Source organism: Pseudochaenichthys georgianus, chromosome 6 (genome assembly GCF_902827115.2).
Source record: "Pseudochaenichthys georgianus chromosome 6, fPseGeo1.2, whole genome shotgun sequence".
Classification (NCBI taxonomy): Eukaryota; Metazoa; Chordata; class Actinopteri; order Perciformes; family Channichthyidae; genus Pseudochaenichthys; species Pseudochaenichthys georgianus.
This window is the reverse complement of record NC_047508.1, coordinates 20532235-20659396: the sequence shown is the minus strand read 5'-3', so window position 1 is coordinate 20659396 and position 127162 is coordinate 20532235. Positions and strand designations below refer to the sequence as shown.

General features: G+C 43.5%; 2 protein-coding genes and 1 long non-coding RNA gene across 6 annotated transcripts in view; 2 read left to right on the top strand and 1 right to left on the bottom strand.

Moving 5' to 3' along the window:
• The first annotated feature begins 6360 nt into the window (after positions 1-6360).
• On the top strand, positions 6361-64962 carry trim44 (tripartite motif containing 44). 3 transcript variants are annotated; one of them, XM_034084266.2, is made up of 6 exons: positions 6361-6655; positions 7423-8084; positions 9940-10017; positions 23293-23577; positions 29223-29245; positions 64272-64962. In XM_034084266.2, exons 2-6 carry the CDS (start codon positions 7440-7442, stop codon positions 64354-64356), a joined length of 1116 nt encoding a protein of 371 aa, XP_033940157.1. In that variant the 5' UTR covers positions 6361-6655; positions 7423-7439; the 3' UTR covers positions 64357-64962. The 3 variants fall into 3 exon arrangements, with proteins under 3 accessions (XP_033940157.1, XP_033940156.1, XP_033940154.1); XM_034084265.2 differs by having other exon boundaries at positions 7408-8084; XM_034084263.2 differs by having other exon boundaries at positions 6362-6655; positions 7403-8084.
• Positions 64963-94350: 29388 nt separating this feature from the next.
• Positions 94351-127162, top strand: part of ldlrad3 (low density lipoprotein receptor class A domain containing 3) — a 106399-nt gene continuing 73587 nt past the window's right edge. Inside the window, exon 1 of one of the 2 annotated variants that reach the window (XM_034084361.2) lies at positions 94351-94702. In XM_034084361.2, the coding sequence (XP_033940252.1) occupies positions 94648-94702 (55 nt within the window). In that variant the 5' untranslated portion in view covers positions 94351-94647. Of the gene's footprint in view, positions 94703-94838; positions 94868-127162 lie in introns of those variants that run through there. The other variant, XM_071203478.1, reaches the window with a different exon arrangement.
• LOC117447599 (uncharacterized) lies at positions 124526-125713 on the bottom strand. The gene is made up of 2 exons (XR_011643381.1): positions 125347-125713; positions 124526-125102 (listed from the first exon to the last, which is right to left on the bottom strand). It is a non-coding gene; the product is annotated as an uncharacterized lncRNA (long non-coding RNA).

The window sequence follows — 127162 nt, the reverse complement described above, 5'->3', positions numbered from 1 at the left end:
GGTAGACGCTGAACTGCCGTGTTTATTAATCCAGCCAGGTGAAGGCAGTGCTCTCGCTCCCGCTTCCTCTGCCGGTAACGTGGGTGTAATTACATCCCTATTTCTGTTCGGCGAGTAGCAGCAACGCTCTACTCTTTCCATTAAGCAGGTAGCTGGTGAAGGCTGTGGTCTCGCACCCGCTCCCGGCTACGCTGCATCTGGCTACCTACAGCATGGCTCATTCATGTAGCGCCTGTATGGCTTCTCTTGAGCCCGAGGACGGCCACGACCGCTGCCCCTCCTGGCGGTCAGTGTGGACGAAATCCGAGCATCTGAGGGAGGTTCTCACGGTAAACGCCTGCATGAGCTGTAGCTGCATGCCTCGGGCGCTCAGAGTGGCTAGAATCACTGAGGTGGAACGTCTGGCAGCAGCCAACAGACACCTCTCCTTGTCTCACATCCTCCTCCAGATCAATGCGGCCGTTCCCGGCGACTTGAGGGAGCGATGGCTATGTGTGCTCCCCCCAATAGAAGGACTAGAAACAGGCTGTCCTCTAAAGTGGATCGGCTAGCTGCCGATAGGGGCATGATGAAGTCGCCTCTTGGCCCTTCAGCCTGGGCCCGGTGTAGGGGCTGCTAGCGGGCCACCTGTCCCCCCCCTTCGGCTGACGCACCTCCTTCGGTTGACGCACCTCTGTATGAGGACGCCTTGTCGCTGGTACAGACTCGTCGCCAGGTTTGGCAGGCCCAGTCACTACTAACGGGGGCATGTAGGGGAGTCCTCCATAGCGTACCAGTCGAGCCAGGGGAGCTGTTTAGGTCAGCTGCCCTGGAGGCACTGGAGCGTACTGCCCAAGCTAGGCAGACCAGGCAGCAGCTCTCGGGTCTTCGCAGACCTGTGCCCACTCCCAGCAGGCCCAGGGGCCGCTCTAGCAGCCGCCGGATTACAGGGGTGGTCTGCAGAGGTCTTAGCGGCCCACTCAACCGCCTCCCAATGACTTTCGTGCCCCAGGTAGCCCGCCTTCCAGGCGGCCTCGTGCCCCAGAGCCTTACCGGCGCCCCCCAAGAGGCTCCAGGGACCAGAGGGCTGGGCCCTGAAATCCTGGGGGCGGTCGTCGGCTGCTTTCCCAGCAGCAGCTCAGTTACTGGGCGGTCTGTACTTCCGGCCCTTGGGTGGTTTTCACCTTAACCCAGGGGTACGAACCGCAGCTCCGGCCCCTAGCCTTCGGCTGGGTCTAATTGACAGTCGTCAGCGATCCGGCAGGGGCCCTAGCTCTGGCCCAAGAGTTGTCCGTCATTCTGTCCAAGGACACAATCAAGCCAGTAAGACCCTCTGCTTAGCCCAGGGGGTTCTACTCGGCGTACTTTCTCGTGAGCAAGAAAGTCGGCGGATTTCGCCCGATCTTGGACCTCAGAGTAATCAACAGATTCCTGAAGGTGCTGCCATTCTATATGCTGCCCACTAGTACTGCGTACCGGCAAGCCGAACCGGTACTGGACTTGTAAAAAGTTTTGGTTCAAGTCCGGTTAAAACCGGAACGTCGGGAACCGGTACTTTGACTCGCAAAAAAACTAGCACTTACGTATATTCTGGTGTCTGTTGTTATTTAAACATTCCCTGATAAACGTTATTCAGCGTCAATAAATGACTGCTAATCCCAGTGTGTTCAGTGTCCAACATCACATGTCATTTCACCTTCGATTCACCGTTTGAAAACGTAGCATTTCGCCACATGCTAATGATAACCGGAAGTGAAGAATTTTCAGAATAAAAGTATTAAGTTAATAGTGTGAACTTCCGGTTTTTTCAGAATAAAACTGATTTAAATGAAATAGTGTATTTAAAACAACGTTTTAGGGATTTAGGCTCAGTCAGCTCAGGGACTGTTTGGTTACTTTAGTTTGGTAAATGAAATAAATGTTTGAACTTTGTAGTAGTTCACTGTAGTTGCTGTCATAAGTCATTTGTAGACTAAGTGGCAAAAAGTGTTTTTTTTACATTTGTACTTTGTAGAGAAATGTGGACACAAGTTGGAAGGGAGCACAATAAACCTGACGAGTTTAAATTTGAGTTGATTATGAGTTTATTTTCAATTGATAATTAGCTCACAATAAGTTCACTTTAGTTACTCACACAACTTGACACAAGACATGGGTTCAGGTCCGGACTTATAAGTCCGGACCTGAACCTGAACCTCTGGACTTGAGTCCGGACCTGAACCTGAATCTGAGTCCAGGTACGCAGCACTACTGACCACTGCATATGCACAGGTGGAGTGGTTCTCAACCGTGGACTTGAGGGATGCCTACTTCCACGTGGGCCGGGCAAGATGGTGCCTTATATTCAGTTCCTCCGACCCTTGGGCAGACTGGCAGCTGCCTCGGCCGCTGGGCCCTTAGGCCCGCTGTCGTTGCGCCCCATGCAGATGTGGCTGAACAGCCTTCACTTGGACGCCAAGTGGCACAGGGAAGTCAGGGTGTTGCAGCATTGCCTCCACTCTCTGTCACGCTGGAGGGGCAGGGCCTATCTCCTGGTGGGCGTGCCCATGGGCCCCATCCCATCCCATCCCGCCAGGAGACCATCACCATAGGTGCATGTCTCTCAGGGTGGGGTGCAGTGCGGCAGGGCAGGACCGTTCAGGGTCAGCGGTCTGCCCAGGAGAGTGTGCGCCAGGTCAACGTGCTAGAGCTTCGGGCTGTGCAGCTTGCACTCACGCACTTTCTACCCCAACTGGGGGGCAAGAATGTGCGTGTTCCTTGGGGACAGCATGTACGTTGTTGCTTAGACAACAGTCCCTTCTAGATAGTGGACGTTCTCACTCCACTCTGAATTTATGTGGCTGCGATTTCTGCCCGACATGTTCGGGTCGACGGCGCGGTGCCACAGGTCGGTGTCCCTCTTTATGAGAGGGGCTTTACGGCAGCGTCCCCCTAGCACCCCGAGGGTTCCGGCTTGGGACCTGCCCCTGCTGCCCCATCATCTCCTCCCTTGGAGCCCCTGGCCCAGGTGGGGCTTAGGTGGCTGCCCACGAAGGCAGCATTTCTGCTTGCCATAGCCTCAGGGAAGCGAGTCGGGGAGTTGCATGTCCTCTCCATAAACAATACATGCCCGAGGTGGGACTCTCAGGCGTTGTCCTTTGGGCAAATGTGGCATTCCACAAACCCACTTCAATCAGCCTGCCCAGCTGGCACGCTTTGACATTCAGAGGTAAGGCACGTCGAAGTTGCTGTGCCCTGGGGGTGCCCAAAGGGCGTATATCAAGGCTACTGCCTGTATACGGCAGTAGGAGCAACTCTTGATTTTGCCCTGGCGGCACTAAAGGAGGTTATGCCCTCTAACCAGTGGCTGCCCCACTGGGTTGTCGATACCATCTCACAGGCTTACGGGGCCAGTGGCCACCCCCTGCCATCAGGCTGAGATGCCACTCTACAAGGAGCATCTCAACATCTTTGGCTGCCCTGAGGGTGGTGCCCCTGGAGACCATCTGCGCCGCGGCGTCGTGGGCGTCTTCTGGCACATTCTCCAGTTGTCATCAGGTCAATGTCGCCACTCCCCATTCTTTGGGCGTGGTCCTTTTGCCGAGCTCCGCTGCTTTCAGTGGTGAGCAAGGGCTTGGATTCTTCATGACATTGTTGGTATAAGTCATCCAGTGCTTAAAGCACCGCCTCTGGCGGTCAGTAGGGACGAAATAGAACGATAGTTACGGCTGTAACTACGGTTCTATGAGTCCCGGATGACCGCCAGAGTTCCCTGTCACTCAGAATTCCCTGTCACTCAGAATTCTTGTGTGCTCGCGAGAAGATTCTGATATAGCCGGTGTCACGTGGGTCACAGGTGACTTTGTTGTTATTGGTACTCGAGCTGCGCATGCGCACGATGGACATATCCAGTGCTTAAAGCACCGCCTCTGGCGGTCATCCGGGACTCATAGAACCGTAGTTACAGCCGTAACTATCATTTTATTCAGCAGGGTTGAGTTATACTGCAGCAAGAAAATGGCTCCAGGAAGCCACAAACAACCTTGCAAAACAGCATATTGATTGTGCTTTATGATGCACAGCTATGACAGGTTAAGGGATAAAATGGGGAGTTGAGAGACAGAATCAAATATCAACAGATTTAGGTTGAGAGAGAGAAGTGTTCCTCTGACAGACCGGTGCTGTTTGCACTGACAGAAATGTAATCTAGAAATGACCACATGCCAATAAAACAATGTTAGAACTGACGCATTAGGAAGAGCTTTCTGTCTGCTCTGTGTGTCTGCCAAACCTCCCGCCTTCACTCTTGGCGGCCTTTTCTCAGAGCTTGGCATTTTTAATGTTGCCAACCTCGAAGCACAGGCTATTTACGAACTGTAGAAACACAATTTAGCTAAAGAATTTAGCCCCAATTGTGTCACATTTTATTCCACTGCAATCCCTTGGTAGCGGAAGAACAAATCAAAGTTCCCATTAGTAGCCACATTTTGTATTTATATTGAGTGCTTATTCTGATGAATTGCAAGTCAATGAGCCTTTTAATTGTTTTCAGTTATATGCAGTGTGCAAGCTAATGTTGTCCCTTACTGTTTTGCAGTTTATTGCTATGAAACATTTGAAATAAGTCAGATGACCGTTTAACTTTCCACTGACCATGTGGTTTGGTTAATTACTAATAGATCATTTATGGTTGGAAGTGCAAAATCATTTGTGCTCTTATTTCTGGCCAAAACTCAGATCAGAATCATTCATACATCATACATTGAACAGCCTCTGTAAACACATTTTTATTTCAAAATAAGCATGGCTTAAGGAAGTTTCATGCCAAGGCACATTTTAAAGGAGCAATCCTCCTCAAAAGAAGCTAAACACTTTGGCAAAAACAGCATCATCATCATCCATATAAAGTGGATGCTCGGGGCTTGGAATGTAGTTTATAGTTATTTATTGTGTCCCATTCAAATCACAGTTGCAGTAAACAATTGTATGCCAAATACTGCTTGTCTGAAGCCTAGCTCAATAGCCTCTTTAGATCTCTCAACAGAGAACAGCTTGTTTTTCCTCATCTCTCTGTCTCTCTCCAGACTTCTAATCCTGCTCCATTGTCTCTGTGCTGGTTTATGGAGGGTAAGGAAGGACGTGTACAGAAGGGAAAGCAGACATCATAATTAGAAACTCCCCATTAACCAGCGGTGTTCAATTTCACAATGTGTTTACCCTAATTTAATTTGAACCTTATCCTGTATTCAAATATATAGGGCAATGTTAAGTTCAGCCTTGTGCCTGCCATTCACTTTGCATTAATGTATTTTGAATGCATGCATGAACAATAACAGGCACTATTTTTAACACTACTTAAAGCTCACTAAAAAAAATGGATTGCTTTTCAATTGATAATATAGGCCTGATATTGCTTGAGTTATTTTTATCTAATCACCAGGCCCTTATATTGACATTAATGTTGTTAAAACGTTGGCATTGATGATTATATTACGAATAACAGCATCAATTATGTTTTTAAACAGAAGACACATTTTAGAAATTTGGGGTAAAGTCTGATCTAAGGTTCATTTCAAAGACTCATTATCAAATTCTTACTAGCAACAAAAGAACATAAGATGATCTCTTAACACGAGTCATGATTTTTGTATAATTTTCTTTCTACAAAACAATGTTATATTGCATTGGTTGAGAGACCATGTTTGCTTGTTAGGTATTCAAAGTACTATGATAACTAATTAGTATGACTTGTACATTGCACGATGACTACCATGTCATCATATTAATCTAAGCAAGCCTGTTATTTGAGCGTGCAAAGTATACATGCAAGGTTTCAGGAACGTCTGCCGTTTTATAAAACAACCATGATATAAATACTTTTTTCTTTTCTTATTTTTGATGAAAACAGGAGCTGATCATCGTTGAATCCATTGTAGCTAATGTTAGCTTAAATGCACACGAGTTATAGGAACATACTCTGCCATCATGTGGTTTCTGTTGAGTTTTGAACATGTTTTTATTATTATATTCCTATTTTTAGAACAAAGAAAACTCCAACTTAAGATCAAATTATTCAACATGTTTTGACAATGGATGTATAAAGAGAACATGTAAGTCAGTGTTTGCTAAAATAGCTTTTATTGCTTTTATTTTTTTGTTGCCCGATTTGAATGGCTTAAATCAATGAACGTTAGCTTACAGCTGCGGCGGGTAGTGTTAAACAGACGTACAATTAGACACATTAAAGACCATAAGCGGTGATTAACATAACACAATTATTAAAACAAAATCGCTCATGACAAAACTACTAGTTTAAATATTAACGTTGCAACTGTAAGGAGAGTGTTTTTCACCTGCCTCCGGTAAGGAGTTTCACTTTGTTTGTAGTGCTTGCTTGTCAAACGGGTTTTCTCTCTCCAGCCTCTGCGTGTCTCTGCCGTTCACATACACACAGGAGACTACACGCAGGAAGTAGAAGAAAAAACTGACAGGAGCTCATGAAAACAAGGAAGTAAACGCTGTCGGATCGAAGCAGGATCCCCTTTTATGCTGTAAAGTGAACGCAGATCCGTCGACAGCTCAGTAATAGAATTAAAAGCACCACGGCTGTGCTAAGGAAGTTAGCCGTCAAGCTAATTCCTCTACTTTTTTCACAAAACAAGCCTTAGACGGAGAAACAGGAAGGAGACAAAGACAAGTAAGTACACTGCAGAGTTGCAAACCGGTAAACCCCACAGGAATAGGGAGGACATGTCTGTATGTGTGTGTGAGGAAGCACTGTATGTCTGAGAGAGAAGTAGCAGAGAGAGAGAGCTGTGGCAGAGGGGGAGTCTTTTCTCTGCATTACAGCATCTTTCTTCCGGTTGTTTGTGTCAGCAGTGGGGAAAGAGTACACAGACATAGCCCAGGAGACGAGGGTTCAAAGGAGGAATGGCAAGTGAGGAGAAAATGAGGGTTCTTTCTGTGTACAAGTCATGCACCTCTGCCTTTTACTCTTTCCTTTTCACCCCTGCAGAGTGAAATGAAAGTAGGGTGCAAGGGCATGAAGATAAACAAACAAAACACGTAAAGGTCAGGGCCTGGTGCCATGCAGAGGAAAGTGAGATAAGAGTAGCGTGGGTGTTTGGTCATGCCCAAGGTATAGCCATACTCAGCACTTTCTGTTTTCTGAGTTAGGAAACAAACTGTGAAAACAAAGACAGTAAGGTGACTGCAGATGGGGTGTCCGTGTGTATTGTCCTTGCGAAATGATGATTGTGTGTAGATTTTGTTGCTCTGGATGTTGTTTCTTTGTGTGTACACCTCCATATATCCTCTGCTAACATCACATCAGAGGGGATTAGTCCAGAGGATCTTGGACTTTCCCCTGTGCAAATACGAGAGCTGTTCACAGAAGGTCACAGCTATTAATATCCTGTCCTCTACTCTGTGTGTCTCCTACAAGATTAGTCCTTTTATCCCCAGAATTATTATCAGCCACCATGGACCAAAAAGGGGAACCCCAGGATGGAGCTTTGGGGCTGAAACATGAGGAGCTGCCACAGATGGATGGGTCATGTGATGCCTGCGAGCCTGACGAGGCACAACCGGCCACACACGTGTGCTACACCTGCAGCTTCGCCTTCTGCTCCGTCCATGCTGACAGACATGCCAGCAGCACACATCACCCCATAATGCCTTACAATCACGAGGGGACACAGGCTAATGGACTTGGCAACAGCAGAGACTTTAGAGTCGGAGATGGAGCTGAGGATGAAGCTGGTGTGGAGAGGGCAGCTGGGATGGCCGCTAATCAGGACATGGCGCTTCTCGGAGGGGCCATGGCTAAAGGCGATGAGAGTGGTGATGCTGTGGAAAAAGATGGAGCTCAGAATGGCGTGCAGCTGGAGGCTGAGCCCGGCGATGGGGCAGAGGGCGCAGAAGCAGGGCAGGAGGCCGCGGCGGCCGGCGAGGCTGGGAAGAATAACAACGTGACAGTAGAGAGACTGCGCTGCAAGGAGCATGAGCAGGAAGGCTCCCTCTACTGTAAAAATGATGAGAAAGTCATCTGTGTGCTGTGTGCCGTGCAAGGTGAGCACCGCGAGCATGAGATCATCACGCTGTTTGAGGCCTACGTCTGGCAGAAGGTGAGTCACACACTCGGAACACATCGGGTTAGGTATGGGCAATATATTGATGCTAATAGATATCCTTACTCTCCAACAGTAAAGTAATGTCTCTTTTGCATTTTCCAGTCTTGTACTGTTACCCACTTAATCATTATATCCAAATAATTATTGTATTTTTATAGGCCTGCATAACATAATACAAATGTTCACAAAATCACAATATGGACTAGTACAATATGCAAATCGCACTAAGCGATGGTAAAGGCAACATATGTGAAGATATCATTCTGAATGAAGTATTGTGGTCCTTCAGAAAAGTCCTGCCATACTAACAGTACTCTACTAAAACCCTTTATAACTTTTAATTTACTTAATGATTTAATAATAATGTGAATCATTTTTCAAAGTTGATCATTCCCTCTGATGTCGCAATGTCAGTCAAAATATCGCAATCAGTTATTTTTCTCCAAATGTGATGTCATGATCAACACTGCAATCTCAACAAGATATTTGTTTAAAAAAGACCATGATAAATACATTTAGTCATATCACCCAGCCCTATGACAAGTGTGCATACGGTAAAACTCCTCTGTTTTATTTACAACATGCTCTCCTGTACTTTAACACAATGTCTTTAACTCTGAACTCTATGACATAAAGTATTCAAAACATTGTCTATCTGGTTTGCATTTCAAATTCAGGCTAAATAATATATCAACAGCTGTAGGCTAGCAGTCTTTAAGTCAACTCGTTAGAGCTCTGTAATATTTTAAACATAACAATGTATGATCACCCACATGATCTCATTAATAAATGGATTCAATTACACGGCTACATAAATAATTCCTAGGAAAACTGTGAAATGGGAACATTATGAATATATCCCATTTATGTTTGCTTGATGCCAGTGCACCCTTCCTCCATTTCCCAGATGGCTTTCTGCTTCAGGCGTGTTTAATAGGTCTTGGGAGTCAAAACTCATTGAGTGCAGCATTGCAGTTGGTCCAGTAAGCCGGGCAAATGCGGTGCTGGATTGTGAGAATAACTCCATCATCACTCAGTTCTGCAGAGCATGGTGTTTGTGATGATTATAGAACCAGAGGCAGATGTTATAAGCCCACTAAACACATTCAGTATGGGTTATTGCACAAAGGACCAATTAACAGAGGTGTGATAGTATCAGAAACCAGGACTTTGTTTTTCGATTAATATTTCAAACATTCAAGGGTTTTGTTTGTGGACACTGAAATAAACTGAATGACAAAAGCGGAGCATTTCGCTGTAGAAGTGACGACCCACGTCGCGTGCTGTGTGTAATTTACAGAGCACGAGTTTTGTCCTTTACCCTGTGAATGCACATCTGAAAAACAAAAAGTAGAGCAGTACAATTTAGTGGTCTACTCGTGCATCATGGCCACATATGGAATTGATTGATGAGAGACAAAGGGGTCACACACACACACACACACACACACACACACACACACACACACACACACACACACACACACACACAGCCTAAGGCCACATTATTTACCATAAACCTACTCTAGGTTTTATCCTGCTTACTGTGTCAGTGTATTCATGTGAAAGATCCATTTATCTCGGACAGTATTGATATGATGGCAAACCATACAAGTCAAAAGTTATCCGTGATTGACTTGTCACAGTTATACAATGCATTTTCTTTCTAAAAGCAAAGATATTTTCAAAATATCATTTTGGTAAAAAAATACGATGCATTTTGTCTGTATTTGTATACAGTTATAAACTGATAAATAAACATACAGTAATTTGGTTCTTCTCTAAATGATTAGTGGAATGACGAAGTACTAATGTTGAAATGCTGTGTGTTTGTGTGCTCCGCCTGTAGAGCAGGGAGGGGTATGACCTGCTGGGCTGTACACAGCGGATGTCTGAGACAATCAAGACCAGGTGGACCAACCCCGAGGTGAGTTCAAACCCCTGCACACAGAACAGTGAGTCCATTCCTAACACAAGTTACACAGTCAGGGCAATATATAGAAACCCTTCCCAACTGTTCTCATTAAGTAAGGAGCTCTTATCAAGTGAAGTAGGAATTTATCTGCAGTAATAAAAGTTTGACTTGACCTTCTTGCAAGGAATGACAGCAGTGTGTCAGCCTGATACATTTACTCTGCAGACCCTGAAGGTCTATTTTTTATATTTAAATGTATATATTGCAGCTTCCCAGGTCTCTGCCTTTCCTAACAGCCATGTTACAGTGTGACGATCTCATTTGCAGACCATGAATCTGATATTCATATTTTTGTTCCATCTTGAAAAAGCTAGTATTTTTATAAAATAGGTTATGTCTTATAGGAATAGACCATCTTATTATCTTTTATCTCTGGTAAGGATATGTTTTCATCTCTCAAAGCTCATATCGGGGGAAAGGAATCAGATGTGAAAAACAGTGATCAGGCTGCATACATATTAATGGAGGACAAGAGGCGTAACCTAACTCGAAAGGCCTAGATTGCTGTGCGTCATTCAGCCTGTCAGCTTGCGTTGCCGGGGTAGATAAGAAAAAAACGTTGGTTGAACCGGGTTTCAAGACATGATGAGCCATAACAAAGCAACACAGAAACAGCCATTACTCATTTCTAATTCATTGTGTACAGCAGTAGCGGTATATAGACTGCAGCGGGGAAGCATCCAGAATGAGATAAAGAAGGATTTGATAGAGATTATGTTATAAAGGCATTGGGTAGAAAACACGAGACAATTATTTCCATCCATATATTTATCATGCAGTCCCATTCACACATCACATACCTTGCCTATTGGTGTTCTGCAGATAGAATCCATCTTAAGGCAAAAGAGTGATGGCATCATTGTGTGATGACTAAATCATGAAAGGTCAGATAGGCTTTTTCCGACTCGGCCCTTCTGTGCTAGTTCAGAGGTTGTATTTTCAAAGAGACTTGATTGTAACATGTGGCTTAACACTCGCAAATGTAATATTTATTACAGGGCTATTTTGGTCTACATATAATTCACTTTTTCATTTCACACACACTTCTATATTCATACAACCAAGGTTTTCCTCATCTTTATACTGATGGCATTGTTGCAACCTTGAGCAGAATCATATTCTGTGGTAGTAACTGACAGAGGTCACACACATTGGTTTGTGTGGCTCAGATTGTACCAGCCAATCATGTGAATTGAAGACATGAAAAAAGAGTCACGAGCTCAAGTTATGTTCTTAACCCCATTTCAACATTTCTGTGTGACCTTCACCAGGTTGCCATCTGAAACACAGCGTGCCTGGTCACCTCTTTCTTAATAGCAACCCAAAAAAAGCTGCAAACTGAATTTTCATGCCAAGTCAAGCTTGAAAACAGTGGCAGTATTTTCCATTACAGATGCCATATTGAGGTCATGTTGTGCCATTGAAAATAAAACCTTCCCGCAGACGGTTATGTGTTATGCAGTGAGAGGTGTTGCAGTGAGCTACAGGATCAGGCCTCAGCTACTTAGAGTCGACACAGCTGCACCTGCAACACCTGTTCTGCCTTGTGCTTTGCTTAAAATACTGTGCGTGAACCCACCAGAGAGCAGTGGCACACACACCGGAGAGTTGCTCAGTACCTGCAGAGACGTGACCCAAGCACAGTGGCATAATGAAGAAGGCTAATTTGGCTGGCCTGCCTGAGAGGTAACACTTTTACCGGCAGCCGGCACCCCACCTAAGTTCATGTCGATTATCATACTGAAATATCAATGCTGCCCCAAGGACTTCCTGGACATTCAGTGTTGTGCTGTTCAGCTGTAGAGGTGCAGTGTGCTCGGCTAAAACAATCCACTTACCTGCTCACTCAGAGGCCACTATGTGAGAGACCTTTATGTGGATTTGTCGGTGTGTCCTCTCTGCTCTCTGAAATGTCAACGTTTCTTATTCTGCATGACAGGCGACCATCAGAGTGACGGCTCCTGATTGTCTGTGAGAGAGAGAGAGACGGGGGGAAAAAAGAGAAAGACAGAGGCTGGAGGAGCTTAAGGCTGCGGCCCCACGAGGACGAAAACGGCTAAACGCATAGGATTAACGCAAACGCAATCGCAAACGGCTTCCGTCCACATGCAATAATTATCCGGATAGTGTCTGCCCACACGAGACCGCTCCGTTTAGCTTTAACCGCTGGAGAAGCTGCAGTACATATGCAGGAGCCTGTAGGTGGCGCTGTAACTTCCTCCACAAAAGCAGCGAAGAAGAAGGTTGTCATGGTTGCCCTTCTGTTTATTCTCCGCGGTGGGGGCCGAGGGAACCGGGCAGAGTTTTTCGCCAGTCAGCGTGTATTAAAGTTTAAATCTTCCGGACAAAATTATAAAAGTGCCGGTCAAAGGTCTTCTTTGTTATTTATTGAGCTTTAAAACAAATGAATAACGACTCTATATAATATAATGATAAAATACACGGAGCCTCTCTTTTTCCTCCCTCTCTTCGGACAGCGCCAGTGTCTGTCTCATGCAGCAGCTGATCCAGTAATGAGTGACCCGGCCGACTGTAAAAATAAACATATTTATAACTAGTTTAGTTTGAGAGGTAATTAAAATAGCTAAGGGTGATGATCTGACTTGAAGTGTGTGTTTTGCTGCAGCGGGAGGAGCTGCAGGTGAGCAGAGCTGCGTGTCTCCGTCCTGTCAGATTAGACTTCACTCGCGAGAGAAAGATAAATAATCTGAATTCAGGGTGCAGTTTACTTTGACGTGGGGGTGAGCAGCAGAGGTGGGGAGAGGCGGGGCTATTGCCTCATCATTATTGCTGTAGATGTTGCACAAACAACTGTAGCATGGTCAATAGCGTCTGGAGCACGATAGCAACTCTGCGATCCGCCATTGTTGTTGTTGTTGGTGGCGAAACACTTCAGCACTGGCGCGGGGTAAGCGGAGGTGAGCAGAAGAGGTGGGGAGAGGCGGGGCTATTGCGCAATCACTATCAGTGATCTGAAAATGTCCGTATAGGGCGCACACCCGGAGCTGTTTGACCCCCCAGAGAGTGGCGTATGCATTTCTATCCACCTTGGGACCCGTTATCGTTTCCTCAGTCGTTTAGTGCCATATTCGGTCGTCCTCGTGTGGCCGAACGGTCTATATGACACTAAACAGTAACGCAAACGACCGAATTCGTCCTCGTGGGGCCGCAGCCTTAGTTGCTGTGTGATATTGACTTCCTAAATGACTTCAGAGGGGAAGAGGTGTGAGCAGCTGTCAGTAAGGGGGTGGAAGGGTGAATGAAAATATTTAACCCTTAGCTGGTGTTTTCTTATTAAAACTAGCCTGCATAATTATCTACTTTCCTGCAGGTACAGTGATTGTAATCTCTCAAAGCTCATATCTCCGCTCTCCACAGGGGAATGGAATTTAATGCAAAAAAAAACAGTGATGAGGCTGCATACATATTAATGGTGGACCGGAGGCGTAACGTGACATGAAGGACCATAATTGCTGTCTGTCAGCTTGCGTTACCTATCGTCGAAAGAGCTGGACATGATATGTGAATCATGTTGTGGCTTTAGCAGGTAGTCAGCATATTTATCTCGCTCTCATGTTTTATTTACTCATTTTGCCGGGCAGGGTGTCTGCTGAGATGCACACAGCCTGTGGAGCCTCTCTCTGCAGCTACAGAGAGAAAAGTGGGATATCTGAACGGCAACATCAGCCCATTCACAAATGTGCATTTGTGTGCAGGAGCTACATCCGCTTTCCTCGCCTGATCAAATCTACGAGAGAAGTAGACGCATTAAGGCTGTCTTAGGGAGCCGAGGCTGAGGAACAAACGGAAGAGGCATGAAAAGAAGAGGCTGCTACTGTTAGGTTTATTCATCCTGTGTTTTATTGCCCTTCTCTACCTCATTCTTTTTCTTCCTCTCCCCTCTCTCATTGGAGGCTGTCGTTCCCATTCCATCTCCACTCAGAGCGTTTTTAATTAAATTACTCGGTATCATTACCCAGAAAGTTGCTTGGCTGACATTGCCTCTCTCAAAACTAATAAAAAGGTGCTGGATATTGAAACTCTGCTGTTATAAAACCAAAGGCCTTCTGTCTCATGTTTCCGTCTCTCCCCTGTTCATTCTCTTACTACCACACTTTATATTACTTTGAAGAGCTAGCATTTTACAAATGAACTTGTATTGCTGTGTTGTGTTAGAGGTTTAATTGGAGAATCTCATCTCTGGAAGAGATAAAAGAGAGCGTGAGAGAGTGTGTTCACTTGGAACAGGGCCACTATTGCCAAGGGCAAGGACAGTTCAGATCCATTTACTCCTAATGTTCTATTAATGCTTTTTTAAAAAGCATCACACAAAACAGATATCGGAAAAAGCAGCGGAACTCGCTCTAATTTCAAAGAAAGTTAACCAGTTGAACTCTAGTGCTTCCACAATGTTAGCTTTTAAGAAATATCAAAGTTAGATAAAACATCTCTTGCAGATCCAAAAATAATATATTCCGCATCTGCATTTTTCATCACTTCATTGAAGCTGCAGGAAGCTTAAATTTAGGGAAATATTCTCATTCAAGATGGCACTATTTTTTTCTGTACCTTTGATGTCTTTGGCATCGTGTCGTGATGTCATTTTGAACAACACATTTGATGTCTGTGAAACTTTGGGATTTAAATGGCTTTTGGCCACAGAAATGCATGTGATGATTGACCCACTGATGTGATGTGTAGATGAAAGATGTTAAGAATAAAACTTTGACTACTTTGATATTTGCTGTTTTCAGATGACTTGATTTAAGTGTGTCCTCCAACCCAGGGGCTCCCAAAGTGGACCCCGAGTGCGAGAGGATTACAACATTTAAAAAAGAAAAAAATTATCATTTTTTAAAAATTATTAATAATAAAGTGTGCATAGACATTTTTCAGGGGGCGGACTGGCCATCTGTATAATTTCCCCACAGTGAGGCCCCTCCCCCTTTGATAATCCACTAGCGCAGTGTTTCTCAAACTTTTTCATACCAACCAAGGACCTCTTAACCAATAAAAAAACACTCACGGACCATCTAACTCCACAAATATCCCAAAACAATAGGCCTGCTTACCACTCCAACAGTATATATATATATATATATATATATATTATAACAGCCTAATAATGACAGCTTAACCTTCTCTATATCGCCTCGTTCACACAATAAATCAACACTACAAGGATAAATGTTCATAAAATACATCCATTGTTTGTATGTGCTTCTTGAAATCCTAAAAAACACATAGTTTTTCTAGAACAGATTACAAATCGCCAGAAAATGGTACAAACAAGTGGCAACATGTGTGACAAAGGTGTTGCGCTGGGCTATATCATGCAATCGAAAGTGAAACTTAAGCACGCTCCATTGAATACACTAGTGTGTGAAGCTAATTCGATTTGAATGTCTTGCCAGGTTATAATCAGGTGAAGTGTTTGTGGAAATTCTAAGAAGAGTTTTATTTTTAGCGAATCACAGTTCCCAGCTCACTGATTCTGAGGAAACATTTTCAGACTCAAGGAGTTTTTTTCTTTCCATGGTAAGTCACTTTCAGACCAGCTCGGTGCAGAATACATTGTATATATGAACTCTGAACTGATGTGCCGTTTTGGCATGTGTTTGCAGTACTATCATTCCTGTATTTCTCCGACAACACCTGTGTCAAACATGGCTGCTTGGAACCGGTTTGGAGGCTGTTCGCTTGATATTTCCAACTTTTCTTATCGTGAACTAGGCAGGTTTCCAAATTGCACCATCTTTGTTATGCCTGCTCTTGGGATACAATCGCCATACACCTGCCAATTGTAAATGTGTAGACATACACATACATTTACAGATTGATAACAACGGTTCTACAGTAATAATTGAAGTCATTTTAGAAACACAACCTGAATCGAATTAGCTTTTCCTAATCTGCTAGCCTGATTTCCTGACTCTGCCTGTGCTCTCTCTCTCTCTCCCTCTCTCTCATCCCCTGTCCTTACTCTAACTCTGCCCTTGTAAGCAGTGTGCCACTGTCTCTCCTGATGCCTCATTTTGTGGCCTCAGCTTGCAGCAATGCAAATGAAGCTTAGTACGCATGAGCGCTCCTCCCTTACTAGCTGGATACATTCTAAGAGAAATTCTGTCACTGAGTGAAAGGTCCAAGGGCAGAGGGCTCTTGTTCCACATACACAAAGAGCACTGGTCCAGGATCACCCCTCCCATCTGCCACCGAGGCCACAGGGACTCGATGATAGGTCAAGGGGCTCTGTGGAAGTCCCGGAGATTGGGAGATTGGATAAAGGAATGTGTCAGAGGACAGATAAGATACTAAACATTTTTATGTTACAATTCTCTCCGCCCCATCCATGTTGTAGCTCTGCTCTTAGCGAGCATTGTTCTCCATGATTTAAAGCTTTCCGTCCATTCTCTGAATCCTGTTGGTACCACAACTGAACAAAATGTGGACATTTTCAACTACTTGTGTAGGTAAATGTATGCCATGTAAAGTGAAATGCAGGTCTCCCTTGAAAAAGAGATCTATGATCTCAATGGGACCAATCTGGTTAAATAAAGGTTTGAAATGAAATGAAATGAAATGAGACAGGATGCGTTCATTCAAGATGATCTGTTGTCACCAATGATGCCCAACTATTTCACTTCTGCACCATAAGTATTGTACGAGCCAAAATGCTTATTTGTTGGCTCCTACAAAAAACAAGTGTGAGCTAGGGCAGACATTTTTTCTTGAACGTTTGGTCCTGCAAAGATGACTATTTATATTATTTGCTTTATTCAACATTATCAACCACAACTGAAGCAGTAGGCAAGATTGCATTCCTTCTGTGTTTGTTTCTCTGAACACAGTTCGGAAGTACTGCGGGTAGTCCATTGGAGACTGCTTTTTTGCCTGTGTTGTGCTTGCTGGTTTATGGCAATATCAGCGGAAGAAGTTTGGACTATTGGAATTGTTTGTAGCGCTGTGACCACCGCGAACCGCTGAGATCAAACCCTACAAAAGCGACAAGATTGATGTGAATGCTGTTGTGTTGCTGTAAATATTTTAGGAACGGTGCATACTAGAAAATCCAAAATGAGTGTTAAAAACAGAAACGAGAATGGAATGTGCAGTATCAAATATTGAAAACAGGAAAAGCAAACGTACTCATGGTTCAAGATCCAGATAATCGACCTATACATATATAAAAGCCAAGGCAGAAGTGGCTGCTATGATTGTGCTATAAAGACTGCTTAAAGACAAGCATGCAACAGGAACAGGAATTAAGTAAGGAAATGTGATGAGCCAAGTTTTAGCCTCTCAGCGACAGAACATATTGGGAGTTTTGCCACTATAAGTATAGAAGAGACGGCTAAATTACTCAGTTTTGACCATTACGCCACCTTTATACAGTGGGGGAAAAAAGTATTTAGTCAGCCACCAATTGTGCAAGTTCTCCCACTTAAAAAGATGAGAGGCCTGTAATTTTCATCCTAGGTATATCTCAACTATGAGAGACAAAATGAGAAGAAAAAAAAATCCAGATAATCACATTAAAAGAATTTATTTGCTAATTATGGTGGAAAATAAGTATTTGGTCAATAACAGAAGTTCATCTCAATACTTTGTTATATACCCTTTGTTGGCAATGACAGAGGTCAAACGTTTTCTGTAAGTCTTCACAAGGTTTTCACACACTGTTGCTGGTATTTTTGGCCCATTCCTCCATGCAGATCTCCTCTAGAGCAGTGATGTTTTGGGGCTGTCGCTGGGCAACACAGACTTTCAACTCCCTCCAAAGATTTTCTATGGGGTTGAGATCTGGAGACTGGCTAGGCCACTCCAGGACCTTGAAATGCTTCTTACGAAGCCACTCCTTCGTTGCCCGGGCGGTGTGTTTGGGATCATTGTCATGCTGAAAGACCCAGCCACGTTTCATCTTCAATGCCCTTGCTGATGGAAGGAGGTTATCACTCAAAATCTCACGATACATGGCCCCATTCATTCTTTCCTTTACACGGATCAGTTGTCCTGGTCCCTTTGCAGAAAAACAGCCCCAAAGCATGATGTTCCCACCCCCATGTTTCACAGTAGGTATGGTGTTCTTTGGATGCAACTCAGCATTCTTTCTCCTCCAAACACGTCTAGTTGAGTTTTTACCAAAAAGTTCTATTTTGGTTTCATCTGACCATATGACATTCTCCCAATCCTCTTCTGGATCATCTAAATGCTCTCTAGAAAACTTCAGACGGGCCTGGACATGTACTGGCTTAAGCAGGGGGACACGTCTGGCACTGCAGGATTTGAGTCCCTGGTGGTGTAGTGTGTTACTGATGGTAGTCTTTGTTACTTTGGTCCCAGCTCTCTGCAGGTCATTGACTAGGTCCCCCCGTGTGGTTCTGGGATTTTTGCTCACCATTCTTGTGATAATTTTGACCCCACGGGGTGAGATCTTGCGTGGAGCCCCAGATCGAGGGAGATTATCAGTGGTCTTGTATGTCTTCCATTTTCTAATAATTGCTCCCACAGTTGATTTCTTCACACCAAGCTGCTACCTATTGCAGATTCAGTCTTCCCAGCCTGGTGCAGGTCTACAATTTTGTTTCTGGTGTCCTTTGACAGCTCTTTGGTCTTTGCCATAGTGGAGTTTGGAGTGTGACTGTTTGAGGTTGTGGACAGGTGTCTTTTATACTGATAACGAGTTCAAACAGGTGCCATTAATAGTTAATACAGTTAACAAGTGGAGGACAGAGGAGGCTCTTAAAGAAGAAGTCACAGGTCTGTGAGAGCCAGAAATCTTGTTTGTTTGTAGGTGACCAAATACTATTTTACCAAGGAATTTACCAATGAATTCATTAAAAATCCTACAACGTGATTTCCTGGATTCTTTCCCCCCATTCTGTTTCTCATAGTTGAAGTGTACCTAGGATGAACATTACAGGCCTCTCTCATCTTTTTAAGTGGGAGAACTTGCACAATTGGTGGCTGACTAAATACTTTTTTGCCCCACTGTATGTAACTGAACCCTGAGTTTCACTATGGGGATTCATAAAGGGTTGTCTTATCTTATAGTGCCTTGTCTGAACTATGCTAACGTTTTTACCATAAGCTAACATTAGCCACAAGCTACTGATCATGAATTCAAATTTTAAATTACATTTTAAAGAGGATTATTGGACAATTGCAAACATAAAAATCGATATAGTTGTACTTTAAGTCATTGACAGACTAGCCATTTAAAAATAAATAGCTATGGTTTAACTGTTCATCAGTATACAGGCATAGGTCAAAAATCCAAAGGTCTGGCACCAGAGGTACAGGCAATGGCTGTTGACTGGAAAACGGGCAAAAAGTCAGGTCTCAAAACAAGGCATGAAAAAGTGGCTTAAGAGCTGTGCAAAACAAACAAGCCAATCTGGCACAGGCTTGAGGGAGACTGAGGCTTAATTTAGAATCATGAAATGGTTTTATTGCCCCGGTGATTGTTTGAAGATGCTCACTGTCAGGAAGCAGCTCTTGAAAGATGCACCCACACACAGTGAAGAGCAGAAGGACCCGGAAAGGCTGTGACAACTGTAAAGAAATTAAGAGTAAAATTGAATATGTAAATCCATCATGGTGTTCATGACACCTCAATCAGAGCAAGATGCTTCATACTCTAAAACATGAGCAACAGCTTAAGCATTACATTTTTTTCCCATTACGAAATGAGGTAGTAAATGCCTTGTCATTTTCTTAATGTGTTTTCTAAGTGTTCACTGCTCACATTTAAATTGATGAGTCTTCTTGAAGATTTAATCATCTTGTATTGTAATTTTGTTGGATTTATTATATTTGAGCACTCCCTTCTATTGCCCTGTGTGTTAAAGTAAGAGAACTTTCAAAGGCATAGAAAGATACATTTGGAAAAGGATGCTTGATTCACGCCACTCTTTCACATTCAAAGATATGCTTCACTTGAGTATCTAGACAAGAAACAAATTGGTTGCTCGACCAAGGCAGTAGTAGTCAATTGTTCCTAGTTAATTAGAAATATTTTCAGGTTATTGATTTTTGCTGAACCAAAAAGAGAAAAGGACTTTTTTATTTTGAATTAGATGTTAACTATGTCCCTTCGTCTGAATCAAAATGAGCAATGTGCAAACTTTTGTTTGCTCATACAAAGAAAGTAAATTAAAAATGTTACTTCTTGAGCTTGGTTTAATGGACAATTTGGAAAATCTTGATTGCTTATATTGAAAATGGAATATACACAATGAAAATGTGGGGCCCCGGGGGCATTGGCTCTGCCAACCTCCGTAAAGACTTATGATTCCTCGCTTCGCTGCAGAGAGGGGAAGCTAGGTGGAGAGGAAGAGAGTGAAGTTCTGCTCGAGGGAAGAGAAGAGACTGAGCAGCTGCTGTTCATAGATAGAAGGGGTTATAACATATTCAGAAGAAGAGATCATGACAAGGAGATTTTTGGGTGTTTTAGGTTAGGACAGAATTTGTGCTGGAGGTGGAGCCACATCGGTAGGGTAGCCATCTGTTAATTGAGGTGTTTTTTAACCTAATGAGTCATAGCTAAAGAGAGTTTCATCATGAAACAGGGAAATGGATTAAAATGGGTTTCTCAGTGAGCTGTTCAGTTGCCTTGAAAGCCAAACAGATGGCTTTCTGTGGTAGAAAGAGCCTCTGAGGTCTCTATCTACAGATGGGATGCATGGACTTCAGCTCCAGGGGATCTGCTTCATGCTATCAATTAGCTACTGCATGATAGAGACCAGCGGCGGGCTTATTAAAATAGTATTCACATGTCAACATAAAAGTCAGAAGACTTTGCTGCTCCTATATTTTGGGTTTATGCATTACTCTTTTTTGCATCTGGATGTTCAATTTACATTTTTTCTGTCATCTCATCTAATGTTGTACTTGTTTAATGTCTATCTCTGCCTCCATTTTTCTGAGTTGATCTCAATATTTCATACATACAGTAAAGTTCATTCAGGTTTCAGTGTTTCCCCTATAGCGGCGGCATTTTTTAAAAACTTCTCTTTTTTTTAAATTAAATAATAATAAGTGGCGACCCTTTTTAATTTTTAATTGTTTGTTATGTGGATTTGTAGTATTTGTGTTACTGTATGTTCAATAAAGGTGTATTTTTTCTAAATCTTGAGACATTGCCACTGTATGTACTGGCAGGGCCGACTTTTGGCATAGGCGGTTGCCTAGGGCGCCATATCTGGGGGGCGCTGCGCTGGTAGCTCTGGGAGGGGAAAAAACATTTTGGCCGTTGGCGCTCATCCTAATGTTTGGCCTAGATGTAACAACATTCATAATTAAGTAAATGTAACACCCTTTTCACCCCGGTTACACTTTTCATTTGCCCTGTACGATGGGCGCTGTAAGTGATGAAAGTGTAGAAATAAGTTTCTGTTTTTGCAGTGTATTTGTCTTTTGTAGAGATTTTTCATGTATTCTTTATATATAAAATCTCGCCTAAAATCTTGTCTAGAGCAGCAAATTGGCTAGAACCGGCCCTGGTACTAGGCCTCAAGAGCCTTGCTTGTGCTGGCAGACACATAGAAACAAATTGGCGTGGCGCACTTCGCACACACAAACAAATTCCACGCGCTCCACGCTCACATTATGCTGGGCCCACGTGCCTTAGCACCGCTGCTATGACTCCATCCTAGTGGAAACACTGGGTTTACTTGAAAAGGCATACCAGCATCGTAGCGTCTTGGTCATTTGGACTTCCTGGACTTACATTTGCCCAGTTCATTCCTTCACTTACACCAGGGGTGCCCAACCAGTCGATCGCGATCGACCGGTCGATCGCAGCGAGATTCCCAGTCGATCGCGAGATGTGTCTAAAAATAGAACAACAATATTCTGTTTTATCGTTAATGTCCTATAAAATAATCTTCCCGTGCCAGAATAATGCACTTGAACGCACCAAAGCTTTGTGATTGGCCGGCGTGACCCCATGTGTGGGGGCGTGGCTGTTGGGCAGTGGGCACTATTTCGCTGACGTTCTCCGTGTCAACAGGAGAGACAGTCTGCACACACACAAGACCGCAATTATGGCAGAAGCAAAAAAGCCCAAAATATATCATTTTCACTCCGAGTGGGAGGATGATAATTTTGTATCTATTCCAATTCAAAGTCCATCTGTCTCATCTGCAATGCGAGCGTGGCTTTATCGAAGAAGGGTAATTTAGGAACGGCATTTCAAAACAGTGCTCAAACGCTACGAGACGGAATTCCATCCTAATTCTGCCCTACGCTCCAAAAGGGGAGGGGCCTGAAAGGACGGCTAAATGCACAGCAGTCCATTTCCACCAGGCCCAACAACAAGAGCAAGGCTGCGACCATAGCATCTTATCGTGGCAGTCACGTTCTTGCGAAACACATGAAGTCTTTCAAAGACGGCGAAGTTGTGAAAGAAGCTTTCTTGGAGGCTGCCGACTCGCTTTTGGGGACAGTAAAAATAACAGAAGCATTTCAACAGGTTTTTGATCTAATAAAAACTCAAGTTAGATACCGTTATTAATCAGCTGTAAGTTTTAATTTGTTTGAACTTATTCATTATAATTATTGTACAAAATGGTATAAGAATGCAAACTTAAATTGATTATAGTCTATTATCAATTCAGGTTAAGAAACTAGTGTTACTTGCATCCTATTTTAAAAGGCATTTCTTTTTATACTCGACTAAAATACAACAAAAAAAGGGTTTGATTCTATTAATTTTGTCTTTTTTATTGCACTTTGGCAGCAGATTCCTGTGTAGCTTCAGATCTGAGTTGTCTTATTACTAGTAAGCCTCATTTATACTTTTGTAGCAACACTATTTTTATATAATGGCAAAGAAAGGGTTCAGTCTTTTCTTTTGTTCCTGTGTCATGTGGCAGCACTGTTCAATGTTTCTTGAAAACATTACCCACTGTAGTATGTGACGTGTGAATAAACTCCAACTCTGTATCAACAACACTGTTGTGTAACTTCAGTTAAATACTTGTATGTGTGTAGATTAGAAAGAGGTAAAATAAAGGATCTGCAGTATTTTATGGAGTATTAAAGGTCAGTTTTATACAAGTAGTGTGTATTTACCTGGCTGTCAGTAATGGCTACGCCTCTCTATTTGGACTGGTAGATCTCGGCAGACTGGCAACTTTAAAAGTAGCTCTCGGTTCAAAAAAGGTTGGGCACCCCTGACTTACACTCATCCCCCGCTGTCTCCTATACTTCGTCTCCATATCTTAGATGTCAGTAGAAGAGCTGGAGGCCTATGTGAACAGCCAGTTCGATGAGCTACGCAGACTGGTGCGTCTGGAGGAGAAGAGGACCCTTCATCTGGTAGACCTCAAAGAAGCCTTCCTAACGGCATCCGCTGCTGAGAAAATCGCTGAGATCTCTGTCGAAACGGAGCGCCTGCAGGAGGAGATGGCCAACATCACACACCAGCTGTGCCTGCTGGAAAAGGCGGAGGCGTTGGGCCCTGCGGGGGCAGCAGTAGCTCTAGCAGCGGTACCAGCCCACAGAGTCCAGGTGAGAAGAACCTTTCTTCCTTATCGTCCTTATTCTGATCCTTAAACTGCTTTCACACAATCAGCAGTCTGTATCTCACTTACTGCACAGTTACAGTGAAGGTAAATAGAAAGGTTAGCAAGTTTATAATAACACCAAAGCCCAGTGGATTTTAAAGCTTTAATTGGCACTTCGGAAACTGTGAAACACACCATTCCACCTTCTTTATATTGCTGCTTTACATAAGCCTCAGTCTCATGCATTAGACTTCATTAGACTGATGTTGGTAAAGGTGCTAAAATGTGGCCTATCTATCTAATCTAAGGTGACTTCTTTGTGGAAATAATTAATGGGGTTTTTCATACCAGTTATAACTATCTTCAAGACAAGAGACTACTCAGAAAATTGACTTATTTATGTTGCATGGCTGTTGACAGTATTTTCAGATTTATTGAGTTAAATAAAAAATGTCCTCTGTAAAAACCTTGGCTGTCATACATGAACAACCTGGCTTTATTACATTTTCAGATTCCAGTCCTGGAAATTTATTCAAAATAATAAGATACTGAATGCACTTTTTTCAGAGATGAAAGTTGGTTAATAACTGGTGAGCATTTAACTTAATTCACATAGCAATCTTAGCTTGTTATCATCAACATGTACGACCAAACAGGAAAACAGTTACAAAAATGAAAGAAAACCGGATGTTTTAGATCCAGAGACTCATATTTAAGTAAAGCTTACATTACAAAATAAAATGACAAGACTCTATCTGATGAGATCATATTGATAGAGCCTAAACAAACACGGCCAATGATAAATTAACGTAGACTTTAAACACAGAGTTCTGCTGCCAAAGCAGTTACTGAAGGCAGCCTTGTAAAACTGGAACTATTGCCTTGTCAATAAACAATTACAAACTATTTGACAGCAAGCAGAAAGCTCTTATGTTGCTGATCATCTGTATACAACTTTACAGAGCATGCTGTAGTAGATATTGTTTCAAATGTAACCTCAACCTGTCTTCCTTTGCTTATGATGCGACTTATCTTTGTTATATTTCCGCTGATGGGGAGTCGGTCCGATGCGCTGCTTAAGGACACTTTAGGCAGGGTATCCTCAATGCTAGCAGCCATGGGGTGTGATCCCAGGCCTTCAACTTAAAGTATTATCTTACTAATGACCGCGGCATCTGCTACATAGTCATTATGGCGAAAATTAATATGGTAAACAAGTGCCGCAATACACAGCTTTGTTCCAAATGAAAGGAGAGACCAGCTGTAGTTATCCGGGCGTATATTATGTTGAGAAAAATGCAGTTTTCCTATCAGTCAGCTGTGTCAGTGTGATACAGGTAGTTAGATGCACATAAATCCTGCGCTGTAGGCTGATGAAGCATACGTGTAACGGTGTTTGTCCTCTGTAATTCTGCCATGAACACAGCAGGTACACTCTTCTTCTTTTTACATGCCCGCCCGTTAGTCATTGTAAGCCTCCCATGCCAAAGTGCTGAGTGCTGTTACAGTATGTAATTCATTCATTTACACATACATTGGCACTAAGGAAATGGCATGCCAACGCACTTAGGTCACTTCAGATCCTGCTGCACTTCACTCCCTCATCTCTAATTTGGAAATTGAAGTGGGGGCTTTTACTGCCGATAGATCCCAGATTAAAACATCCCATCGGTCCATTTGTCACTATCCATACTTAAGTCAGCACAGTCAGGAAAAGGAGGCCTGAGTGTTCCCTGGTGATGCTCTGTGGGAGCAGGGAGGCTGCAGTAATGGCGGTAGCTGACGTGCAGATTGCTTTTCTGGCTGAGAAATGAATCCATTGTGGGCCAGGTTCATTAAGGCTCTAATTGAATGCCGATGGTTACCCTGTTTGTTCTCATGTGTTAGTTATTGCTAGAACAAGCAGTGTTATTTTATCACAGGAGAGGTGTGTGTAGGTGGAGAGAGGGAGCTTATGCAGCACTTTACTCATCCGGTAATTATATGTCTTTTTAATGTTGATCTGGGCTGAGTTTTAATGTGTAGTCTGAGATTTAATGTGAAAGAATCTCGGGGCGCCAAAACAGTCAACTCAGCAAGACCTCCAGCAATTTTGTCCTCGGTAAAACATTTACGACGTGTAGAGAGCCTCGTGAATCCAGAGAACAACTGGCTCTAACATGAATTCTCCTTTTTGCTCCCTCACTCTGTCACTGTTAGTCTCACAGTGGCTGTGCCTACAGGCGGCACATTGAACTACAATCATTCACTTGCTCCTTTACTGAAGTTCTGCTCAACTGTGATGCGAGAACTGAAACAATACTTAGTTTGATCCATCTACCAATAGTTGGTTCGATTCATTAGTTAGTAGGTGTTAAAACGTGACAAATCTCAAACTGACAGCTAAGAGTGATGTTTTGACTTGCCTGCATTCAAAATCAAGTAAGTGTAGAATGTATGAAAAGTAGGAAAGCAACACGTACTTTTTAGGCTTTAGGTTGATATTCTAATTGATTAATAGGTCGTTTCAGCACACACCGCTAGCAAGAGCTGCAGTAGTGTGTATTCTATATCATTATTTTTGCAAAAGTCCTAGAATGTCAGTGTTTTGGATTTGAAGTCAAGGAAAGAAACCATAACATCAGGGTATGTGACACTATAAAAGAAAATACTCTAAAACTTTTTAAAATATGTATAAACCTTGTGAATTTTTGTTTTTTGTGTGAGCTTGTGTAAAGTGCAACCTAATCCTGTTTGCCAGAGAAGTAGAGAGGTATAGCCTCGAGCACTTTTTGGAAGAAGTGCCTTGATTCCAAAAAAGGTTTTGAAGTAAAGCTTTGAGCTTCAGAGCAAAGTCAGAGAGTGCTAGCTGCCTTTCAAGAATAATAAACTCATATACTGCAGTCTGCTGAACGAAGCAACTATGATGTCAAATGTTTCACACCTGCATAAACCCCATCCTTTAAACTGCTCCCAAAAGAATAAACCACATAATTGAGGTGAGTCTTCTTGCTTAAGGTCAAACAAACACATTACCACTGGTTCAGTTATTAATCTCTTGTCTTTGTTTAAATGCAGGCACAGGAGAACAGGTAAAGACACACATACTGTACGCACACATACAAAAGATGTTGAGCGGGGATGAGAAAAACATTGAGAAAATTGACCAATCAGTGGGAGCCAGAGGGAGAATATATTAAGAGACTTTGTCTCAGACCGAGAACATTTGTTATAAAAATGCTCAGTCTCCAGATTTTCATTAAAAAAGGGCCAGTATGCACCCATTTGTACAACCACGGAGTGTGTTTACTTGAACATTCCCTGACGACCATACAGTAATTAAAAAACATTTATATGTCACTTGGCAGGAAATGATCTTTCTGCTCGACTGGTAGGGACACAGACGGGGCATTAAAACAGAGCCAAGACGCCTCATCAGCCAGGCGTTAAGAGTCTGCAGCAGTGACCCCACCATGACTCAACGTTACCTGGCTCACTATAGTGCTCCGAGGCTGATTAGAAACAACGCAGCTGCCTCATGGCTACCTTTTAAATCAGATAGGAAACACTGTTTTTACACATCGCGTTTATTTTAGATGTGTTCGTATTCATCTATAATGCATGTTTGAGAAAAGCTTAGTTTCCATTCATGAACAATATAAAATGATAATTTATCAATATTTCCTCATTAGGTCCATGCATGGACTTAAATGTGCACCATATGAAGCCCTTAGTTTTTTTACTTCATGATAGACTGGCCTTTCCTACATTTTCTATATGGTGGAACTAATGAAATTTGATTAGTATTATGTATTAATCATTGCAGTTAGGCTTATTATTTATATAAATGTAACCTCATTAGGAGTTTTCTTTTGAAGTTTGAAGAGTGAGATTCCACACAGATCAATGGTGCATCATTCAATAAAGTTGATTTGTATTTGTTTAAATTATGAATGGAGCAGTTTCAGGTTGCATCCTGATGGTGTGCATTGAGAGTTTGAGTTTGTATGTGCACATATAGATTTCACTGCCTTAGGCCATGTGAATAATATGATATAAGAAATATGTTTTATTCAACAGTGAAGGTATTATTTTAACAAAGGCGTAATAAACTGTGGTTATCTAAAGCCGGAACAATGCTTCATACCCGTCAGCCTTTTTTTCTAAAAGTATATTTTTTTCAATTTTGTGGGCATTGGCAGAAAACACTCTTTAATTGGACCACATTTAAACAAAGCACACTGCTGGGACTAAAACCAAATACCATGGTTGTGGTTTCTTGAGGAAGTGACCAACATTTAGCAATGTTATGATAATGTTAGCTCAGCATTATTTGTTGGATATCTTCATTGTTTATTTTGTCTTTTTAGGGAAGTGATTACAAATATGATGTGTCACGCTTTAGTATGCAAACATATTTCCTAAAGTGTAGAAATGACTCACTTAGAATACATTGAAACTTGACTTATGATATTTCATGTACAGTCCACTTAATGGATCACTGGCTAAGGGTGCTTTACTGAAACATTTTGCATATATATGTTTTACCCGGCATCATAATTACTTTTTAAAAGACATATGTCTCCTCTTGAATTTAAATGTTCTTGATAGATCAAATCTTATATATGTGTAAAGAGACAGTTGAATTGGGATTTAATGAAAGCAGTTATGCATGTCTTCTTCCCTTTTGGTGTACTGCCACTGTGGAAATCTACTCGTTAGAAAGTCACAAAGCTACTTGGTAAATGTCAGTTTTGAACTAATTGACTTTTGATTCTATTTAAGTGTTCGACAAGGTAAACCAGAAATAATCTCACCAAGTTCCAATATTTGAAAATAAGTATTTGTCCAGATTCTGAAGCTAATTAAATCTCCGCAGCCTCAATTCATCAGCTCTCCTCTCATGTGCTGCTCTGCTAAAGAGCCACTGGCTTTGAGACACCGTTAGTTAAAAGCCCTTTCTGATGCAGCCATTTTAGCACTGGTAGTCGAGGTCCACTGCTACAGTTCAGTCAGGACTCAGCGGACTGTTAATGATTACAAAAGAGACCGCCATGTGCTCAAAGTCCTCTTGACTGAAAATAAACCAATTGAGATTAGGGATGGTATAACAAGTAGTTTGGCTGTAGTACATGACAGTGATTTCAAGTGTATTGCATTGGTACTGGAGCTGTGTGTTCTACATGCTAAATAATGAGTTTAAAAGTGGTACATGGTGTAGATTCATATTAAATAAATGTTATGTGTTTAAATAGCTTCTCTAAATTGATAGAATCTGAAATGTGATTACATTTTTCATTTGTCGCATGAATACCTTTTTACTTGATGTATTTGTGCACCAGCAGTCAAAAAGTCACATCAATCTATTTGACATGGAAAACAATCTTTTAAGCCCCAATGACAATTAAACAGTAAAGCCAGCACGTGAATAGTGTTGTGCGGCTAACGTGGTGCTTTGTTCCACACTGCTCCTTTTTAATATGATCATGAATAAACATGAGAATAACTGGTGGATAAAAATGAACATTAAATGGTCAGATAAAAAGCCACACCAGCTGTGTTGACTAGGTTAATGTTAATGATGTTTTTTATCTCATGCTATCCACAACTGCTGTGCAAAGATTTTAATTATGATTTATTCTCACTCTGTCTCTTTCTCCTTGTTTGCAGCGCGACATTGAGGCCAGGCCAAGGTAAGACTGCCAGTGTGATTCATTTCCACCCTTTCAAAACAGGATAGTTTAGCGGGCACTAAGGGCCCTTCATAACATCCTCACTCACTCAGGTCATTGGTGCCATCAAACGCCATGAGACTGTTGAGTATCCAGCCTGCATAATAACACAAACGCACCCTGCAAGTCTCTTGTAGTGACTCACTCGCGCAACTCACAAACTCACGACAGACACAGGCTCCCCTAAGCACACAAAGCCTCCAAACTTCAGTAGTCACATGCGAGTCACGTCTGTGCCCCAGCGAGGCAATTAGTAGCTCTCATCTGTGTGTGCCTGTTGGAATCAGAAGAGGTGACAATCTGCCTGGTCCAATCAGAAAGCTATACAGAGAGGCTGACAGGCTGCAGCTGTGTGTGTGCTTATATGCATGCATACTCTATATGTGTGCACTTTAATAAGACAAGCTGTTTTGTCATTAGCGGGGTCAAGTCTCACGGTCTGATTTAGTAATACATTAATGAAGATGATTATGTTCAGGTATATGTGAAGGAAGTTAGAGACTAAACTTTGCCAAGAGGCAATAAGGCTCATCACATTCGAAAAACTATTACAAGAGAAATTTATCAACAACATAATAGCAAACAAAGTAGATAAAAAGCCTTTTAAAATGTTTTATTTGACATGCAAGTTGGTCTCCAAGAAGGAAGGACAAGACAAAAAATGCTATGCTATTCAAATACTACTACTACTTTATTAACTTTTTCTAAAACTTTATTTACATTTTGTCTAAGGACAAGTATATTTAACGCAACAATTGCATGTTTCAGGATTTTGGGAATGAATTATTCTAAACTTCATAAGTGGGACACAAAATGTCTTCCAATTCTGGATTGACCCAGTTGTGTTTAGAATTAACAATTTATGAAAATGATAGAAATTATAAAACTAGGACAGGAGCATCCACATTATTTTCCAGTATTCCAGTTGCGTTTACGGTTTGTTTGTGTAGTTTTTGCGACATCTTTGACCTTTTATCTCAGTCTGTTAGACATTCATAGTCCTCTCTCAGTCTCAGTTATTGATCTGTTGACACGAAAACCCATCAGCCTCCTTCTCCTCGGTGTAGGAGCGCTCCTAGCACCACCTGCTGTCTCTGCCTCTCCTCCTGGCTGCCCCTCTGGGCTTTTATCTCTAAGTACTTCTCCTCTTCTCTAGACAAAGACACACACACTCAGACACCTTCATCACATTTTATCACATCTGTCCTCAGAGAAAATAACCTCATTTTCTGTGGGACTTGATTTAAGATGAAGGCTGAATACTAAAATAATTCGATGGAACACAAAAAAATACACTTTTGATTGGCAACAGTCTCTTTCTCTGCAAACAGAAATGTTATGTTTTATTTCACTTTGTGCTATTGATATTGCGGCGCTGCCTGCTTGTGGGAAATGTACTGTATTTCCTCTCTAGAGTGTAATGTGCCTTTCTTTTAATAAGCAGAGAAAGTCACGACTATGGCTGGCGCACAGTGCCAACATGTGTTATTGATTGGGCAGCCAGTATTATAACCCCGCACTGCAGCAGATGGCAGCGAGCTTGGACCCAAGGGTGAGATGAAGCTAATAGTTTGTCCTTGGCCAAGGATAACCTTGACATCTCTGCACAAACACACTCTCGGAAATAATTACTCCCAAAGTTCCCTTGCCCTAGAATGCAGTGGGGACAGATTCTACTGTGGCTAGTGGAAGATGACACTCTTTGAAGAGACATACTAGGAAAATGTAGAGAGGTTAGCAGAAATGATAAAAGTGAATTCTGGAGTGCTTCGTTTGTGAGTTTATTATGGTGCTTAAGCTGTAGAGACGGGACATGTGAAATGTTTGAAGGGTAAACAAACAAAGGAGATATCCTGTCTCTGGAAAGGAGATGAAAGAGAAATGAGTGGAGGGAAAAAGAAAGGATAACAATTGTGCAGGATCAAGTGAGCAGTGGTTGTTTTCTGTTTATGTGCAATGGAATCCAGACAGAAAATTGATTATGGAGCAGAAACACTAATCCGCTGTCTGAGCCCCATATCGCCGCTGTAGACGGAGCTTCCCCAGGGGACAACAATCCTGCACCCACACGCTTCTTTCCTGCACTTCCTCATCAATACCATCCCCCTCCTCTCCCCGAGCCTCTTAACATAGGTACTCCATGGCTGCCAAGACGTGTCCTCCTCTGAATATAAATCTTGCTTAACTCCCCTCAGCCCAACCGTCTCACTGCTGCCTCTAATGTGATTCATTGCAAATTTCACTTGCCTTCCTCAGCTTTAACCCACTCACCTCCCCTGCAACCCCTGTCCCTGATGTGCGCCACTTTTACATGTTTTTGAATGTCTATGTGTTTGTCTCTTTATTTGCATGTGTGTATTTGTATGCACGTAATAGAGGTAAACCAGAACAGTGATTATCTAGCCTTATTAGGCTGTTGCAATCCTTTGAAAATCAATTTTGTGTGTATGCACGCAATAATGTTTGTTTGAACTGTTGGGTTACGGCCCGTCCACACGGCGGCGTGCGTTGAAGCTCCAACGCTTCTGCCCATTCACTCACAAGCTTCGGCGGAAGTGTCAGCCAATCAAATCATATGCCAGTACAAGCTCTAGCCAATCAAACGTGCATGCTTGTGTGTCCGGGGCGGGAGATTCATGTGATTGGTTGTTGGTCGAGTTTCAGACACGCTCACCGGCAAGCTTCAACGCACGCCGCCGCCTGGACGCTGCGTTATGCTTATTCCATGGTGAATTATAACATTAAGTGTGTCTTTTTTTTAAATTTAATTAGGGAAGTAATTATTAAATGTAGCACTTACATTTTTTTATATCTCTCTCATAGTTCACGCCTCCCTTCGTTATTTCAGGAGGTACACCGTTCATTAGCTTTTTATATTTTACAGTCTGAGCCCCTTTTGATCACATAGGGACTTGGTAAATCAGGAGTCACCATGCCACTGATCAAAAGAGGAGAGCGTCTTCACACACACACACACACACACACACACACACACACACACACACACACACACACACACACACACACACACACACACACACACAGGAAGGATGGGTATAACTGGCTGGTTTCTGCAGAAGAGCTTTAAGTCCAGAAAGCCAATTTAAAGTTGTCTCCTGCGATATGGCACATAAAGGAGAATAGATGTAAAGACAATGAGAGAAAAAGAGAAGAGCACTAAGGAATTGTGCTTGTTAAACTTAAATGTGCTGCTCTGTTGGGACTTGGGAAGATTTAAGGAGATACGTAGAATAAATTATTTGTATTGTGGCTTCTATGACTTGAAGTCTTTATCTCTGAAGCTTCGGACCAAGAGAAGTCTCTCTGATACTCTTCAAATAAGTGTTTCATCCTTTTCTGTAAATTGGTTAGAAGTAACAATCAAATATAGTTCAAAGTCACTTATCAGTCTCCTTTTCACCAAGTCCATGTGATATAAGCAACATCATTGTACACACATTAAGACTTATAGCAGGACCTCCTGTATTCTTAAGCAACTAACCATTTGCCCTAAGTGGCAACTCCTTTCTGCCCACTTATAACTCTATTCCAACAGAGATGTGTTTGCCTGACAGATATGCAATACATACACTGCATATATTAGACTCATAAACACTTTAAACGTTTATCTTTTGATCTAATATTTGATGCTCAGATGGATGATGCTCAAAGAATTGCATGACCGCTTGTCTTCAGTACCTTCTAAGAGAGGTTTTTGTTCTGTTGTAAAGCCTACTTGTACGCAGTGCAGGGCAAACTACCGTACACATGCACAGTGGAATGAATAGAGCGGATCATATGTAGATTATAAGGAGCATCTGTGTGGGTGCATCACACACTCACTTTGCACATTATTCTTTTGAAAAATATGCCTTCTTATCTGAATCAGGTTTATTTTATTTAGAAAGAAAGAGAGAAATGATTTAAACAAAAGACATAAGAAATACAAACTGTAAAACCTCCAGAGCTTACCGTAGAAAAACATGTCACACCGAAAGAAGAAAGAGAAGGGGCGTGTGTAGAGAAGACATATGAAATGAAAGGAAAAGATAAATAGGCATGAATACATTTAATGCAAGAAAAGTGGAAACGTTGGTTGACAGTAACTGCATCTGATCTCCTGAACAAAAAAACGTAAGCTGAAATCCGCTGAAAGAATAAAAACTCTGAATTAAGAAAAGGTAAAGCTTTGCGACATGTGGCAAGTTTTCTAAGCAAGAGTGATGGAGGCATCCTGAGCATATAAATCACACAGTGTAATCACACTTAAAGGGTACAGCCTGCTGGAAAGCGTAGCACTTCTAATTACAATGGTGAGTTCCCCCCATTCATTTCGCCAATCACTGACGTCTGGGCTGCATCTCCGGAGCTCCCGTCCCCTGCTTCACTCACTCTATCGTGCCTGGAACACACAGGTACACACACACACACACACACACACACACATCTGACAGTTGGCAGATTAAAGCTCTTAAATCACCTCCATATTATTTTCATTTCCTTTCAGATTCTCTCTAACATATGCTCACATATTATGCATACATTACAATATTTTACAATTGTATGAATAATGTGCTCCACAACCACACTGTTATTCCGTTTTTAATAGCGTCTCTGACTCATATAACCATACATGTTCCTATACCTCGATATCCTGTCGTTTAGAAATGGTCCCAATTCCCTCGTTATGATCTGCCATCATCGCTCGCGCGCTGACAGAGAAGAGCAATGGGGCAAATCGCTCACTATTTCTCTCTGAGTGAAGGCTGTAGACCACCATCAATCGCGATGTATGCACACCAACTCAAGGAAAATGGGGTGACAGCAGGAAAGCAAAGCAGGGGTGCTTTGGGGACACAGCTTATCTTTTAGTGCGTGCTGCCTGCCCTTGCCTGGGTCGTATAGATTGGTTGAGTGAAGCAATGGGGTGTCAAGGGAGCAAGGCCAGAGGACACAGGACAGAGCCCGGAGAGGAGGGCATGGAGGGAGAGAGCTACTTCTTCATTTAATGAAAAATGTACGTCACCTGTAACAAAAGCAGCCACTACAAGCCCGTGTGTGTGTGTGTGTGTGTGTGTGTGTGTGTGTGTGTGTGTGTGTGTGTGTGTGTGTGTGTGTGTGTGTGTGTGTGTGTGTGTGTGTGTGTGTGTGTGTGTGTGTGTGTGTGTGTGTGTGTGTGTGTGTGTGTGTGTGTGTGTGTGTGTGTGTGTGTGTGTGTGTGTGTGTGTGTGTGTGTGTGTGTGTGTGTGTGTGTGTGTGTGTGTGTGTGTGTGTGTGTGTGTGTGTGTGTGTGTGTGTGTGTGTGTGTGTGTGTGTGTGTGTGTGTTTAGATGAGACTATAAGCATGTATAATTCATGGCACGTGTGCAACGTTCCTGCAGACTTTTAAATGTCATTATTTAGTATGTGAGTGTGTGTCTCGTGGATAACATCTTCACATGACTTGCAACAAAGTATTTGAAAACTTGGAAAGAGTGATGTGGGATGAAGTGTTAAAGGGAGTTAAAAAATAGTCATTACTAGACAAGTGTATGCGTGCATGTGTATGTGGCATTTTTTCCTGAATACTAATGATGTTATTCGCACGCTAGCAACACCCATCTATCTCAGTTTGCATGCTCGATCCTTCAGATTCCATCAGGACTTAGAATTCCACAAGTACTGTAGTACTGCTACTATTTTAGTTGCTGATTTCTTTACAGTATGGGTCTGTGATAGTCCAGCTCAGTGTATAGAGCTTCGACCAGAGCTTTGAGAGTGCCTCTCATATTGATCTGCTGTGTAGACAGATATGAGAGCACTGGCGAGTGCTTTATGTCTTGTCTGTAATCCCATAGAGCCAATAGTTGGTGGTAAGTGTCTGTGAGGCACCCAAGGCTATAGTGCGGCAGGAAAGGGTCACTGCTGTTGATACTAGAGCCTATAGTACCTATGAATAATGGATTGTTAATGCATGGCTGTTCCCTTGTCTTACTACTGCTGTTTTTGTTGAATGTGTGCAAAGGTGTGATTGTACTTGCGTATATTGTTTTAAGACTGGTGTGCCTTTCTTTATAGATTCTTTTAACTAGATTGTCATTTTTATTCTGCTCTTATTGAAAGCTGATATGAAAGCAGTTTAACAGTTTAAGCAGCACCATAGGATTCTTTAAATATTCATATTTGATGAACTTTGCCTTTTAAAGTGTGAAAAAGGGCTATTTAACACAAAGTACTGGGTTGAGAACAGTTTGCAATTCTTATTTTACATATCAATCTGATTTTCTTACCCAGAGGGACTCTGGGTGAGTTAAAATAGAAGATATTGTTATGTTAACTTCATTTTAAGGTGGTTTTAAAGACGTATAAAGGATCAAATACTATCAGAGATGTTGATAAAGGAATAGTGATCGTAATGGTGAATTTTGGAAATGAAACTGAGCACAGGTATGGTGTAGCCCGTAGTACAGAAGTACCAAGGAAGATGTAGGGTGACTGCTAAGGAGGAAAGGGGGGGAGGGGAAAATAGCAAAACCACAGTAAGCTTTCTGAGCAGGTTGGTAATGCAGAAGGAAAAGGCATGACGAATGAAAGAGAGTGTAGCAAATGATATTCCCCAAAGCTCGAGGGCACAAGACAGCAACAATAGACTAGTCTCTGATGGTAAACTTCACCAAGCTTCCTTGTACAAGCATTTAATATCTTCCAGCGGTCCATATTTTGTTATACCTGCTTCAACAAATAATCTTCCTGATAACCTTGTACCATATAGTATGTAGCCCAGTGTTGAACATCCTGCAGTGTCCCTTATACTGAGAAACCACACTCATTCTTTTCCCACAGGTGTTGCATTCATTTGCTGTCTCTTGGATTGTAAATTCAGACGCACATGTCATGTTTATGACACATCGTAAAATGTGTTGATGTGTCATTATCTACTTCATTATTTATGAGTACAGAGCAGCGTTTCTATGTGCTGCTCTCCCAGCCTGAATTGTTAATTCCTTTTTTCCCTGCACCTGCTCATTGAATTACCTACCCAGACTTCTCTAGCTGTCCCATCTCATAATCACATTGTCATAGACGCCTCTGTGGTTTGTGTTCTCTTGAGAGAAAAGCTGTGAGGATTTGGAATCAGAAATAAAAAATTAAATCCATTACAGCTCCCCATTGCAAGCAAAAAACTTCTGGTGTGAGTGCGTGTGGGTATTGGTGTGTGCAATTACTCGAAAAGGATGAAAAAGCGACAAGGTGAGAGGAACGTGACTGAGGAAGTGCAATGATGAAGAGAGATGACAGACAGCGGGAGCCCGATTGCCTCACCGAATGTGCAGATGTTGTGATTTTCTCTTTTTTTATCTCCATCACATGTCAGGGCACATCTGGCGAGATGCAGCTCTGCGGCAGTGGTAATGACGTGACCTTCTAGTTACGATTCTGTGATTCACAAGCAGTATTTCATAGCAAGAGACATGACATGTCTTAGGATGTTTTGCTGTCAGGCTGGTATACATGATGTATCTTTTACAATGAAAGTAAAAAAACAAGTGTAGAATAAAAGGGATGCTCGTATTTTGATCATACATAAAAATCAATGTAGGTTCTTTTGACAACAAAATTAGGCGTCTCAACATAACAAAAATAACCAACTGGTCCAACACATGAATGTATACTCCCATCTGAATGAAATATGTGACTAAACAAAAGTACATCGCTTTTTCGTGTTATTATCTAATAAGGCAACATTATTGTTGATCAAATTATCCCAATTTTTGCTATGATTTCATTCCATTGAAAGGTGATCAATTATCATATCTACTTATCACCCAACCTTACAGCCAGCATGGCTTAAAATAGTTTTTGCAGTTGCACCATGTTTGATATTTTTCTACAATCTACTGGCAAGCTTTAACTGTAGACTTTTGAACAGATATATGATCTGAACTTTTAACAGCTGGAGTTTAATGATCAGAAAACTATAGGTTACTTACGTAACCCCAGTGCTCAGAGTAACATGAAGTGAGATGTCTCACTATGGGATGCGCCTCATCGCGGAGCAAACAGAAGCATCAATCTCATTACGCCAATCCTGATTGGCTGGTGATCTTGACATCAGCGTCAGGGGAAATCACCCCCTATAAGTAGCCTGCGCCACAACGCATGCATCATTCAAAACAAGCACCTCTTCTCGCTTCACCATAGCAAGGAGGGCCGTCTGGTGAGACATCTCACTTCATGTTACTCTGAGACTTGGGTTACGTAAGTAACCTATAGTTCTCATTCATAACACTCCGTTCGATGTCTCACTATGGGATATTGTAGCTCCCGTATTGCCAGACGAGCTTATCTCGAAAACCACCAAACCGACCAGAACTTTAACAGGTAGGGCTCCGACTCAACCAGGTGCCCAGCACTGCTTGAGTCAAAACTGGGAGTAGAACGTCCAGACTGTTAAAAGGCGGACAAAAGTGAGCGGCGAGGACCAGTTCGCCGCTTGCACCAATGTCTTGGATGGGAGACAGAGCCCAGGATGCAGCCAGACCCTGAGTCCAGAGAACTCGCGAACCCGAGGGTGCCTGCGAGCTCTGACTTGTACGGGCCCCAAAGCAATTGCCTCCACAATCCAGTGGGAGAGCCGTTGCTTAGTAACAGGCTTGCCCTTGTGATGGTTAGCCCAGGACACGAAGAGTTGGTCATTAAGACGAAGCTCCTTTGATCTGTCCATATATGTGTGTAAAGCCCGGACTGGACACAACAGATCCTGCTGCTGCTCCCCGGAGGAGACCAGCGGCGGAGGAAATGCCTCAATGTCAATTGGGGTACACGAACCAACCACCCTTGGTGTAAAGGCAGGGTTGGGCTTCAACAACACTCTCGTTTGCCCTGGGGCGAACTGAGTGCATGAGGGATATACAGACAGCGCATGAATATCGCTGACCCGCTTGGCGGATGCCAGGGCCAGTAACAGCACTGTCTTGAGTGACAGATGTTTCATGTCAGCTCCCTCCAGGGGTTCAAATGGGGTCATTCTGAGCCCATTTAAAACCACTGCCAGGTCCCATAAGGGCACCAGCGACCTGGAAACAGCCTGCGAGCTCCCTTCATAAAACGGCAGACCAAAGGATGTTGGCTAGCCGTCTTACCCTCAAAGCCCACATGGCATGCAGCAATAGCAGCCAGGTACACCTTGATCGTGGAGAAAGCTCTGTGTTTATCGATCAAGTCCTGTAGAAATGATAAAATCACCCCGACAGGACACTGAGACAATCTGTCCCTGGTGGGGGCTGCCATGGCTGCCCGCACAACAGCTGATATATCTCCATATACATCAGGATAAGTGTGTGGCGTTGCTCCTTCACTCTGGCCAGAGTTGGAGGTAACAGAGCCAGGGGTGGGAACGCGTACAGAGGACCCGGAGGTCAGAGAACAGCTGTCATTGAGCATTTTTTCTTTATGCGAACAGATTTAACGCGGCGCCGCCGTAACGCACCCACAGCGGACTCACGATCCTTGGATGTGGAGTCCAGTCTGCATAGAGTGGTGCACCTCTGGACAGTAGTTCTGTCCCGAGGTACATCACTCCCGGTACCTGTGTCGCTCTCAGAGAGAGGAGACGTCTGCCGCTCCAAGGGATCAGTTTGTGTGCCAGTGTGTGTGACTGGAGACAACGCAACCTCCCTTGGTGGTTCATACACGATATCGTGTTGTCTGTCCTCACGAGGACATGGTGTCCTCTGAGAGAAGGCAGGAAGCATTTTAGGGTGGGGACCACCGCTAAAAGCTCCGGGTGATTTACGTGCGCCCGCTGGAGGTCTCTGCTCTAGAGACCTCTCACCGGGCGACCTTCGTAAATACCCTATCAGCCTGTCTGACATGCGTCCGTGGTGACCACCTTCCGTGAAAGGACAGCACCCGTAGGCGCGTCCCGTACTAGAAAAGTCGGGTGTAGTGCCACTACGCATTACATAATAACCAATACTCTCCGCACGCCGTGGAGTTCAGTTTTATTATGAGACCCATGTTGAGCGGGTGCTTTACGAGGACATTTGTCTGCGTAATCTGACTCTGCTCGGCGGGCATTATAGATAAAACCCTTCTTTCTAGGAGAGAGAGAACCTCTCTCCAGAATATGGGTTGACTCTCTCTGGGCTTGTGAAAACAGATAATGTGCAACTGTTTTGAGAAGCCCAGGCAGTGGTCGAGTATCTCCTGCTGTATGCTCCTTAGAGCCAGCTGAGATGTCACGCTTACAGCTCCAGCCGGCACTGCGCATGCGTGTGACGGTGGTGCCTTTACAGCCCCAGCCGGCACTGCGCATGCGCGTGGCGGTGGTGCCCTTAAAGCCCCAGCCGGCACTGCGCGTGCGCGTGGCGGTGGTGCCTTCACAGACCCGTCAGTAATCCGCCTTTTGAGAGATGCCGTAGCTGCTCTCAGAAGGGGAATAATTGACGGGCTGTTTATTGGCTTCATTGATTTTCTTTTCATTTTTTTGAGCTGCGCCCTCGGCCTGAAGCCTGGATGCGTCAGCGGCAAATGTTTTATGACAGAGGAATCAATCAATGTGTGACATGTGTTTGTGCGGACTTGAGGATGGTGTTTACTGTTTAGGCATCTCTCGAGGCGGCGGGAACACATTCACGGAGGGGAGAAGGAGGGGCTGTCACGCCGCTCGCTTCTTCTTCCTCGACTGCTGGCCGAAATTCTGGGTTGGCTGAGCCTGAGCTGCAGCCGGAACCGGAGATTTTCTCGGCCAACTTGCCCTTGTCTCCAGCCTGGGCTGGGGACTCGGGGTGGGCTGCGACCTCTGCTTGTCTGGTGCTTTAAACCGAGCAGAGTTCAAGACAGCTTGGGTGAAGGACTGCTGCTGCGAAGGCAGCGGCTGGACCCTTCTAGGCAAATGTCCGTGACCGCTGCCATCTCGTCCAGAGTGGCTGCTCCCGGGCTACCCGACGGGTCCTCGCAGAGCTCCGCTTGGTAGGCGGTTAGCAGCGAGGACACGTTCAGGGCCCTGGCGGGCAGCGCTACCGCTTTGTAGGACTTTTCAGTCATTGTAGACTGAAAGCGGTCCGACTTCGCTGGCAGCGTGGGGTTCCTGCTTGGTGATGGGCCCACCTTCCGCCCATGGAACCGCTGGTAGCGGTTCCATGGGCGGTATGCGGAGCAGGCCGAGCCTCTCCATCCCGTCACAGTCTAGGGAGGAGGCACCCTGGATTGGGACCTTGTTGCTGAAGGTGAGGTGCTGAGGTCTAACCGGGAGCACCAGCTTGGTAAAGCACGGGAATCCGTTCCCGCGTGTCTTGTCGTCACCGGGTCCCGGCCTGCCAGGGCGCGGGATTCCGGTTCTGTGGCCATAGCGGATAATGAGCCCCAGACCGACACGGAGAGGGGTTCATTCTCTGTGGTGGATGCCCCCGTGTCTTGACTGCCGGTCGGCGGGTCCATGGACATGGGGGGGACCTGTTCCGGACCTGCTAGCTTGTCTTGCTAACCGTCGGCGGAGGCTCTTAACGGTGAAGCGGACACAATGTCCGCATGAGCCGGGGTTGTCGATAGCGCCTCGGGCGTGTTCCAGCCCGAGGCAGGACGAACAGACCTGGTGTGTGTCTGTGCCCGAGATCTTCAACCCGCAGCCACAGAGTCGAGCTACAGAGTCCCTGACTCCTCTGGTGTGAGGGAGAGGGGCGTCCATCCTAGTCGCCTCGTGGCGTGGAGAGGGCCCGCTCTCGACAGGTGGGACGGGAGAAAAAGGTATTACCACCTTGTCCTTAATCCGGAGAAAAAGGACGGTGTGGGTCTTTTATTCCCGGAGAATACTGACTGGTGTGACAGTATGCTCCTTTTTAATCCTTTTCCCCTCCGTGGAGGAGAGAAAAGAAAAACGTCCTCGCTACCGTGGTCTCGGTAGAGAGGGAGCGAGCTAGCAACAGGTGTGCTGCTAGCTTGACAAATCGGACCTACCTTACCTTCTCGGGTAAGAGAAGGGCGAGGTCGATTTTAAATACTAACAGCGTTAGTACTACCGTCTTCCTGCGAAGCAGAAGGAGTAGCCGGCGAGCGCCCGTCGACCGAAATGGGTATTTGGGTTCAGTCTGTGGACAGTGAAGCTTGCCGGCTACTGTGAGATGTGTTCTGAAGCGAGAAGAGGTGTTTGAATGACGCATGCGTGGTGGCGCAAGCTACTTATAGGGGGTAATTTCCCCTGACGCTGACGTCAAGATCACCAGCCAATCAGGATTGGCGTAATGAGATTGATGCTTCTGTTTGCTCCGCGATGAGGCGCATCCCATCGTGAGACATCGAACGGAGTGTTATGAATGAGAACGTCAATGTTGTCATCTGGAAGTGTCAGTCAGCCGGTTGCTAATTAGTATGATATGCATGGTGTGTGCTGTAGGCAATGTGTGGGTGCCTTTGAGTTTTGTTTACATTCCGGAGTAACGTTATTTGGCTTGGGGAATGCTGATATGACACATTGTACAGGAAGTGGACTAGGCAATTAGAGCTCCCTCTTCTCCTGTCTTGTATCTTGTCAGGGAATTATACCCAATTACAAACAGGAAAAATAGGATCTATGGAAACTCTCCCACACACACACACACACACACACACACACACACACACACACACACACACACACACACACACACACACACACACACACACACACACGCACGCACGCACGCACGCACTGTAGAAACGTTGCTTTCCACCCTGGCATGCATGCAATGCTCACGCACACACAAGTAAAAGCGCTCCGAAGATGTCACACTGTGTATAAACATCCATTATTCATTCTGGAACCACGCATAAACACCACGCACAAAAATACACACTCATACACACTTGCTTGGTTAGTGTGATTAGTGGAAAGCCAAAAAGAACAAGGCAACTGTCTCTTTGTGCAGACAGGAAGATGCTTTCAAAGATGACTTCCTCACAGTTTCACCTACTATTTTTGCCTTTAGCCAAACACACACACAAACACACACAGATGCACATCATAGTGTGTTCACCTTCAGGTGGAATTACAGGTCTGATTTCAGTTTGGTGGAGATGTAGGCGAATGATAGTGGCATGCTGAACCATGGGGCAATGAATCACTGCCTTATCAAACCTCCGGGCCTAGGTATGAACTGTCAACACGGGAACAGCACACACACTCACACAACGTCACAGCATGTGTACTAGCGGGGCGGTTGTCAGGGCACTCTCCCTCTTCCATGCTGTCCCTCTGCTCAGTTATTCTCCCAGTGAGGGGAGGGCAGAGTCTTCCATGTTTAATTCAGCAGCTTCACGACAAGCCCTGTCATCATGTAGATGTATTGTATCGGCTAGAGAGGAACGAGGAAATGGTTGGGATTTAACTACATCAGGATACTAATGGAAGACTTACCGTGCACTTTACAAAATCACCTTAATCCAACGTTGTTCTGTGAAGGGAGGGATGTGAGTGAAAAATGAATTGCTTTTTCTGACGGGGGTCCCGCTTTTTAGTTTCCCTTTTTGATCCACACAATTTCTCACAGGTTGTTGTTTTTATAATCATTAAGTATTCGTGTGTTTTTTTTTCCACATATGGAGAGACATTTGCATGTTGTCCTGTTTTTTTCTTGTGATTACAGATGCATATCTAATTCCCAAGGATCGGCATTGATGATGAAATCTCCAGTGGGTGCATGTCACCTTAAGCAAAAGGCAGGCTTTTATGACTGACGTTTTACAGGATGCATTAGTAGACATAAAAGTGTATTAGTCAGGCAGCACTTGGGAGCTGTCAAGCCCCATGACTGTATTTCACTGTGTTGCTATGCTGCATCTAACTGTGCTGCCTCTGCAGGAACAAAACAACACATTTCACAGACTAATAAAGCTCGGACTAGTCTCAGTTTAGTGCCCCCTGTAAAGCCCAATGCTTACACATTTTGATTATAGCACAACATTTGCATTTAGAACTTTTTTTAGAGCCGTTATTTTGGTAGAGATCATAACTATTTATCTTTGTTGTTTCTTGCCAGAGGAAGATCTTTGTGCTGCATCCTAAGGGAAGTCCTTTATTCCACAGTGTGTTTAACAATCTGCAGAGGAAAAAGGCGAGGATGAGGCACTCAAGACTTTTATCAGCCGAGATGAGAGTTGTGACAGTCTGGAGCCCAAGTTTTCTGGGCTGTCTGTCTGGGTGTCCTTCACACTGAGGGCTTGGATGACAGGGCTTGGATGCAGGGGGAGGGGGGGTCTTTTCGTGTGACAGAAGGCTTTGCCTAATAGCCAGTCTGTTCTCAAACCCTGTCTGTTTGACGTTTTCCTCCTCCTCCTCTTCTTTTGCCTTTTCCGCCTCTGACATCCCTCCATCTCTGTTAGAGTACATTGCAGACAGAGGAAGCCCGCAGATTGGCGTCAACAGTCTTTTCATTTTTAAAATCTCTCCAGAGCAGTCCTGATTCTGGGACAGCTCCTCCGGGCACCTGGGTGGTTCATTGATGAAGGTGGCGCCGGCGTTCTGCTGGTAGAGAAGGGGGTTGTTTGAAAGAGGCAACATGGGGCAGCGCTGCCAGCCTGCCAAGTGTGTGGGCGCTGCTACGGCCAGACAGGCTTTATAATGGCTGTCTGACCGTGGGACAGAGCCAGCTCAGTGGTCACATGACTGACTGTGCAGATCCCTTCAGTAACCCTGGATCAATGGGGCCTGTGGAGTCAACAAAGGGCGGAGAGGGAAAGGCGCTACAAGCGTAGGCGATAAAGTGTGAGACGGGAAGAAAAAACTGTTAAAAAGTAGATACAGGGCAAATAAATAACAGAAACTGAACCAAGATATAAAGTTACACCAAAGTCTGAGTCACAAAAGAGGGAATGGGGATGAAAGAGAAGATTGAAGTAAAAGAGAGAGTGAGGACAGCAGAGGTGCTCGCTATTCATTACCTATAAGCGGATGCTGTGTGCTCTCCGAAGGACAGATAATATTGTATCTCTGCAATGTGTTTTTCTCTCCCTTTCTCACTCTTGTGGGCTTGAGATTTAAACTTCAAAGGAGTATTAGATAGTAGAGCATTTTCAATTTAAGCCAAAGACATGATCTGTTTTTAGAGTTAGAGCAAAACGTCCTCTTCCTGCATGTTTTTTAAAAACAGAGGATGTTTTGCTCTGCTTGGCATCAGGCAATGTCACTTACACATTTAGGATGTGCGAATTAAATCTCTAATGGAAAGAGGAACAGATGAGTTTGAATTGTAAGTTACATTGCATGGGTAAACGCATTCCAACAGCCAACATATTAAGAATGTAAGCAAGGCACAAAACTATAATACAAAACCTAAAAAGTATCATTATCGTAGTTAGTGTATGAGAAAAGAACAATATTATTAAGTGTTGTTTTAAAAAAATTAAAAAAAAACTAAATAAACAACACACTTGTACAGTTACAGTATCTTTTATTAGATATTTACAACTAGTAACACATTTGTGCTGTAGGAATCACTATCATTATTGGAAACCACTATTGGTAATTGTGCAGATGTGGACATCAGAACTGTGTCATACTTTCATCACATGTTGGACACAACAATAGTATCACAATGAGGATCCTATAATAAGACATTATAATATTGTAACGCAGATGGCTACAGGTTATCACTTAATGTATGTAAAAGAGGGACGCGGGGGTAGCAGTTCCAGCAGAGAGCCCCAAACTTTCTTTTCCCTTCACATCAATCCCAAGGCGCTCCCAGGCCAGCGAAGAGATATAATCCCTCCGCCTGGTCCTAGGTCTACCCCTCCGTCTCTTCCCAGCCGGACGTGCCTGGAACACCTCCCTAGGGGTGGCATCCTTACTAGGTGCCCGAACCACCTCAACTGGCTCCTTTCGACGCGAAGGAGGAGCGGTTCAACTCCGAGTCCCTCCCGGATGACTGAACTTCTCACCTTATCTCTAAGGGAGACACCAGCCACCCGGCGGAGGAAACCCATCTCGGCCGCTTGTATCCGCCATCTCGTTCTTTCGGTCATGACCCATCCTTCATGACCATAGGTGAGGGTAGGAACGAAAATGGCCCGGTAGACAGAGAGCTTTGCCTTCTGGCTCAGCTCCCTTTTCGTCACAACGGTGCGGTAAAGCGACTGCAGTACCGCTCCCGCTGCTCCGATTCTCCGGCCCATCTCACGCTCCATTGTTCCCTCACTCGAGAACAAGACCCCGAGATACTTGATCTCCTTCACTTGGGGTAAGGACTCATTCCCTACTTGGAGTGGACAGTCCATCGGTTTCCTGCTGAGAACCATGGCCTCAGATTTGGAGGTGCTGATCCTCATCCCAGCCGCTTCACACTCGGTTGCGAACCGATCCAGTGAGTGCTGAAGGTCGTAGACCGATGAAGCCATCAGAACCACATCATCTGCAAAAATGTATATTACAAACCGGATTGGTGACAAAGCGCAGCCCTGGCGGAGGCCAACCCTCACCGGAAATGGGTCCGACTTACTGCCGAGGACCCGGACACAGCTCTCGCTTTGGGAGTACAGAGATTGGATGGCCCTGAGTAGAGACCCCCTCACCCCATACTCCCGCAGCACCTCCCACAGTAACTCCCTGGGAACCCGGTCATACGCCTTCTCCAAGTCTACAAAACACATGTAGACCGGATAAGCGTACTCCCAGGCCCCCTCCAGGATCCTTGCGAGAGTAAAAAGCTGATCCGTCGTTCCACGACCAGGACGGAATCTGCATTGTTCCTCCTCAATCTGGAGTTTAATTATGTTTCTCTGATTTATTTATTTGTAAGATTCTGGGGATTTTGAAGCTTGACTGGGAACGGATGGCAGGCACTCAAGACATAAGAATTGTCTTTTCTTATTTTGTTGGCAAATGGCTCCTGTTTTTTGTTTGGGTCCATTCCGGTTATTAAACCATCAGTTAAGCTTTTAGCAGTGTTTTATAACGGTTCTCACCCTTTGGCAACCTGTATTTTGTCCAAGCTTTTAACACACTGCATCCCATCAAATCTGTAGTCTTTAAACTGTGCACTCAGTCATAATGTCTTTCTCACAGAAAAACACCAAGCACGTTTACCTTGTATCACCAGAATAAACAAGCCTTTGCAGACCACACTGGGCCATTTATCCTGTTACATTAACACCCCTTGGGTTTCGTTATGGCTCTGGGTTTGAATGGGGGAATAGCTGCATATTTGTAGGCATGTCAAATGAATAATTCCAGGGAATGACACAGTGTAACCCCCAGAAGAGTAAACCTCTTGTTAGCAGACTACATCCAACATGTTTGTCCTCTTCCCCCTCTCTCTTTGTTATACAGTGGGGAACCATTAAGGTGATTCCATTATCTCCTCCTTGCTCTCCTCTAAGGGATCTTCTTAACGTCATTCATTGTCATTTAATTTGCGACCAAGAGCATAATGGCCTTGGAAAATTGTCCCATGCCTACACAGGGGTGTGCTACCCAAGATAAGTGATCATAATTGTCAGCCTGCATCTCGGTAAAGAGGGGCTTCAAAGGAAGCATAATGGAGCACACGCAGTCGTATAGCAAGTGAAAACAGGGATGCTTGTCACCATGTTCTGGTCAGATTTAATTTCACACTCAGGCTAATGGGCAGTTCTATTGTTGTGGGCCACAAGGATGGGAAGGCTGCAGTTCTCCTCAGTTAATTCCTCAATTGCCCCCGTAGCTAGAGGAATGCTTAAATCTCGAAATGAGGAAATGTAAGATTTAGTCTTCACTGTGATGTAATGCGCTTATCAGAAAGGCTCTGCATTCCTCTGTATGATTAACGGCGGGTACCTGTGTCAAAGTGAGCGGGGAAATTAGCTCATGGAGGGATAACAGTATTCATCCGACTGAGACTCCTCGAACCTGCCGTGGCGCACTCCAACCTGTGTGATTATTCTGATTGGCTGAGCATCAACACACCGTTTTATTCCGCTTCGATGACTTTTCCGCCTTACTGTTTCGAAGTCTGCATGAAGACGAAGGCGTCCTCGGAATAATACATGCATCATGTAGTGAGTTGCACGCAATCTCCAGTCGGAGTGGTAAGCGCCACACTTTCTACAAAATAATGGCATGCAGCAACACAAGGTTGAACGGGGTCCTACGTGAGGCGATACATCTGGTGGATGATGAGCTGGATTTGTCCTCGCCTCTTTCATTTTGCGCCGATGAATAAGCTGCAGTGCACACAAAGGGTCATATTCAACAGCCCCCAGCTCTCGGTCCCTGTACCGTGATGCATTGGCTGTTGTTGTGCCTTGTCTCTTCACTTCCTCCGTGGGCTGATTAAGTCTTTGGAACAGCGTGGAAACACCACAGGGTGTTGCGTTGTTTTTCAAGACGAACACAATCCCAGTGAACAGTTTGAATAGACTAGTGACTCTGAAAGGAGGCAGACTGTCGCTGTTTGTAGGGATTAGTCACTACTAGCGGGCACCATTTGACGGGAGGCTGTCTCTCCCTGGTCAGGCAGTTGTATTCACTCTCTTCCACTCATCTTCAGGCATTAAGATGCAGTCAATAATTAATTTCATGTAAATGCTAGTATAAATTGTTCATATTATAATAGGTTAATCCTAAATTGAAAGGAAATGACAGAAAGACTTCATAATTGATAAGATCAAAGATAACGCTTTTCTTTGCTTGATCAGGCTGTCATTTTAGATATTATGTTATAACGGTTAAGGTTTCTTTTCTTCCAGTTCAATGCAGTCAGTGTGGATATAGACAGTTATATTTCCGGGGAAAAGTATCTCCTAAACCCAATAAATCAAAATGTAAACAAAACCAATACTGCTGAGACTGTGGCTCAACACGGGTCGCTGCTCGGATGCGGGCTATAAAGAAATGTTACGGATGTATCATTAAAATGCCCTGGGAGTTCTGACACCTGTGTAGATCATACCCCGTTCAAATGGAGGAAGAACAGCGTTGTGGTTGTTTGTGTTGTCTTAAGGCAAATAGCATCACGAATCTGTACGTGACTGGTTTGCATAATATGTGCATGTGTATTACAGAGAACATCAGACATGGCTACACCTTTTTGCATAATGAGGAACGTTTCTTAACAGCTTTTTGGTTCTGTGCATGAATCTGTTATATTTGAGCAGACTAAAGTAGAGAGGTCTACAAAATGTATACTGTTGATGTTACAAATTGAAATGTGTCAAGGGACATATTGAGGTTATCATAACATGTTTGTAACACGTTTTTGGGGAGAAACCTAGACAAATCCAGCTGTTAAAAGGATTTTTTTTAAGTATATATTTTAAAGTAAATGGGAATTACATTTGTTTGTCTTTTACCCTCATTTAAATGTGGTATTGAGAACCATGTAAATTGCTCCGTATTGCTCTCAATTTTTACATTTCTGTTATCATGACATCCATAGCAAACCAAAGCTGATAGTTTGTTTGAAATAAATAGGATTTCAGTTCCATATGCAGTGTCCTTTGTTTATCCTCCTATAGCATGACACCTATTGGTTACACAAAGGTCACAACATGCATTTGAAAGATATATGCATCTTGGCACGTTCCTGTGAATCAGTTTGAGTTAATCATCCTGTGTGTCCGTGTGATTAACACTGAAGCAGTCATCAAATCCAAGCTGCGATCCCTCCTTTCTCCTTTCCACCTGCAGAGCCGGCAGCACCTGTGCCCACATATCAGCCTCTCACCGCCGAATCTTAATCGAGTCCTCGCTCCTCAAACTGCTTTCACACTCGCTGAGGTTTTCTATTTCTACCACGATAGAACATAAACTTGTCCTGTTGCCAGTGAAAGATGGTGTATTAGATGGAATGTTTTTGAATAAATCATGACGGCAACATGAGATGAATTATTAAAGACAACGAAATAGTAAAACAAGTCCTCACTAATAATTAACATAATAAACATGCATATTAATCAAAACCTTGAGTGCCGACGATCAAGGTTACTTTTAGGTCGCCGTTGTACCAATCAGACAGCCTCTCTCTTAAGAACACAGTCTGTACAACTCGTGTATTCAAAAGGTATGTGATGTAACATAGGGCAGAACCAGTCATGCTTTAAAGTAGTCTCTTACGTCTTAAAATAGTCCGGACTAAAAATAGCAGGTATAGAAAGATTCAGGGCACTGTGCATTTCTTTTTGTTCTCTCTTTTTAGCAGAGAAGAACCTTAAGAGCTGCTTCTTGAATTGGCTGGGGAGTTGCTAGATGTTTATTTAATGTAAATAAAATACTCTGTATATATGGGGCGTGGGGGGGCTAGAACAAACTTCTGTGGTACCACAGGGGACAGCTTTTCTTATCAAAACTAACCCTTGCCAACACTGGCTTTAAAATAAAATTCCGTTTGTTTAAAGCTCTTCAATAGAAACAACTGTTGCGGCTCAAGGAATCACACAATGACTACAGTATTTTCATCAGTTGTTTAATTATCAAATGATTCGTATTAACGCAGCAACTTTCAGCACTGTACACACTTATTGAAACCAACCGAAATGTCTACAATATGCAGATTGTATTCAACTGTAAAAGGCTTCTCTCGTTTGTTATAACATGTTTCTTTTATTAGAAGATTCAATTACAAGTTACTGCTGAGTTTATCATTCATTTGAAAATCTGCTCTTTTGTTCTTTTGCAAGTATATTTGGCAGGGTAAAATAGTTTGTCATTTGATGTCTTACAGCAGGGGTGCCCAACCAGTCGATCGCGATCGACCGGTCGATCGCAGCGAGATTCCCAGTCGATCGCGAGATGTGTCTAAAAATAGAACAACAATATTCTGTTTTATCGTTAATGTCCTATAAAATAATCTTCCCGTGCCAGAATAATGCACTTGAACGCACCAAAGCTTTGTGATTGGCCGGCGTGACCCCATGTGTGGGGGCGTGGCTGTTGGGCAGTGGGCACTATTTCGCTGACGTTCTCCGTGTCAACAGGAGAGACAGTCTGCACACACACAAGACCGCAATTATGGCAGAAGCAAAAAAGCCCAAAATATATCATTTTCACTCCGAGTGGGAGGATGATAATTTTGTATCTATTCCAATTCAAAGTCCATCTGTCTCATCTGCAATGCGAGCGTGGCTTTATCGAAGAAGGGTAATTTAGGAACGGCATTTCAAAACAGTGCTCAAACGCTACGAGACGGAATTCCATCCTAATTCTGCCCTACGCTCCAAAAGGGGAGGGGCCTGAAAGGACGGCTAAATGCACAGCAGTCCATTTCCACCAGGCCCAACAACAAGAGCAAGGCTGCGACCATAGCATCTTATCGTGGCAGTCACGTTCTTGCGAAACACATGAAGTCTTTCAAAGACGGCGAAGTTGTGAAAGAAGCTTTCTTGGAGGCTGCCGACTCGCTTTTGGGGACAGTAAAAATAACAGAAGCATTTCAACAGGTTTTTGATCTAATAAAAACTCAAGTTAGATACCGTTATTAATCAGCTGTAAGTTTTAATTTGTTTGAACTTATTCATTATAATTATTGTACAAAATGGTATAAGAATGCAAACTTAAATTGATTATAGTCTATTATCAATTCAGGTTAAGAAACTAGTGTTACTTGCATTCTATTTTAAAAGGCATTTCTTTTTATACTCGACTAAAATACAACAAAAAAAGGGTTTGATTCTATTAATTTTGTCTTTTTTATTGCACTTTGGCAGCAGATTCCTGTGTAGCTTCAGATCTGAGTTGTCTTATTAGTAAGCCTCATTTATACTTTTGTAGCAACACTATTTTTATATAATGGCAAAGAAAGGGTTCAGTCTTTTCTTTTTTTCCTGTGTCATGTGGCAGCACTGTTCAATGTTTCTTGAAAACATTACCCACTGTAGTATGTGACGTGTGAATAAACTCCAACTCTGTATCAACAACACTGTTGTGTAACTTCAGTTAAATACTTGTATGTGTGTATATTAGAAAGAGGTAAAAATAAAGGATCTGCAGTATTTTATGGAGTATTAAAGGTCAGTTTTATACAAGTAGTGTGTATTTACCTGGCTGTCAGTAATGGCTACGCCTCTCTATTTGGACTGGTAGATCTCGGCAGACTGGCAACTTTAAAAGTAGCTCTCGGTTCAAAAAAGGTTGGGCACCCCTGTCTTACAGTATCATTAACATAGTGAAAGAAGCTGATGACAGCCCTACATTGTCTCATTTGTTACCTTGTGTGAACGTTTTTTAAATTGGTGCCACATCTTAACAAGACTAATGGCGGTGTGCCTCTCATGCTCATTGTATTAGAGCACGAGAGAAGAGCACCTTGTCTGATGATGCTTACGGGTGTGTAACCTGTGACAATGGAACTTTAAAGGGAAATGGAAACACTTTTCAAACTGCTTTCCATGCGACAATATTACCATTAGGAAATGTATTTATCTAATGTATTTATCTAGTATTTATCTAGTCTTTATCTAGTCTTTATCTAGTCTATCTTTATCTTTATCTAATCTATACTTTTTTGCCCCACAAGTGGGGCAAAAAAGTATTTAGTACAAGATATCTGGCTCTCACAGACCTGTAACTTCTTCTTTAAGAGCCTCCTCTGTCCTCCACTTGTTAACTGTATTAATGGCACCTGTTTGAACTCGTTATCAGTATAAAAGACACCTGTCCACAACCTCAAACAGTCACACTCCAAACTCCACTATGGCCAAGACCAAAGAGCTGTCAAAGGACACCAGAAACAAAATTGTAGACCTGCACCAGGCTAGGAAGACTGCATCTGCAATAGCTAAGCAGCTTGGTGTGAAGAAATCAACTGTGGGAGCAATTATTAGAAAATGGAAGACATACAAGACCACTGATAATCTCCCTCGATCTGGGGCTCCACGCAAGATCTCACCCCGTGGGGTCAAAATGATCACAAGAGAACGGTGAGCAATAATCCCAGAACCACACGGGGGGACCTAGTCAATGACCTGCAGAGAGCTGGGACCAAAGTAACAAAGGCTACCATCAGTGACACACTACGCCGCCAGAGACTCAAATCCTGCAGTGCCAGACGTGTCCCCCTGCTTAAGCCAGGCCCGTCTGAAGTTTGCTAGAGAGCATTTAGATGATCCAGAAGAGGATTGGGAGAATGTCATATGGTCAGATGAAACCAAAATAGAACTTTTTGGTAAAAACTCAACTAGACGTGTTTGGAGGAGAAAGAATGCTGAGTTGCATCCAAAGAACACCATACCTACTGTGAAACATGGGGGTGGAAACATCCTGCTTTGGGGCTGTTTTTCTGCAAAGGGACCAGGACGACTGATCCGTGTAAAGGAAAGAATGAATGGGGCCATGTATCGTGAGATTTTGAGTGACAACCTCCTTCCATCAGTGTGAAGCTGACAATTGAGCGGCCCGACCAAGCAAGGAGGCAGAGGCAGAACGTCCAAAAATATAACCCGGCGTGGGCATTTATTAAAACATGGGCACAAAGTTCACCGCCTCAATATGCGGTTTTCCTTTCACCCATCCTGCAGCCACAAGGATCTCACACACACACCCATCCCTCCCAACAGACAGGGCAACAGAGCCTAAATACCCACACTCCAAACATCACAACAACACAGGTGAGTGGGGAGGAGACACCACAGGACACCAGGTGCACACAATCATCAGCCACAGACAACCTATACTGTGCAATCACGCCAACAAAGTGCCATATCACCCGGCCTGAAGCCGTCAGTCCATAGTGACGAAGCCACCTTCGCCACATTTCCTTCCCCCTCTCCCCCGGAAGCACAGTGTCTCTACAGTCTCGTGGGTCCGGGTCCGCCTCCTCGACCCGCAAACGCTGCTCCTCCTGCTGGTCTCTCGTCTCCTGCTGCTCGTCTCTCGTCTCCTGCTGCCCCAACAGCCGTGGCCCCCCGGTCCGTTCCAGGCACAGCCACCCCCAGCCGCGGTTCCTCTCCTTGGTCCCTCCTCTTCCCTCTCGCAATGTTCACCTCCTCACTTGGTCAAATCCCACTTCTGACACCAATTGTGAAGCTGACAATTGAGCGGCCCGACCAAGCAAGGAGGCAGAGGCAGAACGTCCAAAAATATAACCCGGTGTGGGCATTTATTAAAACATGGGCACAAAGTTCACCGCCTCAATCTGCGGTTCTCCTTTCACCCATCCTGCAGCCACATGGATCTCACACACACACCCAGCCCTCCCAACAGACAGGGCAACAGAGCCTAAATACCCACACTCCAATCATCACAACAAGACACAGGTGAGGGGGGAGGAGACACCACAGGACACCAGGTGCACACAATCATCAGCCACAGACAACCTATACTGTGCAATCACGCCAAGAAAGTGCCATATCACCCGGCCTGAAGCCGTCAGTCCATAGTGACGAAGCCACCTTCGCCACAATCAGCAAGGGCATTGAAGATTAAACGTGGCTGGGTCTTTCAGCATGACAATGATCCCAAACACACCGCCCGGGCAACAAAGGAGTGGCTTCATAAGAAGCATTTCAAGGTCCTGGAGTGGCCTAGCCAGTCTCCAGATCTCAACCCCATAGAAAATCTTTGGAGGGAGTTGAAAGTCTGTTGCCAAGCGACAGCCCCAAAACATCACTGCTCTAGAGGAGATCTGCATGGAGGAATGGGCCAAAATACCAGCAACAGTGTGTGAAAACCTTGTGAAGACTTACAGAAAACGTTTGACCTCTGTCAAAGGGTATATAACAAAGTATTGAGATTAACTTTTGTTATTGACCAAATACTTATTTTCCACCATAATCTGCAAATAAATTCTTTAAAAATCAGACAATGTGATTTTCTGGATTTTTCTTTCTCATTTTGTCTCTCATAGTTGAGGTATACCTCGGATGAAAATTACAGACCTCATCTTTTTAAGTGGGAGAACTTGCACAATTGGTGGCTGACTTTTTTGCCCCACTGTATATATAGCACAAAATTGCAACTAATCTATATCTACTGTCACTTTTCACATTAAACTTGTGCTCTAATTAAATTAACTAAACGCTTTCATTTTAAGTTGTGAGTTTAGTGTTTTTGACCCTAAGAAACACTGATGCATTAATCAATAACAATAATAACCTCCCCCCCCCCCCCCCCCCCCCCGTTCAGGCAGCACCCCCCCCCCCCCCCAAAGCAGTAAACCTAGGGGAAACACTGTATTAATTGCGCAGAACTACCAGGTTTAAACTGAAATATTTTAACTGCAAACAGAAGCTTCACAGAATGTTGTGTAGATATTGAATTGCATCATTCTGAATGGAGCCTCAAAGCGTTGTGTTCTTTGGTACATCAACATCTGTGTTTCTTTCCTCACCTCTTTATTAAGTCATTATTGCACCACTATCCTTACTTCCCCCTTTCATTCATGTATTTGATCTTTTTCTCCACATCACAGACATTTCTTGTCGCAAAGCTTGTTTGTGGTGTTAAATTATCCTGCAGAAGCGACAAGATTTACTTCATTAAGTCACTGCAAAGTGCACTGTAAGGGTAAGAGTCTGTCCTCCTGGGCTCCATCAATAACCATTAGGGACCCTCTCTCATTACACCCAACCTCATAGACCTCCAGGTCTTGAGAAATGTGCCCTGCCCTCTGATGTGATGGATTACGCTTCGATGGCATCACCTCTGTTTGGAAATGATTGCCACCAGCACTATGGACACCGCCTCACTCAGCTTCTTTGCTTAATCAAGAAGAACCTCGCTTTCCTATCAGCAACCCCTAGTTTGTTTTTCAGCTCCTCCTTTTTCTTCGATCCCTCCATCTTTGTACACACACCTCAAACCCCTTCAGCATGTCCAAAGCTACTGCAGTATGATTATTCATATGGCAATGAGACTGGATGGAGCTGGCCATGCTGCCACAGCGTGATGGGAGCAGCCTGTCCTCCTACAAAAAACAAAAAAATAGGTCGATTGTTTAAGCACCTAGATTACGACCCATAGCCACGTTTTAAAGTGTAGCACCTCTAGTGGTCGTGTAAGAAACAACATGCTCCCGTTTATTTACAAATAACCCTCTCTGGAAAATCCTAAATTGTAGAACAGTTTGGCCATTAAAATGCTTTTTGATTCGATTTCTAGCGAGAAGTGTATATTGTACTTTTAGAATCCACGTCCAGTGGATGTGTAGGATCTATAGTTTGATAGATATTACGAAGATGATTTGAGGTCTCGCCAGGATAACGTGTATATGCGGCAGCTTCCATGTAAAGTTAGCGTGGGTGAAAACAGTATTTCCGGTCTCGAAGTTTTCATAATAAAACCGGATATATTCCCCTCACTGTCAAATGATTACACAGTGATATCTGCATTACTCATCCACTAAAAAACATCAGTTTATCCTTGTTAATTACACAATATTGATTGGTTTAAATGGTGTACAATGCTTTTGTGTTTTTAACCTTCGAGTCAGAGAAACAAATAGTTTTTTAGGAGTTTAGACACTACAGTTTCCGAAGACACTACACTACCCAGAATCCCCAGCTATCGTTTGGGACTACAACATCCGCCTTGCTTTACAAACCCCGTGATTAGTCATCAAGCCCTGTGATTGGATGTTGGAGTGGCAGTGCGACAAGGTTACGCTGTCAAACAGCTCTTTGAAATGGAATGGAACCACGGCAGACTTTCCAAAACTGGAATTGGACGGGTCCAGCCCCCGGCTCCAGCTTCCCCCCCCCCCCCCCCAGAACTACACATACTGGCTATTGTGTGTTTCGCAATATATGGCACGTCTCTTTATAAGACGTTTTCGTATTTCCCACAATTAGAAGTTGGCAGTATTAAACGTGTACACCCTGGAGGTTTAGGGGATACGAAACACAGTGGTGTTATCAATTGTAAAACATATAATTAATAAATGGTGAAATAATATACCCACATGACACCTAAGGTGAGAAGAGCTTTATTTAACGGATGGTTTTATGTCTACCCCTCCTGTTGTTCATTGATAAGCCGGAAACATGCACTTGTCAAGGTTCAGAGGCACATTTTGCAAATATGGCAGTAGCCATCGATCATCTTAAGATAAAATAAGATATACTTTATTGATCCCAAGTTGGGAAATGTTTTTGTTACAGCAGCATGTACTACTTTGTTCTACTCCACTATAATTCAGAGGTTAACCTGGTATTTTTACTCTACTACATTTATTTTTGTTACTTTGCAGATTCTGATTAATGATGTGAAATATAAACAACCCTTAAATCAGACTTTAGTTACACCTGAGTAAAATTCAGCCTTATCAGTTTGTCTGTTTTGCACATCCTCCTGTTAATATCTTTGGACGTCCTGCACTAAATTGTTTTATTGTAGAGATCACTACAGTATCTTCTTGATATTTTCCATTCTATATTTCTATCATTGACCCCTATTTTGTATGTAGGCTACTCTTAATATTTAAATGTTTTCATCAAATATAACTTATTCTACAACTAAATTCAATAACGTGCTTTAACCACTAGGAGGTGCGGTTTAGACCAGTGGTCTAGTTAATACAACATAATAATATCGTACATAATATGACTATAAACTTTATTGGGAAATTAAAACAGAACGTTAAAGGAAAATACAGTTTCAGTCTCTCGATGTGAAGCTTATGCATTGTACCATGAACTTGTATAGACCTGTAACAGTCAACTGCATGAGGAGTTGGAAAGGTAGTTCAGAAAATCAGTAATATCTTTAAAAACTACAAAAAAGTCCCTTTATATCAGCTGTGCACCTTTATGGTGTAAACACAGCCTATCTACTAATTGGATCAAATATAAAAGTCAGCCGAATTAGTGTTGATACTGCAAGGAGACGTATTGTGTGAAAAGAAATGGAAGATGTTGTTTAATTGTTGATATATGTATGGTCCACGTCACGTATTCAGTTTTGGCGGCATCTCTGCAGTTTGTCAAAAGGTCTTCTGATCAGGGCTCTATAAATACATATCTACGGCAGATCTGTAATATTTAATGCAGCCGAACCGTGTATTGCAATGCCGTTATGTGATGACTTTCAAAGAGAAAAGCAAGAGCACTCGGAATAAAGTTTTATTATTATTTTTTGAATGTTTTCCGATTTCATATCACATAAACCCCATATCCCGACGTGCATTGCGGCGTGATCAAAACCTCTGAAAACAGAAAGGTGTCTCTCAGAATCGAAAGAGAAAAACCTATGGGAAAAACACAAAAGCATTGAACAGAATTTAAACCAATTAATGTCGTATAATGAACTAGGATAAACTGATGTTTTTGTAATGGATGAGTAGTGTAGATATCACTGTTAAATCATTTGATCATTGGTTTTATTATGAAAACGGCGAGACCGGAAATACTGTTTTCAACCCGTAACTTTACGTGGAAGCTTGCCGCATATACACGTTCTCCTGACGAAACCTCAAATCATCTTCGTAATATCTATCAAACTATAGATCCTACATATCGACTGGACGTGGATTCTAAAAGTACAATATATACTTCTCGCTAGAAATCTAATCATAAAGCGTTTTAATGGCCAAACTATCCTACAATTTAGGATTTTACAGAGAGGGTTATTTGTGAATAAACAACCCTCTGTAACGTTTGCATTGAACGGGAGCACTCGAGGCCGACAATTTTAAAACGTAATTATAGGTCGTATTAAGCGCTTGAACAAACGACATATTTGGTCGTAATAAGGTTCTTAAACAATCGACCCATTTGGTCGTATGAGTTGGAGGACTTGTTGGATGGGAGTGTTTCCGGATGATGACTTAGGAGTCCTGCAGCTTCTCTGCCAAGAGCAGGGAATTCAAACTTAATCAGGGCAAAGACCCCTCCCTTCCTCCTCCATCTCCCTGAGAGATGCACACGGGTGAGGCCAAAACCGAACAGAATGGGAGAGACAAAAGCCAAAGTCTAGGGAACGTCCCACACGCTCCCTCCTTCTGTGTTTAGTTTTTTTTCGTGGTGCGCCTGAGGTTTTCTCCCATGAGTGATGGGTTCAATTTGGGGCTATTGGCAACACTTTTTGGATTCAGAGAGGGGACATTAGCAAGATTATCTTTGTTCTAGTCTATCATTTCTATTTTAAAATCTTATATTGCTCATACAAACACACACACAGTGTTCCAAATGTCCACACACCACGCCTGTTGTCCATCCATCACCCACTCAGCACTGAGAGTGGAGCTCAGACAGAGAGCTCTGCAGCCGGCCCCTGGCCCTCTGTCCGCAGGATATGGTCACGCCAAGGGTAGGAGGCAATGATCGGCCCTGATCAATAATTAATCGACTGCATTAAAGCGTATGAATAAGTCATGGGCGGAAAGAACCCATTCGTCATGGCACACACACACACTCACACACAAGAAAGTGATCTTTAACTTAGGACAGGGGGAAATTAACAGACAGAAAAAAAAGAGAAGAAAGCAAGGGTCTTAACTTGTAGGGAATTCATCACAGAACCACTGAAATGGTGTTGCATGTTGAAGCTTCTCTCTGTCTTTCCTCTCCACCAACCATTCTCTTTCACTCTCTCAAGTAATGGCCTTTTTCCTGCAGGCGGAATAAATAAGTTATTACATCCGTGTGTGTCCTAAGGCTTAGCAAGGACCGTTTGAATATAAATAGTTCATTTGCCTCCAAAGTGGAGGCCTCACTTTGTGCCATATTTGTAATTACTTTTTTTTTTTTTTAAAGAAGAGCACGGGTGGGTGTTTTGGTTGAGTGGAGATGCAAGATGAAAGTGCCTCACACAAATAAGTCTGCCAACAGTTTTTACTCTAAACACCATGTCAGAAAGGAGGGGGCTGTGTGTGAGCGGGGGGCTTAACTCAATGCAGCCTTTTTATGTTTTGTGCTGACTATAAAGAGGGAACAGCCTTTGTGATGCTCTAGACAATTTAAATACTGAGTAGAATTGATGTGGTAAAGAAACTTTGCCAATAATTTGAATGGGAACAGCCCTTCTGAATATTTAATGTCTCGGATGTATACTTAAGCGAGATGGTATAACTTTACAGCAGCCAAGCTGGCATGTGTGTATACACATTTTTGGCACTTGATTTCGTGTGTGTGTGTGTGTTTGGCTGTTGTTGTTGTTGTTGTTGTTGTTGTTGTTGTTGTTGCTGCTGCCTTGTTGAACTCACAACATGATTATAAATTCAACAACGGAATTTCTAAGTTTATTTTATTTTTATTTTGAAACACAGACAATTCACTCCGCCTATAGGTGTTCACGTACGTGTGTGTGTGTGTGTGTGTGTGTGTGTGTGTGTGTGTGTGTGTGTGTGTGTGTGTGTGTGTGTGTGTGTGTGTGTGTGTGTGTGTGTGTGTGTGTGTGTGTGTGTGTGTGTGTGTGTGTGTGTGTGTGTGTGTGTGTGTGTGTGTGTGTGTGTGTGTGTGTGTGTGTGTGTGTGTGTGTGTGTGTGTGTGTGTGTGTGTGTGTGTGTGTGTGTGTGTGTGTGTGTGTGTGTGTGTGTGTGTGTGTGTTTGCATGCTCACATGTGTGGCTGCTCTTTGATGAGATGCCCTGTTGTGAGTTTGTGTCTGTGCTCCTGGAGGAAGTGCAGGAAGGGAAAGGAGGCAGCTCTTTGTTTCTGCCAACAGAAGTGTGTCAGACAGAAATACTCTGGGAGCAGCGCTGAGAAAAATACATTTCAGCCTATTACCGACTGCATACAGTATGGGCAGGAGTACGGAGGTGGAGCAGCACAGTGTTTCACTCTTAATTGAGATATTGCACTATGCAGGAGATAGTAAGTATAATGGTTGTTCAGCAAAACTTGCTGCGGTGAAGCAGATTCAAATATGCATGGTTAGATGAGGCTTAGTTTATCAGCACTGAAAACTCATGAGTAATTCAATGCATCTCTCTCGCTTACAACGTTCAACTTTTATTTAATTTGTATACATATAAAAACGTAGTGTGTTAGCTGCTCCATATTTAGCATGCAGTCCTATCTCATTTGATTTGTCTTAAAGGCTTCACATATTACACCTGTGCCTTACCCCCTTTATATTTATCTGTACAGAAACATCATAAACAAACAATGGTGACTAGGTTTTTTTCCATCACTAGCTCGGAACTTAAGACTGTATAAAAGAAGTAGATGTGACACAGTGGTTTGCGGACCACCAAGTTGAAGCCTCAAGTTTGGAATTTATTGAGATACGTACGCTGAACAAGAAGGATTTGTGACTGAAATCTAACAACTAACTTTAAGGAACTGAAACACACTGAAACGGTTACATTTGAATTCACGAAAAATGTGACAATAAGGTGGTGATGACCTGTCAATCACAAGGTAGCCCGCCCTAAAGCAATGTTTCTTTTTCATATATTTTACTCTAAATTAGACCATCATCTACTAAATGGAAATCACAACTTTCTACAAGCAATTGAGACCATAAAATGATTAGCAAAATGTTCAGTAATGAGATATTTAATGAAGTGAGAAGTAATTTTTTCATAGACATCTATAAAATATGGCATATTTTTGCAATCAGTGGAGTGGCCCCTGTTAGGCCATGAACATGAATGCAGGTGAAAAGGGTTCTGTTCCCTCTGGACACTGCACATTAAAACTGAAACAAAACATTAAAATTCCCACATAAATAGATCGAGTATTCTGTACGACTAACTGTTCTGCCTTTACTTGCTGTCTCCTCTTTTCCCCCCGCTACAGTAACGTCTATGTGTTTGGATGTTTTTTCTTCATGCATGCTCACAGTGCTTTTTCTGAGGAAGGATTCATTTGTTTCACTTACTGTGTTGTGTAAGCATTTGTGTGAGAGATAATTTTGCTTGTCATACCAATTACCTTTTGCTTTATTGGTTGTCACTCTCTATCTAAATGTAATAACTATGAGACTGCGTTGTGGGTACACATGCAGCTGCTAAACTGAACATATGACCTTGTGGGTTCACGCAGGTAATCTGTTTTCTGTATCCCATTACAGCTTCATTTCTGAATCAATGTTATCAGTTTTGATATAGAAGTTGGCAGTTATCGATCATAAATCAAGAAAATGCACAATCAGCCTTCATGCTATTGGAGTAAACATCTGGAGAGTATCAGGAAATCAAGATTGGAGTAATCTGTGTTGATTTTTTCTGAGATAGATGACAAATAAATTCACAAATATAAATGCAAACTGTGCTGGGCAAGGTCATAAGAAATGATTGTTTCAGAAAGGATTGGTTAGATAAAGTAAATCTCATTAAATTAGAGAGTATTTGTACAGGAAAACTTGCTGACCCTTTTGAAAATGGATAGACATATGGGGAAAATCATAATAAGAAGAATGTAGGCGAGGAATGAGAGAAGTTCCAGAGTTTTGCGTCCAGTGCTCTATCACCCTGACGACTCTGTCCAATTAGAGCATATGATTAGTGTAGTCTGTGAAATGGAATCTTTCAGCCAGGCTCCGATTGCTACAGGTCCCTGCAATTTAGCTATCACTTTGTCTCTGTCACCGCAGTGCTGCTAATATAAAACCGACAGAATAGATGATTTCTACTTAAGGCGTAGCTTGATTGAAGCTGATTACATTTCACAAAGGTTATTATATTCAGGGCTGCACATAACTGGTGCGCATGCGCACCTCCACCAAAAAAAGAGCACCGGGTCATTTAAAAAAAGGCGCATTTGCGTACTAAAATTGGGAGAGGGAGAGAGAGAAGAGAGAGAAGGGAAAAGAGAGGAGAGAGAGAGAAATATATTTGCGAGTTGCATATGAACTCAGTGTCGGCCCGTAGCACTGGCGTTATAGATGTTCGCCTAGGGCGCCAGATTTGTGGAGGCGCTGCGCTGACAGCTCCGGGAGGGAAAAAAACATTTTTGACCGTTGGGGCTCCTCCTAATTTTCGGCCTTGATGTAACAATATTCATAAGTAACTTAAGTAAATGTAACACCCTTTTCATCCCGGTTACACGTTTCATTTGCCCTGTATGATGGGCGCTGTAAGTGATGAAAATGGGGGATGTTGGCTTATCTGGCGCCCGCAGCTCACAGCCAAAATGCGAGTGAGCGAGGGAGAGAGAGAAGGGCGCACCGCCCGGTGTTGTTACTTGTTATTAGTATCTGGTGCTAGCTGCTCTAACGGATATAAGAAGAAGATGTTTCTACAATAATGTTGAGGGAGAGTCCTCTCCAGTCAGACTGAGAGGCTGATACTACAGCTCAGTGAGTGTTTAGATAGTTCACTTTAGTCTAAGTTCTAACGGTTTGGTCACAATTTATGTAAACACATATTTCCAAGGCACTCCTTTATAATTATTGGGATAAACAGGTTTGAAATCATTCCAATGCATACTACAGGACAGTAACCAAAAATATCCTTTAAAACTGGAGAGATAAAAAAAAAAATGCATAAATAAAATAAATAAATGTTAAGGTAAAATAAGATATGAATGAACAACACAAATAAAATAAGTTACATTCATTTGTTATTGGCTATGGTAGGTTATTGGTTATGTTCATACTTATTTGATTACATCCACTTGTCTAAGATGACAACAGAGACTTTCGACCCAAAACCAGCTGTTGACTTGTGGATGCAAGCAGCTAATCGCAGACTCAACCAGAGAGAAAGTAGTAGGCCACATCATCAGCTCTCATGTCTGACAGAGAGGAAGACAGTGAGGAGAACAGTCAGGAGAACAGAGAGGAAGACAGTGAGGAGAACAGAGAGGAAGACAGTGAGGAGAACAGTCAGGAGAACAGTGAGGAGAACAGAGAGGAAGACAGTGAGGAGAACAGTGAGGAGAACAGTGAGGAGAACAGAGAGGAAGACAGTGAGGAGAACAGTGAGGAGAACAGAGAGGAAGACAGTGAGGAGAACAGTGAGGAGAACAGTGAGGAGAACAGTCAGGAGAACAGAGAGGAAGACAGAGAGGAAGACAGTGAGGAGAACAGTCAGGACAACAGTGAGAAGAACAGAGAGGAAGACAGAGAGGAAGACAGTGAGGAGAACAGAGAGGAAGACAGTGAGGAGAACAGTCAGGAGAACAGTGAGGAGAACAGAGAGGAAGACAGAGAGGAAGACAGTGAGGAGAACAGTCAGGAGAACAGTGAGGAGAACAGAGAGGAAGACAGAGAGGAAGACAGTGAGGAGAACAGTCAGGAGAACAGTGAGGAGAACAGAGAGGAAGACAGAGAGGAAGACAGTGAGGAGAACAGTCAGGAGAACAGTGAGGAGAACAGAGAGGAAGACAGAGAGGAAGACAGTGAGGAGAACAGTCAGGAGAACAGAGAGGAAGACAGAGAGGAAGACAGTGAGGAGAACAGTGAGGAGAACAGTGAGGAGAACAGTGAGGAGAACAGAGAGGAAGACAGTGAGGAGAACAGTGAGGAAGACAGTGAGGAGAACAGTGAGGAGAACAGTCAGGAGGGAAGTGATGACAGTTTGTAGGATCACTGGTCGTGCTAATGTTGTCTTGTGTTCACCTCTGCATGTGTGTTCTGTGTTCACCTCTGCATGTGTGTTCAGTGCCGTCTGTCTGGCAAATAAAGTCAAGACCCCTTCAAAAGTTACGGTTTATTTCATTTTAAGGATGAGCACCAAGCAACATCTCCAGGTGCTCCTTTGAGAACCAGGGCAAAAAAGTTATGTGCACCCCTGTTTATATTTCCATAATATGTGCACATGGAGGGAGGGTGTGTGTGGGTGGTATTTCTGTGTTTGTGTTAAGGAGAAGAAAGAAGTTCAAGGACATAAAGCTTGTACATACGCATGGTTTCACTCAGACTTTCTACTAGAATTGAGGGTTTGAATCATCCATGCATTTGCATTAAACAGGCCACACTCAACATTACGTTGTTTGGGAGAATTTCAACACTAATTGGCCGTCTTTCTATTCATTTCAAACAAATAATATTCCTGTTAGTAATTAACGTAATCTCCTAAACCCTTTACATAAGCTCTCTCCAAAAAAAAAAAGTATGTTTAAAAGACATGAAAAACTGAATTTTGCATAATACTGTAGGTGACCTTCAAGGACGCAGAAAGTGTGTATACCTTTACAGTCATCTAATTTGTTTCTGTTCTGTTTTTGCTGTCTTGTTCCAGGTTTCCAGAGCCAAGGGCACACCCCATGGACCCCCGGGACTTTGATGACAATGATTCTGGACCATCCATGGACCACGCCCCCTGATACCAGCAGACCTGACTCCTACCATCCACCTGTCCTTCAGTCTCTGCTACTGCCAGCCATCGGCCCCTTTGAGCTGTCAGGCTGGCCCCTCTAAACCCCTTCACTCTCTGTCAGCCATCTCCCTTTTACCCCTCTCCCTTTTACCCCTCTCACCTCTCCCCTCATGGTGCCTGCTGGCAGTGAGCTGACCTTGAAGGGGGCTGCTGTGACAAATATGGATGGCCATGTCTTTTTCTGCTCTCCAACTTTTGTAATGCCATACTCGCTCCTAACTTTCTTAAATTAAAGCACACAAGTTATGTGCAATCAATTACCATTAGGGATGCTCCGATCGCCAATTTCGGGGCCGATCGCCGGAATCAGTATCGGCCGATACCGATCGAGTGGGCGGGGCCTAAATGGAAGATTTAAACATCACTTTAAATCTCCCATTTAAAGTGATGTTTAAAACTCAGTTAATGGGGCTCATTCACTGGAGCTTCCACAAACAACAATCAACTTAATTATTACATTCAAATGATGTACATTATTCAAGTTTACATTCACTTTGGAGAATAACACGGGAGAAATGAGCGGAAGCGCTCTCTTTTCCTCTCTCCCTCTCTCTCCCCCCCCCCCCCCCTCTCTCTCCCCCCCTCTCTCTCCCCCCCTCTCTCTCCTGACAGCCTGTCAGTATCTCATGCAGCTCACTGATCCAGTAATGAGTGACCCGACAGTGAAGAATAAACATATGTATAACTAGTTTAGCTTGTTCCAGAGGTAGATAAAATAGCTAAATAGATAAAAAGTGTGTTAGGTCTAACTCTTGTGTGTTTCGCTCCGCTTACTGGTCCGGCGGGCGGAGCTGCAGGATTTCTGCTTCACACACGTTGCATTCCGCTATTTTACTGTCTTTTTCGGACACCTTAAAATAATGCCAGACCGGTGAAGCCATTTTGGCGAGCTTGTTTTGCCGCATACAGAGAAAAGTGTCATGTATTTTACGTCATGCGATCGGCTCTCGCGATCGGCATGTTTAGAGAGCACCGATCGATCGGTAGAGAGTGAGTATCGGCCGATCTCGATCGGTGACCGATCGATCGGAGCATCCCTAATTACCATCAAGCTCAATTTCCACCGCCAGTCAGATCCTTGGCTTACTGGTGAGCCTGGCTGACTCAGACAGGAGCCTGGCTAGGCTCGGCATCTGTTAAGCCCGACAGATGTCACAAACGGGAAATTCTGTGACGCCGTCACACTTCATTTATGTACAATATGATTTTGTTTCGACAAACACTCCCAGACAAAGAAAAGTGAACTTTTGTATGCCGATATGCCTTACACCTTCGAGAGAATATATTACAAAGCTATTCTGGGTGTCATATTTTTTCTTGTACTAAAAAAAAAAGTGTCTTAATCTTTCGTTATACAATGATGTCTCTTGCACTTTCCATCATGCTGTTGCCCCTCCCTTAACCCTCTGCCCTACCCGCTGACTCTTTTTGTAGATTTGCGCACACTTCCTTGCGTTTGTCAGATCTATTAAAGAAAGCGGGGGGACATATTGACACGTATTGATTGGTGAATGTTGCGGAGTCTTTGTTAGGTGAAAATCGAACTGTAATTTGACTGTGCAAAATAGCACTCGCGCAGTATCAGCTTTCTTTACACTGTAATGTAAAGGCTCATTACTCTTGGCCAATCTGCAGCACATGACAGATTGCAATCCACGCGAGTGTACGCACTTTCCACCTTGACCCGCTCAGCCATGGCTCTCATTCATGATGAACCGCCGCAAGTCTGTCTGTGTCAGCAGTTTGTTTTGAATGTGATTGATTTTGTTGCCTTAAGTACAAAATGGAAAGCGGTGTCACCCTTAATATATGGGACATCATGATTTCACTGTGCTGTAGCACTGTACAAAGATGCACTGAGAGTTGTTTACCCACCGGAAGGGATAAGTTGGTTTGTCAACAGCATATTGAAATAACTCCCGCAGCGCAAACTTTATAACTACCAACATAAATCTGACTGTTTGATGTTTCCACTTGTTTTGATGTGTCTATTATTGTCTTAAATCTATAAATAAACAGTCTGTTTCTTGGATTGGATGTGGGGGATGACATTCATATTTCAGTTTAGGAAACAATTTATGCATTATTTGTCTCTTGCAAAACACCATCAGTCATCCAGGACACTAATATTAAGAAAAAACAAGCTTGCAGGCAGCAGACGATGGATGGAGACAGAGAGAGAGATGAAGGGCTGTAAAGAAGGGATTCAGGAAGGGGAGGATATCTAGTCTTCCTTCATCAAAATGCAAAGCAGCAACCCACCCAGAAAAGACTGGGAACATTAGCTTTGGAAACAAAAGGAGGTGATGGAGCAGCTTCTCCACACATGAATTTAAATGCAGACCGGTTTCATTCCTAGAGACAAGCCAGAACCCTCTTCCATCAACCCACAGCCTGCATCACAAAGCCTTTGTGTCTCCGCTGCTCATTTCTCTCACTCAGTTAACTTCCTTCACCTCCCCAGACTCGCTCCATGATGTTGCTCACACTGGCTTCACACCTGCTTCCTACTAGAGCCGCTTTTTCAAGCCAATAATGCTTTCTCAGCATGTCTGATCCCTTTGAGATATTGACTCATTTAGCCGCAGTGGACATTAAGAGTGGTAACACATCTGGGTTGGCATTCTCTCATGAGTTTCCCTTTGCAGAAATAATGGGGCTTAATTATTTACCACATGAGGCATTGATCCTCAGCATTCACTAAGCTAAGGCTGAATCTGACCACACACTCAAACCCTTTTAGAGGCATTTTCTGTGTGTATTTTATAATGTTTCTTCAGCTTAATTGATTAAATTAGATGGGATGAAGCGTAGCCAGAAACTGTACCCCGTGTTTTTAAACGGAGGCTAGTCATGGTCGGAGAACTATCATTATCCCGTCATCTGTGTCGCTTCTGCAGTGTAGTCCGACCTGATCACAGAAATAATAACACACCTAAGGGGGACAATGTGCCTGTTGTCTGCTCGAGGAAATGGAGAGGAGACCATTGTCTGATCTAATTTAGCCAGGGAGAACACATGGTTCCCTTTTGTCCACGCCCAATTACACCTGCTCTTCCAGGTTCACTTCACTGAACATGTTCACACGGAAGCACAAATAAACACAAAGCACTTTCCTGATGGGCTAAAAAACTATTTGTGCAATTGTATCGATATTAATTAATTGCTTCATGGCTTGTGAGATTGAATTAGCTACGTGACGCGCTTGCTAGTGGATGTGCGGCTTTGATTGTCGCCTATTTCTCTCTGCCGTCATTTAAAAGACAGTCGGTGTCTGTTTCTTCAGTGATGGAGCAGCTCCACCAACCCACCATGAACTAATGATTCTCTGTATTAGCATGCAAGAGCTGGGAGAGCAGTAGGAAATGTCTCTAATAACAGACCACACATTGCCTTGAGATGTATGTGTGTGTGTGTGCGTTTAAGTATTTGTGAGGATGTGCATCCGCCTGTGAAAAATGACAGTTTATTTGCAGAGACCCAAAACCCTTGTACCATTCAAGGGAATGTATTGCTTTTCTCACAGTAAATGTACTTTTTGTATTCATCTTTCCCCTTGGCCTATTCGCAAGTGCACAAAAAAACAAATCAGTCAAGGTCATCTACCCTGGATTTATAAATATGTCCTGTTTGGTTTGGGTTCTACATCTCATTGAAACCAGACATGACTATTACAATACGTTCACAATACATGATATCACTGTTGTAAAAGATCTTGGAGTTTAAAAATGTGAATTAGGTATGAGGGTTTCCATTGTATTAACTATGGATTTTGGATGCAATGTCGTAGCTGTTGAGCAGCCATTTTTTTTGTGTGCCCATATTACGTTATTTATTGACGCTGTAATGTGGTCTCTATGGTTTTTCGTTGTGTCTTTACAGTCCCAAATCGTATTCCAGCATGCTTCCTTTTAATGTCTTCCATCAAAGGTTGAGAAACACAAACTAGGAACAAATCAATCTCTTCTCAGTCATCGATATTTGGCTCACCACAGATGCATGGGAGAAGGTGAGATGCAGATTGTGGACCATTCCAGACTGACTGACTGTCTGACAGCATGCATCTGTCAGACGTTAGCAGGTACAGACAGCTGTCTGGCAGCCCCAGCCTATGAACAATGACTGGGTGGAGACGAGATGGCCGGGGAATCCATCTCCCCTCGACACCATCACTCTCACATCCCGGAGTCGGCAAAGACACCTCAGGGCTTCTCTCTCTAACCTCTGTGCAATCCTTTCCTGTCGGAGCATCCTACTCGGACCTGGCAGCAATTGACAAGTTACTTACTGCATTTAATTTTACAGTATGTAGCTGGCAGCAATTAACAACGTACTCACTGTATTTAATTGTACAGTATGTAGCTGGCAGCAATTGACACGTACATGTAAAGGAATTTTAGAGGAGGAAGGGGACTGAGAGGATATTGTGATGAAAAGAGCAGCAGATGAGCAGGCTAATACTAGGGGTTTAGATATAAAATGAGGATTAGAGTTTAGAAATGAATCTTGCAATGGGATAGGCAAGGTGATTAAAGATGGGATCATGATGGCGGGGTTCAGTGGAAAGGAGCCGGGATGCTTGGTTTCCTCTAACTGATAATGGGACGTGCCTCTGAATAAAATGAACATCCTGCCTAGATAACACCTACGGCTGTTTCTTCTGGTAGCTGTAACGCATTATACCCTCTGTGTCGCAGCTATGATGAATCATCCTCACAACAATGATCAATGTGGAGAAGTGGGAGGCAGCATTTAGCATTTGCAGGCTCACTCAAAATCTCTGCCCAGAGCTACACGGGTGTATCATCTCTTGGTTGACACAATATATCTGCATGTGTATGACAGCTAAAAATCATAATGTTGCTTTTACATCCTCTTTGTTTGCAGAGTTCGACGTCTCTCTGCACTAACGGCTCACAAAAACCTGGCAACCTGACTTGATCTACTAGTGTTTCCCCCATCCATCTCTTCCTCACTCCCTGTCCTTTCTCGCCTCTCATCATTCATGCTGTGTACACTGTCTGTCGCTTTCTGGTTGCCCAGGCTCCTCCAGAGCTTGTTAATTGCGTTGGTGACACAGGTCTGTGTTTGAAGCTGCAGTAGTAATTGCTCTGGCCTGGCCCGAGGTGAGGAAGGGTGCAGCCGTTTGGCCTCAAGTTCTGCCCCCAGGTTACGAGATTAGATACACACTTCCATGTCTGATGAGACGGATAGCATTAGCAGTTTTATCAGGGACAAACATCAACTTTTACTGCTGTCTTATTGGGATCCCCATTCACTATAAAAACGCATTTTATTTTTGTATTTTGCCGTAGCCACCATAGTCTATGGTAGCCACACCAGTAGTTTAAAAAACAGTTTTTAAAATACAGGCTTGACCTTTATATTACAGCAGGGGTGTCGTGAATCCATTCAGTTGATGTGTTTCTCTTCCCTCTAATGCAGGGAGCTCAAATGCCATCACTTTGCATAATTTGTAGACTCAAATGCACAAGAGTGGAAGACTTAAAACAAGTTAAAAGCCTGCTGTTGTACAAATAGCTTTCTCTCAGTTAGTAGTTTAGTGTCAGTGGCCCCATTCATCAAACTGCTCTGAGAGAAAGCAGTGAAAGGAGTTGACCATTTATACAGTATATAAAACACTCAAAATTATGCCTTTTGATTTATTAAAGGAAAGGCGTGGCACAACTTGGTGATATGTACCGAGGCAGGAGTTGGTGTTTTTGTTTCTTGCTGTTAAGTTAGGGCACTGGCACAACTTCACTCACTTGCAAGGTGAGTGGGGAAGGTAGGCAGTCTTTAAGACGACCAATGACGGCACAGGAATTTTATTTGATCAAGGCAACAGGCCAAAACCTGGTAGGGTGGCTCAGCAGTGGCAAGAAGCTCCTGGCTTCAAACCTTAGCTGGGAGGCCTTGGCGCTTTCCTCCCACCCAGAGTACCTACATGTAATATATTGGGAATGAACTTAACATTACCCTTGACTAATGTGCTGGCCTTAGACCTTGACTCTGTTCCTCTGGGCTGAAACACAGCTGCCGACTATTGCCTAATGGGTCGAATACAGAGAACAAGTTTCCTCACAGGGACTAATGAAGTATAACATACCAGGTGTTGTTTGAGTTTTCAACTTCAAGGTTGCATGAGTTCCTGCCAAGAGTAGAGTTTTTGGCAGTCGTAGAAGTGGGCTTAAAGGATGTCATAGAAATAGATTTTGGAAAGCTATGTCAGAACCTATTGTGCTGGAGGATCTTTATATCCCTTTTCAAGCCAGAAAGAAACAATCTATTGTACAACTTAACACCCTCGAGTGTGAAACAGCAAATGGAAGATAACATTTATTTGTTCTTACAAAACAGGAGGAATCCAAAAACTGCTATATGCAAATGCAGAGAGTCATACTTGTGTAATGTAGAGTTGTTTCCCATTGCTATAGTATTTCTGTGTTTTCTGTTTTCTTTCTTGCAAGCAATTAGATTCTAAATTAGCTCCCAATTCAGACCGGCAAAAAAAACTAGGAATACGTGTCAATATCTGTAACATTTGTGCAGTGAACTTGATTGTATCCATTTAGTTATTTACTAACATGTCGTATTAGTGTCTGTCCTTGTACTTTCCCGCCTGCACAAAATGTTCCTTCTGCACACTCCCTGTGGTGACTGCTTAATCAAGATGACAAGCAGCTTAACAACCACTTCCTAATTGGATTCAGCGATAATTAGACCTTAACCAAACACGCACTCTTTTGTTACTTTGAAGAATTCTGTCCCTTTACATGTTTTACCTTTAGCACCCATTATCAAAGAACAATTACAAAAATGAATTCAATTAAAACTGTTTGTCCTCCTCTTTGTTAACTTACTTTACACCACCTCTCAGTTTCCTGTTCCCTGCTGATGTGTCTTTCACCTTTTTGGTGTTGCTACACCTTTTTTTCCACGGCACCTACAGGTATAGAACCAACACTATGGCAGATGACCTCTGTTCAGCTCTGGGAGAGACTGAACTTTCTATCTCTGCAGCAACACTTTCTCTGCATAGAAATCCAAACATTGCTCATAACACTGCTGCTAAGAGACTGCAATCAATACTCTATGTTTCATAGGATTTATGTAGGGCTAGTACTATTGCCCACAAACTCCCAATAGACATCTGTTCACTATAAGTATAGGCCACAAGAGAAGAAATAAAAACGAAATGAAAGAGAAATGGTGATATTTTGTGTTTGGTGTTGTGTTTTACTTAGGGAGTCTTGCAATTTGTGATGGATTTCTCCTAAACTGGAGCGGCAAATTGGCAGAGTAGATATTTCACTCTGTTATGTTTATGATTTAGCTTCTCCTTTTTACGGGAGAGAACAAAAGTGTGGTCTCCAGGGGTAATATTTCACTGCAGTAAAAAAAATGCAGTGGGAAGCATGATAAATAGTGTGTGAAAGACATGAAAGGTAGAAGAATGAAAAAGGCAAAAGGCAGTTTCTGCTCTTGGGTTAGGGTTAGATGTTCTTTTATGTTTATATCAAGGCATAAATAAAGTTGCTTAGGCAATCAAGGAGCCTTTAAACAAGTTCATTTAATTTCTGACAACGTTTCTGTAGGCAGGATTGTGAGAATTATTTATGCATCCTGCATTTTAGAGGAAATTCGACATGGGGCTTATTACAAAGGGCGGACGATGGAGCAGAATGACAATACATTCGGTTCTCCTAACTGATTGCCGTAAACTGACACATGAGGGCTGTTGTGAGACAACAGTGGGAAGTGAGCTTTGCTTCCAAGGCTAAGGAGGCTGTTGTTGAATTCAAATCACGCATAATACACATGGTGGCAAAAAGGGATTAAATGTGTTTTTTTCACTCGTGTCCACATACACCACAGGAGTCTAGAATTCTGACTTTCTTTGATTTCATTGTCTCTCCAAAACAGGCTGACATCCATTAGTGCTGGCAGGCAGAGGATTGAGATGGATGTGTTCCCATTTGAACCACCCCTCTGCCTGCCCTGCAGGGTCTCAGAGAGCTCAGGAGGACTGAGAAGTGAGAGCTGGAGCTGTCCCAAGGTGGCTTGCACTGTTTCAGTTATGATCTCTACCAGTGGGTGGAATACCAAATACACAATGTGCTCCTATGAGGTCATCTAAATATTGGACATCTTTCTATCTGCTTTGTGCTTCCTTGTGCATGAGCACAGGCAGATACTTTATCCCTTGAGAACGCTGCATCTTGAAAGGTCAGTCTCTAAAAAAGGAATCTATTCACTTCAAACATGGCCACTCTATCTCCATTATCTTGGCCCGCATGGCAGATTATGGGCAAAAAGATGGCAACAATGTGAAGAAAATACAGGACCATCTTGTTTCTTAACAAAAATGTATTTATTCAAACTGCACTAGTTTTCACCGAATGTTTTCCTTTGGTAAGCTGTGTAAAACGTCCTTCTCTCCCTTGGATTTGACATCAAGGCTGTCAAATAGTCTAAAAACTTTTTTGTTTTACAATCAACATTATTTACAACAAATAGCAAGTTATCTCAGTGATAAACATAACATGTACAATTAAAGTAAACATTCCTGTTAAAAACAGAATAACACCCCCTAAGAAGGATGTTTTTTGTAATGGTGTCTTGCCATTTAAGCACCATTATTCCATAACTGAAATAACCTGCTATCAGATGTATAATGTGCAAGTGAACAGTGATAGTGGATGTTGTTGACGATGTTGCTGCATTGAGAATTTGTGGGACAGTGTTCCCTATGCTTGTGCGGTGTGAAGGCAGCATAAAGGAGATAAGAAAGGAAGCCATGGAGCACCTTTCCTTAGTATTTAGAGAATAACAACAGCTTATTTCATGGCTGTATACTTAACACTTCAGGGTCATTTCACTCTTTCTGAGCCAAACAGACTATTCGAGTGCAGCTCTACTTTCTGTCTTCTCCGGTCGCTTTGAGATATGTGTTATCGGAATCCAAATGCTCATTTAACCCAGTGCCCACCTCACCACACTTCAGGCCACAACTTGGTGAAGGTCTTTAACCATGATAAATGGGTAGCCATTAGGATGAAGATTTTCAAAATGGTCTGATTAAACCAGCATCCAGTGATGTTAATTGTTCTCGCGATGAAAGGTCAGGCTCAGCATGTGTCTGAGCAAAGGCGCCACCAGCGTGGTATTTAATGAGACTTTCTCGATTAAATTATCCACAGGGAAACAAAGACTGAGGCCGGCCCTTTCAGCTCCCAACAGACATTTATAGAACATGCTGGGTTCTGAAAGCACTTTAGCAATAGAAAGCTGTTTGTCGGACCATCAAATGTTATGGAGAATGGATCCCTCTACACCTCCTTAAACAAAAAAACACAGCCACAAACACTTTAAGCACATAAATAATACACTGAACAAAAATATAAATGCAACACTTTTGTTTTTGCTCCCATTTTTCATGAGATGAACTCAAAGATCTAAAACATTTTCTATATACACAAAATAACCATTTCTCTCAAATATTGTTCACAAATCTGAAAAAATCTGTGATAGTGAGCACTTCTCCTTTGCCGAGATAATCCATCCCACCGAGTGTTGTGCTAGTTACTGAAAACCAGTAACTAGTTATCATTACTAGTTACTTCATTTCAAAAGTAACTCAGTTACTTTACTGATTACTTACACCAAAAAGTAATGCGTTACTGTGAAAAGTAACATTTTAGTTACTTAAAAAAAGGGCTCCCATTATATTAATGCCCTTATAGCCTTCATTTCAGTACTGTTATTGCATTGGAGAATAATACAATCTGTTGATCAACTTGACATGCATTATATGCAATCTGGATAGCATCGGTATTAGCTGGCTTTACATTTTTGTATATTCTTTCTCCAGGTAGTTGGAAAAAGTTTTCCGTCCCATATGCCGTGTGCTGCCCGGACATGCTATCATGCTAACTAGCTCCCTGAAAGCGGGTGACTCCACTGTAGCAATAGCCTGCATGTGTTACAACATACCGTGCAATGGCTTTATCGACTTTTCCCTGGCTAGCAGTCCCTTAAAATCCAGCCGCTGTTGCTTAGGTGCAGGTGGAGTGGCGTTGGCTGAGTCTCTGTGGTCTTAGCTACTAGCTTCGTCCCAGCATGTTGTTTTTGCAGATGTTTTAAGAGATTTGAATCACTGGTTTGGGCAGTAGATAGGCTCTTTGACCCGCCAGGACACAACTTACATTTAACTAAAACGTTCTTTTCTTTGTGCTCGACAAAAGTGAAATAGTGAGAATATCTCCAGGTGGAGAAACTAGACTTGAGCTCCGCCGCCGCCATGATAGTCTTGTTAGTAAACAACACAAACACGCCCACAGCCCGTCTCCGCATGTGACACAGGAAGTATCTAAGTACATTTACTCAAGTACTGTACTTAAGTACAGTTCTCATCTCTGTTCGCCAGGCTGTTGACTATATAAAAAAACTAACGGAGTAACGCACCATGTAGTAACGGTAACTGAGTTACTGTATTTAAAAAGTAATGCGTTAGAGTATACTAGTTACTGCCAAAAATAACGGCGTTACAGTAACGCGTTAATTTGTAACGCGTTAGTCCCAACACTGATCCCACCTCACAGGTGTGGCATATCAAGATTCTGATTAGACAGCATGATTATTGCACAGGTGTGCCTTAGGCTGGCCACAATAAAAGGCCACTCTGAAACGTACAATTTTATCACACAGCACAATGCCACAGATGTCGCAAGTTTTGAGGGAGCGTGCAATTGGCATGCTGACAGCAGGAATTTCCACCAGAAATGTTGCCCGTGAATTGAATGTTCATTTCTCTACCATAAGCCGTCTCCAAAGGCGTTTCAGAGAATTTGGCAGTACATCCAACCGGCCTCACAACCGCAGACCACGTGTAACCACACCAGCCCAGGACCTCCACATCCAGCATGTTCACCTCCAAGATCGTCTGAGACCAGCCACTCGGACAGCTGCTGCAACAATCGGTTTGCATAACCAAAGGATTTCTGCACAAACTGTCAGAAACCGTCAAAGGGAAGCTCATCTGCATGCTCGTCGTCCTCATCGTGGTCTCGACCTGACTCCGGTTCATCGTCGTAACCGACTTGAGTGGGCAAATGCTCACATTCGATGGAGTCTGTCACGTTGGAGAGGTGTTCTCTTCACGGATTAATCCAGGTTTTCACTGTTCAGGGCAGATGGCAGACAGCGTGTGTGGCGTCGTGTGGGTGAGCGGTTTTCTGATGTCAATGTTGTGAATCGAGTGGCCCATGGTGGTGGTGGGGTTATGGTATGGGCAGGCGTAAGTTATGGACGACGAACACAGGTGCATTTTATTGATGGCATTGTGAATGCACAGAGATACCGTGACGAGATCCTGAGGCCCATTGTTGTGCCATTCATCCACGACCATCACCTCATGTTGCAGAATGATAATGCACGGCCCCATGTTGCAAGGATCTGTACACAATTCCTGGAGGCTGAAAACATCCCAGTTCTTGCATCGCCAGCATACTCACCGGACATGTCACCCATTGAGCATGTTTGGGATGCTCTGGATCGGCGTTTACGACAGCGTGTTCCAGTTCCTGCCAATATCCAGCAACTTCGCACAGCCATTGAAGAGGAGTGGACCAACATTCCACAGGCCACAATCAACAACCTGATCAACTCTATGCGAAGGAGATGTGTTGCACTGCGTGAGGCAAATGGTGGTCACACCAGATACTGACTGGTTTTCGGACCCCCCCCCAGACCCCCCCAATAAAGCAAAACTGCACGTTTCAGAGTGGCCTTTTATTGTGGCCAGCCTAAGGCACACCTGTGCAATAATCATGCTGTCTAATCAGCATCTTGATGTGTGCCACACCTGTGAGGTGGGATGGATTATCTCGGCAAAGGAGAAGTGCTCACTATCACAGATTTTTTCAGATTTGTGAACAATATTTGAGAGAAATGGTTATTTTGTGTATATAGAAAATGTTTTAGATCTTTGAGTTCATCTCGTGAAAAATGGGAGCAAAAACAAAAGTGTTGCATTTATATTTTTGTTCAGTGTAGTTTCAAGTGTGTGTAGTTAAGCTGTTGCACACAGACATGCTCCGACACTCCCCCTCCTGCTACATGCTGGATTTGGCCTTCCCCTGCCGACAAGCTGAGGTACCCCCCTCTCTTTTGAAGATTAGAAATGATCAAACGTATGCTCATTCCACGCTCACATTTCCTCCCTCCAAACAGCAGGTGGGAAAACCCCATTGGCCCACATACACATGCAAATATACTCACACACACCTCTGTACCAGCCAGCAGGGTAGGCTTCAGGCATGCTCGAGAGGGCAGGGAGATACACGACCAAATCCTGCTTAACTTTCTGTTACCCACACATCCATTCTCATGACATTTTAATGTTTGGCACAGGACTCATTTACAGGTGAATCACGTTGCTTCACGACATTTCCATTCCAAGTCATAGACATGTTTTGATTCTGAATTTTTTTACCGTCACACTTCAAAAGATTTCATTTATTTCACTTATGTTTCATGTTTCCGCTGCTGTTGGTGAAATTTCGTATTATTGCCGCCCTCTTTTTGCCAGTGTGTGTGTGTGTGTGTGTGTGTGTGTGTGTGTGTGTGTGTGTGTGTGTGTGTGTGTGTGTGTGTGTGTGTGTGTGTGTGTGTGTGTGTGTGTGTGTGTGTGTGTGTGTGTGTGTGTGTGTGTGTGTGTGTGTGTGTGTGTGGCAAACTGGTAACCCCCTAGGTCACAGCCCCACAGCTGCTGAGCTGAGACTTTAACGAATGTTTCGCCCAAGGCGAGTCAACGTAACAAAGCCATTTATTAGTGTATGTGTGTGGTTGTGTGTGTATATGGGTTGGTTATCTTGTGTGTGTTTCAGTATGTTCCTGCCAATTAATGAATCAGAGCAGTGTAGCGAATAGGGGGGTTGATATTTCAATATGAACATTTCACATGGTGCTTTGGGGTTGGGGCCCAGCGGCAGTGGACATCGAGCTGGTAATTCTTCCCACAAAGGCGAGGTTCTCAGCAAGCTCCCCGACCACCCACTCGCCTTTCCCCTTATTTCCCCTTCCCTCCTGTCTCCTCTCTGCAATAATCAGAGCCCAGAGAAACCAGGCGTGAGTTTTAAGCCTGTTGTGGTGTGGCTTATTGTCCCTAAGTCTAACATCCTTCTGGTCAAGGCCAAACAACTCCTTTACCGTCACTCTTCATGCTCTAGCTGCACCTTCTTTACAACTTCTTTCAGCCCACAAACCCTGGCGGTGCTGCTGCCTCGTGCCTCCCCTGTACTTCCTCTCTATAATGTTCTTAAACTCCACACATGATACAATATATCACATCCTTGACTAAACCTCTCTTAACACCCATAACTTTCAGTGTAGTTAAGATATTTCATGCTCCCCTTCCTCCTATTCACACATCCATCTATATTTATCCGCTTGCCTGCTGAATATATGAACCAGTTCCTTTTTCCCTCTTTGCTCACCTTTGTTCTGCTTCTTCTGTCCGCTGCTCCTTCGATTCTAATTCACACTTCAATAGCTCAAACGTGTCACTCATTCCCCAGCGCATACAGCACTGCTGTAACATTCTCAAGGTTACTCTCAGTGTTACCCTACAACAAATCTGGGTCCTTTTATCTAACACAAATATAGCCAGAAGCTCCAAGCAGCCTGATGAGAAATACAGAATATGAGGCCAAGGCATGGGAGGGAGCCTGAGAATGAGTGGCCCACTTTGGCCCATAAAAAACCACCTGCGACAGTTGGTGGTCCACTAAACGATGGTAGCCTGCGGGTGTGAGCAGTGGGCAAAGCCAAAATGATTTCTATAAAACAGGCCAAGCCTGTTGGGAGCAATGGTGCCTCTTATCGTCCTGGCTTCATGCCATCACTTGACCTTCTGGCCCTGATGCTCGCTCCTCTCCTTCTGTTTCCTTCTTACTCAGTCTCTGTCTCTGTGATATTTCCATGACGTCTTTTCTTCAATATTTTATTAGATTGTGTCTGTTAAGTTGGTCACCTCTGCCCAGACTTATGAACAATGGGGAATGTATCTAAATGTAAAAGGTTCAGTTCTTTAATTCTGTTAAATCAATAGCACATTAATGGGGCCTTGGAAAATAAGTTATTGATGTCACATGCAATGCATAGGCATACAAAGAAACACTGAACAGAGGTGGCCATTATGCAACAAAGAAGCAATAATGTTTTAAAAAGATGATTTGCATGGATGAAATAAAGGAAAATAAATGTTCTACTTCCTTAGACAACCCTTTTTGTAATGCTTACATATACACTCATATAAGTGACACAATAGTTCATTTGTCATTGCTTTCCAAAATGGGTTCAGAAAAAGCTGTAAGGAAAACATTGATTGTCTGTGGTCTTCAAAACAACGTAACCATTAGAAAAGAGCGTTCACTGATTGCTACCTCTATGGTTAGTGTTTCCTAGCCGTGCAAGCAATTGTTTTGTGCTGTCAAAGGTAGAGACACGGATGCCCAACAAATCAAATTGCTTAGGGTTTTTGTGGAGCTACAACGCCATGCTACTTGCTAAGTGTTTGCAGTGTTTTACCGCTGGTCCACTTTACCAGTACACCACTTTACTTGATGAATTAACATGAAATTCCGTGCAGACATTCATGGTCCCCGTGTGATGAATCCTAAATCATCTGTTTTTCAGTGGCAAGGTGCCACCTTGAGGTTATAACTGGGTTCACTGTGAAATGCCTCTACAAATGCTGAACGGTTAAATACGTAGTAGGTTGCTTTGCGAGATACAGTATATCTAGGTTCCTCAATGACTTGGTTCTCCCCTGACTTTTCATCTAGCGCCTCCAGCAGGTCAAAGTTTTAATATATCTAGTAAAAAATCACTAGCAAGTTGACAGTTTTGGTTTAGAGTGAAATGTCTCAATATCTGGGTTGCTATTAGGTGTTGTGCAGACGTCTATTGTCCCAACTTGAATATATTGTTGCTGATCTTCTGACTTTTCATTTAATGCCATCATCAGGTCAGAAATTCAACTTATTATATTATGGTTTATGACTGCAAAACTAATCGCATTGCCATCAGCCTCAGCTATACTCTGTATGATGTTCGTATGTTGCCCGCAGTGATTCTGTTCTCTCTAATTAACCATTGTTTTAAACTCAAAACCAATTGTTTCCTCATTAAGAGTTACATCTAAGACTATCAAAGCAACACTTTAGTTTATATTTTGTCTATAGAGAAAGACACAACAGGAGGATGTATGTCTTCATGAGTGCTCACAGTAAACAAACGTCTACTAATTACTGTGTAAGTGTGAGAAAATGACCCATTCCTCAGCTGAACTTAACCTTGTTTGAAGCAGTTATTAAAGGTTTCCACTGTGTGTTGTATGAATACCAGTTCTGATAATGAACCAATGTTGTCTTGAGTGCCGGTTCACCACAGAGAGTTAATCTAGCCTCCTCCAACTTCATTCATCCTCGTGACTGCCTTTTTTTATTTTATTTTTATTTTTTATTTTTTTACTTACTTGTTTGCCTGTCCTTGTTTGTCTACCCTCCCTCATACTGTAAAGCGTCTTTGAGTTGTGAAAAGCGCTATATAAATAAAATGCATTATTATTATTATGTCTGGGCTAATCTTTAGCAGTCAAAAACAAGTTAAATGGCTGTGATGTTTTCCGTATATATGTTTTACTGCTAAATGTAAATCATTTAATCTATAAATAACAATTTCTATCCTTTTAGTTTAATGAGCGTCCATTAAAACCTTTACTGTGTGTTTCAATAAAATACCATACAACAGGCCATCTGTTTGTATTTACTCAAATAGCCCAGGGATTGATCTTATTCTTTGATAGTCACATGCCCATGTTTTTCCACTTCAATAATGTTATGCTAATGCTATATTTGTCGTACTTATTATCACCCGTGTGTTTTGCAATTTGCTGGGTAACACATTTAAATCCGTACATCAGTTTGTCAAGCTTAATTAAGAAAGTAATTGTTGATGCTCCAGGCGTTTCTCCCTCAAATTGTTATTGGCCCCTGCCTGTGAAATCCCAAATCAATATCTGTTTCTCATTTGATTCTCAGCCTGGGTCTTATAGATTGACAGCAGTGCACACACCCACATGCACGCACGCACACACACACGCACGCGCACACATACACACAAACACACACACACACACACACACACACACACACACACACACACACACACACACACAACCTACCCTTATCTCACTGACTCAATTGTTGATGCCTATCTGATGTCCCTGCAGCACCAGACCCTGCTAACTAATGGCATTGGAAAAAGGCATTGGTCACATAGTTGAATGATTATTCAATTAATGCATTAGGAGAAGCATGAAGGAGAGTCGTTGTGAGCATAACTCTGCAACACTGTAAAAATATGAGTGTTAGTGCATGCGTTTTGATATAATTGGTCGTAGTACCCATTTTGAATATTCTCAAAGTCAAGTTTTTTCTTAAACTTTTCCCCTAACATTTACTGGAACCATCAGCACATGGTTCCTCCTTCCTGTTTTCCTCTTCTTTATTGCTTTCTGACTCACACACTCACTCACAAAGATGTCCTTCACATTGATACGCAGGTTAATACATATAAGATGAATGTCAAGAGACCCACACCAGAGAGTGAGCCCATCCTTTAGGGGCCTTGGCATTTTGCAGCTACCTCGATGGCACTCTGACATGACAAGGACTTTTCATACTGAAGCTGTCATGACTTGCATTATCGCTCTCTCAGCCTCAAATGAGAGAGCCAATCTCTTGCCAACTGTGGATTCAGCTCGGTAATATCCTACAGCTTGCATGTAATACTTTTAACATAAAAATCTATTTAAATTCATTTCTCCTCTCTTATGCGATCTCTTTCTATGACAATATCTCCCCTGATTCTATTTGCTTTATTCTCATCTTCTTCATCTCGCTTTCCTCATCCATCTACTGATACTCTTTCTTGCCGCTGGCTACCTTACTCATTCTGCTTCCCTGCTGCACTGTAAGTGTTGTTTTCTCTCTCAACACCCACACAAACACACACTCACATAAACTTCCTTTGTGTTTCTCCTGATACACATTGCCTTACTTCCTGCTACATCTCTGACTGAATCTTTCTCCCTCTCAATGCAACCACTCACCCACAGGCAAAGTCATCCCAGGCTGCTACGCACCCCCTCCTCCCCTCTTCGGCAATCTGATAATTTCCCTACCTCAGAGTCATTTTCCAAATGTGGCCACTAATTGGGTTTCTCCTGCGATTAAGTCAATAACAACCTTCATATTAGGCTTTAATGTCCCCTAATGAGTCCATTTGTTGGCCGGCGGCTAATTAGTTCTGAGCTGTTTATAGATAGCCTAAACTAATTGATGGGCATTACTGAAACACTGTGTGTCAATCAGTAATACAGTTGAGCCAGTTTCTGCTTCTAGCTTGCAGGCCAGAGCGTCCCAAAAACAGATTATACCGTTCTGGTTCATGGATCAGGCTGTATAATTTGTGAAACAGCTCGGCATTAACATTAATGATAACTCCAGGGGAGCAAAATGAAATCCATTTAACATTGACTGACAAATCTTCTCCCTTCTCAACAAGCATTTAGTTTTATTAGTGTTGATTGTATTCAGGAATGCGTCGAGGAGTCTCGTGCTTTGGTTAGCTCATTAAAATATTAATATCTGCCAACTGTAGATGTTAACACAGTGCACAAGCACAACCATTGAATATCAGGGCTCATCATAACAGATTGATATACATAAGGTCCTATAGGCAACAATAGGGGAATATGAGGACAACAGGCCGTTGCAGAAGCTATCAAGCTGACATCTTAAACAAAGTTTGAACCGATCCGATTGACATGCCAGGACCCCATCCTGGAGTTTGAGTCTGCACAAGGCTTTGGTTTGAGCTGGAGGAGTCTGATATTGGGACTCATTCCAATCATATGCCTCCAGGTTAGCATGCTATCAAAAGGAGGGGTTTGTTTGAAGTGAGGTTGTTGGTCTGCAAACAGCTGCGGCTCTATGATAAAGACGAGAGAGGTTTGAGGTGAAGCCTCCTGTCCCTCCATCCCTCTCTCTAATTCAATTCAACTCAAATTGCCATGAAAATAGCAATAATGCCTTGTAGCTCTGTTAGTGTGTGTGCAGGCTGTGTATTGACAGTTCTCTATCTTGATTTTTAAATATTAAATATCCCACTGTGTGGACATTACTAGAGCTCGAGTTTTGAATAGGTACAGCAGAAATACAATCGGAGAGGAGAAGTGTATTTCTGTGCCAACACCAGGACATCTTTCCTGCTTTGATTTCTACGAAAATCTCAAAACTAAAAAATACTCCAAATACTTTCCCCCTGTGCCATCTGTTGACTTAATATCTAGTTTTGTACAGTTTCAAAAATACTTTTGATCCCTGCTGAAAACTTGTCAGCAATACCGGCCTGGTTTCTGATGTTGTTTGTTGTGCCACATCCTGGTGAACCATAACTGTTTCTGTAATATGTAAATATGTATCCAGGCCAGAGTCCTGCACGGGTCTGATTTTCAAGACCCGCTCCCGCCCCGCACCCGCGACGTGCAATACCGAACCCGCCCCGCTACCCGCACATATTGCCAATTAGTTCCGCAACCCGACCCGACCCGTCGGCACAAGATCCGCGACCCGACCCGAACCCGCATAGCCTATATATGAGCAGTGAAAACGTGAAATTATTAACACACGCAGTTGCATATTTGTCTCAAAAAGCGTGGGATGTTGGTTATTTTCTCCATCTAGGAACCAAAAGCCTCCCAGACGCTGGGTTTCGCTCTTGAGGAAGTGTTATTGAAAATGCTGTATTCTCCGCTAGAGAGCTTCACCTCAGCCATTTCGAATGTGGCGCGCACAGCAGCAGATTGATGCGCTGCAGAGGTTATGATTATGCACGGTCCCGCGGGGGAGAGGTCTGAGGATTTAAACATTAAACTAAATTATCATTATTTCAATATATTTACTATGCAACACCCGCGACCCGACTCGCATCATCTTTGTTTTACCCAGAACCGAACCCGGAAAAAAGCGTTTGGAAAAATACCACCCGCGAATCACCTTTTTTGCGGGTCACCCGTCGGGTACCCGCGGGTACCCGACCCGATGCAGGACTCTGATCCAGGCAGGGGATTGAAAGGAGATAAAGCTATTTAAAATTAAAATTACAGTGCTGCTTTGCCCCATCCTGTTTTCACTAAGAACATACAACTTTGTGAATACATAGGCCTACAGTAAACAGAAGAGAGGGCAGTTTTAATTATTTCTACTAGTGTTTAAAAAAGTGTATGTATATCCAATCATGTTGATGTTGGTGCCAAAAACAGTTAGCCAGTGTTTGGAACAACCCTACTTCTTATGTTATGTTTTCCATTTCAGCATTTCCCTCAGACATTTTTTCAATAGTTGACTGTTAGGTTTCGCTGGCCAAGTCAAACATTCTATGTTGTAGGTAGTGCTGTCAAAATTATCGCGTTAACGGCGGTAATTCATTTTTTTAATTAATTGCGTTAAAATATTTAACGCATTTAACGCATGTGCAGAATGGCCCGCCCCATACGTGGCAGCGCCAGGGTATGGCTGGGGTAGGCTACACCCATACCAAGAAATGGTTTAGCCCCACCATGAAAAATGATGTTAAAGTAAGCAAAATAAAGTCTGCCAACTCGCGCGGAGTAAATTGCACAGACAGCAGTTAGTAAGATTGATTTCAGTAGCCACGGTTTTGAAAACTTTTGTCACATAGTGATCATCTTCTCAATAGAACATCTTTGATAACGGCGTGGTGTTGTTGCAGTAAATCCCGACGGAGAATAATTTTGCTGTAGTACAGGGGTGCACATAACTGGTACGCAGGTTATGTGCGTAATCTGAAATGCGTACCGTCACTTGTGTCACAAAGCGCATTTGCGTACCGACGTACTTGTGAAGCTTTTCCAGAAGGCGGTTAGATCACCGGACGACAGAGTCGGTCTCCGTGTGCACAGACAGGGCTGCTGTTACCAAAACTACGCCAACCGGCTGCGGAGGGAGACTCCCCCCCCCCCACCTTCACTGGAGAACTGCGCTAAAACAGCGATCACAACGTTCACACTCTGTGGTCACGAAGTACTCCACTACTCCGCCCCCCCCCCCCTCTGTCGACTTTCCTGAAGTACTCCCCCGTTGATTGAAATCAACACGTAATGAATTAAGACCCCACGGTTTGATGATTGATAGGTGTGTGGGTTGTCTTTCATTTTGACACGCAGAAAAATGTTATAATAAACATAGATACTGTATGTTAAATGGATATATCCGCCTTCTTTCATTTATCTTTCCATTCCCACAACAATATACATAAATAAATGGCATATTTTGGACATAGTTCGAATGGTGATTAATCATGATTAATTCATTTTTAAACTATGATTAATCTGATTACAAATTTTAATCGTTTGATAGCCCTAGTTGTAGGATAAATATTGTCTCAAAACTGCTGGATGAGCTTGGATATTTGTAATGCTTTTTAGATAATTTCAGAGATAAAGTGAGCTGGATGTGCATGGATAATGGCTTTGAATGGTTGAAGCTAAAACAATAAAGAAAATAAATAACAATAACATGGACTACCCCTATGATGTAATATTCCAACAGTTTAAAGTCCAATAGCTGGATCATTAATACAATGGTTGCTTATTTCTCTTTGAAGGAAACAAAAGGTAAACACTCCAGATTTAAGGTGACTACTGTCAAGAATCACCAGAAATTACCAAGGAGGTTGAACTGACTCCTCCTTTGGACTTGTATTGATTTATCATTAATGTGTATGCAGTGGCGGTTCTACGGGGTGGCAGCTGCCACCTCAGAAAAATGCATTGCCACCCCAGCTGCCACCCCAGTTGGCAGCTTTGTTTTGAAAGAAAAGTTGTGGCTCATCGGACATTTATGAGAGAAAATCTCTAATGTCCAAGTGCAAGTGAATGCAGCACAATACGTGAGCCTTGTAACCCCTCCCCCCCTGGCGCGAGCTTGGAAATATGATTGGCGGCGATTTCCTTTGAACGGGGGGACAGCGCAAAACGAGAAGCATTTCGGATCCAAGTGGAAGGAATGAGGTATTTGCGGTCAGGGTATGGGCAGCCATACCAAGAAATGGCTTAGCCCCACCATGAACAATGATGTTAAAGTAAGCAAAATAATAAATTGCACAGACAGCAGTTAGTAAGATTGATTTCAGTAGCCACTTGTTTGGAAATACCGAAGACTAGAAACGGTTTTGAAAACTTTTGTCACGTAGTGATCGTCTTCTCGGTAGAACATCTTTGATAATGTCTTCTGACCAATCAGAATCACGATAACGGCGTTGTGTTGTTGCAGGAAGTCCCGACGGAGAATACTTTTGCTGTAGTACATCTCTATATACATCGATACAACATTACGTGTTGATAGAAATTAACACGTAAAGAAATAAGACCCCACGGTTTGATGATTGATAGGTGTGTGGGCTGTCTTTGATTTTGACACATAGAACAATGGGGGCTATCCACATCCACCCTTATCCACAATGTAAAGTAATTCACACAGCCTCTTCCCTCTTCTCTCTGTGAGGAGCAGCAGGTTTATTTATTTTTCTTCTCAAGAGAGTACCAGAATGTGTATTTTATGTTAGTATTTAAAAAAATCTCCTGGGGGAGAATCCCCCCAGACCCCCTTGCAGGGGTTGGGTTTTCAGCATGTCAACTCTTTCACCTGTGGAGAAATTGCAGGATTGGCTCCAGGTCGCCCTTTTTATTTACTACAAGACAAATGTGCCTTTTTATTTCATACAGTTCAATTTGGATTGAGACAGGGAAATAATCTAAACCTCACGCGTGGCGTTTCACTGTCAAGGGGAGCGATATACCGTGTATGTAATTACATTGCAAATACTGACTTGAGCCAACCACTGTATGGGTTAGCCCTACCATAGATTACCCAACACAAATACTCTGGCGCCGCCACTGTTTGCGGTCTACAATGACAGAGAAGAGCCTGTCAAGTTTGGCTACTCAGCATTGAATCAAAACGCACCATAGCTTTAAATCGTTTGTGAGGCGTTTTGCTGATCAAGATGGTAATCGCCACATTCAGCTGTTATAGGCATGCCAACTTGATGCTCTGCTCACGGATGAGTCGATGAGCATAATAAACTGTTAAGATGATGACCTTACGTGTGTATAATATTTTTCTTCTTTGTGGGGTTCTGCCTCCAAAAAACAGTTTCAAGTCCTGAGAAAGTCAAATAAGACGGTGTGTAAAACTTCACTGCCCAGCAAAAAAAAAGTAACCACTTTGATTTAACTAGGCCAGTAGGTAAGGACTTTCCACCAGAGTCCTGCACGGATCTGATTTTCAAGACCCGCTCCCGCCCCGCACCCGCGACGTGCAATACCGAACCCGCCCCGCTACCCGCACATATTGCCAATTAGTTCCGCAACCCGACCCGACCCGTCGGCACAAGATCCGCGACCCGACCCGAACCCGCATAGCCTATATATGAGCAGTGAAAACGTGAAATTATTAACACACGCAGTTGCATATTTGTCTCAAAAAGCGTGGGATGTTGGTTATTTTCTCCATCTAGGAACCAAAAGCCTCCCAGACGCTGGGTTTCGCTCTTGAGGAAGTGTTATTGAAAATGCTGTATTCTCCGCTAGAGAGCTTCACCTCAGCCATTTCGAATGTGGCGCGCACAGCAGCAGATTGATGCGCTGCAGAGGTTATGATTATGCACGGTCCCGCGGGGGAGAGGTCTGAGGATTTAAACATTAAACTAAATTATCATTATTTCAATATATTTACTATGCAACACCCGCGACCCGACTCGCATCATCTTTGTTTTATCCAGAACCGAACCCGGAAAAAAGCGTTTGGAAAAATACCACCCGCGAATCACCTTTTTTGCGGGTCGGGTACCCGCGGGTACCCGACCCGATGCAGGACTCTGCTTTCCACTGGATAATAACTGCAGCGATGTAGATGTTTTAGCTGAATACATGTTTGTTAACCCTAACTGATGCAGTTAGTCACTTCTTTAATGTTTGTTCTTTCTGATGTAAAGTCTAGGTTGTAACTGTTTGCAGTAAAGTTGTGGGGAGCTGAACTGTTCTTTTGATTCGTTTGATTTATGATAGTAATTACATGAGGTTAAAATGTTAACATAGGTTCAGGAGCATGGCCACGCCTAAAACTCCGCCTCGAACCACGGCCACCCCTATTTATATCCGGCAAAACTTCCGGCCACTGCTCGTCTCCATCCTTTCAAGGACTGACAGCCAGACCGTGATTCACGCCGCGCGTCGTCACGGTTCAAACAAGCTAAACGCTACCACGAGAACATTCAACTTACCATGGATTCCGAACTGCTGATCAACTCACCGGAGTCAGACGAATATCTCTTCGACATCGGCTACCCGCCATCCACGTTTCAGCAGTTGGATCTAAGCCAAGCATCCGAACGGAGCCGCGTGCGCTCGGCAATCAGTGTCCCACACACCAGCCGCCACCGCTCCCACTCAAGCTCCCCCAACGAGACACCTCCAACTCCAGACAGGTCCCAGGCTTCGTCTACTCAGCCAGCGAGGGCAAACAGCCGGGGCCACAACAGGCACAGCCAGCTCCAATCTCCCCACCACCGGCAGCCTGCCTCATTCGCAGCCCCCAGCCACTCGCAGCGGCGCACTTGACACGCCTCTCGGACGGAGCCGCGCTCCGAAACGGAGCCCGAACTACGGAGGTGGACAGTCACTCAACTCCAACGTTTCCTGAGAGAAAACGGCATCCACTTTCGCCGAAACGACAACAAGGCTAGACTGTTCAATCTCTACAAAGCCTACAGCAGCACAACGGCAAGAGCAACGACACACACAGCTCTTCCTGTTCCAGAGCCAACCACCGTGCGGCGCACGCACCACGGGTCGTGACGTCACAGGCCGCCGTCCTCCTCCACGGACACAGCCCGACTCACCAGCACCCCTTGGTGGGGGCCAGGTCGTATTGCCCTCTGTACCTGCTCACAGGCTTCACAAAAATCCCCTTGCACATACATCCCTTCATCCCTCCATCCCTTCTTCTTTCCTACCTTCAGCAATCCACAGCAACCCAGCTTCCGCTTACCTTCCTCCTCTAGCAGCTAACCCCGTAGCAACAGCGCTTCACCCAGTGAGCAGACGCTCCGGTCTCCCTCTCTCTGACCCTCGCAGTGAGCAGACGCTCCGGTCTCTCTCTCTCGACCCTCACAGAGAGCAGACGCTCCGCTCTCTCTCTCTCTCTCTCCGACCCTCGCAGTGAGCAAACGCTCCGGTCTCTCTCTCTCGACCCTCACAGAGAGCAGACGCTCCGCTCTCTCTCTCTCTCTCTCGACCCTGGCAGTGAGTAGACGTTCCGGTCTCTCTCTCTCTCGACCCTCGCAGTGAGTAGACGTTCCGGTCTCTCTCTCTCTCGACCCTCGCAGTGAGTAGACGTTCCGGTCTCTCTCTCTCTCGACCCTCGCAGTGAGTAGACGTTCCGGTCTCTCTCTCTCTCGACCCCCGCAGTGAGCAGAGGCTCCTGTCTCTCTCTCTCGACCCTCGCAGTGAGTAGACGTTCCGGTCTCTCTCTCTCTCGACCCTCGCAGTGAGCAGAGGCTCCGGTCTCTCTCTCTCGACCCTCGCAGTGAGCAGATGCTCCGGTCTCTCTCTCTCTCGACCCCCGCAGTGAGCAGAGGCTCCGGTCTCTCTCTCGACCCTCGCAGTGAGTAGACGTTCCGGTCTCTCTCTCTCTCGACCCCCGCAGTGAGCAGAGGCTCCGGTCTCTCTCTCTCTGACCCTCGCAGTGAGCAGAGGCTCCGGTCTCTCTCTCTCGACCCCCGCAGTGAGCAGAGGCTCCGGTCTCTCTCTCTGACCCTCGCAGTGAGCCAACGCTCCGGTATCTCCCTCTCTCGACCCTCGCAGTGAGTAGACGTTCCGGTCTCCGGTCTCTCTCTCTCGACCCCCGCAGTGAGCAGAGGCTCCGGTCTCTCTCTCTGACCCTCGCAGTGAGGCCAACGCTCCGGTATCTCCCTCTCTCGACCCTCGCAGTGAGTAGACGTTCCGGTCTCCGGTCTCTCTCTCTCGACCCCCGCAGTGAGCAGAGGCTCCGGTCTCTCTCTCTGACCCTCGCAGTGAGTAGACGTTCCGGTCTCTCTCTCTCTCTCTCTCTCTCTCGACCCTCGCAGTGAGCAGAGGCTCCGGTCCTCTCTCTCTAGACCCTCGCAGTGAGCAGAGGCTCCGGTCTCTCTCTCTCGACCCCGCAGTGAGCAGAGGCTCCGGTCTCTCTCTCTCGACCCTCGCAGTGAGCAGAGGCTCCGGTCTCTCTCTCTCGACCCTCGCAGTGAGCAGACGTTCCGGTCTCTCTCTCTCTCGACCCTCGCAGTGAGCAGAGGCTCCGGTCTCTCTCTCTCTCTCTCTCGACCCTCGCAGTGAGTAGAGGCTCCGGTCTCTCTCTCTCTCTCGACCCTCGCAGTGAGCAGAGGCTCCGGTCTCTCTCTCTCTCTCTGACCCTGGCAGTGAGCAGAGGCTCCGGTCTCTCTCTCTCGACCCTCGCAGTGAGCAGACGTTCCGGTCTCTCTCTCTTTCGACCCTCGCAGTGAGCAGAGGCTCCGGTCTCTCTCTCTCGACCCTCGCAGTGAGCAGACGTTCCGGTCTCTCTCTCTCTCGACCCTCGCAGTGAGCAGAGGCTCCGGTCTCTCTCTCTCTCTCGACCCTCGCAGTGAGTAGAGGCTCCGGTCTCTCTCTCTCTCTCGACCCTCGCAGTGAGCAGAGGCTCCGGTCTCTCCCTCTCTGACCCTCGCAGCGAGCAGACACTCCGGTCTCTCTCGCTCTGACCCTCGCAGTGAGCAGACGTTCCTGTCTCTCTCTCTCTGACCCTCGCAGTGAGCAGATGCTCCGGTCTCTCTCTCTCTGACCCTCGCAGCGAGCAGACGCTCCGGTCTCTCTCGCTCTGACCCTCGCAGTGAGCAGACGTTCCTGTCTCTCTCTCTCTGACCCTCGCAGTGAGCAGACGCTCCGGTCTCTCTCTCTGACCCTCGCAGTGAGCAGAGGCTCCGGTCTCTCCCTCTCTGACCCTCGCAGTGAGCAGACGCTCCGGTCTCTCTCTCTCTGACCCTCGCAGTGAGCAGACGCTCCGGTCTCTCTCTCTGACCCTCGCAGTGAGCAGAGGCTCCGGTCTCTCCCTCTCCGACCCTCGCAGTGAGCAGACGCTCCGGTCTCTCTCTCTCTGACCCTCGCAGTGAGCAGAGGCTCCGGTCTCTCCCTCTCTGACCCTCGCAGCGAGCAGACACTCCGGTCTCTCTCGCTCTGACCCTCGCAGTGAGCAGACGTTCTGTCTCTCTCGCTCTGACCCTCGCAGTGAGCAGACGTTCCTGTCTCTCTCTCTCTGACCCTCGCAGTGAGCAGACGCTCCGGTCTATCTCTCTGACCCTCGCAGCGAGCAGACACTCCGGTCTCTCTCTCTCTGACCCTCGCAGTGAGCAGATGCTCCGGTCTCTCTCACTCCGACTCTCGCCGTGAGCAGACGCTCCGGTCTCTCTCTCAGAAAAATAAATAAATAATACAAATAATAAAATAAACTTCGCTAGCCAAGCCGCCGGCCGCATCAGATGACCATTACATGTATGTATGATCTGTATGTGCAGTGTATTTGTAAAGCGCTTTGAGAGTCATTGATAAAGCGCCATAATAAATATAAGGATTATTATTATTATTTATCATCAACCCGCTCAACCAGGGAACATACCGCATACAGCAGATTGACTAGCACGGCAACTCAGCACACCCGTCAAGATAAGCAACTTAGCTACCGCCTCAGCGAATCATCCAGATAGTCCGTTTACTTCTCACCAAAGGCTTCACCCATGGGTTCCACCCAGGCTTAGCAATACTGCCGACACATCTCACATCTGCCACAACCTTCAGTCCGCTTTAACAGAACCTCACACCTTTGACACCTTACTGGCCAAAGAAGTCAAAGAAGGATTCATGATAGGCCATTCAATAGTCCCCAAACAACCACAGACTCCCCCACGTGCTCCATCTTCTCGACTTCTTTCTCACAGTCACTCCACCATCCTCACCCCCCCGCCACGGGCTGAGCACACTCATACAAATATTTTTCAGACCTTGGCATTCCTCCGTCTGAGGAGAAAACCTCAGGGCCTACAACCTCCATTGAGTTTCTAGGCATCACCCTGGACTCAATGTCTTTCCGGGCTTCTCTATCCTCAGAGAAAGTACAGCGCATCACTTTCCTCTTGTCAAACTACTTACAGGCAGACAGATGCACGAAACGGCAGCCGTTAGCCCTCCACGGCAAACGACTCTCACATTCACACTCCGGAATAAAACGGATCAGCTGGGAATTTCTTTCCCCATCCACATCTTCCGCCTGAACTCGTATCCCAGCCATACGAGCCACTAACCAAATACTTCAGCGCAAGATACGATGCATACGCAACGCCTCAACACCCACTCTCTCTCACCGAAACAGGGAAAAGGGCCACACGTTCTGGTTCCAGAAACACTTCCACAACGTGTCGCTCACTTTGGGGATATGCTCAGAATATTATTCGAGCCATTCCTCCCGCATTGGCGCAGCGTCCACAGCAGCTAGACCGGGCATCCCGTATACAACCATCCAGGCACTTGGCCGCTCGTCATCCCAAGCGTATCACGCTTACATCCGCAACAATCTTAATGATCTCAGACACGCACACGCTTAAGTCAGCTGCTTTAATCCGACTCTTTTGGGGGCCTGTAATCAGCCCACGCAGATCATGCCGGAGACGGAACCCCCACTCTGAGTCTCCCACTGCACGGACCACAGCTCGTCCTCCCAGATCATCTCTTCACCCCCCTCATATCATTCACATGTTACTTCAATAAACTTACAAGCATCACCTTGTTGTGGCGTGGTTCCTGCTAGTGAAATGAGGTTAAAATGTTAACATAGGTTCAGGAGCATGGCCACGCCTAAAACTCCGCCTCGAACCACGGCCACCCCTATTTATATCCGGCAAAACTTCCGGCCACTGCTCGTCTCCATCCTTTCAACCCACCCTCCCTCTCCCTTTCTACCCATACAGTTCCCCTTCCGACTCACACCGAGCGATACATCCACCCATCCCTTCTTCCCTCCCTCAACATCCCTACATCCCAACATCCCTACATCCCTACATCCCCTCATCCCAACATCCCTACATCCCAACATCCCTCATCCCAACATCCCTACATCCCAACATCCCTCATCCCAACATCCCTACATCCCTACATCCCTACATCCCAACATCCCTACATCCCAACATCCCTACATCCCAACATCCCTACATCCCTCATCCCTTCATCCCTACATCCCAACATCCCTCATCCCTACATCCCTACATCCCTCCCCCCTTCATCCTCTGCCCGTCACCATCTATATTTAAACGGTGCACGTTTATATACTGCGTATACTAACACCTTAAATCCCAGGTATCGTCTGGGGGGCCCGTAATCAGCCCACGCAGATCATGCCGGAGACGGAACCCCCACTCTGAGTCTCCCACTGCACGGACCACAGCTCGTCCTCCCAGATCATCTCTTCACCCCCCTCATATCATTCACATGTTACTTCAATAAACTTACAAACATCACCTTGTTGTGGCGTGGTTCCTGCTAGTGAATTGTCTTTCAAATTTGAAGGAGGGTGAGCAAGCATCTTGAGGAACATTCATCATTAACTCCTCCAAAAAATATAGTTTATTTAATAATAACACTGAATATGTGAATCATAACAGTGATTGACAGCTGATAGGAATAATATGATTGTTAATATTATCATATTCATACAGACAAACATCGATGAGACAGTTAATTAATGTACTTATTTCAGCAGTCAAGATTTGGTACCCCTGCTGGTCTAAGAGTGAAACCAACTCATTCAGTTAAAATTCATTAAATTATGTCTGCCACCTTATATATTTATGGCTTTACTGTTGTGCCACAATAATGTCACCTATGTTATTGAGCTAAAATATCAATATTGTGGCTTTCCAAGTTAACATTGACTGCGATTAAATCAGCATATACTTCTGCCAGGGGATGCCACCCCTCAAAATCTCCTGCCACCCTCTTGCCACCCCATGAATATTTGTCTAGATCCGCCCCTGTGTGTATGTCATCATTTCTGTGTGTGCTCAATACAACAACAAAAAATGAAATATTGAGATCAGTCTTATTTGATATTAAGCCTAAATTACAGATAAGGTGCAATAGACTATGTGTAATATGTACGCTCACATAGCCTAATGTAAAAATTAAGTTTGCATAATATCTCTTAAGCGTTTGTGTTATACTTTGTAGAGACTCGACACGGACATCATTATAAAAGGCCTATAAAAACCACAGAGGGGTACGGTTTTCATAATAAACCATAATGAGGTTCACAAATAATCTCATATTATAGGCTTTCACTTTCCTTGTTAGATTGTTTAATTTTTTTAAACAATACTCCCTGCAGAGTTGTATGGTATTTCTTCGGGAAAGTAGTTTGCAAATGGTCTTCTTTCAGGCCTTCAAGCCTATCTGTTTCATATTAGGCTAGAGAAAACTAAGCGTTGACGCTCATTTATTAGCTGGAGGTTCTGTCCCTACAATGTCCCCAATTCCACTAATGTTTCGCCTTTGTCTGATCGTCTGTGGTGAATATCCTAGTAGGTGAAATAACATGTTGGCTAACTTCGCTTCGGAGTAACGGTGCAGTCAAACATGGTTTTGCCAGAGGGGACCCTTAGAGGTTCCTAGCCCGCAGATTGGGAACCGTTGCCCCGGAGTGGACCGACCTCTGCGCCTCCGACTCCGCCTCCCTCAGCACCAACACACGAGCGACCGACTCCCCAGCCTGCCTGCCGCCACCCCGAAGCCCCTCCAGCTAAAGCCTAGTGTAGACCTTCCCACTCCAAAAACCGGACTCCATACTTTTGTCCCAACGCGAACCCACTACCCTCACGCCAAATGTACCGTTGTTTTGTCGGATGGGGAAAACGAGTCCGACTTATAAGTGAGCTACACTAGGCAGTAGTGGAGCTGTGTCGGATAAGTTTTTTTTTCTTTGCCCACAGTTTTCGGCCCCGCGGCGGGGCAGGGGGAAACGGAGACCGTATGATGTGGATCTGGTACCTTCTGCTGGGTTCGGGGTCAGGCTCAAGAACTGTTGGTAAGTGTTTAGAAGCACACGGAAACTAATGTTGTTGTCACAGCGCCGTCACGCTTACTGGTGGGTTACACGAAGGGGGGCAATGTAAAATCTTTTGAAGTGTTCTCTGAAACTGTTACACGCTTCGGTTTTCTTTATTTCTACGAGTAAAAGCATAGCAAAAAGGTATTGAAGCAACTTATAAGAGCAAAAGTTAGCCGACCTTCATTTGTATCGACTGAACAGGTTTTGTCTGGGAATTGGGAGTTGCAGCAGCCGTGTGAGCAGTTTTAAAGTTTTTCCGTGCATGACGAATGGGCGCATGTCCCCTTCACTTCTGAGTGAGAATAGTTTTGCTACTGACACCCTCCATGAGTATATCCTTGTACTGTATGTTTTACTGAGATGGGGTTATAGGCTCCTCTGGGTTAGGTTATGACCGAGGGGTTGTTGACAGGACAGTGTTGACAAGTCAATCTGTCCAGCCCCGCCATGGCAGCTGGTGCCCGGTGGAGGACACTTAATACAAAGGACTTCCAGTCTACACTTTTTAACCATACAGCTTTAGTTTGGAGCTGGTATTCCAATCAGTCACATATCTTCTGGATATTTCAGTGTGCTGAAAAGCTAACTATCCATTTCATTAATGAGCTGCAGTGAATTTAATTGAATGAGAAACACGTGTAATAATCAGTGATTCCGAGGTAACAGCCTCGAAGTATGTGTAATTATGATAATGAAGTAAGAAACTATTTGTATGGTAATAGAGAAAATGCTGTCCTTTCCTCTTAAAATAACTACTTTCAAATAGCCTATGTGTAGATAAGGCTCAACATGTGTGAAGTAGGTTACAACTGCTAATTGTAGTATATTGATACCAATTGTAGATGTAAGCCTGATGAACACATAGCCCAATAGTTTATTTACACGTAAAGAGCTGCTTTATCAATTAGATAATATGCTTTCGATGTGTGTTCAACTTGTATTGTCTCACATGAGGACTTTTATGGAGAGAAGTCAAAGCATTTAGTGATAACACTTTCCTGTCAATGGTTAACTTATGTCACATATTGAGTACTTCTTAATGAGCTCCATTATTACTGCAGGTGCATTGGATTGGTATATAGCTGAAACAGTTCTTAGATGCTCCTGGTACTATATAGAGGTTTTGACATGTCACTGTAGGGAAGGCACAGGTTTAAGCAATGTGAATATTGATGGCTGAACTTTCTTTAGCCTAGCCTACCTAGTTTGGTTTTATGGTCCTGATATTGTGCATGCTTGAAGCTCCCTGTCACACTTCCATGGCTTACTGAGACACTCAAATAGACAGAACCATTGTGAATGTTATTAGTAACACCTGTGCTGTTTCTGCTGTGACAAGTTATGCTTGGAAAAAAGCCTATTGCTGCAATTTTAGTTTTAGGATATGCCTGAAAATGCCTGTTCACTATGTAAACAAATCCAAGACTGTTGAATTGTTTTCATTTTTTCATCATATCATTTTAACACTTATTATTGAACACAAGTAGCACACATCTAGTAAGTGTGTTCTGTGTTCCACATGGCAAGCATGTGCATGTGAACTTTTTTTTTGTCAGTGCAAGTGAAGTGTAAATATCATTATATTAGGTGTGGAACCGAGCTTTTGTGTTGACTGCCAAAACCTACCTTCCTTTGCTCTATTGGAGCATGTACACGTGATTGATGCCAGAAATGTTCTCCTATACTATTATTGCAGTTTGTTTTCTTCAATTACATTGGCAGTTACCTTCACCATGCAATAACTCTGTTTCTAAATGGTCAACAAATGCTAAAATGTCATGTTAAAAAGTCACAGCACAGTTAACATTGGTTTGCATGCTGTGAACAATGGACAGTTTGCAGTCCACAATTTGTGTTATTAAGCCTGTCAATGAAAGTAAGCCTTGCAGATCAGACAAATAAGGTCTACTACTGTATGACTGGCTTTGATACTGATACCAATATTTCGTTTTTTTCCCTTGCTTCTACTTCACATCCTTAACGAGGCGTATAGTATACAGGATCATGCATCAGCTGGCCAAAGCAAATTGTAAGACTAAAAAGACAGTAAAATGTTGTACTACATTTTGTAAATTTGCCAACAATATCTGGGTAAGATGGACACCTTAAAAAAGAATAACGTTTTTCACAGCATGGGCACTCTTAGTTTCCCTTTTTAAAACTTCATCTTTATTATTAGATTTATAATTTGTTAGTTTTTGTACATGTCTCAAAACAAATGATAGGTGCTCAAAACCTGTGTCCCAGTGTAAGTACAGCATCTGTCCTAGGAGATCAGACCCAGTGAAGGCCACTCTTTATACCCCCATTCAGAAGATGACTTAGACTTTGATTTGAGCTGGACTGGACTTCTAGCCTTGCACTCACTCTAAGCTGCAAGTGATAAATCAGTGCTAATAAGCAACATGATATTCATACACTACCCACTGACAATGGAATGTTGCAATACAGTAACCAACAGGGCGCGTTTATAGTATTGTGGTGTGCAGCCTGAAATGATATTTAAGCTGTTCATCTTGTCTGTTTGGCCAATACCAGCGGAAATATTTATGTAAATGAATTCAGGTACAATGTTGGAAAGATGAATTAGCTTTGCATCGGTTATTCCTCCCTACACTCTGGGATGATTATTGCTTGTTAAAGGTCATCATTGTGATATATATGGCAACTCTCCTAATGTTTGAATACATTACAATACCAGGCTCTTTGGCTCTATTTTCCTTTAATTCAGTGTTTTTTTTTTTTTTACAGCTATGTGTTTGGTTTTCAAATACTGCTATGGATAGATTTTTTTTCACAAAAATATTTTCTTTATCGAATCCTTGCTTCCTGCAATCCCAGTTCATAAGCTTTAATATTGGTGATCATTACATTTTATTTATAGAAGACTCCGTACCAACACAATGCAATACTGTATTTACCCTTGTTTTCATGTGTTTAAGATTACATTTGACATTTGTATTAACATCCTCTCATTACTAGATTTTTGTATCCATTTAAACTGAATACGTAATCTCACAGAGCTCTGAAAGTCCATGTCTTACTTCCATGAGGAATTTTTAAGAAGAAACCTTCATGCCTCACATGTTGCTGTTATGCTCACTAAGCACAAGTATTCAGGGGTTGTTCACAAGCTAGCCTTGCCCAGCCCAACTGTACTGTACTATACTCTCTACAAAAAAACAATTACAAATGCAATATCTGAGAGTCTAAGAGACCTTGTGCACACTTGCTCATCTCGTTAACGCCTCAGTAGGACAACTGATAGTCACACTAAATTGTATCCTCAATCAACATAAAAGTGCGCTCCATTACCTGCTCTCTGTGACCATTACCAGTCCACACACAGGCCAGGTGGTCGGATATTTGTATTCATGACCAAAGACCGAGTATTCAGGTCATTTCTCCCAAAGAACAGGGAGATTGTCTCCTGGTTATGATGCTTTGTATTTCTGCAATGTGGCTTCCCAGAGACAGGCCAGTTGGCCCAAAAAGCCCTGTGTCTGTGCTAGGGATGGGAATTTGAAAGCAAATGTATATTCGAATATTCGACCCCCCAAAAACGGTTAACCGGTTAACCGAAATGTACATATCCTATCAAAAAAAAACAAATTGGGTAAAAAGTTTTTTTTTTCACATTTTTTTTTTTACCCAATTTTTTTTCAAGAATCTTTGGAAATAAATACATACATGTTCAAATAAGTGTAGAAACGAAGTCGAATTTGTCAAATGTATTGAACTGGTGATCACAGTTTGACAGCTATAGGCCTACAGCTTTCATGTGTGGAGGCGATTCACAATCAGCACCGCTGTAGAGAAGACCCTCTTAGCTGGAACGGAGGTTGCGGGTATAGCAAGCAGGCCCGCCTTAACCTGCCATCAGGCCCTGGGGCTGATGGTTTTGTAGGCCCCCTATTTAAACAACAAATCAAAGTCATTTATAGCCTCGGCAGGCTCTGTGATCGCACTTCTCCACTCTGCACTACGCGCGCCTGGTCCTCTCCTCCAGATGACTGACGTATCGGGCATCCCTCATGTATTTGTCCGGTTGCCGTTGGCTCCCCTCCACGTAGCAAGTCCTCGTCGTCCTCTCCATCTCCTCCCCTCCCTCCCTCCTGTCTGTTTTTCCTCTCCCGCTACTCCATCGCTATCAGAACCAGACGGCCTACTTGGCTCCGAGGCCCCGTGGCCGGCACCGCTGCCGCTCGGTACATAACTCATCTGTCCTTCCTCCTCATCCTGGCCTACAGGTTTAAAATAACCTGTAAGCTTCGGCATTTTTTTGTAATAGCTGCTTGTCTCGAAACTCCTTTTCCCTCAACAATTTCCTTTCCCGAGCGCCACTCTCAAAACTTTTTCTTCTCAAACTTTTTCTCCTAAACAACCTTCATCTGTCACTCAATCACTCGCAATTTGAATAAGTCACATGTGAAACATATTCTCATTCTGATTGGCTGTTAAGTGGTGCCCACTGACACAGTTACGGAGTCATCATGTTTGAGAAAAATCTCTGGAATCCATCGATCTGATTGATTAGCGGAGTAAATGATCAAAATACGACGGAGGGAAGATATTTTCGTTTGGATTACCGGTCTGGGGGAAGCTCACGAGTGTGTGTGTGTGTGTATGTGTTTGTGTAATTTTGCGTTTGTGTGTGTTGTGTTTGTTTCCCGGGGAAACACCGGCTGTTGTTATGCCTGCTGTGACGTCAAGTTACTCCGTTCTCCGCTTGTAATTATGCCGTTACAAGCTTCAAAGCTGTATTTATCATCTGAATTTGCCGAATCAAGTTTAATATCCTGAAAGACAAGACTTTGTTTATTTGAAACTAGATGAAAACAAACTGTAACGGACCCTGCCGTGTTATCTATGATTACTATACGCCTTACATTCATAATTTCAGCCGGAGGGAGGGGGAGTGAGTGGCGAGTGAGAGCTGTCATCTTCCCTTTACAAGCTTCAAAAATGTATTTATCGTGTGATTTTGGAAATAAAAGTTTCATATTCTGAAAGCCAAGACTTTGTTTATTTAAATGTTTTTTAAAAACATCTGAAATAAAAAACTTTTTCTTTTTACATTTTTTTTCAAACTTTTTTATTGGCTCATGATAGGCCCCTGATCTCCGTAGGCCCCTGGGTCAGCCCGTGCATTAAGGCGGCCCTGATAGCAAGGTATAGCATATATATATATATATATATATATATATATATATATGTTTAATTTGGCATAGTTTGACCTCTACACCGCACTCACTAACCTGGTCAAAATATTTCCACACATTACTCCTTTTTGACGCCATGTCTATGTAGGACTCTTCTTAGAGTGTAAATAGTTACCGTACTATGACTGGTAAAATATGTTGAATACCGGCAAAACTAAATCTCTCCAGTCAAAATGTCTATGTACTTTGCCGCCACACACGGTTGCCAAGCAGCGCTTATTGTTGTTTAGGCTGGCCACTCATGTGTCGCGAGTGTTGACAGGGGGCGGGGGAGCACGCTCATGAACTGTTAGCGCCGGAACCTCGCAACGGCTGCGGAGCACATTTGCGCCACATTTGGGCCTAAGATGAGGTTTGAGTCTGCGTGATCTGCGTGTAGAGAGGGGCAGCAGCCATATCATTGACTAGAACTAGCTAGATCTGATGGATTTGGACATAAACACGAGTGAAGTATAACCGGACGCGAGAGAGAGAGAGATCAGCACCTGCAGCTCTGCCCGCTGTGAGGGACCGGTGAGCGGAGCAAAACACACCTTTAGACGTCAACTAACACATTTAGCTATGGCACTGTCGTATATATATATATATATATATATATATATACATTGAATTATTCAATTTGATAATATCAATTTAGGCATCACTCCCAAAAAAAAAATAAAAAAAAATATTCATAACTCATATTGGAATACATGAATAATTATTCGAATACCTGAATAATTTTGAATATTCGAATATTTGATTAATCGTTCCCATCCCTAGTCTGTGCCTATCTTTGCGTGTCTTTGGAACACGAAACAGAGAGAGAAAGAGTTGTGTTTCCGCGCTGGCTGACAAGGTTGATATGCTTCCAGCAATAGTCACACAGAGAAGGCCAGGGATTGAGGAGGGCCAGCTTGGCATTAGTTCCCATAGTTGTTAAACAAAGCCACATGACAGGAGTCACGTTTCAGTCTATGATAACAGTGGAGCTTTAACACTAGAACCACCAACGGGTACATTTTACCCGCAGCCGTTTCTTGATTGTATGTAACTTTTTTTCAATAAAATATTCAAGTCTCCCAGTCCGTGACTTTTCCTGAAAGTGTGTTATGTAAAAAATTATCAATATGAAGTCAGATTGTCTACTATCTATAGTTATTCCCAGTGGAGGTAACCAGGAGGACAGTTTGGACTGGACATTGATTTTTACTACAGTTCCAGTCCAAGGGTAACTTGAGATGTGCTGAGATTTTTGTTTTCAAGTTAAGCAAAGAAGCAGATACTTTATTCTGGAGGATTTTTAGATTGCTGCTGTCTGTCAGTGCCTTGGTATAGTGTGCAGGAGGCCTGACATGACACAGATAACACCAAGTCTCTTTCCGTTTCTTGAATTTGTATGAAGGTTTTGCCGTCAGGCATGGGCTTAGACATTTTTATAGCCGTCTTTGTGTAATTGACCCATCTTTTTTTTTTTTTCTTTGCTTCTTCTGGTTTCAAGCGTGCTCTCATGGAAATGTATGCCCACTTGCTCCGGGCAGCACATACAATTTGTGATGGGGAGCTGTTTTGAGTAAAACATTTTGATGCTCTGTCCGAATGATTTTCGACATTTGCTTATAAAAACAGCTCTTCAGGGTAACGTCTAGATCATTTCAGGGTTGCAGTGAATGTGAGAGTAAGGCTATATGAGAGAGATGCCAGAGAGGACAGGAGATTTACCTATTAATGTTAAGTCTTACAGCGGACTGTCAAATATAAATAATGTCATTTCTCTTTTAGTTTTCCTGGAGAAGGGATGTAACTTTAAAAAAACATTATTTGTTCGAGCCTTTGGCCCTAAGATCAATTCAAACAGCTTCTCTCTCCTCAACTTGGATAAGATAGTTTTACAGTTTAGAATAAACAACACCCTGTACATGAGAAAATAGTGGAGCTGCAGTATTCCATTCTCTCTAAAGCAGCAAACCATTCACCAGAAGCAGCAAGGAATAATGGGGCAGAAGCAAAAGTTAATTTCAATTAACCATGACTGAAAGGATGGAAAAATGTAATGACGTTACCAATCACATCTGACATTATTTGTGTATTTAATGTCAATTAAGTAATTTTACTGATGAAATAAGATGGTTTCAGATGCAGGGTGTACGTCACTTGCAATACTTCAGCAACCACAGAACCAAGCAGTAAACTACGTGACTCATCTGCACAGAAGGGAAGGTTTGGGACCCACCAAGGGTCCCCTTTTTATAATATTACATTGTAATTGTACAATATGTAACACAGACATCTTGTGTCAATTTGATTAAATCTCAATAACAAACTTCAGGTACTTTCAAAAAGTTGTAAATACTGAATGGGAGTTTAAGATGTGTCCCAGATCAGGAAATGTGTCCTCAGAAAGACAGTTCACCGTTGAAGAATATCTGACCAGTCCTGAGATGTGCAGAGGATTTCCTGCCACTAATACTTTTATTCAATAACTATGGCCACAGAACATGTTATTGTTGTAGCCTATGGCAGCTATAAACTGAGATTATGCTTAAAAAATAGGAAGGTTATTAAACAACTTCTTGTTTATCAAGTTGTTGCATTTTATAGTTTAAGAAAACCTATAACCTAAATCAGAAATCTTTAAGAAGTCTTATCAGTCTGAAATGAAAGCAGTAGTCTAATAGGGTCATGGAGTCAGGCTGGTCAGTCTATAATTGTAATCCTTCAGAAATATTTCACCTTGAAGCTGTTGATATATTTTGTTGAATTCAGTCTGAGCATGCAGTCTTTGGAGAAATCAAACTTTAAATTGAGATGCAGCTATGGAGTTATAGATTGTTTTCTTTAAAGCTTACGCAGCACATTTTCTCATTTATGTCCCGGCCGGTCACCTTGGATTCCCCACTTCTATCTTCAACACGGTGCTCCCTCTGAGAGCAGAACGACCCGCTGCATGTGTCCCCTGTGTTGCTTTGCCTGCTGTCAGAGAGGGAGCGGGCCCTGGCAGGCTGACAGCTGGCCCCACCACTGTCCCCCGTGATCAGTGCTGTACTGTGTCTCACAGCCACCGTGGCAGCCAGTGTGCACACTGACGGGCTATTTTGGACTTAAATTCCAGCCTTCCAGTGTCAAACCAAACAAACAGCACCTTGAAGGTCAACAACAATGCAGAGAGAAATGCAGAAAGCATTAGGGGCTACTGATCCTCGCTGATGCGCTAAATAGACTATGGGCCTAGAAAAAGTATGAAAAGTCTCAGAGAACAATCACTTTGTCAATCCAGGCAACATTAAGGATCTCTTATTGATTGATTCTTTATATATACCACAAAAGAGAAATGAATTGGAAAGTAAAATAGATTAGTAATATTTGGTGCCTGTTAAAAAGGAGATGCTGCCTAAAAATGTCCCTTTGTGTTTTATGCGTTTTATACATTGTTGTGTTCTTTTTAGTGTGTTTATCTTCCTTACTTTCCAATGCTTTATCCTGTGCGTAGGGAGATTATACATATCAGCTGCCAAATGCCTGCGGTTATGATTATGAGGTATGGAAGTTTTGTGTGGATACACCTTTAACCTCATGCACAATTGTTTTGTAATTGTGATACAGCTCTGGCAGTTTCATCATCCATGCGAGCGGCCCGACTCCATCCACCGGTTTGGATGCTGTAATTAGATGCAATTTTCCAAACATCTAATCATGAGTAAATTGGTTATTTTGACTCGACACATTTGTCTTGATTGCAATCACAAAGACTTGTTTTATCCTTCATGTTTCAAGTGTGATAACTAATGAATTCACAGTCCTATGTGACACATATTGTAATTGTTCTAATATCATTGCTGCAAATGAATTAATCTGCAAGATTAGATTAATCTTTGGAATTACAGAGACCTTTTAGAGACCTTTTCCTAGGAATATGTGTCTCCTTCTAAAACACAACACAGTGATTTAGAATTGCTTAATAGGTCAGGAGTAAACTCTAAATCCAAGACTTATGCAACAAAAAATGCTGGCTCATGAAACAAGCCATTTGCCGAATTGAAATTTACATTATAATGATGGTGCCGTAGAGTGTGACATTTCAGTGATATGCAGACTGCACTACATTTTATTTTGCCCCATCTGAACCAAAGAGTCTAAGCTGTATGTCTTATTGATCGTAATCTGTTTATTTTCCACATTTAAGTGGGAAGTTTGCTTGCAATAGTTGAGCCAGGAAGATTTTTGCAGGCGGCAATGTGTGTAGTTTGAGAAACCTTTTTCCGAGAGCACAAGTGTTTGGCCAGGCATGACGGAGTGATGATATGAAACAGACAAACCCTCAGTTTCTCCAATATGCACTCCTGTCCATGGGAAAAGTGCAATGGATTGATGTGACCCGCCCTTCTCTTGGACCAGATGGACATTTATTTGGCAGAGCCAATGGAATTCTCTTCACCTATTTATTGCGTGCCCAGTCACATGGAAACACTCCAGATTTAGCAACCTCTCAGGTGAAATTCCAATCTAGTGATGTGAAGGCTATTACGCACTTGAGGCTACTCCTCCAGGCGAGTGCATAAATGAACAAATAAGATCAATCTCAATTCGGCTGACTTGAAATAATTGCCTATTTGTCACAATTAATTTCAGAGCTTCGACTCAAGACCCCTTGATATTGATATTGAATTTCCCATTATTACATACCTGAGAAACTGCTTATTAAATGGAGCTGAATCCAAAGAATTAGTCTCTGTGTTAAATGGATGATACAAGGGTCAAGGCAAGCAGGGATACTTTGAAGTCTGCTTGAAGGAGATGAGGCGGTGCACAGTTAGGAAGTTAATGTGTGAAAGGACACATAACTTTACCTCCGTGTTGTCAAAAACATGGCTTAACCCCTTGAGCTGTCGGCCCCTTGCTTAAAGTGCACTCTCTTTGATTCCCCATGCGTATTCTCTCTCTCTCTTCTCTAGTGTGTGTGTGTGTGTGTGTGTGTGTTGCACGGTGTACTTTAAGAATGACGGGGAAAAGTACTCCGGTGAGAAAGCGCGGTTTTAATAAGAGCCGTGTGTTTTCAGTAGGGCTGCAACAAACGACTAATTTGATAATCGATTAATCTATCGATTAATTAAACGATGAATCGACTATTCGGACTATTACTGTATGCCTTGCACAATTTCTCAAACGCTCTTATTTAGCCATTCACTTTTAGATTTAGCTTGAGGTTGTTTTAGGCATGTGGAAACTAAAAATTAAGACAATAAAGATGAATACTTGATTCAAAAATACATATATTATTAAATTAACTAAACACATTTTGAACAAAATTAACATAGCTTTTAATTTAAATAAAATAAATAATATTTCACATCAAAAGAAACAACAGTGTTTTAACAAATCGTATTAAATAATCTGATGACAGAACTGCAAACAGAATAGCTGAAACTTTAACAAAATAAATAACTCAGTTTCCTCTCATTAACCCATGTTTGTATAATGTAGTTAACTCCGTGTTGCTGCTAGCATACATAACACCTGACGTGGAAACATTACTCGTGGACGGGGCTACAGAGCTGCTAGAAAGACAGTCGAACCCAGTACATTCCTCCGTCTGGATGTGGAGCACTTTTGATAAATGTTTAGACAAATTGCTCATGTTACCGCCCTGACATGCTAAACTCTTATTGCACTTTTGGCAACGAGCATTCTCCACATCGAGACGGGTAAAGTTTAACCACACCTCGGAGCGCGTTCTCTCCGCCATCTCCGCAGTGTGTTGCTGCATGTTGCAGCTGCGTGTGTGTAAACTGCCCCGCCCCCTCGCACACAGACGGGGGAGAGAGATCTCGTCTGATCGAAAATACATCATAGACGCATTTGTTTGTCTTTTTGCACATTAGAAACGAGTAGGCGACACTAAGACTGTGATATAATGTTTTTGTAGCAATAATACATGACATATCTTTTTTAAATGTCTCCAGTACCGATAAAAAGACCAATAACGTTGGAGCTTAACGGCGCGTAAAACACATGTGATGACGTCACCAACGAATCGACGACTGAATTAGTTGGCAACTAATTTGGTAATCGATTAAGTCGATTAGTTGTTGCACCCCTAGTTTTCAGCGCTCTGCTTCCACTCCCTGCACTGCAGCCGTGCCTGCAGTCCCGCCCCTCTCAAGCACGTTCTAAGTCCCTCCCCTCTCTCGTGCACGCGGCCACGTGCTAGCTGCCAGAGCATGTGAGAAAACTATAGGTTACTTACGTAACCCCAGGCTTCTATAACATGTAACATGAAGTGAGATGTCTCACTATGGGATGTGCCTCAACGCGTATGCAAACGGAAGCATCAATCTCATTACGCCAATCCTGATTGGCGTAATGCGAGGACCAGCTCGCTGCTGCACAGATGTCTTGGATGGAAACACCCTTGAACAAAGCCCAGGATGTAGCCAGTCCACGAGTAGAATGAGCACGCAGGCCCGTTGGTGCCTGCAAACCCTGACTCGTATAAGCCAGAGCAATCGCTTCCACAATCCAGTGGGAGAGCCGTTGCCTGGTAACGGGCTTGCCCTTCTGAGGGTTAGCCCAGGACACAAAGAGTTGGTCATTACAACGAAACTCTTTTGACCTGTCCATATAGATGCGTAAAGCACGAACTGGACACAGCAAATTCGGCCGCTGTTCCTCAGAGGAACACAGCGTCGGAGGAAATGCCACAATGTCAATGGGGGTACATGAGCCAACCACCTTAGGTATAAAGGCAGGGTTGGGTTTCAGCAACACTCTCGTTTGCCCCGGGGCAAACTGAGTGCATGAAGGATGTACAGAGAGCGCATGAATGTCACTGACTCGCTTGGCAGATGCCTGAGCCAGTAACAGCACTGTCTTCAGTGACAGGTGTTTCATGTCAGCTTCTTCCAGGGGTTCAAATGGAGGTCGAGTGAGCCCATCTAAAACCACTGCCAAGTCCCATAAGGGCACCAGTGACCTGGAAACAGGGAGGAGCCTGCGAGCCCCTTTCATAAAACGGCAGACCAAAGGATGTTGGCTAGCCGTCTTTCCCTCAAAGCCCACATGGCATGCAGCAATAGCAGCCAGGAACACTTTGATCGTAGAGAAAGCTCTGTGTTTATCAATTAAGTCCTGTAGAAATGATAAAATCACCCCGACAGGACATTGAAAAGAGATGTGTCCTTTTTGAAGGCACCACTCCTCAAACACCCTCCACTTACAGTCATAGAGAGACCTGGTGGAGGAAGCTCTCGCACTCTGAATAGTGTTTATCACCTTCTGAGGGAGCCCCACTGTATTCAGATTGTACCACTCACGGGCCAGGCCCATAGTGCCAAGCGCTCTGGGTGTGGGTGAAAGATCGCCCCCCCCCCGCCTGAGACAGTATGTCCCTGTGTAGCGGGAGCTGCCACGGCTGCCCGCACAGCAGCTGATATATCTACGCCAGCCAGTACATTGCAGGCCAGTGCGGAGCTATCAGGATATGTGTGTGGCGTTGTTCTCTCACTCTGTCCAGAGTTGGGAACGCGTACAGAAGGACCGGAGGCCAAACGTGCGCGAGCGCGTCCACGCCTAACGGTGCGTTTACATCGCGCATTGAACAGAACAGCTGACATTGAGCATTTTCTTTTGATGCGAACAGATCTACCGCGGCTCGGCCGTAATGCACCCACAGCTGACTCACAATCATTGGATGTAGAGTCCAGTCTGCATAAAGTGGTATACCTCTGGACAGTAGGTCAGCCCCGAGGTTCATCACTCCTGGTACGTGCGTCGCTCTCAGAGAGAGGAGACGTCTGCAGCTCCATAAGATCAGTTTGCGTGCCAGCATGTGTAACTGGAGAGAACGCAAACCCCCTTGGCGGTTTATATACGATATAGTGGTCATGTTGTCCTCTGTCCTCTGAGAAAAGGCAGAAAGCGTTTCAGGGTGAGGAACACCGCTAAAAGCTCCAGATAATTTATGTGTGACCGTTGGAGGTCTCTGCTCCAGAGACCCCTCACAGGTCGACCTTTGTATATACCCCCCCAGCCCGTCAGACATGCGTCTGTGGTGACCACCTTCCGCGATAGGACAGCACCCATAGGCACGCCCCGTACTAGAAAAGTCAGGTGTAGCCAGTGGTGCAGAGCCATTACGCATTTCATAGTGACCATCACTCTCCGCGCGCCATGACGCGCGGAGTCCAATCTGAGGGCAGCTACCCAGCGCTGAAACTCCCTCATGTGTAAGCGTCCCAGTCGTACCACCAGAATGGCTGACGCCATGAGCCCCAGCAACCGCAGACATGACCTGAAGAGAACATATTTGCGTGGCTGGAAATGAGCGAGGCAAGCCCTGAAGGCTTTCACTCTCTCTGCTGACAAGCGGGCTGTAAAGGGCACCGAATTCAGGCGTAGGCCCAGGAAGAGTACAGTCTGGGCTGGAGACAACATGCTCTTTTCTGTGTTTATTACAAAACCGGTGTTTTACGAGGACATTCGTCTGCGTAATAGCCTCTTGCTCCGACTGTGCGAGAAGGAGCCAATCGTCCAGATAAGTTGCCAGGCGAATACCCTGTTGTCTCAACGGGGCTATCGCGGCTTCCGTACACCGTACAAACACTCGCGCGGGCTGAGAGACAGGCCGAAAGGGAAGTACTCTGTATACTGGGATGTGGAAATACGCATCTTTCAGGTCGACTGATGTGAACCAGTCATTCCCAGTGCTTTGCCCGTGGCTTGGACTGCACAGCACTGCACAAGGAGGCAAATGTCCGTGATCGCTGCGATCTCGTCCCACACGGCAGGCTCAGGTCTGCTCGACATGTCTTCACAGAGCTCCGCCTGGTAGGCGGTCAGCAGCGAGGAGACGTTGAGTGCCCTGGAAGACGAAGATGCCATCCTCATCTGAGTCAGACAGGAGGAACTCAGAGGTATCCTCTTCGTCCTCCATGTAGTCCAACTCCAGGACATCCTCCGCGGGTGGAACCATGGTGAGGTCCAATTGGGAGCTCCGCTCTTCCCGCCACCGGGTCCCAGCCTGAAACGGCGTGGGGCTCCGGTTCAGTGGCTGTCGCTGTTGTTGAGCCCCAGTCCGACACAGCGCGGGGCTCAATCTCTGCGGCGGACGCCACCATGTCTTGATTGCCGGCTGGCGAATCAGCGGACATGAGGGGGTTCTGTCCCGACAAGCTAGCTTGGCGTGCTAACCGTCGGCGGAGGCTCTTCATGGTGAAGCAGGTACAATGCCCGCACGAGCCGGGGTTATCGATAGCCTCCCGGGCGTGTTCCAGCCCAAGGCAGGACGAGCAGACCTGGTGTGAGTCTGTGCCTGAAATCTTAAACCCGCAGCCGCATAGCCGAGCCTCCGAGTCCCTGACTCCTCTGGTGTGAGGGAGAGAAGGGTCCATCTTCGATCGCCGGGGTGTCGGCGTGGAGTGGACACGCTAGTTACAGGTACGTTACTGAGAAAACAATCCAACCTTGCCGTTAGTCCGAAAGAAAAAAAGGCGACGGTGTAGATTTTATTCTTTAAAGAATATTAACTGGTGTGTTAATACCTTTTTTTTTTTATCTCTGTCTCCTCTGGTGTGAGAGAGAAAAGAGAACGTCCTCTTTACCGAGGTGTCTGTGTGGAGGGAAGAACAAACTAGCAACAGGTATGTTACTAGCTTGAAGAAAAAATCAAACCTTACCGTTATTTCGACAGAAAGAAACGGCGAGGCAGATTACAATATTAACTGGTGTGTTAATATTGCTCAGTCTTCTTGCAAAGCAAAAAAGTAACCGGCAAGCGCCCGTCGACCGAATGTTAGCTTTGGGTTCAGTCTGTGGCCCGTTAAGCTAGCCCGGTTACTGATAAATCGAGATGTGCTCTGAAGCGAGAAGAGGTGTTTGAATGACGCTGCGTCGTAGCGCAAACTACTTAAAGGGTGGGTGGATTCCCTGACGTTGACGTCAAGATCACCAGCCAATCAGGATTGGCGTAATGAGATTGATGCTTCTGTTTGCATACGCGTTGAGGCGCATCTCATAGTGAGACATCGAACGGAGTGTTATGAATGAGAACAAGAAACATGGCTGCAAGTGGGAGTGCAACTGCCGCTGCGCCTCGGCTTGTTGACAAAAAAGACGCCAGAAGCTAAATTTGGAAGTATTTGAGCTATATCTCTGACAGTGAGGGCAAGCCTACGGACACCACGAGGCCTGTCTGTGAGAAATGATTTAGATCCCTGCAAACCAAGAGAACCAACACATCAGACTGTCACTTGGCTAAGCACCTCACCGACCGGCATCCAGAGCTGTTTAAAGAATTTAAAGACAGACAGGTTAGCGAATTTGATAGATAACATAATTACATCATTCTCAAGCCCATGCCCTCACATCTAAGTCAAACAAGTGTAATTTATATTGTGGCAAACGAACTTCTTCGTAGTTTGACTAGGCAATTAATGGCAATGATAACTGTCTAATATGGCTATCTTTTTAGCTAACTTACCAATGTGGCTAACATCTGCAATATACATTTTGCCAATAATTATTTATATTACTGTACTATTACATGTTAATAAAATATAAAAAAAATTATATTTTATAAAACAAAAAAGTTGTTTGAGCTGATGCTTAATTTTATTTAATACGAATTATTGTCATTTATTTTGTTTATTGTTCTCATTGTTTAAAAGTTTGTGTTATGGTTCTGGTGTGAAATAAAGCACAATAATTACATTTAAGACTGTTTCCCTTTTTTTTAAGAAAAGTATCGAAAAAGAATCGGAATCGCAATTCTTGACTTGGTATCGGTATCGAAACCAAAATGTTGGTATTGTGACAACACTAGTGTTTGTATAAGGTGCTGTGTGAAAGCACAATATATACAAAGGGTAATCCTCTCTTGGAAAGGGACCAGGGGAGGCGAGGCGCTCATCTTCACAGGAACTAATCACCTTATCCCGCCTGCTGTTTACAGAGACAGTCTCGCCAGCCAAAATCAAATGCGAAACCCATGTTAATTGCCTTAATGCCGCTTCCCTGTCAACCATGGCTTGGCAGAGGCCCTAGGCTGCAAAATGAATTCTTTACACTTGTTCAATGAATACCAGGACATAATAGGGCTCCTGCTCCTCAGGAATAGAAAGCAGAAACCCAATTTTTCACTGTATATTTTTTAGGGAAAGCAGAATAGAGTGGAGGGCAGATGAAAGAAGAGCAGGGTTTGTTTTGGAATGGCGGAGAGGGCATGAAGTTCAGGCCTGGCTTAGGTCATTTTTGGGCTACAGCCATTAGTCTTGCCAGGGTCTACTGTGTCAGAGATGGTAATTGAGTCCATCTCTGTGCAGCCTTCTCTAATGAGAAGCTGCAGGCCTTAGATTTAACTAATTTCTTCAATGCCCAGGACGATATGTCAGCCCAGCAGTCCCGCGCCTAATGACTCCGGATACTAAATGAAGGATTGGTGGGTTTCCCAGTCTGATGGAGCTTTGTATTAATGCACTTCAAAAGTTAGTCCACTCTGGAGACTTGTGTAATGACATTCCAAGGCTTTTGATGTCTTGACAGTGTGCTGCGACGCGGTTCAAACGTGAAGGGAATTCGTACAGTATATATTTGTAATTAGGCAAGAATATTTAATTAACGCCTGCCTTATTCCATGAAAGATAATATAATGTACCATGTAATATATTTTAATGAAATAAAAAAATAATCAAGACCAACTAGTCTTCTCCTTTGTATAGATGTAAGAGATAGTGTCCTTTTACAGTTTTGCAGCTACGAAACAACATACTGTAAACCTACAAAAGCTAAAACTATTATAGGGGTTATAATTTCTAATTTGAAATACAAAATAATAATAATTTACTAAACAAAGCTATTATCTTAAAGGTGGGGTAGGTAATTTTGGAGAAACCAGCTCGAGATCGCTAGAATTTGAAAATACACAACCGGAAAAAATCTGCTACTTCCTTACAGAGCCCCTCCTCCAACACACACGAACGCACACATGACCAATGAGGGCACGAGATAAGTTTGTGCTGACAGGCAGGTAGGCCAACCAGTTACTTTAGCCGGGCCGGCTAAAATGATTGGTCGTGCTTTTTACAGTACTACGGCTTCCACAGATGACATTTGTTTATGGATTTTTTGTCAAAGCACTTCAGATATTCATTACTATCGGGATGTTAAGAGCATTCCATGGAATATAACAAAAAGTGTATCTCAAGCCGGTTTCTCAAACTTACCTACCCCACCTTTAATACATTTTGGTGAAACGTGAAATAGCCAAAATGGTAATGTCCATATATAGACAATGTATGTGGACAGTCAATGTCCATAATTCAGTACAAAATAAAACAGGTGTTGTGATTTTTCAATTCATCTACATTTCACAAGTGACAATTCTAAGGTGATAAATGTGCTCAGAAAAAAAAATCAACCTTAAAATGCTTCTGCAAAAATGCTTGCTATTTGAGATCCCATGACCTGCTTGCAATGTCAACGCCGCCCCCAATCAAATCTAAAATGTGTGCAAAAAATATCGAAGCTGGTTAACATCACATTTCACCCTCATGTGATTCTCATTTCCACCGTGTCCGCCAAGGGTCAGGATCTCATCTGTCCTGAAGGAGCAGCACAGCGACTGATTATGATGGATTATCAGAGATTCCTCCTTGACTGACCTCAGTGTAGAAAAACCCATAACTATTACACAAAAGTGCACACTTAGGAGTGGAAAGAAGCACTATTCATCAAAGTACACACATACAGATCATACATCCACACATTAACACACATACACTGTTAGTTAGGAGTGAATACACACAGTTCACCACAGGAAAGTACAAGCAGAACTCAGATCAGCACCAGTGAGAGTTTGGAACCAAACCCAATTATCTCACCTCAAGCTCACATTAAAGTGAATAAACCCACCAAGAAAAACAAACCTTCTAAAACCAAGCTCAAACAGGGGGAGCTGCTTTTAGAAGAATGCCATTTGTTTTCATTTGGTCTGGTGTCTTTGCCGGTTTCATGCAGAGCCTTTCCAGCAATGCGTCTCTGTCAGGTTAGCCGTCTCCACCCACCACCAACCGTTGTTCCCTTACCAAAGACCGCACCGGTGTAGCTGCAGTGAAGAGACATGAGGTGTATGGCGCTAATGCCCATGCTGATTGATGCTCATTTACGTGGTCAACAAGCCGCTAAAGCAGCACATTTTTGTCCTGGTTGGTAATGAAGCAAGGGCCATCAGAAACGATTGAATCGTCAGAATAAGAATGCCGGATAAGAAAGTGATATTGACCCAGTAGAATCTATAAAGGGGTCAAGGTGCCGCTGCTCTGAGCGTGAGTCTGCATGTGATATGTAGCAGCAGCAGCATGACTTGTTACACAGTGAAAAGGAAATGATGTTCATAGCCCAATGAGCACATGCAGCTTTTTTCAATGCAGTGTGAGAGTACGTTTTAACCATTACCATGACAACATTAAGGTCTGTGTGTGAGTAAATCTAACAGGATTATGGGTCTGAGTAATGCAGATAATCTCTCAGAGGGGAAGTGAAGCCAGATGAAGCAGGCTCAACAGCAAAGATGAATAACGTGGAAACCAGGAGACACAACGGGGGGCTGTCGACACCGCCGTTGCGTAGACATGGATGTAAATGAAAAAATAGTCTATGTGCGACTGCACACACAGTCTAACTCATTAACCCTCAGAAAAACACGTCTACCTCACATGCACTTTCTACAGAGATTAACCGAACAGAGAAAATGAGACTGCATGCTGTGAACTCATTGCCCCAACTGTAATCACCAGTTTGAAAGATAGCTAACCTAGTACTCTCCTGACCTTTCTCATCACCGTTCATGTCTTTTCCTGTCACATTGCTTCTATGTCTAAGTTGGCCTTTTACCGACAGCACATAGACTTAAATCTTGCAATGACCTTTAGTTACACCATCAACTGCCACGCTGAAAACTATTCACACACTTGCTAAACGAAGGCCCTCCATTTGACTTATTCCCATTTTGACTCATTACCATTTGGTTGAGTAGATATTATATTATACAGAGAAAATGAGAGACGTGACAGATAAAGAGGAAGACACAGAGAGCACAGGCAACGGCCACTGGCACTTTGCCTCATCTGTTGAAATAAACATTTCCATTGCCCCAAATCATTCCCCCTCACCCCTTCTCCTTAATGTAGTGTCTCTATCTCAAATCCCTCTTTTTCTTCTCCCTCTCACCTTGTGCTCCCTCTCTGTTCCTCTCACGCTGCCTTTGTCCCAGTTTTTATGGCAGATAAAGTTCGTTCACACTGATGTTCAACCCCTGCAGTGACTCCATGACCTGGCTACACAATTAGGATCTCATTACTTGCTAATACATAGACTAGAACAGTGAGCCAAAGATCGCAGGGGGGGCGCCAGGCCTCAGATGATTTGAGGCCAAATATCATATATTTGTACATATAATTGTAAAGCAATACATGATTGTCACTAAAAGCCTTGTCTCTACATTACATTAAAATATAAAAAATAATTGATAATTAATTTGAATAACAATTCAAGTTAGTAGTTAGTTAGTAGCTATTAAAGGAATAAAAAGACAGAAATGTATAATTCTTTCTTTAATATAAATGTTTCTTCTGCCCGTAAAGTGTCCAAACCGGGCTTTTCTGGATAAGCACATTTTTAAAAACATAGTCATTGTCCATGCCGGTTTCAGTTGGATTATTTGTCACAGTTGCTCCGATCAGATCGGTCTCTTCCATTTCGTAAATTATTTACGACTTTTGAATCCACATAAACACATCGGCAAAATCCGGCTTACTTTGAGCATGTGTTTTAAACAGTTTAATCCCTTTGTGAATTGTTTCCACTTCCGCGCCGTCCTTTAATTTCTTCATACTGTACAGCGGGAATCCAAATGAATGAATCCTGAGTCCAATAACCATCAAAGTCACTCCAATAGTGCTCCTTAATTACGCTTTCATCCTCCTTTAACAAAATACTTCACATTCATCTAGTTTGTGACAGTAGCTGTAGCATTTTTGAGACTTTTAAACTTTACTTACCGCTGTCCCCCCCCCCCCCCCCCCTTGTGTGTGTGTGGGGGGGGGCGCACCTTCCAACAGGAGTCATTTGGGGGGGCTCTTGGGAAAAAAGGTTAGGAACCACGGGACTAGAAGACAGACAAAGGCAGAATGTGCCTTTTTTTGGTGAGCGCTCGCTGCTTCCATCATTTTATCTATCCCTCTCTCCAGGCACTTTTTAAGTAAAAGAGTGCAACTTCTCTTCCTCCTTCCCACTCCTCTCATCATACCCTCAGTACGTCTTCTCCTCTGCATAATGAGCCTTACTCTTCCTCGAATAATTAATAGTTCAATTTCCATCTCTTCATCTTGCTACTTTGAAATTACTCTCGTCTCAACTCATAAAGCTATGGCATTTGAGTTGCTGGGATTCATTTTCTTGCATAAAAAGCATCTTTAAAACTAGCCACCACAGCAAAGGAATCTTACTTTTCATACCCAATTTGTTCACCATGATTACAGTAAGAATATATATTGTCATTAAACTTGGTGGAAGGGAGAGACTGGGACAAGAAATAACACATTACAACAAATCGCAGGGCAATACTATGGTTAACTTTTCTTAATGTTGCGAGATTGGGCAATTGTGCTATACCATCTGACTTAAAAATCCATCCAAAGTAAAGCAAATGTCCTCTTGAGTCGAAACAACAACTCGGAAACGACTTTCAAGGTAGTATTTAAAGGTCACCTACAGTGGCGGCCGGCCCATAGGGGCGCTATGGGCGCCGCCCCACCTCTTGCCAGATACAAAAAAATAAATAAAAATAAATATTAAATAAAATATTTAAAAAAAAATATTTAAAAAATATATATATTTTAATTTTTAATGAACAAGGTAAATATCATACAATTGGTATCACAAAAATGTATAATCTACAATACAATCTCGTTTAAAATTGTGTTACGATGTCTAAAGTTACTGATAAGTCACATGTTTCCTGCCTGGCCTTGCCCATGGCATTAGTTTATCATTACCGGGCAGAGCCCCCGAGCGAAACAGCAGCAACCAGCAGGTTGCAAAAGTCTCAATAGTAAACTGTGCCGCCGAAACATAATTTCAGCCAATCAGCGCTGTCAAATATTTTGGTCACGTGGGCGCTCACGTCGGCGCCCATGTTGTTTTTTAGACTCGTGAGTAGGGTTGGGTACCGAGAACCGGTTCCGGTTCGGAACCGGTTCCAACATTTCGATTCCAACGGTATCATTTAGAAATGTGAATTTCGGTTCCGCTTTTCGATTCCTGAGGAAATGTTTCTCGCCGCTCTCCGTAGCCTACTGCATGACTGCAGCGGGGCGGGAAATGTAGCGTTGTATCTACATTTCCTACAGTGTAACCTGAGACCAGGGCCGGCCTGTCGCACTGGCATTATAAATGTTCGCCTAGGGCGCCAGATCTGTGGAGGCGCTGCGCTGACAGCTCTGGGAGAAAAAATAAATGTTTTGACCGTTGGTGCTCATCCTAATTTTCGGCCTTGATGTAACAACATTCATAATTAAGTAAATGTAACACCCTTTTCATCCCGGTTACACTTTTCATTTGCCCTGTACGATGGGCGCTGCAAGTGATGAAAATGGGGGATGTTGGCTTATCTGGCAACCGCAGCTCACGAGGGTGCACTGGAACCGGCGCTGTTGTTATTAGCATCTGGTGCTAGCTGCTCTTACGGAAGAAGAAGATGTTTCTACAATGATGTGGAGGGAGAGTCCTCTCCAGTCAGACTGAGAGGCTGATAACTTCAGCTCAGTGAGGTAAAGGACTCTCAGTGTTTAGATAGTTCACTTTAGTCTAAGTTATCTCAGTGGGTCTCAAACGTTTTGATCACAATTTATGTAAACACATATTTCCAAGGCACTCTTTTATAATTATTGGGATAAAACAGGTTTGAAATCATTCCAATGTATACTATAGGACAGTAAACCAGACATATCGTTTTAAACTGGAGAGATAAATAAAATAGTAAAATAAGATATGAATGAACAACAAAAATAAAATGCATTACATGTAGGCTATTTGTTATTTAATTATTCAAATGTAAACCGATATTTTTCATATGGGTGTTTGGAGTTGTACCCCCTAGATCTAGTCTCTAGTAATTCTGCGTGTGCACCAGATTGAAGCATTTTACTTCAAAATGTTCAAACATTTCTTCCCGGTATGCCTGAGAAGGCAGATATGCTTGTTTTTCTCAACAAGAACTGTTTTTAAAAGTTGAACTGTTGTAGCTTCAGGGGTTCTCAGGTTAAAGTTACATAGCAGTGAATATAAACAGACTGATTAATGTGAATATTACTTTAAACTAACCTGTGTAAAAGTTTCTCGAATAAATGTAATTTTTTTGGTGGAAGAAGCATGTATCATTTTTTTACCCTGCCCCTCAAAGAATCGGAATCGAGAACCGTTAAGAACCGGAATCGAAAAGTAGAATCGGAATCGTGGAAATTCAAACGATACCCAACCCTACTCGTGAGTGACCAAGGTGACGCAGTATTTGGATGAGAATGGTGTGCAGGTGGAGTCGCCGGAACCTCGGTCGGCAGTGCTCCGCACCCAATTCCGTACAAGAGCTACTCTCCAATCCTTTTGAAAGGAGAAGTTTGGGAGATAAATTGATACTTAAAGACCTTGGACCGGACCAACCCGATTTGTATATATCACAGCAAGCTCAAAGACAAAACGTATCAACAAGGCTTCTCACATGGCTAGCTGGATGCAAACAGGTAAATGCTATCTTTTGTTTCCCATGCTTGCTCTTCAAACAGCCGGGGACAGATATGATCTGTTCAGAAACTAGACAAAAGTACAAACCACAGACTGTCTGTGTCATGGAGAATACAGTCGCTGGTTTATTTATGTCTGTAGGCCGTTGTTGTGAGTGTGGACGGTCGGAGCATATACAACGTTAGCATAGCCAAGCTCCATTTAGAAACCACGCATTTTAAAAGAGTGTTTCGCCTGCCGTCTGTCTGCAGACTTGTCAAAGCATTAATTCATGGTTTTTACTAACCGGTATCAGTATGTTGTTACTTCGGCATCATTTTGAAACGTGTATTACAATTAAATCACTGTAAAATATGTTCATGTTGTTGTAGTTGTAGCTCCCGAGCCAGCGCGTCTTGTTTGAATGATGCGAGTAAACACAGCTGGCAGCTGCGATGAAACTCGAGCGACTGGGATCAGGGATCACCAACTACATTTGTCCAAGGGCCAAAATATATCCAATAGACACAATCGCGGGCCAGTGATTTTTATATAGTCCACAATGCTAGTGGAGCACGCTCAGGTACTGCGGACCTTTAATTTATTATCTGAAACGATGTAATAACTTTTAAAACTTGTTCCAGTCACTTACCCCATGCATTCAGCAGGCCATTCACTTTGATTTGATCGTTATGAAATGTCATCATTTCGACAATAAAGAAATGCTACATAAACGTTATCTTGCACATTTTATCCAACCATCTCCGTTTCTAACTTTCAATATATTTTAAAAGAGATCTCTCTCACTGCGTGCGGGGGCGGGGCCTCACAGACACGCTGCATCTCTCTCACTCACAGACATGCTGCAGCGCTGGGCAGTGTGCACACAGTTCTGCCGGTAATGAATATTACATTTTGTGAGGAAACTTTTCCACCAATAACTCCAATAAGTATTCCAAAATGTATTCACTTCAGGTTTATGAAAGTAACTGTAATCAGATTACTCGTTTTTGAAATGTAACGCCAGCTGAATACAGTTAGCCTACTTGATTTTTATATTCTGCGTAACGCCGTTACATGTATTCCGTTACATGTATTCCGTTACAACCAGTCTAGGTTACAACTTACAACCCAACCCTGCTTCTAGGCTACTGTCCCGCAGCTCCTGCCTCTCTGTTGGACTCCGTCGCAGCGGGGCTACTGCTGCGCGGAGTGCACAAAGCAGACTCTTCACAACGAAGTGTCACTTCTTCTTGAAGGCAGGGAAGGTTTCGCAGTACGCAGTCTACTGTCCCGCAGCTGCTGCCTCTCTGTTGGATTCCGGTACTGCACCTTACTCACAACGTTGTAAAAAAACCGCAGTAACCACTCAGCTAACGCCACAGTCACCCCTGTCGTGCGGGCCGGATGAGAATGTCTGGCGGGCCGGATGTGGCCCGCGGGCCGCCAGTTGGTGGTCACTGGACTAGAGCGATGCGATAGGAGCGTTTAGAGCGAAGCGAATATTCGCATCGCGTCCGGTCTAAACGCAGCATAGCGAGCTCCGCGCTGCACTGGAAACGCGCCATTACATCACCATGAAGTCCTAATTTAAGGGGTCATTTCTCCCAAAAAAAATTTTTTTACTCACTCTATCAACAGCCCCACCAGAAATATTTTCCACCAGCCGCCACTGGTCACCTATTATGTAAAATCCACTTGTTCATGTCTTGTATACATAAAGACGTGTCCCCTCTGTGGAAAGAGACTCTGAACGTTTCAGGAAAAAAGATTCGCTCACTTTTTTTTCTGATCCATTTATATAAAAACTTGTTTGAAAATGAGCTGATCAGATTTTGGCCACTTTGTGATGTCATAACGATTTTCTGGCTTGTGTAACCATTAGCCAATCACCAACCAAGGTAATACCCCCCTCCCCCCTACCTTATCACCTGAATCTCCTCCTAGAGCACCATTGTGTTCTTTTTAACCAAATATCTCTCAGAGGGGCGTGGGGAGGGGCTCCTTATTTTCATCTAAAGTAACAAACAGAGAATCAGCACTTTTGAAACAGGGCTGAAACAGAGGGGATTATGGGTAATGCTGCAATGATCTGTTTAGTATTTCAGCCAAACACTTCAGAGACATGTTTTGTATCTAAGACCTATAATATATTGATGAAAAACAGTATAATAGGGGACCTTTTAAAGGTTTTAACCAAAACAACACATATTGTTTAAGCTCATGAACACAGCTCAGTCGAAGAAAAACTTTCCAACTCTGGAAATGGACCATTCAAGAAGCACGTAAATACACTTTAAGGCATTTGGAGGTCTGCACTTCACGACTACATTCTAGTTTAGCTCTTTATTAATCTAATGTCTTTTCCTAAGATTTTGATTGCAGACGATTGCTTCCAGTCACCTTCATAGCTCAGTGTGACTAAAGCAAACTTGAGTCTCAAAGTGGAACATACAGTAGGGTCAGCACAAAGCCTCCTCCTGTGCATTGGCTGCATTATTTCTCACTTTCAGGCTGGCTCTGCAGAAATGCCATTTAGCTCAGTAAGGGGTCCCGCGGCGCGGCGGTGGATGAAGGGTGTGTGCTGTTTACCGGTGTGTTGTGAGACAGTCGACTGCATGATGAAAGAGACGCAGGAGAGTGTTGACATTTAGTTCTGTGCCAGTGATGGGCCAAATGTAGGAAATCAGAATGAATGGAATAGATAGTGCTTGTTTGACAGGGTAAGCTACCTCCTCTGGATTGATGAGCAACTCAAGCCTATAATAACATATTTGTGTGGCTGGCCTTGTGTGTTCTCCTGCACACATCTGTCTGTGTGCATTCATTGTTATGTCTATTTTTGACTTTCTGTGTCAAACAAACTGCTATTTGTTAAATGTTTTGTTTTTGTCTTTGTTTACTCCTCATCCTTCCTCCCCCCTGTCTCTGTCAGCTACTAGGATCTATTGGAGAATTAGATGGACAATTGCTTTTCTAAAAAACAAGCAAAGTGGTTTAAAGAAAAACTAAAACAAAGCAACTTTTCTGAGAACGTGCCCTCTGTCTTTTTCTGTACCATAACATAAACATTCTGTATTTTACGTCATTAGTGTTGAGCTTGCATTGTAGCTAATTTGTGTTCTGATCGCTATTTTAATTGCACCATAGATGCACTAAAACAGCCAAAATAAATCAACGCTATGGGATTAGTGGCTCAGTGTGGTCTGTGATCCCTGTTAACCATGGTGGTTAACAGGGCCATGTTTAGTCGAGCCGGGCTAATACGGCCAGTCACAGCTTCAAAGGTCCAAATGCAGTATCAAGCAGTCATTGCAAGGTCTATTTAATAAAGGAGAGGCTGCTAAATGAATGCATCGTAATGAGACAGAGGCTAATGAAAACATCAGTGTTGGGTTCATGTTTCCAAAAAGCTTGCTTGTTTGGAAAGTATGCATTTTTATTTCCATTAACCTTTATGTCTCCACACATAAGTACACAGAAATAGCCTCAGGGAATAACTTGAACAGACCTTTGTAATTTGTATGTAACATTAATAATATATAGCCACTTCTCTGCAGCTCTATTCAGAGGAGGGAAACACTCGTTTATTTTCTCCACTCACCCTCCCCTTACCCTGCATGAGCTGACATTTCCCTTTGCCACAACCTTTACCTACACCTGCAAGAAAAATTGAGATTTTGCAAAAGCCATTATCAGTCTAATTTTAATGTAGTTCAAAATAAAATAAACATTACATCTAAAATGTGAGAAGTTGTTCATATTCAAACAAATCATGCATCATGTTTTGCATGGTGTGCTTGGTCTGTGATAAATACACATAAATATAACCTATTTTCATCATGGTTTCTCCCTTTGACATTTTGTTTCCTCATGCTCGTACTAGCTTCTCCCTCCCTCTCCCTCTCCATCTGTCCTGCTCTCCTCACTCTGGTACTATATCAGCCCACAGATGCACTATTATCAATAATGCATCCTCTTTAACAAGGCTGAGGCTTTTAAAAGGGTTTGTCTGCGCCTCTTCCTCCTGGGTGCCAGCTACAGTAGTTGCTGGGTGGCCACATCCTAGCGGAAAGATCTTCGATTTTGTACAGAAAGAAATCTGCTGTGAACAGCCTTTTAAAACCAATTGTATATTGTTATCAAGGCTTTTTCTACCGTACCTCTCAAATGCTGGAAAGCAGGATGGAAACACAGCCAATGTAAAACACTATAAAGTGTGCATTCTACTTAAAGATGTTGTGTTTCTAGACAACAGAAGGCTTGAAAGGCATGGAGAAACTCACAAAGCCTTATGCTGCACTGTAAGAGAACGTGTGTGTGTGTGTGTGTGTGTGTGTGTGTGTGTGTGTGTGTGTGTGTGTGTGTGTGTGTGTGTGTGTGTGTGTGTGTGTGTGTGTGTGTGTGTGTGTGTGTGTGTGTGTGTGTGTGTGTGTGTGTGTGTGTGTGTGTGTGTGTGTGTGTGTGTGTGTGTGTGTGTGTGTGTGTGTGATCACCTTAACATCCGTGATAATGCCATAAGCCGTAGGAGGTTGGGAAAAATGTCCATCTATTCAGGCATGTTGACTATAAACGGCGATGTGTTTGATGTGAGCCGAAGAGTAGATCCAATGCATAAATAAAATAACTATTGTATAAGGTATCCTCTGAAGTAATGACTGTGTTGGGGTGTTGCAATTTATAATTTGTATATTTGCAAGGTTATATAAAATGTCTTGTCATCTTCTGCCTTCTTTAGTTCACAATACAAAACACACATTATAGTGAGATGCTTTGCACATCACTCTGCTTATATTCTGTATTTTTTCCTTGAGGAATTTACTCTGACTTTCTGCATTTAGAGCCAGTGTCCTTACTGCATGAAACAGCAAACGCTAAGTCCCATAGACAAACAATTGCCCAGTTATCAGGCTGCATGGATGGAGACTAATCCTGCTTTGGCCTATAGAGAGGACAGGTCTGTGGTCCGTTGTTTGTTTCTCCCCAGATGCATGCAGGTTGATTGGGTTTATGCCAGCTGACCACTGCTGAGGCACATCCTCTGGAGAATTACACTCTCTCCTTGTGAGGTTGGTACCAAATACTTCTACTTGGTACCAAATACTTCTACTTCCAAGATTCTGTCTGACATTGTCAGTGTGGTTTTCGGGAAGACCTTGAATCCTAATTCCTTTTTTTTCATACATGTGAAAACGTTCTTTAGAATATTTTGTCTTTGTTTTTCTAATACTGGAAATTATTAGATGTAAAAATAATCTACTCCTTCCTCCTATTCCAAAATTCCAAAATGAGGGAATATGCAAATATGAAGATGCTTCCAGGCACAGTGGCATGCCGCCTCATACTCACAGCTGTTGTTCCTATGATCAGATAATACTCCAGCCAACAACACTTCAAATACATAGTTTAACCTACATTTCTAAGCATGTGTGTGGCTCCTTGTTTGTGATTGTTTAGCATTCAACTCAGCAGGGTGGGTGGGTTTAGAAAGTAGCTTTTTTACCTCTGGATATTAGTTCATGTCATCTGTAGTTCAGAAAAGTGGGAATGGCTCAGAAAGGATGCATGAATATTTTGTCATTTTGTCATGTGACAACCAAAACATTGCTAGAGGCTGATTTAAGTGACAGTGGAATATTCTCAGACATTATTTTCTTTCACATCTGTTTAACTACCTTCACAGTATGCCTCGCTCGCTCTGTCTATCTCCCTCAGGCAGAGATGTTCACAAGTCTTTTTTTGCAAGTCCAAGTCAAGTCTCAAGTCTTTGTGGGGTGAGACTTGATCAAGTCTCAAGTCTTTGGTCACGAGTCCAAGTCAAGTCTCAAGTCTCTAAAAAATAAAAGTCTCATGTCTCTTCTGGTTGTAATAAGCCTTCTATTGTCTGCTGCTATAGTAGGCTTCATCTGTTGGACACAAAATTAACACCATTTACCAGCCAAATACTGGTAAATCATGCAAGTGGCTGGTACTGTATGTTGCACGCACCAGCCAAAAATAACAATGGCAATCTATTGAGTGGCTGGTAAAATGTCAGCATTCACTAGCCTAGCCATTTGGCCAGTGGACACACATTTTAAAATGTGACCTCTGCAACCGTATTGTTTAATTACACTGGGTCTCTAATGACATCTTTTAAGTCTACTATAAATAAACATATTCCTCTATCCTCTCACTCAAACCCAGTGTAATGGTAACCTGATAAACCTGTAACATTAACGTTACGTGGTCAACAATAAACCTGTAACCTGCCTATAACCCGACAGATGTATTTATGTATGTAACTATGTATTTTTCTACGTTTAACGTTAGCCAGTAGATGGTGGCAGCGGGTAATGATTAACGTTACCGACCTTTTTTATGTCATGTCAAGAGTTGGATGTCAACGCCACTCAACTCAAACAAGTGTGACAAGCAAACATTCACTCATCTTTTCAAATATTCAGTTACAAAGCTAGTAGCAAGCTAAGTTAACATTACATAGCTGATGCTGAGCTAAACATGTTTGCTAACCGTCCATATGCGTTAATGTGACTGACCTCTCCGGGTGACTTTTCAAGTGCCTGATGAAATTCGACGTTGTTGCGCCAGCATCCTTGATTTTGATTAGGGGTGCACCGAATGGGAAATTCTTGGCCGAAACCGATACCGAAAATAGGAAACAGTTGGCCGAAAACCGAATGCCGAAAGGCCGAAAATGATTAATAGAAATATATATATATATATATATATATATATAATGTATACATTTTTTACCAATGTTGTTCAGCTACCTGATTATTGAAATAGACATGATTATGGCAAAACATAACTTAAATAATAATCACTATTATGGGTCCATAAAACATTTATTCAGCACTTTTGAACATTTGTACATTTATTTTCTCTGTAGGATAATAACTACAACAAAGTGCATTCAGAACAAAGCCAAGGGGCTTTAAAACAGCATAAACATCTAGGCCAGTAGGCCTACAACAAAATAGTGTCAACAACAACAACAACAAATGCACCTATAAGTGCATGCATACAAATGTGCAAACTGGATAAATCCACATGAATGTAACTATAGTATTTACAAATGAAAGCTTATGATAAGCCTATGATAAGCCAGCCTTGTCTACTTATTAAGGAAACGTGGGAGGTTCTTTTTAATGAACAGTAGCTTCTCTGCTTTATCAGCCATGAGTCTGTTCCTCTTCTCATCAAGCACATGAGAGGCAGCGCTGAACAGTCTCTCGCTGTCAGTGCTTGTGCATGGAGCACTCAAATACTTGTGTGCCACCTTGGCCAGGTCAGGAAAGCGGTCTTGTTTGTTTCTCCAGTATCCAAGAGGGTTCTCGCTTCTGGGGATGGGTACTTCTGAGAGATAATCATCTAACTGTTGAGCGGTTGAGCTTGTCACCAGCCTGGCATTTGAGAGGTTTGAGAGAATAAGATTGTATTTAAAATAGGGACAGTGCATAATGAACATTTAGTCAAATGTATATTACGCATGCCAGATCACTTGGCAGACAAATAAAATCATCTGACATGTCAAAAGAAATTACAACATTAAGAGCATATTACATAGCAGCACATACAGTACTAATAAATATCACATTCAGTAGCACATAGTACAGTAAGTAACCAAGTCAGAACAGAGTAGCCTACCTATTTGGGGTAGTATTCTCTTCCATGATCTCGTTGAACATATCAGACAACGAGGGTGGTTGCCCCCTCTCCTCCTCCTCCTCTGCTGTAGACAGACGAGCCCTTTTTTCTGTGGTCTGCGTCACGTCTCCTGTGCTGTGCGCAGCAGCCTCCTCTCGTGGGTTCTCCTTATCCAACACAGCCTGGATCATGTCTCGTGCGCTTTGCTTTTTCCCCGCATCAAAATAATTGATAAAATAAACTTTTTAATCTTTTCAAAAAGGTCCGCCACAGAAGGAGTGGGGGTGCTGGGAAGGACTTTTTTTTTCTGTGCTCTGGTGATTTCATCATACTCCGTATATTGGTCCGGGTTTTTAGATTTCAGGTGATGGAGTAATCCCGAAGTGCTGAAAGTCTTTGAAGTTACACCCCCTCGAGAAATGTCAGCTGAACACGTTTTGCAAATCGCAATCCGCAATCCGCGACTCTTTATCTGATATTGTGAAGTATCTCCAAGCGGCAGACATGTTGACTGTGAGCCAGCCGTGAGCATGGTCCCTGCCTCGCCGCGTCTTTATTACGTCATCACAACAACACGTTAGGTTGCCTGTTCTGACATTCGGGTGATATTTTTTCGGTGCCTTTTTAACCATTTTCGGCCGATAATTTTCGGTGGCCGAATTTTCGGTGCATCCCTAATTTTGATATTGCAGACTTTGCAGTGTGCGCTCCTTTTGTTGGTGCCGCCGGTGTTTTGTTCGAAGTGTTTGTAGTTGAACCTAATTACAAGCGGAACAGCCGCAGGTGTGCCGCCGGTCGCCATGGTGTTACTACGAGGTAGTAACAGAGGCGCGCACGTCTGCGTAATGAGCCCGGCTAAAGTAACTGGATGGCCTGCCTGCCTGTCAGCCTTCCATCTGGGCACAAACTTATCTCGTGCCCTCATTGGTCATTTGCGCGTTCGTGTGTGTTGGAGGAGGCGGGCTCTATAAGGAAGTAGCAGCCTCTAGCAGATTATCTCCGGTTGTGTATTTTCAAATTCTAGCGATCTCGAGCCGGTTTCTCTCAAATGTACCTACCCCACCTTTAATACGCCAAAAATAGAAAACACAATGATTGTTCACGAGTCCCAACACACGAGTCCAAGTCGAGTCTGAAGTCTTTTGGTCACGAGTCCAAGTCAAGTCTGAAGTCTCTGTGTGTGCGACTTAAGTGCGACTCGAGTCCGAGTCGCAGACTCGAGTCCCCATCTCTGCCCTCAGGCAAAAAATGTGTGAAAAGATGTAGAAGTGTAACAGGCATTTCCACTTTACAAGAAAAAGGTTAAAAAAAAGCAGCTGTACCACCATGTTTCATGGAGGTGGCTAACCACTCCCTGCAGCCTTCTGAAGTCTATTGACTCGACAACTACTGCAGAACAGAACATTGTTTGGGGAAATCACACAATTTATAAAACTAATACACTCTTATTGCATCAACACAGCCATATTACACACCCATACATAAGCCTATAGTTAATCCAAGTCATTCCTTTTGCTAAATGACTATAGTTATAGCTATGGGAATTGTATTAAGTTGAATAGCTCGAAAACAGTTTAGTTTAGCATAAGTGCTAATTGTGAAAAGCAACTGAGACCCACACTGACAATCATGGGTCTTTCATTTGTTCAGTCAAAAAGCTTAGATATCTAACGTAATTTCCATCCAGTCTGGGACTAATGTATAACCCATCAACAAAGTCTGAATCCGCGTCAGTAAAGAAGTGCTGTAAACATTTGGAGCGTAATTAACTCCAACTGTCCTTCTCTCTGACTGACACTCTTCTCCTCTCTCAGTA

Bases quoted from the DNA above. Each gene is read 5' to 3' on its own strand.
- trim44 (XM_034084266.2), top strand. From the start codon at position 7,440: ATGGACCAAAAAGGGGAACCCCAGGATGGAGCTTTGGGGCTGAAACAT. The intron at 8,085-9,939 runs GTGAGTCACACA...CTCCGCCTGTAG, and splicing joins AGGCCTACGTCTGGCAGAAG to AGCAGGGAGGGGTATGACCT. The intron at 10,018-23,292 runs GTGAGTTCAAAC...TCCATATCTTAG, and splicing joins CCAGGTGGACCAACCCCGAG to ATGTCAGTAGAAGAGCTGGA.